Source organism: Dermacentor andersoni, chromosome 9, assembly GCF_023375885.2.
Source record: "Dermacentor andersoni chromosome 9, qqDerAnde1_hic_scaffold, whole genome shotgun sequence".
In the NCBI taxonomy this organism is placed as follows: domain Eukaryota; kingdom Metazoa; phylum Arthropoda; class Arachnida; order Ixodida; family Ixodidae; genus Dermacentor; species Dermacentor andersoni.
Genome location: NC_092822.1, coordinates 26,993,379 through 27,137,230, shown reverse-complemented (window position 1 = coordinate 27,137,230; position 143,852 = coordinate 26,993,379). Strand labels below are relative to the sequence as shown.

Here is a 143,852-nt window from a genome sequence, read left to right as displayed (position 1 = left end):
GCAGAGTTTGACTGCTATACGAGTGATAAATTACTCTAGTTGCTTGTGTATACGGCAATCGGTTGTAGACTCTTAAATGTGCACCCTATGGGGTGTATATTTGCCCCACAACAATAATCGTGATCTGTCTTACTTGCGTTTGCTTCCTTGAAAACGCTGCGCTCGCTACTTTCCTGTCGAGAATGCTCTGTCTTGCTGATAACGGGCATGCCGTTCGTGACTTGGAAGTATTTGGGCTCGCCGCGTTAAAGAAAGGAAATGCGGACAAGACAGATGACGATTACTGTTGTGTGGCCAAAAGGGTGTAGTTTTGCTTAAGAGTGTATGTGATACCGTAATTACTCGATTGTAACGCGCACTGCAATAGGTACTGTCCAAGTATTCCTCCCCCCCCCCCCCCTCATTTCCCTAATTTCATATGAGGGGCAACATAACATTCTCCGGGGCTGTTGTGATCGTGATAACGAGGCATCCAACAGGGACGACGATTGAGGCCCGGGTCACCTAGTATCTGATGCAGTTATCGTTTATTTACTTATTTCTTCAACTGATAACAAACACATATTTCTCAATCACTTATGAAGAAAGTCTAGTGATGACGCAGTTAAAGCAATGAAAGGTCAGAGGTTTTCTTTTTTTTTTCACGGTGCGATGCTCTCACCTCCGTGCTCGGCCATCAGTGCGGGAAAGCGCCAGAAGCCGGAGACGCCCAGGCAGAAGCCGAAGCTCACGAGAAACGCGTCACGCCGGTTGCAGTGGAAGCGGCTGTCCGTCGTGGTCTTGGGAGACGCCGCCGTCTGGCTGTGTCAGAAGAACTTCAGTTTGGCCTTAGTTGGTTTTTACTGCATATCATATTGACCGCAAATAATGACGCCCGTGTCGTTTATGTGTCCTCTTCCGCCGTCCCCGTCTTTATTTGCGGTCAATATGATATGCAGTCTGGCTGTGTGTCGTGGCGGCATTGCGAAACGCTGACGTCACAACGTTACAAGCAGCTACAGAGTGTGTGACACGCGCGACGTAAGTCACGGACGCCTGATGAGCGAGACCAAGATCTCCTACAGTTTACTTCGGGGTTTTGATATCGCGTGACACTTTCGTAGATGAGAAGACGTCGCTTATATGCCCCCGCCATCTAAAGCCGGACGTCTGCGCCGCATGACATGCGTATATCGCGAGCACGTGAGTCTCGATGGTGACGTCGGGCTACGTAGATGGTTTCAAGATTGAAACACAGCGCAAGGACAACAGAGGGGGCAGAAGAGAGAACAGAGCGCTTGTTCGCTCTCCTGTCCCCTCTGCTTTCCCTGCGCTGTTTTTTTTTTTCAGACTTTAAAGCATGTTTTGCAAACAAACCCAACCCTACATCCTTCTTACGGAGATGGCATATCTGCCTGGTGTGGGCACAGGTGTGTGCGTTATTTATAGCACATGTCGGTAGCGCCCGCCTCCTCACCAGGTGTGAACGGGTTAACGATAACGTTAGCGATTATGGCGAGAATCTGCTGCAGTAGACGCCATGTTCTCACCCCGCCCCCGCCCCGCACCTCCCTCTCCCCACCTTCACTCCTACGAATGTTCTCGATGGGCTTTGTACAGTGCGCTTGGCCTCGATAATGGTATAAAAGCCTGATACCAGCACACTGGCCTTTGCGAGCTGACTACGGTTCTAGATGGCCGGAGATGACCTTGGCGATAAGTGGTACGGCGCCCTGTACTAAGCGGCGTACCTGAACCTATCGCTACTGGCGCTTTTAATATTCACCTGGTACTAGCTAGGACAGGCCAAATAACGAGTCAGTAAGCGATACCTGAATTCGTTAATGCTGATTGCCAGTGGATACTTAACTTGCTGTCATTGTATAGCTTTCCGCCTTCTCTTGAACCGCGAACTCCTGATATCGATCGCACGTTATCTGAAGTGCCACTACAGGGAAATTTAAAGCCCGAACCGCTTCCGACACGTGTACTTCTTCACCTCGTACGAGGTAAGCTTTTCTATTAGGGCCTCACGAGGCTCACGGTACGAATTCTGTGTAATTAGTTCGTTTATATATAATCTTTTTAGAAAGTTTTCACGGGACGTCACAGACGCAGCTTCTCAACCTGATAGTACCCAAATATGGCGACCCTCGGCGGTGGCTTAGCGGCTATCGTACTGCGCTACTAAGCAGAAGGTTGCGGGACCAGATGCGCGGAAATGCGCGGCCGCATTTCGATGGGTGCAAATGCAAAAACGCTCGCGACCCGTGCATTGAGGCACGTTTAAGGAAGATCAACTGGGGGTCGAAATTGATCCGCAGCCCTACCCACTACAGCGCGCCTCGTAACCAAACCGGGGTTTCGACACGCAAAATCACATAATTCAAATCAAAACATGGTGGCCGCGATGACGTCAGTGCAGCTTATTATCACGCGTACAACGTTTTCGTTTTTCCACGACGATTACCTTTTTTTTTTTTTTTTCAGAGGATCATCGCTGTTATCCCATTGTCCCTCGGCGTAAAACGTGCACGCCTGTCGCGCGCTGTCACCTTTTTCTTTAAGGTACGTCCACACTATAGGGGAAAAAAAAGACTAGTGCGGCATGTCTCAGACGGCAAAAAGCGCCAGCATCGATTGTCATGGCGTATTTGCCGTGGCAGCAAGCACGGGACAGATTCGTTCTCGGCTTGAATCACTGCGAATGCGATAAGCGACGCCGAGAGAGGGCGTTCTCCACGTCTTTTGGGAAGGGAAGCTCATTACTTTTCGAAGCGAGATGGTAGGCGTGTAGTGTGGCACAATACTGTCAATGGTGCATGAACTGTGAATTTAGAAGGGCAGATGTAACACCAATGTGTATAGGCTTGAAAAAACATGTAAAGTGCGCACAATATATGTGTGCATTAAGGCTAGTGATGAACGAGAATAAAGGGGGTTAACCGAGTGGCCCGATTTTTTATTAATCTTATCATAAGAAGCCAGCAAACAAAGGCACCAAGGGCAACACAGGGGAAATTACTTCTATTGACTAACTGTATTAAAGAAATTATAAAAGTTTATAATTTCTTTAGTACACTTAGTAAGAACTAATTTTTCCTGTGTTGTCCTTGGCGTGTTTGTTGGCTTCTTATGATAAGGCTATGGGAATGACACGGGAGGTATAAGACGTGATAGTGGTCATAAAATCTGTGCAACGAGGGTATGATAAACAGGGCGTTTCAACGAACACTTTCAGAACTCTTTAAAGGTTGTCTGTGGCAGATATCGCATTCTGGTTCATGAGCTGGTCTACTCGAAGAGGCGGATACTACTTGCAAAAAAAATTTGAAATGCATAATAGTCTAACAGAAAATCACTAATTAAGTTTTTAACTAATTACGTTACTGCCCATATTGCAATTTACAAATTCTAGCCGTGGAGTTCGCAAGGCGGATCCACTTGTAACTAATTCTGAGGACGATGCCAGTTTCGAGATAATCATGCCCGAACTTTGCGTAGAAATGCATTGGCGTTCCAGTTACTTTCTTATCAAAACGTCGTCTTATGCATTTAAGCACACAAGTAACTGGAACTGCAATGCATTGCTCCGCAAAGTTCGGGAATGTGTATCTCGAAACTGGTGTCGTCCTGAGAACTTGTTCCAAGTGAATCCGCCTTGCCAACTCCACGGCTAGAATTTGTAAATTGCAATGTGGGCCATAAGTTAACTAGTTAAAAACTTGATTAGTGATTTTTGTTGATTAGTCGATTATTCACTTCAATTGTTACGGCAAGTAGTGTCCGCCGCTTCGAGTAGACCACCTCATGAGCTGTGATTGAGCTGTCTGCCACAAAACCTTTATTTTTGAAAGTGTTCGCTGAAACACCCTGTGTACAAAAGGCGACGAGGTTTCCGCGCCACGCATTCCATTGCTTGCAGCAAGCCGCGCGCTTTTTTTTTTTTTTTTTTTGTATTGTTTTTTTTATGTTGCGAACGCAACTTTAAACAGCCTCTCGACGCGCTAGTACTCAAACATGGCGTCCACGATGAGGAAAATGTCAAAAAATCTGGAGGACGCTTAAGCTTCGCCTTTAAAAGTGGAACGCGATAGCGTTCACAGATCCCTTACTGCTTTTCATGCTCCCCGGCAACTGCAGCTTACGTAACCGTAACGTTCACCGGCAAACGCTGGCTGCGAATGCTATGCACGAACGGAGCTTTGCGGTAACAACGCTGCCACTTGCGTGGGGTCAATCTCCTGTTATTGCTTCGCACTTTGTTACATTTCAGTCCGAGAAGAGCTGCCATGAAGGACATGCGCTTTCGGTGTTTTGTTTTTCATTGCATTTGTTTGAGGGCTGCCCTTCTCAAAATTCCGAGGAATAACTTCGTAAAGAATGAAAGACAAGGTATGAGCAACTTTGGTGGTAGAAAAGTGGTCGGGTATGCGTAGTTCGCAATTTGGTTCGAAAATCCGGCCGACGCCGGATTTTCTGCGACGTGGGCTTCTTAACGCTTTCACGTTAAAAGTCATAGGTGTTCGCCTGCGTGCATACCTGAACATGTGCGGCGGCCTCCAGAATTCGCTGGAGGGCGCCTCCTGGTGGGAGGTGGACGACCTGGGGGAGGCGGCTTCTTCGCCCAGCGACAATCTCCCCGCCGCAGCGGCCGCCTCGTCGGCCCACACGTTACGGACGTTGATCAGCATGCTGGGCTCGCGCGTCGGGCGTGGCGACGGCGCCGATAGAGCTGGCGTCCCGGCATCGGTGGCCTCTGCGTTCACCGAATCGTCACCGTCGAGTGACATCACTGGATCGAGTGACTGACGTCACTCGATCGAGTCGAGTCACTGATCGAGTCACTCGACAAAGTGACCGAAAAATAGTTGTTTGATTGAGCGATTCACTGCACTGTAAAATTTACACCCTTAAAAGTGAAAAAGAGTGTAAATGTGTCTAATACAGCTCACACCCATAGGGTGACAGTTATACAATCACACCCGTAAGGGTATCATAAGAAGCCAAGAAACACTGACACCAAGGACAACATAGGGGAAATTACTCGTGCTTTATAAATGAAATAAGGAAACGATAAATTAATGGAAATGAAAGTGGATGAAGAAACAACTTGCCGCAGGGGGGGACCGAACCCACAACCTCCGCATTTCGCGTGCGATGCTCTACCAATTGAGCTGCCGTGGCGCGGTTTCCCCATCTAGTTTCTTGGGTATTTATATGTCTCCTAGTAGAACCCTGAGAGTGTTAGCCAGCGCACCACTCACAGACCTTGGCGGCGGACGTGGAACGTCCTTTCTGCCGCAGGCGTCGCGAGAACGTGAGCTTTATGGGTGAAGGCGACCGGTCAATAAACCCACACATGCTACCTGAAAGCAATAATGTTGCCGGATTCACTATAACTAACACCGTAAGGGTGCTAGAAATAGACACATTTACACCCTTTTTCACTTTTAAGGGTGTAAAGTATTTCACAGTGTGGTTGTCTCGTGAAAAAGAAAAGAATTACGCAGGCCTAGCGCGCACATCAGAAGCTATGCTTTAGTGACACCCGCCGTGGCAGCTCGCGGGGGCCGTATAAGACGTTGTGCCGCTGAGAACGAGGTTGCGGGTTCGACCTCCGCCCCCACCCCCCTCCGTTGCGAGGTCCGCAGTTCGATGGGAGCAGAATCCAGAAACATTTGTGTACCGTGCGTTGAGTACAAGTTAAAAAAAATACCCGAATGGTAAAAAATTATTCCCCACTAGAGCGTATGTCATAAGCGGAACGGCGTTATTGCAAGTAAAACCCAGGAAATAAATTAAAGCGTTAAAGAATTAACCCGGATTCCTCGTTACACCTGATGATCGGGTCGTGGCTCTGGCATGTAATGTCCAAGAATTATGCTCGACTTACATATGAACTTACAGCTTACGCAAATTGTTGCAATGTTTCCGAGAGTTCCGAGAGTTTTCGAGAAAAAAAAGAATATGTACATATGTTTTCCTTTTTTGTTGTTGACACTAATGCTAAGCCGTTAACATAATTGGAATACCTGCAGCGTCTTTTCACCGGCGCTCTTGCACATGTAATGTCTGCACTTCGTTTACCAGCTGTTCCCATCTACTTATGCTGTCTGTCTGCTGAAAGCAAGTCACGAGTTGTTAGTCTAACGCCCTGTCGACGTCTTTACTTCCTTCGCTGAGCGAGCGCGCTCATCTCACCCTTTGTGGCTGGCGACGCCAAGTTTCTTTGAGGCGGGCTGCCCTTGCGCGACGGCGGGGATGAACTCGCGCTCCCTGGCGAGTCCACAGCGCGGCCACCGGACTGCTCGCCGCCTTTCGTCGTCACGGCTTCCTGCAGGAAAATTCAACTGGATTGCAGCTTAGTCGCTTTCTCACTTGAGCCCGTCCCGTCATCGGCGAGTAGCGGAACAACAAGCGGGAGCGTATATAGTGACGACCTGGTATAGTACAGTGCGCAATGGCGCGTGGCCACATTAGAACCGTCTTTGCTGACAGTAATCCAGTTCGCTGTTTTTGTAGCTACAGGCACTGCGACGTCCAGGGTGCCATCCGCAAACACAACCGCGGCCAGCGCTCCCGAAAAGTGTCGCTTATAGGGTGTTGCAATTACAACGTTTAGGCGCACCAGTAGCCGAAAGGGGCAGTTCAGGACTCGCTCGCTCACTTCATTGATTGATTGATTGATTGATTGATTGATTGATTGATTGATTGATTGATTGATTGATTGATTGATTGATTGATTGATTGATTGATTGATTGATTGATTGATCGATCCATCCATCCATCCATCCATTCATTCATTCATTCATTGATCGATGATTGATTGATCTATGATTGTGATCGATCGATCGATCGATCGATTCATTCATTCATTCATTCATCGATCGATCGATCGATCGACCAATGATTGAATCGACCGACCTGCCGACCAACCGACTTATTGATTTCGAGCATAGTGTCGTTGGTTCGATCCCCGGCCGTGGCGTCTGCGATACAATGAATACAATGGTATAGGGCATGCAAAAATACTCTTCTACTTGGATACAAAATTAACAACCTTAAGAGGTCAATGATGAAGACGACTCCACAGCTACAACGTCCCTAATACTCACTGCGTTTCTCCGAGGCATTCAATCTCCGAATAAACGTGAGAAACGCGGCATAAAGGCCAACTGCACCAATAATGCTCGCCACAACATCCGTCCGCCGTCATAAGTTCATACAGTGTTCTGTGCAACGAGATTGAAGCACTTCTAGAGTGAAAAGGCTTAATTTAGGTCTTCGACCTAAATTACCGGCTGACTCGTACTGGAATGAGGACGGCACCATAAACAGCTCGCGTAATGGGCCCAAATGTTATCCTTACCGACGTTTAGTGTTTACTGCTGCCAACCCACGTCCCCGCCCAATTAGTAGTTGTTGCCTTTAGGCTGTATTGGTAGGACCTCCCATTTTCGAGACGTTGTCATGGCCTTCCCCAGTATCCTACCTTGCCGGTGGGTCTCATGCGTCCGGTTTGGTCGCTGCTCGATGAGCTGCAGGCCGGGTAACGTTGGAGAGAATGTCTTGCCGACGCGGCTCGGGAAAAAATTGACAATGGCCACCTACGGACGTTGCCTTCTTCTTCTGGCTCGTGCGTGAAGCTGAACGTGCTTTGCGCAAGCTGCGCCAGCCAGATGGCGCCACAACACTTTCGGTTCTTTTTTTTTTTTTTTTTGCGGTTATGTGTGTTTGTTTTTTTCTTTCATATTGCCGTTTTTCTAGGGGTGTGCGGATCACTCGAAATTTCGAATAGGAATCGATTGGGCCTTGCAGTTCAATCTGTATTCGATTCGAGAAGGATTAACTATGCGAAGTTGTCGAATATTCGTTTCCTCCGTATATGTAGGGGATGACAACGCCTATTGGAGTTTCAAAGAAGAGAGAACGATTAATGCCAGGGATGTTCCAAATGGATCGGCTGCAGGGAAGCGGCGCTTGCGGCGCATCGGTCCCAGTTTTCGAGCAAGAGGCATTGGGCAGATAACTTCTGTTCAATAATTATCAGTGAAATTGCGATAGCCCACTGAATCCCAGTGGCAGCTGAAGTGACAGTTACACTTCGCTGTTCTCTATTATTCCCACCGTGAGAGAGATATTGTAGCGCTAAACGTTCCTCCATCGTAGTGCGAAATCATCTATCCGTATGCACCGTGTGTCGCCTTGCTCCGTAGTATTTGCTTACGTAGTACAGCGCCTGTCACTCTAAGGCAGAAGAGAGTCGAAAAAGTGTGGGGTTCATCCCTGTAAGGACAAATAGCGCTGTCGGAGCAATTAATCCCTTTTGGGACTAACAGCACCAGGATTAACAGTTCGCCCCCATGTAGTTGCACCTCAATAGACATAATTCAGTCCTGATTTGCACCTAACCATACAGACGGCTAGTCCGAACAGATTCACTAGGAGGATAATTCATTTATCCCGAGCTTAGATGATCTGTTTATCCCCAGGATGAAATGTTAATTTTACCAAATACCGCCCTCAAGCGTGACGGCGTTCCGTCCTACACCACTCCATATCGCGGGCTAAATTGATATTTCCACTTTACTTGAAGGTCTGCTAGCAATATATGCTAAGTGCTTTACTACCTTGGCTGACACGGCACCAAACTGCGGAAAAAGTGATCGAAAATGACGCGAAACGTTTTTATTTCTCTCCGTTCAGTTGCATGCAATACCACACAAAAGATCCTTGAAAAGAAAACGAAATCTGGGCAAATAAACAATGCATGCAGAAAAAAGCAACACAAGAAATGTACCCCTTCAAACAGAAATCTTCTACATTATTCAAGACATGTTTTCAACAATAAAAGTGCAACACGGACCCGTGGTAAAGGGTATGCACCACTTGGTACGACTATGAATTTACCGATGACCTCCAGCGTCTTCTGTTCTCCTTTAGTGCAGAAAATTTGGAATTCTCAACACATGGCGAGCAACGTAGCCATTGCGTCAGATAGTCGTCTCTCCCGTTTCTGAAGCTACTCCGAATAGACGAGAAAATGCTTGCCATTCTATCCGTCAGCGTACTGCACAGTTGGCACATTGTGCACAATGTCCCAGCCCCTTCAAGAAAGAAATTCTGAACCATTAGTGACACACTGTGTAACATACATTGATATCAAGAGAAACTAGCTAGACGTGACGATACACCTGCAAGTATAATATACCGGCATGTGAAAATATGTAGGAGAAACACAAAAGCATAAGGCCCAAAGCATTTCTAAGTACTACAGCCGTTGATGTGCTGCAATTACTGAAAAGATTCTGACAAGACTCAAGGAAATGTGTCAAATTACTGCTATCACTGTGCGAGCCTTGGCGTCTAAACAAAGCATGTTGACCACGCTCAGTAAAGGCGAAAAAGTCTGAAAGTGTGCGTCTCACTGCGATATGTTCGGCGAGCTTGCTGTGTACTTAATTTGGCACAGAGGCACCGGAATGTAACTTGCGTCACTGCTATACCACAGTTGTTCGTACCGAAAGCCAGTCCGCACATACAGTCGTGATACGTTCGGCCAAACTAGGTACGGCCACCGCACCTTATATGTTTACGCTGCACGCTATCCTCGAGGGCGGACACTGCGTTTGTATATAGCTTAAAGAATTGAACGCAAATAACTTACCTTGCTCGCAATGCGTCACCGAAGACGGCCATATTGCCAGGGGAAACACAGAGTCCGCTTTATACAAAAGATGCAGCAGTCTGCAGCACGGCACAAAGTGCAATGCCAAGACCAAATAAACTAACAGACACATGCAGCCGACAAAGGAGCTGCCAGAGTTGTCAAAGCCACTCCCTTTTCCTACGACCGCGTCTCAATAAGAGAGACAGAAAAATAAACTTTATTGCTTGACCAGGCTTCTTGAGTCCAAAGGTGGGTGGCCTCCTCAGTCCAGGTAGCCATGGCCCGCTGCCGCCGCCCGAGCCCTGTTCACCAACCGTAGCTGGCTGTCAGGGTCTTGCGTCACCGGCGGAACCTCCCCCTCTGCAATTGATCCAGCAAATGCTTGGCCCCTTTTTGTCAATCCACAGACTCAGCTTGGCAGCGTCATTTCGCGATTCTCCGTGACCTAGCTGGAATGTCATTGACGCCCGGTCGCACCGGGCCTATCACGACGCTTAATTCTGACACGATGCGCACAAGGCACATCCGACGATCGGCCGACCACTTGGCAGACTGTTGCTGAGGGAGCACCCTGTCACAGTATGCCGACAATGTCTCCAACGTGACCGACGTCTACGAGTCGGCGTAGTGTGATAGGTTTTCACGCCGCCGACGTCAGCAAAACCAACCTGCCGACCGCCGCTCGTCAAGTCATTGCGAGATCAGCCGCACAGCGAAAATATGTCGCACCGCGGTAACGCGTTTGCCGCAGCAGCTGCGCTGTATGCATGCTTAAGCGTTCTTAAAGCTTAGGCATACGTGCTTCCTAAGTTGAAACACGCTATCGTCAGCCCTGGCCAGCCGTCGTCATCAAGCCGTTGAGCCATCGTTCGTTTTGTTCAGCCGAGACGGGTTCGCGCACCCGCTACCAACGGGCTTGCACTAAAGCCGCGGTCGCACTCGGCCCACACGACACTGATTTTCGCCCACTGAGATCAGCGTAGTTCAGGTCTAGCCGTAGCGATATGAAATTAACAACTCTTCGCGCGGTGCGCACGAATGAAGCTCGAAGCGGCGACATGGCACGAGAAGCGAGAGCCCGATACCAAAATGAGAAGCGCGACAGCCGTTTGCGCGTAGAGTGTACACTGTAAAATAATTCACACCCTAAAAAGTGAGAAAGGGTGTAAATGTGTCTATAACTCACACCTTTAGGGTGTCCATTATATAGATAACACCATAAGGGTGGGAGTTATAGACACATTTACACCATTTTTGCTTTTAAGGGTGTAAATTATTTTACAGTGTATAGGAAAACTCGTCAAACACCCTAGCACCCGGACAAAACTGGTCCTCTGCACTAATACTCCGCGCGCTGAACTGAAAGTTACATTATTACGTAATGTAACGTAAGAGTTCTCGTTTCAGTATCAACGCTCGAGGTGGAATCGCGCCGCTGTCTTCGGCATCGTCTTACTGGCTTACAGAGCTCCCGAAAACTTCCGGTTAGGCCCTGCGTAACACAAGTTACAATAGGCCGGAAATACACAGAACTCTCCAGCTGGCACCAGTTTTCTAGTGTAGTTATAATATAATTTTCAAGTGACTTTTACTGTTGATTGCAAGTAGGAAAGCTGCGTGCATGAGCACGACCCATGCAGTACGTTTCTTATATCTGAAAACATGAATGCGTGTTCACAGTGTGCCACGTAAGACAAAATACTTTTTAAAGCGAAGCTGTTCGCCTCTAGTTGGTCTGATCTTTTTTTCTTGTCCGCGTGCGCCGTTTTGCTCACACAAAGACAAACGACAGTTGGGAGGCTTTGTGTTTGCAGTTCCCGCGTAGCAGAATTATGTTTCCTGTACATTCGAATTACAATCCGATGCTCTCATGTCTGCAGGTCGTGCGTAATCGGATTTAACGAATTTTCTGGCGCATTTTACTTTGCGATGTTCAATTCATTCAACAACGCACTTGCGCTAGCCGGAGGGCTTACAAGAATCAGGATGTGTGCTGCGCTAACACCTCCGCCGCCTATTCGAATTACACCATGTTATAGTGTGTTGCTGGATGCGACAGCATCGTCATTTCTGCCTGGCTACCTACGAGTGCTCCCAACACGTGACAGATTAGAGCGATGGGGCATGGTCGCATCTTCGATGTGCCTCAATAGCACACTTTTAGAGGTCCGTGCATTCTGGTTTCCGTGGCCTTGGAGTTAGTCGCTTTATTACATCTGGTCGCTGCTCACGTGGCCGCTTTGCGCGAGATTTAACAGCTGCGGGGGCTTTTTGTCTGTGGCGTAACCGGTGCGAGGCAGTTGCCGTGGGACAGCGTCGCCGCGCTATGATTCCAATTCTGGGCAAGACGCAACCCACGCCCGGCGTTCTTCGGACGTGCCTCGCATGGGCTCCGCGATTTCTTCTCCTGGTTTTGGGGGGAACGCTGCGTTCGCCGAAGAGTGCGGACGTGCTTCACATGCGCTCCGTGATTTTGGGGTCCTTTGACCCGGTTAATCCCATCGGACTACCGAAATTCTGGTCGGAATCGACGTCGGAAGTGAAGAGGACCACGAGGATACCAATTTCAAGCCGGTGGGTCCCCTTTTTTCGGATTTTATCGGCATTTGAAGTTCCCACGTGGTCGGCAGGGCGTTACGTACGGGGCTCCGCGTCCTTCCCGGCTTCGGCCCGCGGTGAAGACGCATCGGAGCGATGTCCCGAACGAGCAATCCGAGCTACGACCAACCCGTGACCTTAAGACCGACAAGATTTTCGGCTGAATCCCAGGAAAACATGGAAGAAGACTTCCACGACACCATCGAAGTGGCCCACATGCAGCAAGACCGAGACGGCCTCGCTGCAGCAGGGATCCAAGCCCCGGGAAGCAGCACCTCAACGATCCAACGCTCACAAGTAAGCGGAATCGACAGAGAAAAAGAAGACGACTGGATAGTCGCCATGTCGAAGAAACAACGGAAACGCCAAGACGGCGGCGGCAAGCAGCAAGTCTTGGCGGGAAACGGCCTAGATTGCGCGCCTTTTTCAGGGGCGACGAAGAACGCAGCTGGCGCGCCAGCCGCGGCGGAGAAGAAGGAGAGGGAGGGAGCGCCGAGGCGACGCCTGCCTCCGCTCCCCAGAGACGACTTTAAAATCGTCCTCCGGCCGAGAGAACTCGCAGTCAGAGACTTGCACCAACACCACGTGGCGCGGGCGGTAGTCGCGGCTACCGAGCGGGGATGTAAGGAAGAAGACCTGATCATCCGGCTGCGCATTGGATCGAACATCATAATTGTGAGCACCAGCAACGAAGAAGCGGCCAAGAAGATTATGCGCATCAAGCAGCTGAGCTTCGGAGGCAAGAACTACGCCGTAAACGCACACGTAGCGGCGCCGGACGGCACGCTACGCGGGGTGATCCACGGAGTGGATCCGGAGACTTCGCCCGAGGAACTCAAGGCAAGCCTCAGAGTTCGCACGCAAGGCGTGAAGATCCTAACAGCCAGAATGCTCGGGAGATCCAGCACGGCCCTCATCACCTTCGACGGCCCCACCCTCCCGAAGCAAGTTCTCTACCACAGCGGAGAATTTTGGTGCTACCCGTACCGGCCCACGAGGCAGGTATGCTACACCTGCGGCCAACAGGGGCACCGAATGGACGTCTGCCCGAATCCGGAGACTAGGGCCTGCAGACAGTGCGGTCTCCAGAACCCGGCGGCAGACCACCCATGCACACCCAAATGCCTGCTGTGTGGCGGCGACCACGTGGCGGGCACGAGAGACTGCAAACAGCGACTCAAGTCGGCGAGCGAGCTGCGGTGGGGCCCCCTGCAGCAGCAACGCCGTAGCCGGGGCCGCAGCCGGGGAAGAACACCAAGATGGTTCCGTGACGAGAGTCAGGAGTCGGGCCGGAGCAGCCGCGGGGGCAGCCGGAACCGGAGCCAGAGCCGGGGATCCGAAAAGGACGAGTCCTTCCCACCCCTGGGCGGCAACGACAAGCAACAGCAGAAGCAGACGCAAGGGCAGAGACAGCAAAAGAAGAAGAGCGGCGGCGTTAAGGTGAGCTGGGGAGACGGCCCTCCCAAATCACTCTTTGCTCCGCACTCGAACACAAACAACACACAAACCGCACGCGAGAAACAGCTAGCGGAGGAAAATACGACACTTAAACGTGAACTTGAGCAGCTTAGGAAGCAGCTAAGCGAGGTTATCAGAGAACTACGTGAATCGAGGACAGGCTATGCCCCGCCTAGGACTCTGACCCCACCGCCTAGGGCGATGGAGACGGGGCAACAACACCACGAGGGAGGGACCTCCAACGATGACCTTAAAACCTTCATGATGAACATGCAGAGGCAGATGCAAGAGCAGATGCAGCAGTTAAAAAGCGAAATGCAGCAGGGACAACAAAAGTTTGCCCTGTTAGAACAGAATGTCAGGACGCACATCAAGAGCCAAAACACACAGAGAATAACCAATGATGCTAGAGACAGATTACTTAACGAACGCAGGTTCGGCACAGAAACCCCCAACGCAAATAATGGTAACCCATCATGGCAGAACGCCTCCAACAATTAGAGATGTGGCAGTGGAACTGCAGGGGGTACAGGCAAAAACAAGGCCTCCTGCAGCAATTCATCTATGCCAGAGGAACCCCACCAGACGTAATTATGCTACAGGAAACAAACTGCACCCCTACGCTTAGGGGCTACACGTGTCAGGAAAATGGCCGTACGGCAACTCTCATTAGCAAACAAGTAGTAGCCATAGCACATAACGAAATAAAGGACACCCGGATCGAACACGTGATCACGGAGATAATCCCCAAAAAGAAAGCACGATCTAAAAGCACTTATATTATAAACCTATACAGCCCGCCCAGACAGAAAGATGGGGACTTTATTAGGCTCTTTACGGAGGCGAAAAAGTTCGCGGGGAACAACACCCTAGTAATAGCAGGTGATTTCAACGCCAAGAGCCCGAGGTGGGGCTACAATAAAGACGACAAGAAGGGACGTGGCATTTGCGCTGCAGCAGAACAGGCAGAGTGCGAATTGCTAACCGACGAACACCACCCAACTAGACAGGGGAACAGCGTCAGTTCAGACACGTGCCCTGACTTAACCTTCGTAAGGGGCGCCAGACAAGCAGAATGGGAGAACCTGCTCGAGAACCTTGGAAGCGACCACCACATAATAAGGATCAGCACAACCGCAACCAATATCAAGCGGAAAATAGGCAAGGTCCGCCTAACGGACTGGGACGCCTTCAGAGCACACTGCAAGCAGATCAAGGGCGACATTGTATCTGCGGAGGAGTGGAGCCAGCAACTCAGACAGATCCAAGAACTCTATACTAAAGAGGTGGATAGAACCGAACAAACTCCGGAGGTGGACAAGCGGCTCCTCAAGCTATGGGAGGCGAGACGCGGCCTCACCAAGCATTGGAAAAGACAGAAGTTCAATAGGAAGCTAAAGATTAAAATAGCCGAAATAACTAAACAAGCGGAGGAGTATGCAACGCAGCTGGCTAGGCAAGGATGGCAGCAATTCAGCAACGCGCTGAACGGCACCCTCAGCACGGCCAGGACGTGGCAGATCCTCAAGTCCCTCATGGACCCGAGCAAGAACAAATCAGAAAGCGGCAAATCGATTCAGAGGCTGGTGCACCAGTACACGGGCACGGACGAACAGCTACTCGAGGAAGTCCGGGTCAAATGCTACGGCAGAGACCAGGTCGAAAGCTACCAAGAAGAGTACCAGGGCGAAGAGAATCCCACCATGGATCGGCCCATAACGAGAGAGGAAGTCGTCGAGGCGATCAGGTCGGCAACAAAAAACACAGCAGCGGGGGCGGACAGAATCAAGAACTCGCTCATAAGAAACCTCAGCGATGGCGCCATAGATCAGCTCACAGCCTACTTCAACAAGCTCTGGCACGAAGGAAAAGTGCCGGCCGAGTGGAAACACGCGGTAGTGGTAATGATCCCGAAGCCAGGCAAGAAACTCCAGGTCGAGAACCTCAGGCCGATCTCCCTCACGTCGTGCCTGGGCAAGATGTACGAGAAAGTAATCACAAGAAGGATCCAGTCGCACCTAGAGAGGAACCAACTGTACCCAGACAGCATGTACGGGTTCAGAGCCCACCTGTCTACGCAGGACGTACTACTCCAACTCAAGGAGGAAGTACTCGAGCAAATGCCGAGAAGTGGCGAAAACGTTGTCATGGCCCTCGACATAAAGGGAGCCTTCGACAACGTGAGCCACGCCGCCATCATGGAAGGCATCAACAACACCAACTGCGGGGGAAGAACCCACGACTACATCAGGGCCTTCCTGAGCGACAGAACAGCGACCGTGGGACTAGGCGAGCTGAGAAGCGACGTCTTCACCACGCCTTGCAAAGGAACACCCCAAGGCTCCGTGATATCGCCCGTCCTGTTCAATATGGCGATGATCGGGCTAGCAAGACGCCTCAAGGAAATCCCGGGGATCCAACACGCGATGTACGCCGACGACATCACGGTGTGGGTCACCCAAGGATCGTTAGGGGAGAAGCAGGACAGACTACAAGAAGCTGCGACCTGCGTAGAGACCTACGTCAGGGAGAGAGGCCTCAGATGTTCGACGGAGAAGTCGGAAATCATCAGGATCGGAAGAAATCCTACCAAAGCCTCTCTGGAAGTAGTTCTAGAGGGGCACTTGATCCCAGAGCAGAACATGGTACGAATCCTAGGCATGTGGCTGCAGAGCAGCCGAAAATGCAGCCATACCATCAGCCTGCTGAGAAGAGCCGCGGAGCAGGTTGGCAGAATGATCAGTAGAGTCTCCCAGAGAAGGTACGGGATGAAAGAAGAAGATACCCTCAAACTCATCAACAGCCTAATCGTTAGCAGAGTTATGTACTCCTTGCCCTACCACGCAACAACAAAGGCGGAGCGAGAGCAAGCCGACTGTATTCTCAGGAAGGCATACAAGATTGCTCTACACCTGCCCAGAAACGCATCAAACGAGAAGCTACTCCAACTCGGAATCAGCAATACCTTCGATGAGCTTGCCGAGGCTCAATTGGGGGCACAACTCATCAGACTCAGAGGCTCCTCTACGGGAAGGGCGCTCCTGAGAAGGTTGGGTCGGAACACGTGCGGACTGGTCGACAGATACGCGGACGTACCGGACGACCTTAGAAAGACCTTTAATGTAGGACCCCTGCCTAAAAACATGGATCCTAACCTACACGAGGACAGACGAACAGCAAGGGCCGAGCAGCTAGAAAGGAGGCTAGGCCGGTCAGAGAACACAGTCTATACGGACGCCTCCATGTACGTACATGCAGGGAAGCGCTTAGCCGCTACGGTGGTAGTTAATAGCACAGGAGACATGGCCACATGCGCCTCAGTGGAGGTCGTGGGCATAACGGAGGCCGAGGAAATTGCCGTCGCGCTGGCGGTAGCAGAAGGCTATAGGAAAGGCCGATCCCTAAACATCTTAACAGACTCGAAAGACACGTGTAAAAACTATACGAAGGGCAGAATTAGCGGCATGGCCCTCAGGATAATCAGTGGGGCAGCAGCCTCTGCTGAGCAGACACCCATACAACACATAATCTGGGTTCCAGGCCACGCAGGAGTAGCGGGGAACGAAAGAGCAGACAGCCTAGCTCGAGGGCTTACATACCGAGCAGGCATGTCAGATGTTCTGGAGCTTCAGCTACTAGCATGCGAGGGGGGATACACAGAGACATTACAACTATACAGGGGGACTAGATTCAAGTACCCACCACCACACAAAGCCCTCACTAGGGAGGAAGCAGTCGGGTGGCGTAGGCTACAAACAAACTCCTTCCCCAACTTGTACATCTATAACAAGATGTCACCAACACAATACAGAGCAAACTGCCCCTGGTGCGGCAACACACCCACACTATACCACATCACTTGGGAGTGCGAACGAAATAAAGCATTCCACCAACACGAATTCCCGAGTGCGGAGCAATGGGAGAGCCGGCTCACCAGCAGCGAGCTCGCGGCCCAAAGGGCCTTAGTGCGGCACGCTGCTGATGCAGCGCGACTCAGTGGAGCCCTGGACTAGGGGCCCAACCTTGCTGAAGAGAAGCCTCAAGTCGCCGGCGCCAAGAAGACGACGGAGGCTTCGAATCCGCGAATCTCTTAAACGATCTCATTAAAAGTTTTCTACTACTACTCCTGGTTTTGGCATCTCGCCCGGGATATCCTCCAGTTTCTGCTACGGAGCACGCGAAGGTGTAAGGACCTTTCTGACACCTCATTTGCCCGGACCCGCCGACCACCGTTCCACCAGAGCCTCATCTTTGACCAACCACGGGGCCACCTAGCTAAGCCCAACGCTCGGCGCAACGCCACCTCGCCCGCAGCGCGCAGCTGCCCCTAGCGTCGCACCGGCGTCCGCTGCGCCGGCACTCGCTCCCGTTGCCTCGAAGCCGCCGATATGAAAAGTATTGTCGACGGTACACTCATCTCCCAACAAGAATTTGATGACGACCCCCGCTGGACCCGAATGCTCCAAGCCCACCGAGCGGCCCATTCAAAGAAAGCCGTTTCAGCCACGAACGCCAACCTCAAGACCGCCATGGCAACCCCGCCATCGCTGAAGACTCACCGCTTACGCCGCCACGTCCCGCTGCCTCGACTCCCAGCGGAAGACTACAAGATCGTCTTCCGCCCTGGAGGTAGCCTCGACCTCCGTACAACCACCAATGGGGCCCTCCTTGCCTCACTCTGTTCTAGCGCCAGCGTTGAGTACGCCGCCGCCCGTGGCGATGACCGCGTACGCATAAACCCATACAACAACTCTTTCACCGACAGTACGCCCTCGGAACAACGCACGCGGCAGTACGTGCATACCTCTGAGTTGCGTCTCGCCACTCAGCTGTACCCACTGCGCGCTTATGTGGCCGCACCTGACAACGCCCTCCGCGGCATAATCTACAACGCCGTGGACAATCAAAACCAAGAGGAGATAATCGAGGACCTGCAGGCTATGAATCCCAGCAGTACTTACGCCATCGCCGACGCAAGACAGATGGGTCGCACCCGGTCCATCCTGATCACTTTCGTAGGCACAAAATAACTCCCTCGAACCGTGGTGTTCAACTGCGGCATGTTCACCTGTCACCCCTTCCGCCCCAAGGCTGAAGCTTGTGTCAATTGTTGGAGCCATGGTCACCGCTCCGACGTATGTACCAAGCCCAGGTCCGGACGCTGCCCACGCTGCGGAGCTGTGCACGCTGCTCGGGACCCCCCTGACTGCACTCCTAAATGCATCTTGTGCAGCGGCACACATGTCACGGGATCCCGCCCGTGTAAGCTCCGCTTCGAACGGGGAGGTCCCTCCCCACTCACATCCAGTCACAAGTCAACGTCATCCAACTCAGCGCTGTCAACACCATCAGCCAAGGACACCCGTTCTTCCCGCCCCCGTCAACGATCCAGCTCCCGATTAAGCCAGGACCGCAGCCCCCGCCGCCGCTCCGTCTCATTTCCACCGCTACCGGGGCAAGACACCTCATCAACTGCTTCCCAGGTGAGCTGGCGATCGCAGCCTCCCACACTCGACCCCGAAAAAGAGGAGCTCAAAGCTCAAATCGCAGCCCAGAGCAACGAGATTGCCTTACTAAAAGAACAGCTGCAAGCGCTGCTCACGCGCCCCCACATCCCCAACTCTTCCCCTCACCAAACCTCACACTCTATCGCTCTCCCGCCCCCACCGCCACCACCTCCCGCCCCTATGTCCGCATCCTCTTCGGCCGCGTCTTCTCGTGCCGCCTCCCCCTCCCGCAGCCCTCCACATAAGAGGCGCTCCTCTACCGAACCTGCCCCCACCCCGGAGATGGAGGCTGTCATCCGCCACACGGCCTCGTTCCTCGAGGCACATGAACGACGCCTCATGGCCGCCATTACAGCTCTGCGTACGAACACGCAGACCTGGATGGCTCAAATTAACAACCGGGTGGCCAAAATTGAGGCCCGCCAGAGTTCCCTCGAGGCCGATCTTGCCCAGATGACCGTTAATGTCTCATCCCTCCTCCCATCATCCTCATCTCCCAAGCACCCTGCACCAGCAGGGGCACCCCGGCCTCGAGATGGCCAGACACCCCCCACACCTTAATTTCTGGCAGTGGAACTGCCGCGGCTTCCGTGCAAAGCGGAACACGCTGCAGCTCCGCCTCCAGAACATCCCTCCCTCCGACCTCCCCGCTATCATCGCCCTTCAAGAAACCTTCTCCCCAGTAAAATTACGTGACTACACAGCTTTCCACCCTGCTTCCCCTTCACCTCCCAACGTTGCCACGCTAGTTCATCGCGCCTACATGGCAATCGAGCATCCGCTCGACGTTCCAGAGTGCACTCACCTCTTCTTGGAACTCCTTCCCCGGCGGCGGCAAGATGCCAGCCTTTTTGTCCTCAATGTATACAGCCCTCCCCGCACACCTGCAGCTCCCCTCCTCCTCCTTCTCCGCAACGCCATCTCACGGGCGAGCCGCAATGCGCTCCTAATTCTTGGGGATTTCAACGCTCATCACGTAAGTTGGGGCTACCCCAAGAACTGCAGGAAGGGCCTGGCGCTATGGACCTTCGTGCAGAACGAACAGTTGACCGTCCTTAACGATTTCTCGGAACCCACCCGCATTGGCTCCAGTGTACAACGGAACACTAATCCGGATCTTTCCATCTGCAAAAATGTCCCGGACGCGGTGTGGGCGAACAGCCGGGTCTCTCTCGGTAGCGACCACTATATCCTGTCCATCTCTTTCTCCTTTCCCACCCTATCTTCCTCCCGCAAGCGCCTGGTGCAGGTGGTGGACTGGGATCGCTTCCGCCACTCGCGGCAACAGGCCCCCACCTCCATCTCAGACCTTTCTCAGTGGACCACCACCTTCCGGGATGGACACGCGTGACTCCCTCCTCACCTTCCATGACATCACCCTTCATTACCGCAACTCTCGCCTAGCCCTCCCTCCCCCTCACAAGTCCCTCTCTAAGCTCCAACAGAGCACGTGGCGCCATTTACACGCCCACACTTTCCTCTCTCCTGCCCGACTTGCCCTTATTCACCCCGGGGCCTTCTCACCCGAATGCACGCTCTGCAAACACCCACGAGCAGACTATGCTCATATTCTCTATTCGTGCCCGAAACACTCTCCCCCAACCTCTTGGCAAGTATCTAGTCCGCAGCTGTGGGAGGCTGCTTTGGCCAGCTCGGAGCCGGATGTCCAGCTACGGCTAACGATCTGGGCAGCGGAAGTCGCCGCCAGGCATGATCTGGTGGCCATGACCGGCAGTCTGAAGGCCACCCACGGAACGGCGGCATCTTAACTTTCTTTTCTTTTTGGCCTTCATTAAATAAAGTTTATACCACCACCACCACCACCACTTCTGGGGAGGCTCTACTTTAAGCTACTATCATTTCTGTCAGAGGAGTTTTATGCGAAGCATATTACTAGAGCTCAACCCAGCTCCTCAGGCGCGGTGGGGTCGCCTTCAATGACCTTTGACCCCATGCCATACCACGTGACACCGTGACGTCACGACAGAGGAGAAACAGGGCTCCAACTCGCGCCGTCGCTCGCGGCGTCGCCTTCAAGGCTGACCACGTGACACCGTGACGTCACGACAGAGGAGAAACTGGGCTCCAACTCGCGCCGTCGCTCGCGGCGTCGCGGCGGTATATAAGCAGCTGCGCTTGTTTCGAGGTGGCTTTGGCTCAACTCTTGCAAGATGGGCTGGGTGGGAGTCGAACCAGGGTCTCCGGAGTGTGAGACGGAGACGCTACCACTGAGCCACGAGTACGATGCTTCAAAGCGGTACAAAAGCGCCTCTAGTGAATGCGGTGTTGCCTTAGAAACGAGCTGTTTCTAAGGCTCAGGCGTGCGTCGCTTGCTCAGGCGCACATTTCGTTGCCGCGCCGAACGCTGCGTTGCTCGACGCTCACCGCGTCCAATGCGGGGCGCGTAGTCGCTGCGCCGTAGTCCATTGTCTTACACCCCTTGGCGGGTCGACGGGAACGCTGTCGCGTTCCACTCTTGAAGGCGAAGCAGAGTAACGCATGAGTTGTTTCTTCGTCTAGCCGAACCAAATATAGCCAAGCAACAGCAGTTCACCAGGCTAAACAGTGGTTCAACAACTAAAATAAAGGCTAGTATGCTTCGCATCCTGGGCTTAACCTTAGAAGCCACAGCCATTTTTTTCTTTCATGGGGAACAGCAGATGCTTTGGTCATGCCGTTTCCTGTCAGTGGCTGATGGACGCGTATGGCTTAATTTTCAACCAGCCTGATTCTTGTAGCCATGCCATCAAAAGCACTCGCTGAATATACATGTATGTAGGTGCCGTGATTCCTGTGTGCTCTCGCATGCATGATCATTTTCGTATATACACATCTCAGAAAATCGCTACAAAACTATGTAAAGTCCCATCATCATTGTACATAGCCATTGTGTACACTGTATATATTAAACATCATTTTGTGTAATGTGACAATTAGTTTATGGGCAACTGTGCCTTTCCGGAAGTCTATGTGGTTATATGTAAGTAAGTGTAGACTCGGACACTTCTTTCAAAACATGCCACGTATACAATGCTTCGTACTTTGTACATGTTATCGTCCTGATGGAATTGTGCCGTGATTGTGACTCAGTGTTCGTTTTTCTTTCTGACGCCCTTTACTTTCAAACGTTCATTTAGTTCGATAACGCACTTGCGCTTGGTGGAGGACCTAGAAGAATGATGATGCACACAACCCTTCCGGGCACATGCGTACGGGCGTGACGTACTACGTCACTTGTGGTGGTGGTGCGTAACGTCGGAAACAGCTTAGCTTTACATGCACTTTCACAGAGTGTAATGAAGGCCGGATCATTTTTTTTCTTCTTTTTTTCTTGGCTAACATGACTGTCAACTATGCATGACCGCGAAATCCCTGGGTTTTCAAACACACCTGCTTCCGACAGTGCTACTGCCACCGGGGGAATAAAAAAGGTATGCATGCGTGGCCGGCATACAGAAAGTTAGAATTTTTAAGCAGTAAAAGAAACGCGACTTCAGACGGGACGTGAGACGAAGAAGTGGACCGGACGAGCGGTAACTATAATCTATAACTATAGCAACAGTTAGTTGCTATAGTTACCGCTCGTCTTGTCTACTTCTTCGTCTCACGTTCCGTCTGAAGTCGCGGTTCTTTTTCTCTTTAAACATGTCGGACCAATTGGCCCAAAGTGCCCCCCCCCCCCCCCCCCTCTTGAGAAAAATAGGTCTCCAGATACGCGTGCACAACTTTGGACGAGCACGCAGTCGCGACGTTATATGCTCAGAAAGAACGATTTTGTTCTTCAACCCAGGGCAGGGAAGTATTGGCGAGGCTAGGCTTTCCCCTAATTAAAATTAAATTGTGGGGTTTTACGTGCCAAAACCACTTTCTGATTATGAGGCACGCCGTAGTGGGGGACTCCGGAAATTTCGACCACCAGGAGTTTTTTAACGTGCACCTAAATCTAAGTACACGGGTGTTTTCGCATTTCGCCCCCATCGAAATGCGGCCGCCGTGGCCGGGATTCGATCCCGCGACCTCGTGCTCAGCAGCCTAACACCATAGCCACTGAGCAACCACGGCGGGTGGGGGCTTTCCCCTAAGAATCTAAGTAAAGAATCTTCACAAACGTTCGGGCATGGGGCCGGCAGTGTATTATACGGATGCCAGTCTAACCAGCTCAGACACGTTCACCATAGTATCTACGTGTCAGAACAACGTAATAATGGCATCCTTCAAAACCATCTCGGCATGCGTGGCAGAGGCTGCAGCCATCGACTTGGCCATTCAGGAGACCGAGCACCAAACCAATTCGGCTATCTTATTATCCGACTCAGAAGCGGCTTACCGCCTGTTTCTAAATGAAACGGCATCCCAATCAATAATCAATATTTTAGGCAACCAACTGGAAGGCCACCACACTATCATATGGTGTCTGGCGCACGAGGGACTGGCAGGAAACGCGAGGGCAGACCATATTTCTCGAGGATTAAACATCCGAGCAACGGCACGGCCCAGCGACGGCCGTCCACCGAATTACCGGGACATCCTCTTACAATAAAGGCAGGAGCGGTGATGTTTTGGACATCCTCACTCCAATTAACACAGCCAACAAGAGAGGGACTGGCGTCGTATTCAGACGAATACATACTCCATGCCTGCACCACCTACGCAGAATACATCTCGCGAGGTTCACTGACCAGTGCCCGTGGTGCACAGGCACACCCACACTAAAACACTTCACATGGGAGTGCCCCAAAGGCCTCCGCACATAGACAGCCCCATAATACACCAACATCCACTTATGAGGAGTAAGCAGTGGGTGGAATCACTCGCGGACGAGGGTCGGGAGAGCCAGTTGGCTCTTCTGGACCAAGCACAGCGAGCCGCTCCTGCCAGTGGGGCCCTGAAATAGGGGCTCCAACCATCGTGCCTTATTTTATTTATTTTCAATAAAGTTTTTGCTCACTCACTCACTCACTCACTCACTCACTCACTCACTCACTCACTCACTCACTCACTCACTCACTCACTCACTCACTCACTCACTCACTCACTCACTCACTCACTACAGATACGCGTGAGTCGTGCAAGGCTTTTAGCGGCAAGGGCGACGAAGCCAAGTGTATGCATTCAAGTGCACCGCTCCATCGACTGTGTAGCGGAGCAAGGACAGCCTTCCGCCTCCCATAGAGTTTCCTAGAGGGAACTCCAGGGTGGCAATCGTTCAGCTGCCGTGGGAATGATGAATAGTGCATGAAATCGTCTGATCTTCGTGCTTGTGGGTTCAGGCGTTCACGCGGCTTTGTCTTTATATGTTTTAGCAGCCTTCATTGTCCTAAAATTCAAAGTAATGTACGCTGTTCTAAGTGCAAGGAGGCTCTACGAACGCGCACAATCGCTACTAATCGCAACGGTTCACCCTGTCTAGGCGGCCAAGTCAGAACACGCCAGGCGTCTCAACTCGCTGGAGGCTAACCAATGCCTCCTTTGGCTAACCCGCGAGAAATTCACAAGCGCGTTCATGCCGCCGCTTGTCGAAGCATGCCTCGGTGGCGTAATGGGTTTCTATGCTAGAGGTCCCGTCTTCAAGTCCTTCCATCGGGCAATTTAAAAAAATAGTTTATTTATTTACTACGCAGTACTTTGTTGAAGATGACGAGTTTACGAAGTCACGAAGCCGTTTGAAGCCAGAAGGACGAAGTTCAGGTAAATCCATTTACTTCCCCATCATTCCCATGCTGGCTGAACGGCCCTGCGTGCAGCTCCCGTAGACACTAGCGCCAGAGTTCCCCCTAGTAATTATTGCATGAAACTCTATGACGCCTCCAACTGCTACTATAAGCCTAGTGCGCGTAAACGCATACAGCGTTCCTGCTTCTTCCAGCTTTGTCCACACACCCCACCTTGGTTCATACATAGCGTTCGGAGCTGAACGGACAGAACGCTTCGAGCTATGCAAAAACTGGCAGTTTTCCGTCTCTCTCATCTCGTACGTCACTGAGGCGTGACGCTTGCATCGCCGGAGGCGGTGCTCCTCATGCCGCCGGCGTTGTGAGACGCCTGGTAGCGGCCGGGGCATTGTCTATGATGCGCAGCTGCAGTTGCCTTGCGTGCTGTGTCGAGCCAACGTGCCGTCCCCGCGTGTTCTTAGAACACCGTGTGGCGTGCTTCAGTGCTATGCTAAATATTGCTTTATCGCTTTCGACATATCGCCCTTCGGGCGAAACCGTCCAATTTCATTCTTGTGCACCGTTGGACAGAAATAGCAAAAGCAAGGAGCGTACGCAAGAATGTATACCGTGAATAGTAAGATATGTAAGAGAAAGATGACAGCGTTCGCGGAATAAAGAATCAGTTGGTAGTCGACGCATACTTCTAGTTTGAGTATATAGGGCGTCCCAGCTAACGTCAGCCAAGCGCTTAAAAGAAGAAAAAGATAGTTAAAAATTACGATGCGAGATAGGATTTTAAGAGTCACGCTGTTCGGTGACGACAGAACACCGTAGGTCTTACAATTGCATGTTTCGTCGCGTTTCTGTATTCCTTTTTCGTTGTTGTTGTTTAAAGGCTTGGATACCGTTAGCTGGAACACACGGTATGTATTGTCCCGTCGTGTACTCTGTCGGCAGTGTCATACCACAACCAGCCATTCCTGCCTCGAACTGTCGTGCTGCTCTTTGTTCCTTCTGTCAGGTGTCCTCCTTTCGACCCCCACGATACGCTTCGTCGTTTCGGTAATCGATTATTACGCCCTACGTGCGCGCGCGTGAGAGCCTCCACTAGATATGGCGAGGTGGCAGTGCGTTCCGGGCAGCCTGATAGCTGTGCGTCTCTCGCAGCCGCTATGCAATCGACGCCACTCCAGACCGCGCGCTTCGCAGCTGATAAGGCAATCTCTTATCTGCCGAACCATAAGCGCGACCGGACGTGCGAAATACCATACGGCGAGAGCCGCAGGTGAGGCACGTCGGAGCTTCCACACATCGGACCCCCCCTCCTGCTCCGCCAACTGCTACACGGTAGGTTCCCGTTCCGTCAGTTCCTTATTCATGCATAACGAGTTCACTTGTCAAAACAACGCTGCTGGTGTCTTATCCAAAGGTTTAGACGCTCAAAGAATTAAACGCTCAAAGAATTTGTATATTATCATTAGTTGTGGAAGTTCAAGAAGTGACACGCCAGCAGTAACTCAGTGGCTATGGCCTTGAGCTGATGTGCGTGAGGTCGCGAGTTCGATCCTGACAGCGGCTGCCACATTCCCGATGTGGGTGAAATGCAAAAAAAAAGAAAGAAACGCTCATGTACCGCGAATTAGGTGGCTGTTAAAGAAGCGCAGGCGCAGAAAATTGCGAATGTTACTTTACTAGAGTCAAACTAAATTGGGGTGGGAGTTTAACGTCTCGAAACTACCCAGTGGCCTGCGAAAGACGCCGAAGTGGAAGTCTCCGGATTAATCTTGACCACTCGTAGTTCTTTGACGCACACCCAAGGCTCGGAACAAGACCGTTTTCTTTTCTTTCCTTTTTTTTTTGTAGTCCGCGCCCCCTCTCTGAAATGCAGCCGCTGATGCCATGGGACTCGAACCTCTAACTTCACGCTCAGTAGCAGAGCGTCATAGCCACTGAATCTCCGTGGCGGATATGTTACTTCAGTCACGTCATGTTATCATGTCACAAAACATGGAGTATTCGTATTAAGCATTTTTACTTATGTGCAGTGAACGCGTACACTGCTTGATCCGCTTCCAAGTTATGTCGTTTCCGTTACTCGGCCTGCAATAATAGCCGTTTGCAAAACATCCGATTCGTCTTTATTTTACGAAGTAAAAACAAATAAAAGCAACGTTCACTCTAGCTACCACGTTTTTCCATTTAGTCTGCTAAGCAAAGCATTTCATGCGTGTACACAAGCATTCGCTCTGCTTTTTTTCTGTGCACTGTTCTCTCCGGGCATGCGGTTCTCTTTTGACGTCGTGTTGACAGGGACTTGTGATCCCGAGTGGTAATAAATATATCTGAATGTTTCTGTTATAATGTTTGCCTTTGGCAGTCTCAAGTGCCTTATTACGGCGACATCTCGGGCTGAGGTGCAGAACATTCCACGCATATTTTGCGTTGCCGGAAAAACTATTCTTTCTTTTTTTTATGCAGCCCACCAGTCAACGCGCACCTACTTCGATTGTTATCTATATTAACTTGCCGGGGAATACGAGTGAGAACGTGTGACTGATTCAACGACTGAAAAAAATACAGACGAAAGACCACTTAATCAATAGCACGAGTGGTATGTTATATGCCTTGTTAATATGTCATGAGCGAATATAAATTTAAAGACAAAGTTGGCAAAACTAAATGCTGTAGCCACTGAACAACTATGGTAGAGTGTCGCGAGCCCACTGCAAACCTGGATAGAAAATTGTGTTTATGAGGGCAGTGTTCTTCTGTGTATTATATCTTCTTTGTATATCACATGTTCTAGAATTCTATGCTATTAACCATGTTTGAAGAATGATTGAAGAACAGAGCACAAAAGCTTAGAAAAAAAGTTTCGTTTCAGCAGTGAAGATCATGAGTAATTAGGTAAATCAAAATGAAGGTAATTTACAGCGTCTACGCTTTCATAACAAAAGCAGGCTGTAGCTAGCGTTTTACTGCAAGGAAGAAGCTGTTCAACACATCACAAGTTCGGTTGGCTGTGACGTCATCGAACCTATATGAAATCCTTGTTGACCGTTCCGTTACCTCTACTATATCTCGACTGTACAAAACATCAGAGCTCAAACATCGAACCAATTTTAACTTCAATAACTCTCTGCAGTTTGCCTAAACGAGAGGTAAATTCTCTTATCAGCAAAGGCAGCAAGGGCACCGTAGAGCCGAGACCAGAGTATCGGATATGACTGTGGACTATCTGATAGCCTGGGGACGAAATCACCGACCGTTTCATTCGTTAGCTTTGTTTGGTATTTTCCGGTCACCTTCGCTAGCAATACGTCCACAATCATGATTTGATAACGTATGCGCTCTATGGTAAGAACGTCCTTGTTAGTGCGACCGCGGCATGTTGAAAGGGCCGCTGTAACATACAAACAGGTGACATTGTAGTTAGTACCAAGGAGGACAGAGTTTACGGAAGTAAAAAATCGGACAGGTCACCTCTTGAAGCGAAGATGATGGACTAAAAAAGACCTTCGGACTATAAGTACTGGCCTAAGAAGGCGCCATCGTTCGAGAACTGGGTCTGACAACCCGTGCTGACGTCAAAGAGACCTTTTGAATGTCAAGATTCCACACTGAGCTAAGCTCAACCCGTTCTCCCTTTTCCTTACTCATGTTCGTGTTTGGGTTTCAAACCATCGTATGAATGTGTCGTTCTCTCTCGTTTGCAGGGTGTGTTCTTTTCCTTTTTTTTTTCTTTTAGTTGTTACCAGATTTTTTTTTTTTATCCCCGTGACATGCAGCGCGATTCTACTTATTGAGCTGGGTTACTTTCAGAGGCGGACATTGTTTGCACGTTAAATAAGAACGGATGTTTGACTGATTACCAAGCTTCACTAAATAACGTAAAACTGACTGCTTTATTTCCAACATTGCAATTTACGAATTGTAGCCGATGACTTCGAAAGCCATGTTTACTTCAAATGAATTCTGAAGACGACACCAGTTTTGAGATATGAAATCCCGAAGTTTGCGATGAAAAGCACTGATCTTTCTGCCATTGCAGCGCTGCAATGAATAAAAAATGAATTTTGTTGAAAAAAGTAAGCTCAACGACAGCTCCTAACTCCCAACTGGTGCTACTTTTAAAGTTTGTTCCAAGTGGATATAACTTGTGAAATCAGTGGCATCAGTCCGTGTATTGCAATGCGGGCGCTATCGTAATTAGTCAGGTAGTTGAATTGCTTGAGATATTGTTAATTAGCCAAATGAGAATTTTAATGTCCAGCGTAAGTAATGCCCACCTCTTCCAGTACTCCAGCTCAATGAGTATAATTGTGCTATATGCCACAGGTGACTTATAAAAAGTTATAGTAGCTTGTGTCAGTGATGCAGCCGCAGGTGGGTTACGGGCTGCAGAGGGTGCATGGAGACTATAGGAGTACAGAAATGACGTAACCGAATCCGTAAGTTACATTTATTCATGCGCTGGAAATTCGAACAAATTGAAAAGCCTCACCGAGTAACCGCAAAATTTCTGCAAGAAATTGCATACTTGTAGGCCTTATAACTCCTGGCGAGCGTAGGCTTTAGTTAGATGAATTGTACACCTACAATGACCGAGTTAGCTCTCTCGAACGCGACCGCTCCCGCTCCAATCGACAAACGTACTGCCGAGCTACGCCTTTCCGAACGTCGAGCGAGATGCTAAATTTAGCTCCGATGACGTCATGCGCGACGCGAGAACGGCGCCATCATGGTGCGCGACAGGTGCAATATCGTGTGCTGGCTTCGTCCCTCTACGCAACGATACCAAAGCATAAGGCGCATGGGTACTATGGTTGCAAAGATATACGCAATAATGCTATAACATATTTGCATGACATGCTGTTTCTTTGCAAGCGACACCCTCTGACCGATTTTAACGCTGTTTCACTTTAAAATTATGTTAGCGATAAAAAAAAATACACCCCGTATAAAATGTACTCGATTTCAGATGAAGCCGCTCGTCTGCTGGCAAAGCCTTTTCGCTGTTTTGTCTCTCTCGCTCTTCGACTACGGGAACTGCCAGCTGTACCGGCGGCTTCGTCTGGTGCCGCCGATGAACGCAACCGCCGTCTGCCCGAACGTGGCCTGGGCCGGCGAGGAGGACTACGCCAGGACCGTCTGGTTCTTTCCGAACGGCAGCCGCGTCGTCAGCGGAGGGAGAACCGCCGTCGACGAAGCTCGCGGGGTGCTCGACGTCGTCGACCCGAGGAACGAGGACCTCGGAGTGTACATGTGCGTCTCGCTCAGGGGCTCGGACACGGCCGAGGCGAACGCCACCCTGGCCTTCATGGAGATCTACAGCGCCCAGCGGAGGACGCTGGCGGAGAGGCTGTGGATCGGAGGCCTGGCCTCGCTCTGCGTGCTGGTCGCGGTCGCGTTCGTGAGCCTCGTGATGAAGTTCCGGTACCGACAGCCGCCAACCGACAAGCGGGCAGGAGCTCCCACGGACGTGAGCGAGGGAGTCGTGAACAAGAGGTTCGAGACCGACGAGATGTCGACCGTTTTCTAAGCGCTTCTCGGGCTTCTCGGCTTAACCGACGAGGAGGAGGACGACGTCGGGGGGTCGTGGATGTGTGGAGGAACGGCATCGCCAGTATACGCTCGATATGTGGCTTCTACGGGACATTCATTTTTATTTGTATTTTTTTACGTCTTTATCTATATGTCATAGGTGAGACACATAATACTCGTTCAGTCTCTTTTTTACCAGGGTCTCTGAAGCAATTTTATATTTCCAGAAAACAAGGGACAATTAATGATTAACTTATTACTTGTTGAACAACTCGATTCTCTTGTCTGTTTCGCAATGCTTTATTGTTTCTGTGTGCAGTGAACTGTAGACGTCGGTAGAAGTTCGTTATTTCCAATGTCAACAAGGAAAACACAAAACAGAGTGCAAAAAAGAAAAGCGCCTGCTTGCCTTGTTTACTTTCCTTGCGAAACATTGAAAATATGTGGCAGAAGCGCAAGATGCGAAATGTTTCTGGATTTAAGAGCTTTATTAGTATTTTGTACGTCCTAAGTGGAAATGCTGAGTGAACCACACTGCAGTCTAACATATGCAATTCATTATTACAGCGGAGGATCATTTGTATTTTGCTGCTTCTGGGCAACCACTTGCATAATAATCTTCCACTTCCTATGTAGATATACTATATATAACAGGATGTGATTATGCCCCCTCCCCCTCCTTCATTGAACATCTCACGGCGTGCTTTCACTTCGGCCTGTTGATGGCACAATAGCTTGCGCAGTTGGCCTTGCAACACTTGTTATTGGTGCAGTCGCTGTCAGTGCTGCAGCTCGGCAGCATCTTCATCAGGGCGCATACGTGCAGCTTCTGTACTGAAGGCGGTAGGCATACCTTATCTGCGACACAGACACAAAAGGCATGCCATAATCAATCGTCGCGCATGTCGCTCCATGGGAACGGGGCGATAAAGACACACCTCGGAGCCAGCACCAAATGACTTTATCATTAATGAACTGTAGGTTCTGGGTCGCCGCGTGTCGCGTGCATTTGGGTCAGAATGCAGCGATCGCGCGGTCAAGAGTTGCACGAACGTTCGTCTAGTCAGGTAGCTCGCGCGTTAAGTTAGCGTCTGCAGTCAGTGGGGAATTCCAGAGAGCGAGAGCATTTAGATGCTCACTCTAGTTGATTGCATGCATCGAACGTAACACTGACTTCAGTTGAATTATGCAGGACGCGATGTAACGGTTACCACTACATCAGACTCTGGTAGCTGTCACTGTCCTTTGTTTATTCAAATGTAACTGGACTATAAGAATCAATGTACTTGATTGATCCTGTGCGCGTGACACACCTCTCTTGTGCTGACACATCTCCAATGTACTGTGCCCGACACCCTGGGAAAATAGGCGACGTGTATGAGTTACAAAAGCATGTATATATTATTGACTGCACGAAAGCCCGCTACTTCCTGCTTTGCACGGATATCAAAGCATCTGTTAATGCAGCTCGCCAATTTGCGGGTTTCGAGATTAGCGTTGCATCGCCAGCTAACCTAAGTGGCCCGTACAGGTCACACAACCTGTCGGTCAATGAGTCGCTGCTAGGCACCAAGAAGTGCAAGGTTTTTATTCATGATGAGATCATGCTATCTCTAGAACGTTTAGTGCTGTTGGAGTGTCCATTTTCCATACAGTGTGTCGCAATTGTACTAAACATTAAAAAAAATGTGCCAGAATACCACAGATTTCTACACATGTGTGGCCACAAGGTTTTGCGTTCATTGGCGTGTTGTTATTTATCGCAGTATTTCACATCATTTGTCCGTTTACGAATAAAGTAATCTTCAAAAAAATACCTGGAAATGCTTAGTCTTTTTAGTAGTGACCTTGCAGCTGCATTGCACAATTAAAAATGCCAGCTTTGGAAATAATGGTTTAGCGTATATGTGTTCTCAGCGTTTACAAACACGCAAAAAAAAACTATTTCTTTCTATTCATTTTACGTAGCAATGCGGGCGATTTTTGTACTAGTAATGGGCTTATCGTGCTCTTTGTTTCCCTCGGAAAATATTTTTCAAAACTTCATTCAATATGAACTTTCGTAATAGTGGTTCTTTCTATGCAGTAAGCGTACGGGCCAGTGCTGTAGTCCATTTTCATGGTTTCCTGCAAAGACTCGAGTGAGAGAGCAGCTGTCTTCACCGAATAAGTTCCACTTGGATGAAAGCACTCCCGTTTCTCCGTCACGACGTCCTTTCCTCTAGCTTTGTGAGCGGAAAACCATCGAGAATGTTTCTGTATAATGCTACAACGGTTCGCGCATTTATTACGATCAAGGTCTGTGCTCCGAAATTCCCATTTATGCACTTATCAATACTTCCCCGGTGATTAGGTGCATTGTTTTACGTGTGCTGTGCCGTACTTGTATAATGCCGCTTAATTTCATATAAAGGCTGACCCAAATATTTCGATTTGTGCACATCCACTCCATTTCGTGTGGAGACGCCGATATTTAGTGCGTGCGTGCGTGCGTGTGTGTGTGTGCGTGCGTGTGTGTGTGTGCGTGCGTGTGTGTGTGTGCGTGCGTGCGTGTGCGTGCGTGCGTGCGTGTGTGTGTGTGTGTGTGTGTGTGTGTGTGTGTGTGTGCGCGCGCGTGTGTGTGTGTGTGTGTGTGTGTGTGTGTGTGTGTGTGTGTGTGTGTGTGTGTGCGCGCGCGCGCGTGGAAGCGACACAAATTGATTCTATTTAAAATTACTGAGTGAATAAAATATATATATATATATATATATATATATATATATATATATATGAAGGAGATGGTGGCGCAGAAGTATCTCGCCGGATACTGCTTTTTCTCACAAATAGGTTTCATAGTTACGCACGTAGTTTTGTGCATTTCGGAACATAGTTCACGCAACGGACATGTTAATGCACACAAAAGTACGCTAAAGTACATTACAGCAAGACAGTCATCACAGTACAGCGACACTGCGAAGAGACCCCCAATAAAAAAGTTAATGGGAACAGATATCATAGCATACAAGGCGACTGTAGAAATAAGAAACATCCTTACGAACAAAATGCATTTCACATTGGTAAGTATGAGTTCTTCGGATACACACGTGAGTAAACACGGAGCAAAGCGCTGACGCATCCAACTGGAGTTTAAAAGAATTAAAAGCGGCAATAAAAAACCACCGTTTTTCTTTCTTAAATGGCTGCAGTCGCTGACACGAGGCGCGCAGCTGCTGCAGATATAGAAACTTGCTCCGAAATAATGGAGACGACAGCTGGTTACCACTCTCTGTATACGCCACATGGCGCTTTTTTTTTTTTTCTTTTTGCAGATGAACGCGCAGATGAAGCTGCGCGTTCGGCTCGTCAAAAAACATCAGCTGGTTCCTATACCATACACTCTCACGAACTGATGCTGCGCAGCAACTTCAGTCACTTACTCACCACATCCACACATCTACGATGGAATTCACCTGGTTTCACCAACTCACGCTTGCGCTCCTTCTACCTTAACTTTCGATTTCGTTTGTCACCTGGAATTCATTCCTAACGGGTATGGCCAACCGTGCGGCCTGCAATTTGTGCGGGTGCGATGAGATTCTAGAGCACCTTCTGGGTCACTGTCCAGCATTTGACACTCAACGACGTACTCTACAAGCTAAACTCAACCTGTTAGATTATAGAGCGCTCTTGGAACAAAAGTTCCTTGGACCATGCCCTAGGTATTCTTGCATGCAAAAGGGCACAAAAGCCCTTTTGTACTTCGTGAAGGATACTGAATTGTACGAACACTTAGATACTGGATTCTGGATAAGGATACTGGATTGTACGAGTTCTTGAACACTTGTGACAGCGGAGATCCCTCTGCGACTGATTCTGTGAATAACTAACTCTGTTATTTTTTTTTCTCATTATCTATTCTTCTACTTTCCCCACCTCAAGGTTAGGGCCGCCAACCAAGCACGTCCTTGGTTAACCTCCCTACCGTTCCCTCTTCATGTCTCTCTCTCTCTCTATCTCTGGAAAACTGAAAAGCAAAATGCTAGACCACTACATAGAGTAGAAGCAACACGTTTTTGTGCCTGTAGGAATGATTGCCGCCTCTCCAAAGTATATGCAAACATCACATTTTGCCGAGCGAACGCAGACCTACTTAAGCGTATCAGCAAAATGAAAGAGTCAGCTTTGCCACTAGTTATCAGACCGAATGAACTCAACTGGACAATTTATAATCGGATGCCGAAGTCACCTGTACGAATCAGCGAGGCCCGTGTCTGTTGTCCAATGACGTCACACAGTTAAACGATCAGAGTACTACGCCTTTGTGTCCTTGGGGCTGCTTTTTTTTTTTTAATTGAAGGTAAGCCGCTCAGTCACGTGTTACCTGTCGTCGGTCAGTTGCGAACAGCGCAGTGCAAGTGCAATGCGTGGCAAAATCAAAGGGCCCACGAATATGTACACCCAACTCTGGTGTGTCACTGGAGGTGTTCGTGACACATCAGAGGTTGTCATACAAGTTCGCGCTGTTGACAACACATCGGGAAATAAAATGGCTGGATACAACTGCCGAAATCCTGAAAAAGAAGAATATATATATACATGTGTGTGTGTGTGTGTGTGTGTGTGTGTGTGTGATGGGGAACCGCACCAAATTCATAAAGATTATTATGTAATAATTAAAATAACATAAACGGCTGCATGCTTCTTAGCACTTAAGAAGTAGTGAAAATCCTCTATAGTGTACACCTCTAAATGGCAGTACATTCGAAACACAAATCGAAAAGGCAATATGTAAAAGAAGAATAAATTTGTGAGGGAAAAACAACAACAAGAAAACAATGAAAACATCACTGATATCACGTTCGTAGCAAAAGTACATGAAAGGCCAGAAATCTAAAGTCCCGTCTTCCGTGCGCAGTTTCGTTCAATCCGCGTTGCAAACATCGAAGCTCGCCCAATTCTGTACATCGACGTTAACCCACCTGGAAACGGCCAGACGATTCGGCAGGCACAGGCTACGAGCAAGAGAGAAAAGCCTCTCGAATGCATCGTGACGAGTGGCAGCATCTGGATCGCAACGCGCCGTAAACACGCGTTTACACAAACGCGCCATATGTTTCGGCGCCTGTCAATAAGCGCTCGTATAAGCGCGCAGCGATGCGTTTTCTGGCAGTCCGGAACGGTACGAGAATTGAAACATTCATTGTACTCGAATCGCCCAATCCCCTACATCCGTGCTTCGTAATCTTTTTAACCGGAGCAAGAAATTCTCGCAAGACGAAACAGCGCTATCTCTGGCGTCCCAATTAGGTCGCGCCGGAGGTCACTAGTGTTAACCCGCAGGGAGCATATGCAGGGACTCTATAGGGCACTAGAGGGCACTAGAGGGCACAGTGCCGACGCGCCTTCTGAGAGTGTTGAGGTATCTGTACAGAAAAAAACATTGATTCACAGTGGAGGAAAAGGACTAGGAAGCTTACCAGCAAGTATGCGGCCTGTAGGGTGGGCAACACAGCAACAAAGAACGTCAAGCGAAAAGTCAGAGAGGCTGAAATAACCTCGTGGGTGGCTGCAATCGAAAAGAAACCTGCCATGAGTGACTACTTCAGAGGAGAAAAAAACGAAAAACGGAAAGAAACAATTTATGATAACTCAAAATGAAGCTCATTAGTTTTCGAAGCGAGGTCGGGATGCCTTAGAACACGCACCTATAAAGCGAGATATAAGAAGGAAGAAGAAGCATGTACTTGCTGCGGTAAAGCTAGGGAAACGACGGAGCATGTTTTATTAGAATGCGAAGACGTCTATTCAGTGGTCGATTTAGGCACCACTGGCCTCCTTGAAGCTCTTGGGTTCAGCGAGAGCAGTGGAAAAGTAAACATGTCCGCAACAGGGATTAGTAAAAGGCGATTGGAAGATTAGTGGAAGAAAAGTAGGGAAACGACAAAAAACGGAGATGTACAAAAGCAAAGTTCGCAATAGCGGGTCAGGAAATGTGGTTGTTGGAGTTCATAGTGTTTTTTTTTTCTTGCTTAACCTAGGTAGGACATTAGGCAGAATAATAGCAAAAGCTTGGTAGCGCAACCCACTGCCCCGTTCCAAAGGGGACGCTCACAACATCCATCCATATCCTCTGCCATTCACCTCCGCTCGTGGAGAATGGGGAAACGCGCGCCGCGCTCGCCACAGGGGCTCGTCGGTTCAAGGCCATCCGGGACCACACTCTACACTCTTAAGCAAAATTACACCCTTTTACCACACAACAATAATCGTCATCTGTCTTGTCCGCGTTTCCTTTCTTTAACGCAACGAGCCCGGTACTTCCAAGTCACGAACTGCCTGCCCGTTATCAGCATGACAGAGCACTCTCGACAGGAAAGTAGCGAGCGCGGCGTTTCGAGGAAGGAAACGCAAGCAAGACAGATGACGATTTCGTTGTGTGGCAAATATACACCCCAAAGGGTGTACATTTGTTTAAGAATGTAAAAACGTGTACACCCTTTGAGGCTCATCGTGTCCCCAAACAATGCATGCATTAGTTACTGGCCAAACAAATTACAAAAATATTGCTTCCGAGTTCTTCCTATTATTTGTTCACAATATCACTCAAGCTGCAACTTCTAGTACGCTGGAGTTTGTGGGGATGCGCGACTCTCACGCATCCCCTGATATGTTGGTTTTCCCGCACGGCTCGCGTGGCCTGGCGCCCGCGGCGGTCGGAGTGGTTGAGGCGCAGTACGAGAGATGGCGCGAGTGTTGCGCTGCTAACGCCGCCGACAGGCGGGGTGACTGGGGCGCCGAAAGACAAGGCGTTTCCTCTTTGGCAGCGGGACAGCAAGCAGTGCGGACGTGCCGTGCCGCGCGTGCGCCGATCCATGCTTCTGCGAGACCGTCTCGCGTGGCCGCCTTAGAATGCGCCACCGTTCGCGTGACAGTAGGCGCGAACGACCAGGCGTTGGGATCCAGCATGGGGCGAACATAGTCGCTCGCAATCCGGTCGCGGTGAGTCGGACTTCTAGATTTGTCGCGCGCCCATCGGCATGTTTTGTGGATAGCAACTCGGCTAGCAGGCATTGATCTATGGCAGGTGCAATAAGTGCCCTTGTGATTGTTTGCACTACTGTGTTGTCGTTCCTTTGTCCCAGGAGTACGGGAGGAGAACCCCACACGTTTTATTTGTCATTTCCGATAGCGACGTTCAAAAGGCAGATACAGGGCACTATACACTTGATTGTCATCTTCTGGTGCTGAGTGTTCTTTTCCACGCCAGTGGTCCGCGAGTTCCGCGGCGCGGGATTTGCGTCGCCTCGATAGATGGCGCCACGCTGCACGGCGCCTCCTTCAGGTGCTTCTACCCGCCGCAGTGGCTTAGCGGTTATGGTGTTGCGCTGCTAAGCAGGAGGTCGCGGGATCAAATCCCAGCCGTGGCAGGCTGCATTTCGGTGGAGCCGAAGTGAAAAAAAAAAATCGCTGCCCAAGCATTTCGTACAGATGATTAGCCAGCGAAGCTGAAACGTGCGGCCCCGGTGTTTATCATTGGGTTAATCCGGACGGTTCATTAAACGGCGCCTTGGTAGGCTGCCGGAACGTCGGTGCGCAGTTGCTGCTTGCGTTCGGCTGCACGAGCCTGTTCTTGTGCCCGGGCTGCAGCATCGGCACGGCATAGACGAGCTCGTCACCGGTTCGGCTCGCGGCGTTGCTGATCGAAATCTGCCTGCTCCTCAGTAGTACCTATGACGCGTGGCCAACCCATTTCGGAGCAGGAGAGAAACTGCTGCGCGCGCGCTCGGCTGCGACGGAGAGCAACGACGTCACTATTGGCGCAGCCAATCTTACGCCTCTCTTTTTCTTTTTTTCACAAATGCGCATGAGGTTGCAGCAGAGCAGTTTTCGGCGTACAGGCAACAGACGGATGGACGGACGAATCGGCGAGCCTTATACAACTTCCCTGTAAAATATCTGTGTGCGATTTTTTTTTTTTTTTACAGACGGGCTTCGCCACACAAACACTATTATTGCGGTAAAGCAAGCTTTGACATAGCTTTGACAAGCAAACTTTGACATACGAGTTTTTTCGTGATATAAAACTCTTCAGTCGCAGAGCGTACGTGCCTGAACGCGAATTGTTTTGACCATTTCTGTCCAACGGTGACAACGTAAAAAAAAAAAAAATGAACGTGATGCTTTGGGTAAATTTTCTTGTTGTTTATTAACTGAGACAGCATGGTAAGTTTGGCTACTGAAGCGCCCGCTATCCCAAAATCGTAGCCAAACATACACATTGAAAACACTGCACGATAGAACAGTATAAATAGAAGAAAAAAGGTAGTAGCCAAAATCTTTCGCAATCGTTTATAGTGAAAGGTGTTCTCTAAATGCACTCGGCAAATATGCAAGCAGCAAGGTATAAAGTTTAAATACTTGCAAATTATGCGGAATGCGGTGTCGACGTATGACCGTCTGTGTACCCGTATCCTTTCGGTGCTCCGAGTGGTGTCACAGACGACCACTTTGCTGAAGTCGCTACACTGCCTCACGCGATGCGAGGCAGTATAGGCGTTGCATTGCCTCACCTGCCGCATTGTGTCGGTGGGGCCGAAACACAATGCGAGTTACCCCCCCCCCCCTTTTCCCTATCGCCTTTGCGTATTTCGAGCCTCTTTCGTGGGCCGATCGCGGGAGTAGTGCAGTATAAGAATGTGCTCCGATACCGATAATATCGGTGGTACCAGTGGTACCGGCGCCACTGGTACCGGTGGTGCGGAGAGTGTTCTCGCATGCTTCCCTCGTGGCAGCTAGCGTTTTCAGACGCTGTTGTTGAAACGCTGCGCCTCTCGTTGAAGGCGCAGACGCTTCGGTTTGAGACGCTGTGGGACTTCTCAGAATTAATTACGTGGTTCGTAAACCCTATTCTCATCCCCAATTCGATCAGGGAGACAATTGTCTTTCATCGACGTCAGCTAAACGTGGAATCACCTTTCAACTTTTTTTATTTGGATAGCATGGACTCTAAACTGGTACAGCGCAACACAGAAAGGAAGAAACAAGCCGAGCCGGCCAGATGACAGAACAGAGCGCTACGTTCTTTCATCTGGCCGGCTTGGCTTGTTTCTTCCTTTCTGTGTTGCGCTGTACCAGTTTTAAAATGCAATACCAACTCACCCAACCCTCAACTCTATAGGGAAAGCATGGACGCTAAAAGTGAATTTTCGCTGTTGTCGTCGCCGTCGCCGTGAGGTTCCATATATATTTAGGATATCTATGCTATATTCCATGCCGCGCTATATGACATGCGGTATATGCGGGGTTATGTTGCCACACCATTCTATCACTAAAGTTTCTGATACCAGGTCTCACATTCTTGACGAAATTATTCCTCAGGAATTTAAGAACGGCAGCCCAGAAAACAAATGTCATGAAACAAAACACCGACAGCGCATGCCTTTTATATTAAATCTTCTCAAGCTTAAACATCAAATGTGCGGAACAATAACCTAGATGAAAACTGAAAAGTATGTAATATTATCGACACGGCTGTGCACTACCACCTGGATCGGCCTAGGAAAGAGGTTGAAAACATACTCGATGCGAAAAAGTGGTGGTAAAGTCGCTAAGGAATACGTTGGCTTTAATTAATAAGCGTAAATGATATTATCCATTGGGAGGATTCAAACAGCGGACCAGGCATTCCCACAAGAGTTTGTTGTTACTTAGTCAGTATAGGTTTACCACAGTTTACTTGAACTCATACTGCCACTACAGATACGAGTCTTCGTGGAATATTCTATCATGTTGATCTCATTCATTGCTTCGCCCTGATTGCAAATTTTTATTTCTTTTTTGTGTTTTGCGAAGACGAATTACATTAACCCACTCTGCTACATTACTTTCATCAGTGATCGGGTACGCTCACGTCGTTGGAGCCAACCACAGTGAAAGTGATATCTGTATGCGGTATCATAAGATATCCGTTCTTTCCCAGGCTATACGCGCCATATTATCAGCAACATTTCTGAACATCTTGAAGCAAACGCATTAAACAGTTTCAGCTGCAGAACATGGCACCAAGGGTCTATAATTTTTACAGCAAGATATTTAAGGCATTTATGAACAGACAACAAATAATAAATATCCCAGTGCAGATCTGTGCCAACCTGAACAACTGAATTATTAGATACCGCTTATTCTCTCATCCTAAGGAAGCACTGTGTTAGCGGACAACTTTCAGCATCCCTCCCATTCCCGAACGGATGCATCCGGAACACCACGCCGAGAAACGGGCCGATCCCGTGCACGTCAATTCGAGAAACGCTTCAGCGGACGTCCGGACGTCCGGACGTCCCATATACGGACGCCTCTTACCGCTCCTCGAAGCCAGCGATGGTGGCGGTAGCCCTCGGACCGCATCGTAGCTGGTACACAGCCTGCAGCATTCTCAACGCAGAAACAGTCACCGCAGCAGAGGAGGTTGCCATTGCGCTGGCGCTAACTGATCCTAATACCAAAGTCGTCGTCAGTGACTCTCGTTGCATTCGTGCCAGTCCGTTCGGACATTGGTAAATGGATCGACAGCGCTCTGACCATTCGCCCAATTGTCGGCCATCGGCCAGTTCCGCTTGTACTGATATGGAAAGCATATATATAGGAAAGCACTTCGTCTGTGGGACGTGAAAATCGTGTCCGTGCGCCGATCGCAATCTTGCATAGCCTCCAAGCTTGTAGTAGGGATGGTCGATTCATATTTTGATTCGATTAACGATTAATCATTCATCGTTTTAGCCTTTAATCGATGTATCACTTCCGATGCAGGGTTTTTCATCGATTAATTCATTGATCGTAAATTTTACCGGGCACTTTTAAAGAGGTTACAACAGTTATCTACTTGTTTCTAGTACCCCATTTTCATGTTTGGGAGATACGGAACGAAGTTTGAAACACAAGTGTATAAACATTTGACAAAGGATAATATTTAACTTATTAAACACTTGCAGTTCGCACTAGTGGCTTTTGAAAAGATAAAAAATGTATGTCATAATATGGCTCTTAGTGCAGAATTCAATCAGATGCGTACATGGCGCTAGTGAATTCCTGTACAGTACAGTTAAAGAAGAAATAAGAAGAATGGCAGAAGTGAAAGGTGAAGCCCAACTGAAATATGCAAGAAATTGAACATCCACGGGGGAAAAAAATTACTGATTAAGGATTTTTAATCACATGCTCTTTTCTACAGAGCGAAGGAATGTGAATTGGCTGGGATGTTCGGGGGAAACCGACACCTTCTTTGAATGGTCACACAACTCGACACACGCGAGAATTGATGCTCGGATGCTATAGGTCTGATTTTCTGGAATCGACATGAAAACTTCATCGCTATGTCAAATACATGCTCCAAACCGGCGCGCATTCTGTGCCACGTCTTTAGTGGACTTATAGGAGTGGCGCGACAATCGACGACCGAGTTTGCAATAGTATGCCTTGAATTGCTAGGGCATTTCAAACATTCGGCTTGGGGCGGCGCGCTGGCGTGTGCCGTGTTGGGGGGGAGAGGGAAAGAGTCGGCTCGGCATCATTTGGGACTCGTTAAAACAGTCCGACAGTCGCTCTACCCAGTGGCGTAGCTAGGTCGTCTGGCACCTGGGGCCATTAGCCCCCCCGGTTGTAGTCGAGGAAGGCTAGGATATCGACAATTTCCGGGTGTCTTCAAACGTATATGACGACCCCCTCCCCCTCCCCACTGGACCCTTGCAGCCGGGGCCAACGCCCCCCCCCCCCCCCTCCTTTGCTACGCCACTGGCTCTACCCCACCCCCACGCTAGCTGCCCGTGCGCCGCCATTCCAGTACGATTTCAACATTTTCGCGTCCCTCCTGCCAAGCTCTCTAGAACGATTAATTGAACACGTTGGATCGACTAAGTTGATTAAATGAAAGGTGGACATCGATAAATAATTATCGTTTTGTGGGATACATTTAATGAATTAATTGGTTAATCATTCATCGATATCGCGTCGTTTCACGGTGCAGTGCAATCTCAGAATCTCAGAATGCTCAGAGGCTTTAGTTTTGGTTTTCACCACAGGGTTTTTGTTGATGTTTTTCACATAGTGGCTGTTCATCTTTCTTCCACCCCGTGGCCGTCAGCACTTTAGTTCTGACAAGCCGCAGGTGTTGTGTGCAAGCAAGCATGCATACGAAAACCCAATTAAGCTTGTTCCGTTCATATTTGTGGCGTCTGAAGAGTGGTTAGGAGGCGTCTTAGGAGGAGAGCGAACTGCGAAACATCGGCAGCCTCAGCAATACGATTTCTTACTGGTTTGAGACTGTCATTTTAGTCGTTTCGTTGAGTCGTATGGTGAATGCACAACCAGCGTCACTGCTCGAATAAAGAAAGAGAAAGCAGTCTTTGGGGAATTATTACAAAATTGCGCCGCCATGTTCATTTATCACGTCAGCTGATCAGGTTGTCCTGGCTCTACAACTCAGGGACTCGATCAGCTCTGTTTAAAAATGGCCGCTCCGTGTAATTCTACCGGAATTACACTGACCTACCTGAGCATTGAGTACCTCGAAAATCGGTGTTATGTTACCGTGTAACCCGCTGGATTCGCAACTGTAGTGCATTGTGTCGTCAGTACGTTTTTGTCAGTGTGCTTTGCGTGATGTGCGCGCGGCGACAGACGTGGGCCATGTCCGTTTCGACGCCGGCTACGATTGCAAGCGCTTGGCTTAGGCTTAATCAGTCTCCGACGGGTCTTCGGATCAACCCTGCGGACTCCAACATCTGTGATGTGCAAAGGCGCGAACATTAGGCGGCATATATTTGCCGAAACGCTTAGCCGTAAGTCCCTGGCGGCGTACCTCGTCGTTGTCGATACGTGTCAGTGCGCGTCGCCGTACAATCGTGCGGGTGCTTGTGTACGTTTGTTTCAGTTAACGTTATTGGACATCAGTGCTTATCACTGCCGAGATATGCCGCTTCTCCGGCAACACTTTCAGTGCCACGTCATGTGCTGCATCGTTTAATGCTTCGACACACTCCCGATCGCTTCTTTCGTAAGTACCGTGATTGCGTAACATCTGTCACGGCATGTCTGGGTAGTTGTTCGAACGTGCGTAAAAAGGTAATAAAAAATGCATTTTTGTGTTACGAACCATCTTCACATGTACGCCATAATGTGCGTCTTACGCACGCCGAATGCTTCCTAAAAGCCAGCGCTCTCGTAAGTTCGAGGCTTGCGTCGGACATTTATAAGTGCTTAGGGCAAATTTAGCTTTCCATTGATTAATGAGACTATTTTAAGATGGTGACACGTCTCCGTGTAACGCAAGGCAACAGTCTCCCATTTATCGATTCGCCCTTGTTATTATTTCTTTGCTATTTTTGTAATAAATTTTTCGTTATGTTAATGCGAGTGCGACCAAGAGCTCCATTGTCTTCCGCGGGCGTGCGCGTACGTAATTTGAAGCGAAAAAAAAAAACAATACAAAAAAACTGCAGCATGCCTCTTTATCGAATGTGAAATGTCGGTAGAACTTATGTTGTGATGTTTTGTGCGGTGTTCGGGGGTATTCTAGCCACCTCTCTGGGTTACTAAAAGAAAGAAAGATAAAAAATGTGTGTGTGTATATATCTATATATATATATATACATACATATATATATATATATATATATATATATATATATATATATATATATATATATATATCAAATTTGTTCGTAGGGGAGGCATGAGCAGTTCGCTGAATCCAACACACGTTTCTTTTTTAATTTCAGGAGCCAAGCCTCAATGGTGTAAAAATACAAGGCATGGCTGAACTTCAGGTCACTCTGGAGTTTTTCATTGAGCTGTTCAAGTTCAGCAATGTTGACCTCTTCCAGCGAGGGTGAGCCTGTGTTTCTGATGCGACTCTTTAGCTGACATGCTTGACAAGCATAATAATTGTCTGCACTGTAAAAGGTTGTTTCTTGTATGCTTACGCTGGTCAAACCTTGCTGCTATTGCTGGCCTCGCAGTAACCTCAACAAAGCCCGGCATCTTATTTCAGTGTTAATTTGAACATGAGAACATGACTCATTACTGTTGGAAAACGGTGGCCTACTTGTTTCATGGATTGTGTTTACGCGCTCAATTGAAGGATGTTTGTTCGCCAAGCGTTAGGAGGTGAGGTGCTAGAGGGATTTATTAGCCTGTCGAGTAAGATCAAGGGCTGTATTATCACAGTAATTTTCAGTGCAATTTTTGTATTGTGAACGTAATGTTTCATCCAGCATGTTGCTTCACCATTGGGGCATGCATTTGCAGACGTTGTGGCCTTTCCTGCCCACCTTGTCAGTACATTCAACATCTGTGTGAATTCAAAGCAACATCGAAGAGCACTGTGCCTGCCGACTATTTTCTTTCCATGTCTACTTCTGCTGTCTATAACTGCATTCCCCTCAGCTGTCATTTAATTCTGCTCAATGAAAATTTAGTTTCATCATATTTCTTGCATCTTCAGCATTGTGACAAGCTTACAGCTGTGGTACAGATCAGGAATTTTGTATTCTTGATTGAGTTCTGTCAGGTCTACAGAATGTGGACCCCACGCGATAGCTCCTCTATGGGAATGTCAGATATGAGAACATCAACTATTTCATGTCTTTGTTTACTTTTATACATAGCATGCAACACTGCAGAAACTACGCCATGCACTGCTGTCATAAAACTCTCACTCTTCCTGTTTTGCAGTGCAGTTCTGTTGATCTGTCACTCTTTAAATGAAATAACCACTTCTTATATTTCAACTACAACTTGTGGATGTACGTTTATGTCAAATTGCATGTTATCTGTGTGTACCCTTGTGCCTCCAGTGTGTGGCATATAATGTTTTGGTCGTGAGCGAATGTGCGCGCTGCTGGGGAGGGTATTCTGTAAGTGTCCACCTTCTGGACACGTCTGCTGCTGAAGTGCTGATAGGCAGGGAGCGCCTGTCTCCTGACGTCTACCCTAGCCCATCCAATCAGAACTTCAGCACCAGTCGAAATGGACATGTCCACTACGTGGACACTTGCAGAATATCCTTCCTCGTCCCCCTCCTCGGTCGACGAAATGTGTCGCTCTGCTCTGTCAGGGATGAATAGGTTCAGATCTGCGGTGCCTTCATGTACTAATTTTGTCATGTTTTCTGACTCAAAATGTATCGAACTTGATGTTGCGTCGAATTACAGGGTACACACGTGCATCTATCTTCCTTGTGCGATGCACTAATTTTTGGTTGGTAAAGGGGTCCTGGAACCACCCCTCGGGCTTGGTGAAAAAAACATAGTCCGTGTATGGCATACGCTGCTGTGAACATCTCGGCCAAGCTTAGCAGTCGTGCGTGGTGTGTGGAGCTCGCAAGCAGAGTGCGAAGTCACCTTTCTCTCGAACACACTTTTTTCAACAGAAGCCTGCTCCTGGTATTTTTCTGAACGCTTTATTTTGTAATAGAGTGGATTCCCATATGCTGCTGATAGCTGACATCAATCAAGAAGGGTGTTTGGATCAGCGTGCTTGGATCGTACTGTTATTGTGTGTATTTATTGACATGGTTTAATAAACAGGCTGAAGTACGTGAAAATGTGCTTTCAAATTTTCGTAATTATTGCGCACTTTTGGAAGAAGCTGACTATCATCTGCTCATGCTTTGCCGCGGCCGCCTGCGTAGGAAATAAACTTTGGCCACTTTGCTTATCTGTGTCACTGCTGTCAGGTCTCGCTAGTTTCGACTAATTTTGAATGCTCAACTTGCCTCGAATCATGCGAAAATTAAGATAGTTTGCAAATTGTGGTACGAAATATGTGGATGTTCCAGTCACTTTCCTGCTTCAAGGCATAAAAGATTATTTTGTTTAAAAAGTCAGTGGAACAACAGTGCATATTTATGGCTAGTTTGGTGGCGCATATCTGAGACTGGTGTCATCTGGAAATTAATTCCTAGTAATATTGCCTTGCAAACTATGAGCTACAATTCGTAAACTGCAATAAATGTGCTGGAAAGTAATTAATTAAAAAAGGTAACTAGTTATTTTTTTAGTTACTTGAACATGTGTTTCGATTTCTTGTGCAAGTAATGTTTGCCTCCTTGAATCATCTAGCTAAAGGACTAAAATTATGTTACCTGCAACAGGCAGTCTATAAAAATTCCAGAAAACTTAAGAGTGATCACCCCGTATAGTACAAAAAAGATTAAAAAAAAGGGAGACAAAAATGAAATCGAAATTAAATAACTTATGACAGCATAAACGTGCACTGTGCCCACACATCGTTCGTGAGTAAAAAATCGAAAGGCAAGGGCATGGGGCTGCTGACAACTGTTTCCCAGTCATGATCACAGATCATTATATTGACAACTATTTCTCTGTCATGACCATGAACCGTGAACAAATAATATGGCAATAACTACCGTGGGGAATCAGTTTTTGGATGTGGGGACAGTGGCATTGGGCAAGCTGTTCGACTGACCTGCTGTATATGGAAAAATGGATCATTTGAAAACTGAGGTGCAACAGTATATCTATCAAATTGTGTATCCCTTAAATAGGTCTCCTGATAGGCCTCAAAGGGGTTCACAAGGGCTTGAAAAAGGCGCTGTATATCATACTTTTCTGTTGTGTGATGATTTGCTTAAGTTCTTTTTACCTTTAGGCAGCCTTTTGTTCATTCATAGCTATAAAATTCACTATAAAGTGAAATGTAATCTTATTTTTCCTCTTTTTCTTTTTTTTTTTTGTCATGGTGTTTCAGGTACTATCAAATCCGGACAGCTCTCAAGGTGCCCCAGAGGCTTCCAGCCAGAGTTGAAGTCCAACTGCCAAAAAGCACAGTGATTCAAAGTTATGGTAAGAACGGACTTGTTTCCCCTCGGGTGACCAATCTATACTTTCCTGACAACCTAAGAATTCATTAACAGTTCCGCCCACAATACTGCACCGCAGCTACCCTTCGTGACTCTGCTTTCCAAAACACGGTTCCCAGGAGATGCCGATAATGAAAAAAGTTTAACTCCACTGTGACATCACACGAATGTAATTGGCCATCACATCTGTACATATTCTCATTGAGTTCGACAGCAGTGTACTTGCCATTCCATTCGTGGGTTGCGTGTGCCTTGACTGCATGAAAACAAGATTTTCTGTTGTGTCTGCTTAATATGTTTCTTTCTTTTTTGCCTGCAAGCTTTCGTTACTCTGTATACTCTTGTCAAAAGCCTGTATACTTCTGTTATACAGTCTGTGCAAAGAGAAAGAAAAATGAGGCGGGAAAGGAAGGGAGGTTAACCAGAAGTGATTCTGGTTTGCTACTCCACGTCTGTATGACTTCTGCATAGTCAAGCCTTGTCGCATCTCACATAAAGGAGAGAATAATCGGGAGTTTGAAATACCAGTTTCGCCAGAAGATAAGTAAATTTATTTTACAAGGGCCCAAGAAAGGTGTGCCGTGTTCTCGGATTGTCACTTTCCGAGATACCTTCAATTTCTTATGACTAGTGCCAGATACATCCGCATCTATGAGCGATGGCATTCTTGGCCATGTGGAAAGTGAAAGTATCCTCGAAAGTGATCCTCCGAGAATAACGGCCCAAGCTTGTTGCTGCTTGCTACGCGCACATACGCTCGCCTTTAGCCTAGACAGCCCCCGTGGCCACGATTTCCTAGCGATGCCTTTTGTGTTATTTTTTTTCACGCCTTCTTGTGCTTCATCGGTGGTCAGAGCAATGCTTCACTAGTGTTACCAACAAGATCAGCCAGCCATGAATGGTGGATGATAAGCGCAGAAGAGCTGAATGGAACTCGCAGACAAATCCAGCAAATCGCAAATGCAGCCTTTACGACTTAGTGGCTTGGCTTGTCCTGCAGTTTGGGCACTGTCGGTCACTACCAGACCGACTAGGCTTTGCTAGATTTGGTTTCAAAGAGGGTTTGGTGACCATTGTGGTCACCAAAGCTCATCTCAGTGCTCATCTCGGTGGCCAAATCAGCACAATTATGGCAAGACTCGCTATAAGGTGTCTGGAATTTTGGTCGACCTTATACATTAAGTCTGTAGGGCCAGTGGCGGGGCCATGGAGCTGTGTGAATAATCAGGCATGTCCAAAATATCTATATCTGGAATTTCAGTCATTGACTGTACTTGTTACACACTGATAACGGCTTTAGCCACCTTAGTTATGTCTACGTGTGAGGAGGCTGAAACGACTTTATTTTATGTCTAGCTGTGATGTATAGGCCAGAACGTGCAGTCTTGTAGGTGGCAGCCGTCTTTTGCCAGGTACTGTGGGAACTGCTGAAACAAACGGCCGAGAGCATTCAGCCTGTTCCTCTCACATGCTTTGGACCAGTGTTCACTCGTCATGTCCTTGTCATCAGCTGCCCCACAATTCTCTTGCTGAAGTGATTCCCATAGCGAAGAAATAGTGGCATTGTCTGTTGCTGTCTTGAAAAACCAGCACATGCCATGTCTTGTCATTATGTACAAAGACAGATAGCGCCACCGTTCCAGTAACATTAAAGGCGCACTTGCCTCCAGCAAGTGTTTACAAAGGAGGTCAATTATTGATCACTCTTGCTAGTTCCTCACAACTAGCTTACAAACTATTCTGCTTTCGTGCTATAACATCCTGTGTGGATGGATGCATGAACAAGCTATTGTGGCCCATTAGGTTGCGCTAGTTTCCTTGCGTGCACTTTTCTTTTTTCTTTTTTTTTTGATGGATTATGCCTGCAGAGGAAAGGGTAGAAGGGGGGTGGATGACTCTATACATCGCACTCACAGATTTCTCTGATGAGCAATTGATTGCTTTGTGTTCAGTGAGTCGACGAACACTCTTTCTGTAAACATAAACTGCTCAGTGTCACCTAAGTTTACAGTAAGAAACTAGTGATCTATGTTAGGCAACCGATAATGGAAAACAAACACACATTTGAAACTAGGTATTTGACAACACCTACAGATTACAATAATTTCAGATGTACACGATATCATGTTTCTAAATCCTGCATTAATTATGGCTGGGGAAAATAACACGCATAAGGCTCTGTACATTGAACTTTTATCTTGAAATACTGCATTTATCTCATGAAAATATGTAAAACTCCAAGTACAAAGGAAGTATTCACAAGCTTTCGTGCAATACATAGAATATGTTTCATTGTGTGTGTACTTTCTATTGCGTTTTCTTGTTTTCTTGCATAGTCACTGTTGCACTGTTCATTTCATTTCTGTGCTTTTTTTTTCCACTGTGTACTTTTTACAAATACTGTCGACCGAATGTTCTAAATGTTGTTGAATGCTGTTGGGGAGCGCAGGCATAAGCAGTGCCTTTTGCTTGCTTTCCCACGATGTGCTTGCATATCTTCCTCCACGAAATCAAACCAAAGTGCAAATGCTCTCTTTGAACTTTGTCTTTCTTCTGCAGCCCTGCCCATAGTTTTTCCTCCCTGCATTGTGAATGGCGCGGCTGTCAGCAAGACTTTTCAGATCCTCTACAAGAATGAAGAAGTGTACCTGCACGACACCGTGTTATTCAAGGTCCATGCACTTGTTGACGCACACAAGGTTGGTGGCTTGTCTATGTGCTCTTTGTCTTTGTACATTATGTGCATCTGTGTCCAAATGCAGAGAGAAGATGAGAGAGAGGAGGGAAGATAACCGATGGTCACTAAGGGTTACGGACTGGATTCCAAGGGAAGGGAAGTGTAGCAGGGGGCGGCAAAAAGTTAGGTGGGCAGATGAGATTGAGAAGTTTGCAGGGGCAACATGGCCACAAATAGTACATGACCGGGTAGTTGGAGAAGTATGGGAGAGGCCTTTGCCCTGCAGTGGGCGTAACCAGGCTGATGATGATGATGAGGATGATGGTGATGATGATGATGCAGAGAGCAAGCATTGGATATGCTGCGTGCACTCTTATACCTTGCCGAAATTAAATGTCTTGAAAATACAAGGGACTCTGTACTTCAAGTGCCCACAGAGGTGATGCTTGGACATTATAAGCAGTAAGGGGTAGAAAACGAGTCAGCGTACTTCGATGATTCTGCTGTGTTCTTAAGGACCGCCTCTTTCTTGCGATGCACACAGCTTGTTGGTTTGCTGCACTATTGCAGACTATGGCCTCCGAGATACGTGCTCAGATGCCACCATTCTCAGAGTCTGCAAGGTGCACGAAACCCATTTCAAATTGTAATGCGCAAATATTGCACGATAGCTCAGTGGTCCTCGAGAAGAAAAAGCAAAGACGTTTTTCTACTATCATCTTTCCTTAAGTCTTTCAAACAAAGTGTAAATTTAACGTGCACCCAATTTTTTTAGCACGCGTTGGCAAGTGTTGCGCAATGGCGGTTGGTTTCCTAAAGTCATCTCCGCCACAATACATTCGTGTTATGTGGTAAAGCCTACGAACGTCGAGAATGCGGTTTTTCGTTTTGTATCTGATTGCACCATGCAGGCAATTACCGGCCCAATCTTCTATGAAAAAAAAAGTGCATGTTATAATTGAGTAAATACCACAATAAGACATTGTTAGCTATGCTCATTGTTTGAAAATCTTCCTAAGACAGGCTGAAAATAGGCATTTCCGATGGGATATTTTTTTTATGTGTGTACAGTGCATTCTCTGTCCTCTAAGCTCTGCCAAGACAGACATCGTTACTGAAGGGCAGTGTCTATTGGGATCAATGTAGGGGTCAGGCAGGCGCTTGTGTGCTGACTGGTCAAGTTCGAATTATCCAGCGAAGGCAAATTTTAGGTTCGAAATAATGAAAATTATTGCGCATAAAAATGCATGGGTGCTGGCCTAGACGTTCGGTCGGGGTAAAAGTAACCAAAAAATTTAAACAGTGGGAATCGAATCAATGGAAGTCAACCGTATAGCAAGGGCGGCCATGGTGCTAGTCAAGGGTTGATTGATTTGATGCTCCTGCCTTTCCCACTTCCGGCGTCACGGCCAACTGACTTGGAAAAAAATTTTTTGCTGTATCATGTATGAATTGTCTTTTTTTTTTTCTTTGTAACGCCATGCAGGTCCGGGATATGCTGTCCAAGGCTGACTTCCAGCTTTCTGTTGAGCTTTGGTTCACGGATCAAAACTTTGGGCAAGTCTTGGTCTATTTGCTTTTTTCGCCTGTGTTAACATGTTTGCTTAAACGTGTAGCTTGCTAAATACATACTTTGCTGGACATATAGTTTTCTGGGTATGCTTTAGGCAGTGCTGTATTTCTTTTATTTGAATTTGCATTTTCATTAGTTATGCAAATGCAGGAAGTTAACGCCATATCGCAGCCACCTTGTATACCCGTTAAAGTGACAGTTGCTTCCATTGGCTTATGCTTGACAATCTCTGTAAGCCACTGCTAGGATTCTTGCGCATAGACGGTTTGCACCATTTCTGTTATCTACTGGCATACGCTGTATGACAACATGAGTGACTGAAAAAAATAATAAAATTGTGGTATACGGTATGTTGTGCAGTTCCGTTTATTCTTTGGTAGCCCACGTGTAATACTATTTAATCCTTCAGCTGCTCTAGTGGCTCACTGTCTGTGGTGTTCTGCTGCCAAACATAACTTTGTGGGTGTGATTGCCGGGTGTGGCAGCCACATTACAATGCAAATGTGCACATGTTAAAAGCATCTTAGGTGGTGTTTTAACATCACGGTGTAGCTCAGCACGAGGTCGGGGGTTTGAATCCCAGCCGTGGCGGCTGCATTTCGATGTGGTCACGATATATTAATGTTCGTTTGCTTGGATTGAGGTGCACGTTAAAGAACCCGAAGCGATAAAAACAAATCCATAGTTCTCCACTGCGGAGTCCCCGATAGTCCATTGTGTCAGGATGTCAAACCCCGCAATCGTAACGTCGTCATGTTGACCCAATTATGTAATCATCCTTGACACTGTTTCATGCAATCAGGTTAGTCTTAAAACATATATGTGTTCAACTGCTGGATCTCGCAAGGTGGGTGGATGTCTGAGTAGTCTCTCTTCCAATGCAGCCCTGACCACCACAAGACCATCCAGTGCGTGAGTTCGCGACTTCTGACTTTGCACATGGACCCCAGTCGCGGTCTTCATCACCATATTCCAGTTCTGTTTGACTATTTCCACCTGTCGGCGGTCTCCATCACAATTCATGCTTCGTTGCTGGCTGTATACCAACCTTACATCAGGCAAGTTTATTTCGAAATTGTACTGTTCAAGATGTGCGCGATGTTGACCAATACTTGAACCCGGTTGACCCCTTCAGGCAGTGTGGGCACAATTGGGCATAAAAGCACTGATGAATATGCTTATGATATTGGAATTGTGTTGCAGGGATATTGAAGCAGTTGTGGTTGGACCTGTGCCGTAAATTTGAATAATGTGTGTGAAGTGTTTTAGTCAAATGAGTTGGAAGGTAGACGGCTGGGTGTTTGTGCAGTGCCAGCATGTCATCATTAAGTAGCAGGTTCACGTCTTTCATTGTTTTCAAAAATGTTTTACATTGTGTGTATCTTTCAAGTGGCCACATAGGTGCTTTGCAAGTATGCTAACACAAATTGCCCAAGAAATGAAAATTAATTATTTTTTCTGCAGCTGTATGTTTTGCATGACTTTGTAGACGCAATTATTGGGGTGATACTAAATTTTCGACAGACAGAATGGATTAGTGTGTTAGGGGGCTGTCTTTGCGTTGCAGCAGCCACGATGAAACAGCGAATTGGGGCGCATCGGGGCAATTTGCTGAATTCGCCATTAGTGTTACTCTTTAGTGTCCTTTAAGGCTACTTCACCTAGTAATCAACGAATTCTTTCTCTGTCTACCTCTGTCTGCTACGGCCACCCTTCTAGGAGGAGTGCTGTCTTGACACCGTCTCATCCAGGGTAAGCTTCTCGGCATACCCTGCATACAATGTCCTGCTTTTCCTGCTATGCTTGTGGCTGAACATTCTTTTCTAAGGCATGCCCTTTCTTTCTATTCTCTGGCTATCCCTGGCAGCGAAAGTGTGAAATTCCTGCCACTCTAGGAAAGTGAACAAGAGGGACATATTGCCGAACCTCTATGTAGCAAGCATTGATATTACAAATTATTGGATGTAAGGAAGCAGTTGTGATTTAAGTTCGATATAGCGAACATAAATGCGATGAGTTATTAGATATGAAGCGCCATCTGGTAGAGCCGACGCAGAATTTGCAGGGTCGTGACGTTGCGACAGACAGTTTTGTAAAAGGAAAACTGACCACGTCAAACCTGCTTGGTTATGTGTTTATTGTTGCAATATACATGAGCAAATTTTGAGCCTCTTTGAACACAACTGGTGTGCTGCGCTGCATTTCTTTATCCATATTTTCCCTAAAAGCTTAGTTAAATCAGGGGAGACGTTGAGTTCACTTCATTGCTTCGAAGTTTTCAACATGTTCGATTCAATGAATATTTGTTGGGGAATTGAAGGCACTTCGTAAACTTGAAAAGTTGTAAAATCAGCTTTCATTAATTTGACTGTACACCTGTGAGCAGAAGTATACGGACCACAGACTCACTGAAAAAAAAAAAAAGACGGAATTTGTTGATAATTTAGACGCGCAAGCTGAACGAAAAGTCAGAACTGCACTCTTCAATTTCAAGTTACATTCAAGGATGGAGAAGAAAATCGGTTTTAGCACAGAAATCCTGGTCTGTATGCATTTGCTCAAAGGAGCGCATTCACGTTCATGTACCCCCATACGGTGTTGCAATGACGCCTGTTCCATTTTGTGGTGCAGCGTTACCAGGACAGGAAGAGCGCAATGGTTTACGGGAAGCCCGAGGCTCGCCTCTCGAAAGTCGATGTCATCCAGCCTGGAGAGTGTCTTCTTTGGGCCACAGGTGAGTCATTACTGCACTAAGTGTGTGTGCGCTCTTCCACTCTAATGAATAACCACTTACTGTGAAGAAGGAAAAAAAATGTGCTGGAGACGAATCCTAACCGAGCCCTCTTGAAAGATGCGTGCAATAAATTGGACATTGCCATATGTACACTTCATGTAACATATCACATGGTTCTGTTCTTAAAATTATTACTGTTTGAATTGTTAAAAGTAGGGGATTCCAGACAAAACGATAATTTTCCTTTTTGACCAAGCTTTGTAGCTGTGGTGGACCTTAGGGAATCGGTGTGATAATTACCGATTGCAAATTACAAATGTGATAATCGGTGCGTTGAAATAGAGGTTTCCATTGTTCGACCACCGTTGACTGCTTTGTCTCCATCTGCCCATGAACCCTGCATCTGATTTGTCCTTAGTCTTCAAACTTTCGAATTTCTTCCACAATGCACTGATACGCTATTAAGTTTGTGCCTTGGAGCTATGTTCGTGAAGAAACCTTGGAACACCTTCTGCTACTGCCCTTGCTTAGGAGATAAAAGGCTTGCCCACTTCACCACTTTAAACCAGAGAGGAAAGACCTCTCTTGCCGAGCAAGATCTTATGATCGTGGGCTCACACATCACAGCTGCAGAAGGCCACAAAAGCGTTTGCTGCTGTTCTTCAACGCAACCGGACTGAGCGACTGTCTGTGACACAGCGCTGAGAATTCTAATACAGACGAACCTTGATATTATGAACATGGGAATAATTATTGCATACAATGAAGCATAAGCTATTAACAATAGGCATATTTGTCGACTTTTCACAGGCGTTTGATCATATTATTCATATTTTATTCTACAAACTAGAGAAATATGGGATTAGAGGCATTCCGCTTCAATTATTATAATCTTATCTTAATAACAGATGCCGGTTTGTTTCTGTAAGCGACAATACATCGGTAACCAAAGAATTATTTTGTGGCATCCCTCAGGGTAGCATGTTGGGCCCATTGCTATTTAACTTATATGCTAATGATATTACTTCCATCTACGAAAAGGCGAAATTTATAATTTACGCAGATGACCCAAGTGTTTTCATCTCGTCCAGTTCTTGCACCAGTTTAATTACTATGGCAAATGACTTCTTGTGCAGCCTATCCTATTGGTCCACTGAGAACTGTTTAAAAGTAAATACAGCGAAAACAAAGGCCGTAATTTTTCATACCAAAGGCATGAGTCTTCTTCCTCCAGATCTAACATTAGCGTATAGATCCACAAATGTAGAACTTGCTCTTTCTGCAAAGGTGTTAGGGGTACACTTCACGAGTACTATGCAATGGGACGCGACCATGTAAGCTTTGTACTCCAAAAACGTAGCCGCATAACAAGTGTTTTAAATCGCTACAGATATACTTTACCCGTCTCTGTAAAATTATTAATTTATAATGCCTTATTCGTGTCTCACATACATTATGGGCATCTTCTATGGGGCACCACAACTGAATGTAACTTGAGTAAATTATTTCGTATGCAGAAGAAAATAATATGTGTCATCGCTAATGTACCATTTGCCCCCATACTGAAAACCTGTTCAAGAAATACAACATTGCTACAGCCCATAACATCTGTAACTGCATACTATTACGCAAGTATTACTTTAATGCCAAACGTAACAATACTATACTTGTAGAACTTGCAAATCTATCCGTCAATTCATACCGTTATTCAACTCGTACACTTGAAGTATGGAAGGTTCCGCACTCTAGAACAAACTACAGTTGTCAAATGTTGTGTAACAACCTTCCTAGATTACTGAATTCATATGACAGAGCAGGCTACAAGTTACACGCTGTATCACTGTCAGAATTTAAAATACTGTTGCTTTCACCTTTTTAGAGCGCGTTTGTTAATGGTTAATAATGTATGTTATGTTCCTCTTATTTTGTCTATGTTACCAAGTGTATATCATTTATTTATATTAATGTCGCAGTGTGTTTTGCATTGTTATTGTGGAAATATTTCACTGTTTTTTCATATATTGTATAACTGCAATGTTTTATGGCCACTATATAAATGTAATTTATATGATGCTTGATGTGTTACACCATGCAGCCATATTGTACCTAAGGGGGTGAGGTTACCTCAAGCCGCGTCTGTGCGGCTTTTTTCCCTCATCCACCTCCATTTACCACTCCTCTGTACATGTGTGTGTGTGTGTAAATGGAAATCAATAAATCAAATCAAATCAAAAAGTATCAAACGTTTTTAGCCAATATCAGAGTGTGACGTTGCACAGCTTAAAATGAATATCAGGTGTAACGCAGCTATTTTCATGTTATTTTCACGTAGTTTCATGACTTAACCTATGTTAGCATTTGTCTGTATGTCGACAACTCCGAAGCGCTCCAACTCCTGACTTTCTCTGGTTCTTCAGTCCTTCCCAACCCTTACCCCTGTGTAGGGTATCCCCTTGCGCTTGGTCCTAATTCACCTTCCTTCCTTTCATTTGCCCTTCTCTCTCTATCTCTCTCTCCCTCTCTCTCTGCACCATGAAGCATTGATGACTGCTATCCTTTCAGACGAGCGGAAGTGGTGGACGACTCCTGGGGCGCCTGCAGCGAGCCTGCATGGTGCACTGGGAGCTGTGCTCACTCCTGCTCACGGCCTATGGGAGCCTGCAGCGTCGAATGGTCGAGTTCATGCGCCTCCTGCCACCATGGCAGCACCTGCGGCGAGTTGTGGAAGGTGAGCTGTTTAACACGGTCGGGGTTATTAGAGTTGTCGGACGATCCGACCGCTGTTACCAGTTGTAGGAGTTGTCGGACGATGTCGCCGCTGCCACCATTTGTAAGCGTTGAAGGTCGTAGAGAGGAACTTGGGAGGAACTAGGTGAACAGGGTTCATTTACAGTATTTACATTTTAAACATGGGATACATTTACACAGTCTAGCGTGACTCCCAAATGAAGCATGCAAGATGAAGCATACAGCAAACGAGCACACAGCTCATGAGTACATTGACGAGCACAGAGCACGACGACGAGCATGCCAAGCAGCCGACAAACTGCTGTTTTTAAACACTTTATGTTCCCTAGATTCTTAGGTGAGGCAAAACATTCGACATCATCGTAAACAGGCCGCCTCTCTGCGGGACGTTTTACAAACACACACGCACACACAGGTTTCAGTGCCCCCTCCGCAGGCAGACGACCTTTGCAGCGCAGTCGTCGGGGTGCCCAATGTCCTGCGTCCCCGTAGCCAGGTGGTCACGCCCGACCCCAGCCGGCGCCTCTAAATTCCAGAGCTGCTGTAGTCCGCAGTTCTCCAAAGGAAGTTCACGGTTGGTTAGCGCTGTCCTCGCTGGTTCTCTGAAGGGTGCTCCCACTGCGGGTGGATCGAAACACGTGCAGCGGGCTGAAATAACTTGCACGTTGCCACCTTGGCAGGCCATTCCTAACAGGGTCTCGAAACTTGCGGTGGAAAAAAAAATAAAGGAAAGGCCAGGAGGGATGGAATGGAGGCGCACAACTGTCCCTTGCGTGTGCACCAGTCATTTTTCACGCTGCTTTTTTTAAAAATCTGCGTTGCATCTTATCAGGTGCATGGAAATTTCTTTTCTTCTAGACTCATTGCACCTCTCCTCTTGTCTGGAAGGACTCAGCAATGTGGCAAAGGTAAGTGATGGCTTTCTGTTTTTCATCTTATTTTACTTGGAATTTTTGGTTTTACAAGTCGGTGTGTATGTGTAAAGGCATGTATCGCTACCTGCTAAGCTGCGAGTCCAGGAATTATTTTGTTTTAATAGAATTCCATTGCCATCATTAAATTGTTGCTTTCTTTATTCAAGAGCACTGAAGGTGCTTCTGTTTACCAAATTGTTAGCCATGAATGCTTCGTTTATCCGTGTGTATCCATATTTTACTTCCAAGAACAAGTTATAGTATACTTAGTGTTTGCATTGGTTCATCAAGCCATTTCTCCAAAGCCTCCTGTGTGTCATATGTCTTATCACACACAAAAGAAGGCAGAAAAAGATACATAAGTGTGCCCAAGAATATCAGAAGCAAAAGAAGTCATTCACTACAATACCACGCTACAGCAAACACAGGTGCCTCACCAAGGTGCATAATATGTGTGCCTTGCCTGCATAAATGATCAACATTCGTGTGCAATGGCAATTGATGAGCAAGAGGACTAATGTCAGGGGCACCACGTGCAAGAGGACCTGAACTTGCTACCACAATTTCTTTTATTTGTAACTCCTTTCATTTTTATGCGAGTAGCCTTCTGTTTCTTGAAAGACCGCCACAAATGCGAAATCTGGCGAACAACCACATTCGCCGCAGCCCGGTGCCCCTTTTACTGCACGTGCCAGGCTTTAGTCAGCTGTAATTTTTCCACAACCCGGCCTCGACACATTGACTGGTCTGAACATTGTGAATGGCAGGCTGTAGCACCATTCCAGCCTTTTGAACTCTGGCGCATTTATTCATTAAGGAAAGCTCCTGGGCAATAGAACAAATATTTCCACTTCCCCCAAGCACGAGAGGAATTACCAAGAAGGTGGAGGCTTCAAGTGATTGACATTGGTTGAACAAGGAATGTCATAATAAACAATTCAACTTTGTCACAACAAGCAGAAAAGAAAAAAACAAGGAAACAGCACATTACAAGCACATGTGCATGTTAGCACTTCCTTGCATGGAAATCGATTATATCCTCACACATGACTGTAGATGGTTAATGCATTGGTAGTTGGCCTCTAGTTGTTGGTTGTGAAATTGGAGGTCCATTCGATTCACCCTGCATTTCGTGAACTAGTTCCCACTGGTTCAGTGCCAGTTCTTATTCGTGCTGAACCGAGCCAGCATGGCACGACCTGTGCTACCTATCTGACAAGTGCAACGAATGTTGTGAACTTGCCCCGCACTAAGCCTGCGCTGCTTGCAGATACCACCAATTTGGACTAGTGAAATGGATAGTGAAGCGCATCACCTCCTGTCCTAGTTCAGGAAGTGCAGGCAAATCGAATGAACCTTTCAATAACTGACTATGGTTCCTCCAAAACGATGTGGCCTTCGGTTAGTTGGTGATTTACGGATGTACTGTGAACGGGTGGATGTCTGATTTCCCCTTTATCATTGACAGAATCAAACATGTGCCGAAGAACGGACACCAATGCTCTGTTGTTCGTCGTATTCCTTGTGGTGTCTGTTTCCGCATGGTCATTTCTGATTGTGGTTCTGGATGCTCTTTTGTTGCGCTCTCCTGCATATCTTTTTCTCTTCTCCCGTTTCTTCTGTCCCTTCTGGTCCCAGGACTGTTTTCAGCACCTTAAGGCCAGGGATGTCTCCCCTCCGGAGTGGGACAAAGTCTTTGCTCACATCACGGTAATGGTCTCCAACTCTTCCTTGATAACCTCTGTTTTCCTCTTTGTCTGCATTTTAACATTTCTTTGACTCATCTCATTCGCGGGTAGTGTTCTGCAGCCACCGCATAAAGTTTTGAAGCAGCACCCAGTTAAATTTCTACAGAACACAAATGGGTTGTTTCACATGCAGCAGACATTACTAAGTCATGACTGGCAGCTTAATAATTGCAACCTGGGATTGGAGCAGGAACTGTTATTACTTAACAGTGTTATTACTTAACAGAAGTGACTATTATTAATAATAATCCTTGTGCTGTTATATCTGGTGCTTAAATTAAATTAGTCTTTGAAAAGAACGCCTGTGGCAGATAGTCTAATTCTAATTTTTGAGCTGGATGACTTGAAGACATTGGCATTATTTACACAAGAAATTGAAGTGCTTAACCAACTAATTGACAAACTTTCACTCATCAATATTTTAACTAAGTACTTCTGTGCACATATTGCAATTTACTAGTCGTAGCCAGTGGATTCGCAAGGCATCTTCACATGGAACAAATTCCGAGGATGGCGCCAGTCTGAAAATACTTGAAGTCAAAATTGCTATAAAATGCAGTGTATTTCCATTTCTTTAACGAAACTCCTTTTTATGCTTTGCTGGACAAAAATAACCCTAACACTTTGGGAACACATACGTTGTAGTGGGCGAATCCTCCGAATTCGATCCAGGTGGATATGCCTTGCGAAACCACTGGGTACAATTCGTAAATTATGGAAAAGTTCATTATTTGTTAGTCAGTTATGTTATGTTTATCATTTCTCATGCAAATAATGCCCACCTCTTCCAAGTAGGTAATCCAGCTCAAGGGATAAAATTCTTCTATCTGCCACAGGCAATTTCTAAATATTCTATTAACTATTCAAAAACAGACCCAGCCTAATATTGTTTGTCTATTATATTATTGTTGTACTTTGCACTTGTTGATGAGGCGTGTCTTCTTTTTTTTTTTGCACGAAATGCGCGTGTGCAGCAAGCAGAGAACGAGGAAGACTTCTTGGCAGTGGCACACAGCGACGTGGCGCAGCTGTGCGGTGCGCTGATTGTGCTCTGGAAACAGTTCCTAGAGGTGGTCGCGGACCAAGACCGGGTGCGCCAGCAGCTGGCTCGCCAGCACCACCTGCAGCGGGTCAAGCGCTTCGCCGAGGCCTACTTCGTCATAGAGCGGCCACGCATCGCCGTCCTGTCGGCCAATGACGCCAGGTGCGCCGAATGTCCAGGGCATGCCAGTAGCAGCGAATCGTGCAGAAGCTCGGTGGTTCTGCTGGAACTGTGATGGGGTGTGACCCTGAAGAACGGGCAGAGACCAAGTAGGAAATGTCATGCAGTGACGACATTCTTTGTGATATTACAGCGTGCACGCAACAGACGAGGACACAAGGCAACGGTAACGCACAAGCACTTTGCCTTGCGTCCTCGATTGTTGTGTGCATGCCGCAATATCGTAATGAATAGCTACTAACTCGCCCAACTTTTAGTGCTTTTACAGCGATAAGATGTTTCACCATTTTATCTGAAGATGGTGGAGAGTCCTAGCTTGCCACTATACCATTCGGCCTACTTGTACACTACTCTTACTAACTCATCCTGCTACTACTCGGCTACTGCTAGAGATGTGGTTGAACTTCTGCTGGAGATGGAGTTATTACTTAAGGTGAGGCTACAAGGTTTGTTAGGTATGTCCAGGGGGAAAGCAGCAAAGTCTAGTAAAGCAATCAATTTGATAGAAGATGGGGTTATACAGTCAAACCTTGATATAAGAAGCGCGGATATAACGGATTAAATCAACTTTCTCACCAATATCAGTGTGTAACGAATATGTGCTTATAACAAATATAGGATATAACGAAGTTATTTTCCAGTCAGTTACGACTTCGTTACATCAAGGTTCAACTGTGTATTGTACTCTCAAAGCTTCCTCCCCTTAATTCACAATGCCTCCTTGTGACTTCAAGGGTATCGGAGACTTTGAAGAATGCCAACATCATATTAATCCATGAAAAGAGAGAAGTTAAAGAATTGGAGACTTGTAAGCTCATTAGCTTGTAGGCATTGTACGAAATATCCACCGTGGTAATACCAACATCATCAGGGCAACAGTTGAGTTCACTCAACACAGAGAACAGGCTGGCTTGAATGAGGGATATTCTACAATAGATCACATTCATGCTATCAATCAGGTAATTGAGGAATCTGCAACATGTATAACCAGCCTCTCTATACAGCTTTCATAGATTAGAAAATGACTATACAGCTTTCATAGATTACAAAATCGCAGTCGAGGGTGGCAGAGTATTAGGTGATGTTATGAAATTAGGAAATTCACAGGTATGAGATGGGGGTTCGCTGGTGCGAGACGGGGGTATAGTTGTAGATTGCTGGAAGAGTCCTTCGTCCTGCACTGAACATAAATAGGCTGGTGATTATGATGATAATGACTACCAAATAGGAGTAAAAGTTTGGCAACCACAGACGGCAGCAGCAGATTTAAATTTTCTTCCGGCGTGCTGTAGCAGCCTGACATTGGGACGTACACCGCGTTGGTTGAATGTGCGCACTGTATTACTAAATTTGGACGCTTTGTTGCTTTGTTTGTTCCTTTAAACTTTTTTGTCACGATCGTGCATCACTTTTGAAGTTGAATGGCATCTAGTGCAACGCGCCCTTTCCGGTTGATGCAGCACGCAGCTCTTCTTCGAGGTGACGGAGGCACTGCGGCGTTCCGAATATCTTGCCCTGCTTCCGCCGCTGGAAGTGGAGTGTGCCGAGCTCGACGGCGACAGCAACAACCTTCCCATCATCTACGAGGAGCACTACCAGGATTTCAAGACAACGCCTCAAGGCTGCGCATCACGTGAGTTCTTTTCCTCCATTTCTTTATTCAAGACAGTCTTGCAAAACTCCTCAACATGGACACTGCTAAAGGTGAGCAGTTGCCTTTCTGGGCCATGACGAACTTAAGGCTGCAGCAGTACAGCAGAAGCTGTCTACAGGAATGCGTAGCTTTTTGAAGCACATGAACACAGTGTGGACATTCGTCAACACTTCTTGTGAAAACATTTTACAACAGATCAAGTACAACAAGATCGTACGTGCTGAAACAGTGAATTAAAAATATAACATAACAAAACCGTAAGTATGTTTAGTACTTCAATAGCATTTCTGTCATTTCCTCCTTAAGTTTCTGCAACGGACTGTGCTACAATGGACTATCGGCTACAGCGGATGAAATTAGCGGCAATTTTTGTAAAAATCGGGCGTATGAAATGAACTTTTGCCGTGTCGACATGCGCTGGCAACTGACTTGCGAAGCTCCATATCATGTGTGCGAGGGAGGGAGGGAGGAAAGCGGGTCGGAAGCCTGTCGTCTTTTGCGTGCGAGGCATGGGGGTGGGAGGCGAGGGAGAGAAGGGAGGTTCCACTCCGGTGGCTGCTGTTAACAGCACGGCTGCCATATCTTGAAAGTGATCTGTGATGTGGACAAAATGCGCGCCCGCCCAGGCGCCGTATCTTGAAAGCGATCTGTGATGTGGACAAAGTGCCTGCCCGTGTCGGCGCTGTATCTTGAAAGGGATCTGCTATGTGGACGAAGTGCGCCCAGTGCCGGTAGCTTCATATGTGCTATGCTTTCGATGTTTAGTTCGCGTTAAAGCGAGAGACAGCACAAAGGTCAATTTGCTCGCTGCTGCTGCTGCTGCGCTTATCTTGCTTAATTTGCTATTGATATTGATGCTTCGCCTTTCGGATGAAACTGCAACTATTTTTGTTCGTTTTTTACTTTGGACTTTCATCACTCACTCTGCAATAAAGTTTTTAGACATCGCGACAAAAGTTTCGGAAGTGAGGCGTTTCGGATATTACAGACTTTGGATAAAAAGCATGTTTTTTGTCAGATTATGAAGGTCTGTTGTAACAAAAGTCGACTGTGTATTGTATCACAGTCAAATGCCTTTATAACAAAGTGTTGGGGCCTCTGGAATCATTTGTTATACTGGTCACTTTGCTGTAAGGGTCGTACATTGTGCAGCTCACTATGGAACCAGAGGAGCATTATTCCTTTATACAGGTGATTTCACTGTAGAGGTGTTCCATCATCGAGGCACTCAACTGTATTTCTTACATTGTGTGCACCTTTTTAAGTAGATGACTGGAAAAAAAACTTCATTTCCCATATTGTTGTAATACTTTCAACTTTAGCGTGTATCTACAAAGTCTTGTTAGGTTCAGTATTTTGTGCTTGTTTTAGAATTGTGCAATGCATTCTGTGCATCCTGCATTACTTATTACCTGTAGTACTTGATGTCGTAAAATTCCTAATGAGCTTAGATTTGTTTGTGTTGTCGCCATCCATACACGAAAGCAGTATGAAAAGTGGGAGTGTGCAAATTCAAAGTATATTGTGCGTTTGACATTTGGTGGGACAAGCTGTTTAAACTTGTTCAGCATGCCAGCAGTGCAGGAGATGTCGACCTCAACAGGGTCAGTATGCAGTGACCACAATAGGGTCTCGCACTTTTGTTTGTGTTTGTGTAAGCGTTTTGTGTATTGACAAAGCGTTTTGTATTCACGAAAGTGGGCAAGTGGTCTGAAGGATATGTGTGGAACACAGCATTTCTGTTTGTCTGTTTCAGAGTCCTGCCTGAACCTCAGCGACATCTCGCTTCAGTTCGATGACAGGCGTCCATCAGCGTCCGCCATCAGCAGCATGAAGCTATCGGAGAAGGCTGCAGTGGCGTCCAAATTGCTGGGCCAGAAATCCGTACCACTGAGGCACGGTTCACCAACTCTCTCCGCTGATGCCGACCTGGGTTCTCCCACCTCTACATCGTCAACTTCTTCTGCAGATGCCCAAGACCGTGACAGCGGCACCCGCTCCGGCAAAGGAAGCGCATCATCATCGCGAGCCAAAGTGAAATTAAAAGCGCGCACTGCCAGCCTGCTTCGTCAGCTGAAAAGGCCCCACCTGAACAACTCGTCTGTGACTTTACTCGCATTCAAGAGACTCGATGCATTACGGAGTCGGGCCGCCGAAACCAGTGGTAGTGCCTCCAGTTCACAGATGAAGCATTCGCAGAGTTCAGTTGCGGTTACGTCGGCAAACCTGTCCCTTCCGAGAAGCGTTGCGATGCCTTTGCAGTCCCATCTTCTCAACAGCGAGTCCATGCCCGACTTGACGACCCAGTTGGCATCGGCGCGAACGGCGCCGCAAGTCGTGCCACCGGCTCCGCCACCACCGAGGTCGCGAGTTGCAAGCGACAGTCTCAATGCCAACTTTGACGCACTCTTTGTCAGTGACCCGGTCGTTGCTAGGAAAGCAGTGTCGGAATCATGCTCGTGTGTAAGACCGCACCTTCGAACTGCTCTGGCTCACAGCCTCACAGCCGCGAAGCACAGGCGATCTACATCGTCGTGCCAAGTCGGCTCCGATGGCCGTCGCACGTCGGCACCGCTCTCGAATGCGCAGGACCCAAGGAGAGAGTCGCTGGGCATTCCTGACTTTAGGAGAGAATCTTTCGGAGTCCCCGATTCAGGGCGGGAATCCCTCTGCATGCCCGATTCGAGGAGGGAATCTCTTGGAATCCCCGACTCTAGGAGGGACTCATTGGATGAGGTCTTCCTCTGTCCTGGAACTGGAGGCTCCAGTAAATCCACTTCGGGTTACGAAAGCGCGGACACGTCATCCGACGTTGTGACGATTGCTCCGATGCCAGAGAAGGGCGCGACATCGCCGCTCGACTGCGGAACGTCGATACCTCCATTACCGCCGCCGCAGTTCAGGGACAGCCCCAAAGATGCAACACCTGCCGGTAGTTTCGGCATCCATCCTTTTTCGTCATTACCTTGTAAAGAAAAGCTAACAAATCACTCTGTCAGCACGAACTGCTGCAGCTTTCCTTATTCTCAGAACAGTGTGAATGGTGTCGCGCCTTCTAAGGAAAAGCAAGCCGAACCTGTGAATGCTCCCATGATGGCCTGTGAAGGTACAGCTTTCTTCCCGAAGCCCCCGGCCGAGTTTGCGAGTGATCAGACACCAAACGTGGCGCCCCCTCTTCCCGAAAACGGCGACGACGAAGAACCCCCGGAGGATCCCAGTATGATTCAAAACGGCGTCGAGAAAGAGGTTTGTCCGTCCGACGAGGAGGCGAGACGGCGGTATGAAGAGTGCAGGTCGTACCTCGAAACGAAATGTACGCTGATAGAAATGCTGACCGAACCAAAGGACGAGTATCATGCGGCTCTGGACAGTGTTGTGGAGGCATCGCAGGAATTTTGGCAACAGATAGAAGCTGAGAAGGATGAAAACGCGAACGATGAAGCTGAAGATATTGTGTCCGTGCGCCGGGCGTCTGCAGTCAATGCCGATGTCATCAGGTGTGTGCCTTGGTGTTGTATTTTATATGCTCTGGTCTCGAACGAGTAAAGGTTTGCAGACCAGTGTACAAGTTCAGAGTTTCATTTACATATGTCCTTTTTCACCCCTGTATTGTTGTGTGCTGGTGTGCAAGAAAGTATCTGTTCTTATGCCAGTTGCATTTTATGCAGGCACAGTCTGTATATTGTTTGTTGTTGCAAAATGTTAAAAGTAATACAGATTTTCTTGACCCATAGCAGTTTTACGGAGTAAAAGAACAGGCTGAGAACAGATGCTGTAGATCAATAAAGATGTGTTGGGCAGTCTTGGCATTCAATGCTATGCAGGCACGTACCCAGGGGGGGGCCCCGGGGGGGCCCGGGCCCCCCCCCCCCCTGAAATCAAGTGGCATACCCCCCCCCCCCCCTCCCCACCCACGCCACCACTCCTCGATCAATGTTGAGACTTGGCAGCTGTTCATCGGTCAGCATTATGCTGCCTTTTTCATTCCTTTTAGATGGCGGTAGTTATTGGCATCTCTTGTAATGTGAAGGAGAGTTTTCTCATAGATTCCGCACCCGCGCGATTAACTCGAGATGTGTCCAGTTGTCACCCATCTATTCAGTTGTCACCCATCTATTCAACCGTCACGCGCATAGCTGTTGCTTTTGTTAGTTCAACCTTCATTGTTTATGCTGATCATGGGACCAGGAGAGGGATGCGGCTGTTACTCAGCTGGTCTGTACTCTCATGGAACGAGTTGCTGCCGGAGAAAACGCCAATTGTGTTTAACTTTTCCCTTTGCTTCCTTATTTCCTTGAGTTACGGTTCGCCGCGACGCTGGCAGATGCCCGGGACCATATACACGTGATATGGGTTAGATAAGGTGAGAAATAAAATAATGTGAAAGAGCGTCCATCATAAAACCCTGCTATGACCCTTAAACCCATAAGCAAGATGACTGTCGCCCGTTACCTCGTCTGTTTTTCCCTAATCGTGTAGCCCTTTTCGTGCAAAATTGGCAACTGGAAACAAAAATCGCAAGGAGTTGAGAACTTAAGCGATCTACTAAGGGAGAGAGCCAAGGCAACAACCAAAGTGCAAGCAAAAGCGAATAATAAAGAAGTTAATCGTTGTTTATGAGAATATTTATGGATCAACATCTTTTTATTTAAAAAGGAAGTAGAGAAAACGCCGCCGGAAGTGGAGAACTATTACTTGTTTTGAATGACGCTTCTACAGTTATCGGTCGAACCGCCTCACGTAGCTACTTCTCTGCTCTGCTTATATGGGTGTTTTTCTAACCTTTCGCGGTGAGCGCAGTACGTCTAGAATCGCAGAGTCCTGCGCTCTACGCGGTTGTATGGGACTGGCGGCCGCACAGCGTTACGTAATTCGCGGAACTGCCAAAACTGATCAACAAGGCGAAAATAACTGATATTCGAAACTATAACATGAGAAAGACTGAAGAAGCCGTAAAAAATGAACGCAGCCTGAAATCAGTAAAAAAGAAACCTGGCATAGGAGAAACCATGATGTATGCACTAAAAGAAAAGAAGGATAATATCATCAGCAATCTCGAAGATATAGTAAAAGCAGCGGAAAAATTCTAAGCTGACCTGTATACAGTACCCAGAGGAGTCACGATACCTCACTTAGAAACAGTAATGAACAGGATACAGAAACTCTCCTATAACTAGCGATGAGGTCAGAAGGGCCCCGCAAGACATGAAACGATGAAGAGCGGGAGAAGAAGGTGGAATAACAGTCGATTTAATCAAAGATGGAGGAGACATAATGCTTGGAAAACTGGCGGCTCTTTATACGAAGTGTCTATCGACTGCAAGGGTCCCAGAAAACTGGAAGAATGCAGACATTATACTAATCCACAAAAAAGGAGACGTTAAGGAATTGAAAAATTATAGGACCATTAGCTTGCTCCCAGTATTATATAACATATTTACCAAAATAATATCCAATAGAATAAGGGCAACACTGGATTTTGTCAGCCAAGGGAACAGGCTGGCTTCCGGAAGAGGCACTTTACAATGGATCACATCCATGTCATCAATCAGGTTATCGCGAAATCTGCAGAGTACAATAAGCCTCTCCATGTGGCTTATATAGATTACGAAAATGCATTTGATTCAGTAGAGATACCAGCAGTCATAGATGCACTACGTAATCAAGGAGTACAGAACGCTTACGTAAAAAGCTTGGAAAATATTGCTACATGCGTGTGGTATTTGTTTGTTTGAACGAGGCGCGTGGGCGCCATCGCTCCAGAAAAGAGGAGGAAGAACGAACTGGGCTCGCGCTGTGAATCTAACCGGTCAGCGCTGCAACCGTTGTTGTAAATATAATCTGTAAATAGTTTCTCGTCTTACTGACTCGTCCTTCGCGTAAAAATATCTACAGAGGTTCTACAGCTACCTTAATTCTACACAAGAAAAGCAGATACTATAGATACTTCTCTATAGATACCTATAGAGAAAGGGGTCAGACAGGGAGACACAATTTCTCCAAAGCTATTCACTGCGTGCTTAGAAGAATTCAAGCTATTAAACTGGGAAGGCTTAGGAGTAAAGATCGACGACAAATATCTCAGCAACCTTCGGTTTGCCGATGATATTGTTCTATTCAACAACAATGCAGACGAGTTAAAACAAATGGTTGGAGACCTTAACAGAGAGAGTGTAAGAGTGGGGTTGAATATTAATATGCAGAAGATAAAGATAATGATAAATAGCCGGACAAAGGAACAAGAGATCAGGATCGCCAGTTGGCCACTAGAGACTGTGAAGGAGTACGTTTACCTAGGTCAATTAATCACAGGGAACCCTGATCATGAGAAGGAAATTCACAGAAGAATAAAGACAGGTTGGATCGCATACGGCAGACATTGCCAGCTCCTGACTGGAAGCTTACCATTATTATTGAAAAGTAAGTAGTACAATCAGTGCATTTTGCCAGTGCTGACATATGGGGCAGAGACTTGAGAGCAAGTTAAGGACCGCGTAAAGAGCGATCGAACGAAGATTGCTAGGCATAACGTTAAGAGAGAGAAAGAGAGCGGTTTGGATCAGAGAGCGAACGGGTATAGACGATATTCTAATTGACATCAAGAGGAAAATATCTAGCTGGGCAGGTCATGTAATGCGCCGGTTAGATAACCGTTGGACCATTAGGGTTACAGAATGGGTACCAAGAGAAGGGAAACGCAGTCGAGGACGACAAAACACTAGGTGGAGCGATGAAATTAGGAAATTCGCGGGCGCTAGTTGGAATCGGTTGGTGCAGGACAGGGGTAATTGGAGATCGCAGGGAGAGGCCTTCGTCCTGCAGTGGACATAAAACAGGCTGATGATGATGATGATTACGATTATGATGATGATGATGATGATGGAGGTGGTGGGCCCCCCCGAAAAAAAATCCTGCGTACGTGCCTGATGCTATGACTGGGTGTACAGTCCTTTGCTAGAAGCTTGTTTTGTATATTCCATTAGTTCTGACTAGGCCGCTAGAGGTGTTATTTAGGATGCAGAAATTGTGTCCTTTGGTGGTTCGTATTATCATAGTGTGCAGTTCATCTCAAAGATAATGTATCCTCTGGCTCTGTATTTTCTTGGAACTTTATTAACACTTGAGGTCTGTAACGTTTATGCACACTTTGATGCTGTCTTCTCCACTGGTCTGTTTTATCTTCAGTTGTGTATGAGTTTGCAGTGGAGGCTTGAGTTGTGCCAAATTGAAGAGGCTTTACCTGTATACTCATTGTTAGGCTAGTTGATTCGTGCTGTGCAACAAAGATCAGTGAGCACAAATTTGAATACGAGAACTAAGATAAAGATGAGCAAATGGGACAATGTATTGTCCTGGAGCAATATTCTTGATAACATTTTCGGATGCCATCACTCTTCACGAGATGTCATGTGACCTGGCACCGGATATGTCGGTGTCTACAGGCAGCGGTGTTCATGGCACCGTGCCCATGGCAACGGTGTCTGCTCTGTAACAAGAATGGTGTTGTAGATGCTGTCTCATCTGGTGCCGAGCCACACGAAGTCTCCTGGAAGGGATTGTATCCACAATAGCGATTGACCAAGGATACAGCTCCTCTTTGCTCAATTTTACCTTGGTGCTTGTCTACAAATTTTCTGCCATTGATCTCCATCATACTAAATAAATAAAATTTGAGCAGCCTGGTATTGTAATCATGCGGACTGGTGCAGTTTTTTGTAAAAGCTTATGCTTGTCATTGTTTTCCATTTTTTTATCCAGCTTTGTGAAGGCAAAAGAGGAATTCCGTGCACACCTAAACATGCCTTGGCTGTGGTACAGGTCAGTACCTATTTCTGTTTCACTAATCTGATTTCATGATTGTAATAGTTGTGGTATTTATGATGATTTTTTACATTGGTAGCCACACGCTGTTGACTTGTAATTATTCAACCATGGCTGACAGTAAAACTTGTTCAAAATATTAAAATACGTAACAATATCAAAATGTTTGAATTAGAAGGAGTCTTTACCCATGCATAGCCACCTTTTAGACCTTCGAACATCATGCATTTTTGCCTAATCAGGTAGTAAAATTTCCTTTGGTTAATTGATCGATCAATCAAGTTACATGGCTGGTAGAATTATTCAAGTAGAATGATTGGAAGCCAGCCGTATTGCCAGTTAGTCCATTCAAACTAATATTGCTGGGGAAACAATCCGGCACTGCATTTGTTTAGTCACAGCAAGAATCATAGGTAATATGTCAATTTTTTTAACGATTTGAGGTGGCTTTGTTGAGAGAGCATATTACAGTTTCATTGTTTGCCGAGGTGCACTCATGTGGTTGCTTCACATAATTTTTTAACAAGTGTTTCTTTATGTTCAAGACAAGTCATTTTACTGCAAGTTATGTATATGTAACGGAATAGCCAAAACAGAAAACTTGTTAGTATGTGCTAAGTCTGATGTCCGGACAGCAACTCTCGCCATAGGTAAATTATTCTTTTAAACAGTTGCTTTTCTCTGTAATGTCGAGAATGAAAGTTGAATGATAGCAAATAGAGGCTAAATGAAGGGAATCATTGCCAGATAACAAGTTCTCAAAACAGAATTGGCTTCAAGAAGGTTAACATGAAAAGGTGGCTCGACAACTAAGCACGAATAAATAAGGCATTGACGTGCGGAACAGACAAGGACAAGCGCTTGTCCTCGTCTGTTCCATGTGTGCTTGTTCTCGACTATTCTATGTGTCTATGTCTTATTTATTTGCACTTAGTTTTCCAGTCAGCTTTTCAGACCAGCTAGCCTAACGGTTAGTAGGGCTTAGTTTAATAGAAAATGCATTGTTTAGGCAGATCATTCTCTTGCTGGCCAAACAGGCATAATGGTAGCATCTGCTGACATTATTAACTATGGCCAAATTTTTCTCATGTTAGTGTGAAGTTCTGTGAATCGCAGCTCTGGATTGTGCGAAACTTTTGGTGATTGCTTTTGTGGAAAGCATGTTGTCGGTCTTGACGTGGACCGTGTACGCACCAGAGCTTTTCCGTGAACTTTTTTTTTTACTGTCGAGCATAAGGTGTTCCGGGTTGAATACCCTGCCATGGTGGTTGCATACCAGTGAGGGTGTAGCGCAAATACACTTGCGTGTTAGATTTATGCACGCATTAAAAAAACCTTCTGTGCTTAAAGGGACACTAAAGGCAAATACTAAGTCGACGTGGACTGTTTAAATGCCATTCGAGAAACCTTGCAACGCTTGTTTCGCGCCAAGAAAAGACTTAGTTTACGGGAAAATTGTATCTGAAGGGTCTGAATAACTTTTGAAATTCAAATCTCCTGCCACCCAACCGGGGGAGTGGTGACATTGCATATGCCATCACCGCCCTTTGCTTCTGTCAGTGAGTAAAATGGCCCCCGACAGACGGCGGCACAGAGCCAAGACAGAGCGGTGGTTTTGCCGCTGCAGCTGCTTTTTGGTCAAGTGGCGTAGACAATTCGGGCATCCCGCGACCTCACATGGAAGTGGAATTCTCTGCTACTTGGAGTTGGTGCGAGTTTTGCGAGCCAGCAAAACTAGTGCAGCACTACGCGATCAGGAAAGTAGTGAAGCGCGAAAGCATCGGCGGCGCAGAGTCGAGTGAAAACGAAACCTTTCGTCCGCCCAAGTCGTTGTCAATGGAAATTTCAATGAGTTCTTTTTTCTAAGCATGAAATGGAACTGGACATGTAGTATTTTATTTCATCTTATAATACAATATGAGCATGTGTTTTGCCACGAGTAGTTGAGTACTAGTGACAGAATTTAACTGAGGAGTGCTTTCGTCATAAGGCAAGTGCTTGAATATCCCGGGGGAGTCTCTAATCATGTCCTGCATTTACCTCGACTTATAGATTATTAAGGCTCTGTCCACGATAATGCTGATGCCTTAGAGCTTCCGTAGCACTAATCCATCACTTTAGCTTGACTTAGTATTTGCCTTTAGCGTCCCTTTAAACTTCATCTGGAGCACTTCACAGTGGCGTTTCTCATGCCCTTTTGGCTGCTTTTTCATGTTAAGCCCCTCCAATTCTGCGTCCTTCTCGTGACTGTAGTACAGTAGACATCCATTAATTCGACTCTGGTTAATTTGATTTTCGGTTAGTAAGACCCTGGGCAAAAGCCCTGCCGGCACCTGTACATCTCTGTGGGCCCCAACTTTCGTTATTTAAATGCTAAAAGTGGCCTTTGCCGGATAATTCGAACTTGACCAGTCAGCACGAGCCTGACCCCTATGGTGACCCCATAGCAACTGCTTTAGTGGAAGCGTCTGTCTTGGCAAAGCTTAGGTGACAGTGAATACATTGAATGTGCGTCATCTCCTGTCAAAAATGCCCATTTACCGCCTGCCCTAGGAAAGTTTTCGAGCAATAACTTAAGCTCTCCCATTGTTTGACTACGGTATTTACGCAGTTCTAGCGCACACTTTTTTTTCCCCCTAGAAAGTTAGGTCGAAAATTGCTTGTGCTGGTACAATCTGACAAAAGACCAAACCTGCCTTAGCGACGTTCGTATGCTTTACCGCATAACACTGATGTATTGCGGTGAACCTAACTGTAAAACCAGTCACCGTTGTGGATCACATTAGACCCTTGCCCATATTTCTTGCCAAAAAATTGTGCGTGATTAGGTTCTTTCTTTGTTTAGAAGCTTTAATGTCATTTTTTCTTTGGACACGTAGGCAGTTGGCCCGCATTAGAATCGTGCAAATGTTGCCAAATTAATCACTAGTGTGTTTTGACATGTTTTTCTGCATCTGGTTTAATTCGACCTGCCGGATAATTTGATCAATTTCATTGGTCCCATCAGGGTCGAATCAGTGGGAGTCGACTGTACAATAGTGGCAGCAGTGTTCACAGGAGAACTGTGAAGCATTACGTGTCAAGTCAGAGTTGCAAATTGGGAGAGCGGTTGCAGATGTGTGACAGATGTGACTTGTGAATGAATGCAGTCCCATAGTTGTTGGCGTTCGCATCCCATGTCGAGATAACCAGAGCCACTTGCTGCTCCATTAGCAGAGAGTGGCAGCGTTTCCCAAATACTCGCCAGAACTTCTAAAGTGTTCTCTTGCTTGCTGCCCTGTTGCAGTGATTTCCCGGTGCTGGCATCGTCGGTGCCCTACTTTCAGTGTGATAACGACCTACGAGCGTTCAGCCCCGAAGGACTTCACCTTGTGATATGTGTGCATGGTTTAGATGGTAAGTGCCAAGGGCATTTATTTTCTTGAAAGGTGTTCACATTGGCTTACCTGTGCGTGCTGGTCTGTCTTGAAGCTTTAAAGGAACACTAAATAAAAATATTAAGCTAAGCTGTAATCGTAAATTTTGTTTTTGTAATAGGTGAGTGGCTGCTTTTGATGTGCGTGGAGGATTGGCAAGTGAGAAGTGACTCCAAAATGAAAGATTGGTGGCAATTTCGCCCGTAGATTTCTGCACCAGGGCCATTATAAGGTAAAATTGGTCCAATCTGTTTTTATTCCAAATCGACCATTAGCTCTTCCTGATAAGTCAAATTGGCTTGGGTTCTGCCCATATAGGTGTGGAGTCCTCCCATATGGGCAGAGCCTGAGCCAGTTTGACTTATCACAGAGGGCTAATGGCTGATTTGGAATAAAAACTGATTGGAATAACTTTACATTATACCGGTCCAGGTCACCTAATTTTGGGGGTTTCAGCAGCATCTGCTTGGATTACCTTTTCTTTTGAAGAAAAGACGTCTGCCTGTATATCACAAAAAAAAAGAAGGATAGGCCATGACATCCAGCATACATCAGCGCTTTCATTGTGAAGGTCAAAATTAGCCACACTTCTAAATATGAGAGAGGCAGGCATTGAATGGGGGATGCGTACACTCTCGTTGAGTATCTTTACTATGGGCACGTAGGTTTCATTCGTCGAAAACAGGATGAAGAGCATTGCTACCCAGAGACACAAGAGTGCTGTCGTGTCTTTTTTGATGCGAGGGCATCAGATGGCCCATTGAGCGAAAAACCCGGTGCCCGTAGCAACAAAACAGCACCTAAATTCCCATTGGCTGCGACACCACGTCATGTGCGCGCCTTGACGGAGCAGAGCAGGCGAAAGGCAACACTTGCTGCTGTGCTGGCATACCAGGTGTTGCTTGAGGGGAGAGGGCGTCGCCACAACACCACGTCACTCTTGCTCTCGAAAGCCTGTGTTATCCGTGTGTTCCTTGTCCGTGCAAGCTCTCGCCTGCGTTCCAAGTTTGTGTTGGTAATCCTATAAAGAAATTGATGTATAAAAGAAAACACAAAAATGTTCGGAGGATGCTTAAGCTCTGCCTTTAAGCATAGAGTGCAATAGCATTCAAAGATCCCTGACTGCTTCTGGGCTTTCCAGTAACTTCAGCTTATGTAACCGTAATGTTTACCGGGATATGCTGGCAGCGAACACTATGGATGAAGGCAAGCTTTGTGGTAGAAGCGCGGCCACTCGCATGGGCCGTGGATGTGTGGAGGTGAGCACCATCTGGATGGTGTTGCAAGGAACCGGGCTGCCACTCTATGAATGGTAGAAACGCTGGAAGAGGGGTTTGTGTTTGAGTTTCCGCTCAACAGAATTATGCATTCTCGTATATTCAAATTACAATCCAGCGCTATCATGCCTGTAGGTTGAGTGCAAGTCGTACTTCATGATCTTTCTGACGCATCTTCAATTCATTTCAGTAACATCTTTGTGCTACACGGAGGGCCTGCATAGTTGGGCATGCGTGGTTCAGAATGATTTTTCGCTCACAAGACGGTCGACGCTAGACGGTGGGGCGCCGACGACTGAGTTTCTGCGACACGGGGCATTTAACGCTGTCGCATTGCCGTATTTACTCGAATCTAGGCCGGCCCCGATTCTAAGCCAACCCTCAACTGTCCGAAGCCAGAAAAAATTTTTAAAAACTTACCTCAATTGTAGGCCAAACAGAAAAGTGAGGACAGCATTCACAAAATAACAACAGCATTTATTTAATATGAACATACCAAGCTCACTCTATGTTATCATCGCTGCTAGACTTGTCGCTGTAGCCCAGACCACAAGCTCGCTTGCGGACGCTCACCCATGCATGCGCAGACAATGCGGCATGGCTCGCACACATCTAAACGTGGCGCGATCTCGGTGAACAGCTCCTCTCTGTTATCGCGTGCTTATTTGCCTTATCATTGTCATCTCCTTGTTGCGGCACATGCAAAAGGTGTCTCCCGTTGCTCCCTCCAACGACAGACGTTTTTCTCATCGATGCTGAAGTCCTGCCCGCTTAAATGTTTGACGATGCCTCTGCGAATAGCACAGCTTTCCGTTTGAAAGCGGCACTATAGTGGCATCGCCTGTTTGTTGCCATACATTACAATAACACCACGCTATGGGCCAAGCTGCATGCAATATGACCCGCAGGTCAAAATAGCGACGTCGCTCTATTACTTCAGTAGTCCTTTCTCTGTGCTTCAGTTGGCTACTCACGCAGCTAATAGCGGCTGCGATGTTGACTTTTCTAGATGACGCTAGCTGTGCACCATATTTATCATTTTCAATTACAAATTGGCGCGTTTTTTAATATCCTCGAGTCTGAGCCGACCCTAGAGTTTGGTACTATATGATTATTTCATAAAATCTATCGGCATAGATTCGAATGAATATGGTACTAAGTTTGAATGAAAAAACATTGGTGGTAGTGATTTTCTAACCTACGACCCCCATGCTCAGAAGGCAAGTGTTTTACCCACTAGATTAGACCAGCGCCTCTTAGGTAGTAGGCTTGCCATCTCTGCTTTATGATATCGCGCTGCTTGGATCAAAATTTCTATTGCCAAGCTCGCCGCGACAAAAGGGGTGATGTCACATTCACCGTGGCTCACTCGGGAGCGTCCCTATTAGGTCCTGTGGCAGTCGGGCAAGGTACATGACGTCATGGATCAAAGTGCATCGTGCTTATGCTATGTAGGAGGCGTTAGCCAAGCATCTCAACACGCTCGCTTTCCCGCGAGGAGTTCATAACTCGAAAGACCGCTCAGCGACGTTCAATTGGACATTAATGCTTTTGCATTCATAACTCATAAGGAGTGCTCAGTTGTCTTTTGATTTTTTTTTTCTTTGTGGGGTTTCTTCAGAGCCTGGAAAAAAAAAAAAGCGTAAAGGATCAAGGGATGGAAGCAACTTCATTTGGTGGTTCTGAGCACCCTTTAAAACTTTTGAAATACCACTAATGCCATAATATCTGCATATTTAAATCTAACTAATTACCTAAGCGATTGCACTTAAACTCACCTGATTATACATGACTTCAAGGAATACACCATTGGTCTATGTGTACTATGTTTTTCTTTAATATTCGGTTCAAGTTACTCGAAACTCTCGGTATAGTGTCATCCTACTGCCTAATCTCATTGTCACTCCTTGTAAGCTCCTTTTTTTTTTTAATTTTTTCCATCCTTCTGAGCATAGCATTGTAGGCTAGAGAGCGTTTACCTCAGGCCCACCTGTCTACCATTTCTCAAATAAGTTATCTCTCTCTTCTTTGGTAATGCTTGAAACTTTGAACTTTATTTCATATCTGTACAACGTACAGACGACAGGGGCACTGAAAGCCACAAATTCGGCTTGACTAGGTCTGTAATGAGGAACTGCTTCAGAAACATGCCTCCACTTCATTGTGCCTTTGCATACGCTGAGAACACGCTATGAAATTGTAGTTATCCGTCACGGTGGCCCAGCGGCTATGACATTTTGCTGTTGAACTCGAGGTCGTGGGTTCAAGTCCAGGCTGTGGGATTCACATTCCGATGGGGGCAGAATGCAAAGATGCTCATGATGCTCGTGGTACCCATTGAAGAACACCCCAGCGGGTCAAGATTAATCTGAAGTCCTCAACTACTGCATGCCTCATAATCAGATCATGGTTTTTGGCATGTAAAACTCCAGAATGTAATTTCAAATTTTTTTTGCAGTTGTAGTGCAGGAATTTTAGAGGAGAGTGGTGACAGAATACAATGACAGCTTTAGTCAAGTAGTGGCACTGCCCTCTCTCAGGTGCAATGACGAGTGTTGAGATGAAGATTGTGTGCTCGTGAACAGGGGCCATAAAAATGCCATATGTTCATGTCGTGCTTCTATCTTCTTATTATTACTTCTTCTTTGTCTGTTGTTCTTGTGCCCGTGCTTCTTCTTAACATTGTTGTGCCCAAGTGGCAAGATCGCAACAGCCGGCTTGTGCTTAATGAATAATTTGAACTGCTTCATTTTGCCTCACTGTATTAGCTGCTGAGGGCTAGTCATCTGTAATGTCTAAATGATGCTGCTTCTCTCGTTTGCCCTTTTTGATGCAGGAAACAGTGCTGATTTGAGACTAGTCCGCACGTACCTTGAGTTGGGCCTGCCCATGGTCAACTTTGAGTTCCTCATGTCTGAAAGAAATCAGGTGACTGACTCTTTCACTTCTTTCTTTTCTTCAGTTGTGCATGAGTGAGGAACTGAAGATTATCAAGCTGAAAAAAGAAAAGAAATTCAGCTGCCTAGCAGTTTGTTATTCATATTAGGCTTGTTTTGTGTTTGTACTGAGCATCACATATAGTTGTGTTACTGTTGGAAGCTCCATTTTAAGGTCCCCTTAATAGGCTTGGACTATATATACCTTGATACAATCCTTGTAGAAGAAAAAAAGAAGCACAGATGTTTCATTCGCATATTTTTCCAATGATTTCCAATAGCATAGTAGCACTGTCACTAATATTGACAGCCACTGGACAGGTTAAACTAAAGTTTGGAAGCAACAGTTCGCCACATTCCTTCATCATTGTATTTTGTGTACAAGTTTGTTCTGGTGATGAACTTTTTTGCAGTGATTGTAATGTAGTGTTTTAGCAGTACAGAGCTTTGGCCTGTCCACAAATGTACTGCAGTTTATGGATTACAGCCAAACTTTGACATTAACATGAATATAACGAATTGTTGTACATAACCATGCAATCTGAAATGTTTCTTTTTGATATCAGCAGGTGATGAATATATGCTTGTAATGAATACCAAATAAAGGTATGTTTGTGTCAGGCGCAACTTAATGAGGCTCAAAGTTCTGGAATAACTGACATATGGATGCAGGCAGCATTGCTGGTGGCACCATCTGGGACCCTGTTGTGAACTAAGCACATAGTACTATAATTGCAGTGGCTTCATTCTGCTTATCTACTGATGCAAACGTGTGCGCAGCAACAATAATTAGCGTATAGTGGACTTCTGTTTTGTTTTCCCCTTCTGCTAGAACAATGACTCAAAACAAAAAGACGTTTATGCGTTGTGGTTCAAAAAAGCATCACATAAGGGCGCTGCCAGGGCTTCTGTCCTTGGTGCCTACAGTGTCCTGGTATTAAAGAAAAACCAATCACTAGTGCATTGTTTCTGCTTTCACACTCTTAAGGGAAATTGCGCAGCCATAGTTGCAATGCAAGCTGAATTGTCTGAACTGTCCAGAGTGGCATGGAGCAGCATTGTACATAGCAGAAATCCTTGGGAATTATTTTATTGCTCGTTGTTCTAATTATTTGCTTTTCTCATTACAGGGTGAAACGTTTGAAGATTTTGAAACCATGACAGACCGTCTTGTTTCTGAAATTAGCTACCACATTGAAGTGTTCGCTCTGAAGCCAACCAAAATCAGGCAAGTCCTATGTGATAATCTTTCATGTGAGAGTTATTGTCTCTTATGAGGCTCACTATTGATGTTTGCCTTTGTCTCAGTGAGCTTACTTAAAAGCTATAATTTTAATGAAGTACTAAAGAGCCAGCTCTTAGGTTCCCACCAGCCGGAGACATGTAAACGAACACCTACCCAACAAATAAATAATTTTTGTCACTTATATACATGCAAGGTAGGCACATAATGTGAAACCTAGTGCCTAAAGTAAGGAAGTGGTCATGATTGAAGGGCCTCACTCTTTCTTTTTCTTCTTTGTGATGTTGCCGAATTCATGGTTAATGGGCACATTGAAGTTTCGAAGTGCAAACTAACACTTCCTTGATGATGCTGTTGATGTTGAAGTTACTACTTTACTGACACAGGTCTTGTGCAGGTATGTTACTAGTATAGTGAGTGGCAGAGTTGCATAGTTGAAACCTCTGAATATAGAATAGATTTCGGAGTCACGCTGACTTTTCTTTTTAAAGCTCGGTATGTAAATGAAATTGTAATGGAACCTTGCCGATTTTATTTCAGTCATAATTGAATAGGAATGGAATGACTTCATTTCCCTGAATGTTTACATGTTACCTTGGGAGCATCATGTGCGTGGACGGGTACTTTCCTGCCGAAGCTTCACAATGTTAAAGCTGTTACCTTGTGGCAATTTGCCAGAATCGAAAGAACGAACTGTTGTACACGGACATAACTGGAATGGGGGTTGGGTTGGACATCCAACTCCAATTAAGTGAAATGAACGAAACTGTCACTGCGTCATTCAACATAGTGGAATAGGAATGGAATTTGGAGACTCATTCCACAGCGTGCGTGGTGCATGTGTGCGTGTGTGCGTGCACCAGGAGATGGGGGAGCTGGTGTTGAGGGGTGCCTTGTTATTGCAATTGGGCTATACTGTTCCGTGCTTTTCTTTACTGAATTGATTTGGTTGATGCTTAAACACTTACACACTGCTTCTTTTCTGTGCAGTTTCATCGGTCATTCGTTGGGAAACATCATCATCCGCAGTGCGCTGACTCGACCCGAGATGAAGCCTTACCTGAACCTGCTGTGCACGTTCCTCTCACTCTCAGGCCCTCACCTCGGCACGCTGTTCAACAACAGTGGTCTCGTCAACATGGGTCAGTTTACGTCGAATCGATTCTTTGGCTTTGCGTGGTTTGCCTTCTGAAAGCAGGCTGTCCAAACCTTAGGTGACCCACTAACATCCTTGGGGTGTCCTGAGTGGGCCCCCTCGATAAAATCACAATGTTGTCATGATCAGCCTAATTTATGTCCCCTGCAGGACAAAGACACTTCCCCTTTGCTCCTTTTCTTGCAACAGCTGCCTCCATCCGCTGTCTATAGATTTCCTAACTTCATCACACTGCCTAAGTTGCTGGAAGGATAGTTTGCTGAGCAAGTTCGTATTCCATCCTTTAGGCAAACAGTGCAAATAATAGTATGGCAGAAAGGAAGGTGGACACAGCGCCGGCTATCATTGGTTCACAGTTCTGTGTCTGTGTTCCTTTCCATCGTATCATTTTTCACACTGTTTACCTAATTCTCTGCCATCCTTGACTGTGCTTTCTGTCTCTTGGCACCCATTCTGCCGCTCCAATAGACTGTCGTTTAGAGAGAGAGATACGAACTTTATTGATATGCTGGAGACGCTAGCCTATCTGTCTGGCATTCTACTGCAGGTACTTGGTGATAATTGCAGTATTCACAGTGATCACATAAACCCACATACAGCGCATGCAGTCACATACGCACATACGCAATGAAGATGGTAGTCACAAAGTTTCGTCAGAACCTGGGTACCCCAGAAACACTGGCAGCTCTTTCGTGGGGCGTCACGTGCGGGATGGTGTTTTTTTCACAGGCTAAGAATGTGCCACAACTCCAACGAGTCAAACTCTGAATGCGGTGCCACCTTCAAAAAGTCTCTGTGTCAACTAGTGGTGGCAGTCGCACAGAACGTTCCACAGGAGCACCGCACAAGGAGTACAACGGTTAGGTCCAGCTAGCTGCTCCATGCGGTCCCAGTCCTCTAGTCCATACCCTAGTAGTATCTTCGGGACATCCTAAAAACAAGCTCTTCAGAATCATTTCAGTACGTTTTCAATTATCAGACTTTGCAAGGTTGTTTGGGTACTTCATTGCGTAAGATGCTTTGGCATACCACTTGTAATCTGTTTCTAAACGTCTTTGCATGCGTCGGAGTAAACAACATACCTCTGGGTGCTCTTGTTGGTGTAAGCACTGGGCCAAGCGATGCGTGGGTGCGGCAAAGGCACGGCTATGTCATTTGCTGGAACAAACAAATCCATATCAAAGAGAATTGGTTAATTGCTCACTATAACAACAGTTTCCTTGGTAACTTTTTAGCTCTCATTGTCACCAGTATTAAGCTCAACAAAACATTTTCAGGACAATCCCCTCCTCCCCACTCTGTTGTCCCCAGAAAATACCCAAAAAGAAGATTCCTTTGTCAGTTGGGCTGTTGTCAGTCTCAGTACGTGCTAAAGACATTGCAGAATATGCGCAGCATTCATACCGAAGATGTCTTGCTGACATCGAGTGTTGCCTGGGTACATCTTGGTATTGTGTTTGTAAACGGCCTAAGAACTTCACAGAAGAGCTAAGCAGCCTGTTATTGCTGTCTACTATATTAATGGAATCAGCGCCTGCAAGACTGGAGTTATTATATATCACTGGGGGAAACCCTTGCATCCTGTAATGGACGTAAAATCGGTTGATGCTGATGATGATTGAATCGATTCTTGGGGATTGCTGGTCGTTGCGTGGCCAGCTTTTGGCTGAAACTGGGGGAGCAGCGGAGTGCATGACTCAGTACATTTTGCAGATTTGATCACACAGCACAGATGAAACCACTTATTGACACATGAGTGATAACACGGCAACAAATACAATGTATGGAAATTGACAACTTTGAAATAACTGTGATGGCTTGACAAAGCGCATGTTCTTAGAGGGACTGAGCAAGGTTTAACTTCCAGTCTATAATCATAAGTAAATCAAGTAATCTAATTTGCAGTCAAGTTAAGAGATGACTGAGCATTCTTATTTCTCAGAGAAGCAAGGGGCTATTGCTGAATGGTGGCTAAGCTGCACGTTTCAGCTCGACAGAGCTCTGGTCCCCGTAGAGTTCAGTGACAATTGTGAAATAAGCTTGTGCCCATAGGCCAGGTCAGCATGTGATTGGCAAAGATGAGTATCGCAAGCGTAAAACAAAGACTTCGTTACAGAAAATACGACATATCAATTGTAAATAGGACACACAGAAGTGCAACAACAAGAAAAAGAACAAGTCGGAAGAAAAATGGACTAACGATAACACCATTAAAACACAGCATCAATGCTTGGCACCAAAATAAACTGGTCATCCACACAACACTGCGACGAAACTCGTATGAAGAAAATGCGCAAGATGAGGTCTAAAGAAAACCTTCTACCCAACAAGCGCACAGGAAAGATTGGTTAAATGATGGCGCCGACTACTCATAGTCACGGTGTTTATGCCAAGGTCGGCATAATGATTTGAGGGTGCTGAGGATTGACTGTCGGGCTGGTTAGCTTGTGATTTTATGAAAACAGTGCTACCAGAGTGGACAAAACAAGAAGGAGCACATGGACACTGTGCTGTTTTTATCAGCGCTGTGTTGCTGTCTGGAATGATAGTGACTGATCACTGTAGCTTGTATGGCATCCCCGCAGGGGCGCCTGCGTCAGCAGGCGTTTGGTGCGTTGCGACACCACGTACCCGAGCACACGAGGGTTGGCCCCTCCCGCCTTCTCCTTTCCTCTCTTCATCTTTTTCTCCCCACACCCCTTTACCCGTGCAGTGCTGTTGAGGTGTCCTCCTGTGAGAGACAGTTACGGCACTGCACTTATCTCTTCCATTTCTCTTTAAAATCACTTCACACACACAGAATCATAGTACGTTCCAAGGATTATGTTTCATCATAAACTTGTACAGATAACATGCACGGTGAAGTACATTGCATCAAGTTGAAATGCGATCCTGTCTTGCTTGCAACCTTACATGTCCTTTGCATCATCTCTGATATGTGTGCATAGTTCTTTAGAGAGTCCCTGGCTGCACCTGTACACTGTATAATTGTGGGTGCCTTATAATCAACTAAGTATAGCAATATTTATAAAGTGGAGCTTTCTTTGTCTGCCTGCCATGTTTGGTGTGTCTGGGTGCTGTGTCACCAAGTCAGTGGGGCCGATTCCACAGACTGTGCAATCTGAGGTAGTGACTCACCGGGCTAAACCTGCCAGCAGTGCACAATATGCTTCCTTGCAAGAGTTTTAGAGCTATTATACTTTTTGTGTGACTTTGAATGCTGGAAAACAAGCTGTGCGTGTTGATCACCTCATATCCTGCGCCCAGATCTGCAAATTCGCATTAATTTTCCGTGAAGTTTACAAGTTAGGGCTCAGTTTATGACTTTGCTAATGGTAGGTTAAATTTTACAGAGAAGTACTATGAGTGAAAAAGCTCACATTGTTGGTCCTTATACCTTCTGATGGCGATTTCATGCCAGAGTTATACTTGCTGCGAGCAAGTTTATACAGGCAACTTGCTGAACCTGTTGAAATTGCCACTAGGAGGATCGCTGAGAAAGTCATTATGATCTATGAAAACAATCTGTTGCTTCGCATTTCTTGCTATTCCAAGTTTGCTACGGTTAATGAGATGTGTATGTAACCACAAAAGGCAGTATCGTGTCTGTGAGATTTCATGAATCTTAGGGTTCTCAGGTTGGCGGGTATGTGTACCACTCGTTTCAACGGCTCATTTTTTTTTCGCTTCCTTCGACAGGCATGTGGTTTATGCAGAAGTGGAAGAAGTCTGGCTCCCTGCTCCAGCTGGCCATGAAGGACACGGCTGACATTCGGCAGTCGTTCCTCTACAAGCTCAGCCAGAAGCCTGGTTCGTACCCGCCCGCAATATCTTTCTGCCAGTGGTATACTCGGTAACACTAAACCTCGCTGTAATGAAGTCGCATCCGACACAACAGCACCTTTGTTATATCCAATATTTGTTATAAGCACTTAATGATTACACATAGATAACGGTGAGGCAGATTTTATATCTGCGTGGTTATATCAAATAATTAGTTCTATTGATGTTCATCATATCAAGATTTGACTGAAGCCATTTGCAGCCACTTTCTCGATTGGTCACTTGTGGCAATATCCCCGTCAGTGCCAAGTGTGAGTGGAAGTGGATGTAAGCTTTAAGCTTGCTGTCCCTCTCCACAAATATACAAATAAATTTGTCTCTAGCACTAGGCAGTTTTTCTGAATACGCAACGAATGTCCACGGTGGTGCTTAGAACTATGTCCAGCTCATGCGGGGTTCGTATCGCGAAAATCGCAAGAAAGATAGGTTCTTGGAAACAACGTGTTTGGTGTCTGCAACGCCTAATCTATGCTGTATCAAAATGGTTTGACTGAAGATGCATTAAAAGGGCCAAAAGAAATTTGTCAGTGTGCAGGGCGAGAAAACAGCTTTAAAGGCATCTTCTCAAATCAGTGGGTTTTCAAGCTAACTACTATGGCCTGTGCTTCTACTGATACAACGATACAGTTTTGACACAAAGCACTCATTAAAAAGTTTTAACAAGTCGACTTTTTGCGGAGATGCCAGGTTATGGTGAATGTGGACGGCACTAACAATGCTGGTAGCAACCTGTTGTGATGCTTTGCCTAATAACACGAGAAACGCTTTTGTATTCAGTGGGTGTTCTTGTCAAAGCAATATAAAGTAAAAGGGACTGCAGTTTGTCAACTGCATCACTGCTGACACTTTACGCTAGCAGATACCGTATCTACTCGCATCTACGCCAGCACCGATTCTAAGCCGGCCCCTGAATGTCCAACGCCAGAAAAAAAATTTTAAGAACTTCGAATGTAAGCCGAACAAGAAAGTGAGGAAAACGTTCACAAAATTAAAACAGTATTTATTTAATATGAACATGCCGAGCTCTCTAAGTCATCTTCGCTGCCAGCCTCGTACGCTTGCGGACGCGCCTGCGTACACAGTGCGGCACGGCTCGTACGCGTCGAAATGCGGCGAGATCTCGGTGAACAGCTCCTTTCTGTTATCGCACGCTTATCTTCCTTATCGCTGTCATATCCCTATTGTGCCACACGCAAAAGGTGACTCTCGTTGCCCCCTCCAATGACGGACATTTTTCTCATCTATGCTGAAGTCACGGCCAGGTTGAACGTTTGACGATGCGTCTGTAGCTAGCACAACTTTTCATTTGTGGCATCGCCTGTTTGGTGCCACTATGGTAACGCCACGCTGCATGCCGATACTTAGCCACGTTACCGATACGACACAGGTCAAAATGGCGCCGTTGCTCGTGTACTTCAGTTGGCTAATGGCGTGGCTAGTAGCGGCTGCGATACTGGCTTTTCTAGATGGCGCTAGCTATCCACCATGATTATAATTTTCAATTACAAACTGGCGTGTTTTTAAAAATGCTCAAATCTACACCTACCTTAGAGTTTGGTATGTGATTATATTTGAAAAAAAAAAAAAACTATCAGCCTAGACTCGAATAAATACGGTAAGTAGCATATGGCCAGTTACTGCAATAATAGCTCTGTGTTCTTCCTGGTTAAACTGTACCCCAAGATAGCAGACTGACCCAGCTGCTCACATGAATGCCCCCCCCCCCCCCCCCCCGGTAACCCACCATTCTGAGAAGGGTAATTATGTATATGTACAACTCTCTATTAAGATTATTTGGTTGTGCTTACATATGTAGCAATATCATCGATCATGCCACATGTGGTGCCAGATTGTTCTCATGGTGCCTCCTCTCGCGTTGCAGGGTTGGAATTTTTCAAGCACGTGTTGCTCTTCGGGTCTATGCAAGACCGTTACGTGCCCATCCACTCGGCAAGGATTGAGCTCTGCAAGGCAGCAGTCAAGGACGCTACGCCAATAGGTAAGCATACCTTCCAACCCTAAAATTTTCCCTCAAGCTTATGAATTCCGGCTTGTACGATTTTACTGTTTCACTAAGCTTTAGGGAAAAATTCTGCAACAAACGGTGAGAGAGGTGAGACCAAACGAAAACTGTCAGCGTTGGTCAGCGTCTGAAGAAAGGATGACATAAATTTAGCTTGATGTTCACCGTGGTGGGGTAATTGCATAGCTGCTCAGCAGGAACCCTAATGTGTCTGCACACAGCGCTGCTGGCAGCAGTCGGAATGTTGCCCTGAGTCCGGCAGAGCCGATTGAGCTTAACATGATGGTGTGGCTACTTGACTTCATCTCTTTTGGAGCTGAATGCATTTCCCATCTCTGGAGGCCTTTTAATCCTCCATGTGTAAGCCATGCATGCGCCGTCGATAGCAGGACAACACGACAACATCGACGCCAGTGGCAACTGTGCAAATGTGCCTCGAGCATTCGTTTGATTGCTATCACAATAAAACAGTTTTTCGCTTGTCAGTATTTGCCATGCCATGTTTGTTGCAGCTTTTGTGCTGTGTCCGAACGTAAATTCTTGTGAATGAAATATGGATGCAACCCCTGAAAAGGCGTGCGTTCGAGGCAAGTTTTAAACAAAATGCGGGTTATTCCCCCACCTCTCCCCCCTTGCTACATTGATATTGCTGTCATTGCATCACCGTTCTGGTCAAACTGGCACATTTATTGCGAAGCATGCTTGTCGAGTTCAACTGACTCTTCTGTAACGATTATCTGGCCGGTATCTAGCTGCTGGTTGTTTTCTTGGGCCAATCTTGAAGGTGGAGCAGTCTAAAGACGTGGGTCTTTCATGTGGGTATGTGCCACCGGGGATGCGCAGACTTCACGGCGGCGGCACCAGAAGGCAGAGCATGTCCAAAGGGAGACGCGAGAGTCTGTTTGGGCTATTCGAAATTTTTTTATACGTCCATCTATCAATCAATCAAGTCATTAATACAGTGCAGTCCACTTATAACGATATTGAGAAAGACGAAAAATATGATCATTACAACCGATGATCGCTACAGTGCAGTCCACTTATAACGATATCGATAAAGACGAAAAATATGATCGTTATAACCGATGATCGCTATATCTGGACTGCAGTTATCAAAAAAAAAAAAAAAATTTTAGACGCGTTTGCGCTGTTTACCTTTGCAGCTCTGAACTCGAATTTGCTACTTGCTCTAAAGAATAGATGATGTATACAGTAGGCCGTGAAAAACAAACTTTATTTCTAGCGCCAATGACCGTGTCAAGGATTAGGCGCGCCGAAATAGTCCGAAATCTGCACTTGCTTTTGCGGCAGCTTCAGCTTCACAACCGCGGTGTGCATGGATTCCAGCTGCTGCGCGAACACTGGCGGCAATCCTTTAGCATGCATAAAATCAATTAAGGAGTCGATCGACGACAGTGTACTTTGCGTGGACATCGTGGTCGGGGTCAAGGAGCCACTGTCAATCTCGTTGTCACTGTCGCTGATGCCGTCGCCACTGCGCACAACTTTGCGTCTGTCGAGACGGCACATCTTCGGCGATCGCCTCGTTGGTGACCTCATCGCAGAACGAGGCAGCACTGTCTGCAGTCAAAAACTCCTCCTTCGACACACCACCTGTGTCACCAGTAGGAACGAACTCCCAGAGCTCGGTTATGTCAGCGACTTCCACCGGGTCGGTCTCAGCGGGTTGGAGAAGTTCGTCCTTACGCACAAAGCCCGCCTTCTTTAAGCCATTGGTGATGAACCACTGGTAAAGCACCTCTTCAACATCGGCGTACAAAGGGTCTCTAACCCCTTTTCCGCTGATCGGAATGGCCGCTGATAGCTCCTGCCTTCACAATCGCGGTGCTCCCGGTTTTCAAGATGGTTGATATCGTTAACTGGACGAGCTCATACTTCTTCACGAGGGCGCTCACCTTGAAGCCGCATTGAGAGTCCTGCAAAATATCCATCTTCGTGTCAAGCGACACAGCTTTGCGCTTTGTCGGCGCCATCTTCGAACTGGGTTGAACCGTTGGTTGCACGCTGCTTCAGTGGTGTCAGCTTGCTATCGCGAGAGAGACGCGGGACGGGCGCCACCGCGCCGCTTTGCTTGTCGCTTCTTTTTTCTCTTTCTCTCTCTTTCAGAGCGACTGTGGCCGACGCGCATGAAGCAGCTAGCGGCATCTTGTGGCGCACTGCGCCAACGTTGGCTGCGCCTACTCGTGCGCGGGCGGGGCGAGACGCGCTGCGCGGTAATGGCGGCAGATACGAACTTACGGAGGTAAACATCGCCTCGTCTCGACATCGTTCGTTTCAGGGAACTAAGCAACGCAAACGTTACGATTATTTGGCAAGGAAAACGCCATCCAGACTGCAAAATTTTGATCGTTATATCCGATATGCGGTGAATAACCTATCGTTATAAATGGTTTTTTTCCCCATAGACCTAATGCATAAAATGACACACTCATGTCGACCCATCGTTATAGCCAATATATCGTTATATGTGGTATCGTTATAAGTGGACTGCACTGTATATCTGGACTGCAGTTATTAAAAAAAAAACACGTGGAACATACCTTTGCAGCTTCGAATTCGCTACTTGCTCTAAAGAATAGATGATGTGGAAAGTAGGCCGTGAAAAACAAACTTTATTTCTAGCGCCAATGACGTGTCAAGGGTTAGGCGCTCCAAAATAGTCCGAAATCGCACTTGCTTTTGCGGCAGCTTCAGCTTCACAACCGCGGTGATCATGAATTCCAGCTGCTGCGCGAACACTGGCGGCAATCCTTTAGCATGTATAAAATCAATTAAGGAGTCGATCGATGACAGTGCACTTTGCGTGGACATCGAGGTCGGGGTCAAGGAGCCACTGTCAATTTCGTTGTCACTGTTGCTGCTGCCATCGCCACCGTCGCACAACTTTGCTGTCTGTCGAGACAGCACATCCCTCATCGCAGAACGAGGCAGCACTGTCTGCAGTCAAAAAATCCACCATCGGCGCACCACCTGTGTCACCAGTAGGAACGAGCTCCCAGAGCTCGGTTGTCAGTGGCTTCCACTGTGTTGGTCTCAGTGGGTTGGGGAAGTTCGTCCTTACGCACAAAGCCCGCCTTTTTGAAGCAACTGGGGATGAACCACTGGTAAAGCACCTCTTCAACATTGGCATACAAAGGGTCTCTGACCTCTTTTCCACTGATCGGCACGGCCGCTGATAGCTGCTGCCTTTACAATCGCGGTGCTCCCGGTTTTCAAGATGGTTGATATCATTAACTGGCCGAGCTCATACTTCTTCACAAGGGCGCTCACCTGAAGCCGCATCGAGAGTCCTGCAAAATATCCATCTTCGTGTCAAGCGACACAGCTTTGTGCTTTGTCGGCGCCATCTTTGAACTGGGTTGAACCGTTGGTTGCACGTTGCTTTGGTGGCGTCAGCCTCCTATCGCGAGAGAGAGAGACGCGGGACGGGCGCCACCACGTCGCTTTGCTTGTCGCTTTTTTTCTCTCTCTCTCTTTCGGAGCAACTGTGGCCGACGCGCATGAAGCAGCTAGCGCCATCTTGTGGCGCTGTGCTTACTCAGCTATTCTCCTGTGCGTGGGGGCGAGGCGGGACGCGCTATGGGCTAATGGCGGCAGATACGAACTTACGGAGGTAAACATCGCCTCGTCTCGACATCGTTCATTTCAGGGAACTAAGCAACGCAAATGTTACGATTATTTGGCACGGAAAACGCCGTCCACACGGCAAAATTTGGATCATTATATCCGATATGCGGTGAATAACCTATCGTTATAAACGTTTTTTTTACCCATAGACCTAATGCATAAAATGACACTCTCTCGTGTCGACCCATCGTTATAACCGATTTATTGTTATATGTGGTATCGTTATAAGTGGACTGCACTGTAAATCAAAAGCTTCTTGCATTGACTTGTCGCGCACTGGTGCTCCTCCCTCAGGGGCTGCGTACAGGGAGATGGTGAGCCACCTTCTTCGGCCGCTCGCCAGCAAGCCCGACATCAGCCTGGTGCGTTACGACGTGCACCACGCGTTGCCCAGCTCGGCCAACTCACTCATCGGCCGTGCTGCCCACATCGCCGTGCTCGACTCCGAGCTCTTCATCGAGAAGTTCATGGTGGTCACGGGTCTGAAGTACTTTGCGTGAGACATGTCCTTCGCTCCCCCTCTTCCTTCCCTCATTCCTTTTTTTTTTTTCTAATCCCAGACACACCGAGATTATCTTATACAACTGTGCTTACTGATCGTGGTCACGGTGCTTGCCTGCGACCCTTGGCTTCACGAAGGTTGTTATATTTTTTTTTGTGTGTGTGTGTGTGTTGCATTGAAAAGAAGCCTCGTTAGAGGCCAAGCTTAACCTGGTAACTCTCAAGTTCTGTCCTAGAAAAGTTTGAAATTTGTTAATTGTTTTATTACTTGGAAAATTTTTTTCCATGTTATTACGAAAGGCACAAGCGTAGTACATCTCGGGACGTGCAAAACTGGTGACTTCTTTGTTTATTCCCTTTATTTTGCACTGCCTTTCTTTTTGTCTTCTTCCACAACATGAGTAATGTTCTGCGGGGAAAAAAAAACGACTAGTTGTACGATTTATGCGCTTGTCCAATGGAAACATGGAATAAGATGTCAGCAGAGAGCTTTTCTGAATATATGTAAAAGGCTGCAGTAATATTATTCTCATCTTTCACGGCAGCAAAAGAAACATAAACTTCGGAGTGATTACGCATGATTGCCCAAGGCCAGCAGTTATTGGTGGAATGAGCTGACGCGCCTGACTCATTACGGGAGAGCAAAGCGCTGGGAACAGTTGGAATTTGTTCTTGGCAATACTGGCACAAACTGACGGGACAAAAACGGCATGGGCTTGGGAGTTAAAGGGTTAAGTTTCTCTGTCCAAATTATCAGAGACAAGGTAATGCCCTTGTAAGACAACCACGAAGCCAGTTCTGATTTAAATGAGTCGTATACTGATGAATAGCATAAGTGGCACTTTCATCGAGACCCTTAAGTATCTTTAAAACGTGGCGAAAAGTGTTTCAAAAGTGCTTAAATGGCATAGCATACAGCCGTTACTTCCATATTGCACATAAAAACTTTATAAATTTCTGTTAACAGTCTGCATCCGTTACAGCAGACCCTCATACGACGAAACTTTTGCATATACAGTAATGCCTCGTTAACTTGAAGTAGTAAAAACTGGGGAAAATTTCAAGATAAGCAGATTTTCAAGATAAGCAAAGTTGTTCAAAACTCGGCCTTAACATCTATCTTACCTGAAATTTGCTTCAATGATCCACGTTTTGCTAGGTTCTGTTTATGAAGCTATGCTTTGTCATGTAAGCGAATGGAAGGCATAGTTTGTTTGTTTTAAAGTGTTTTAATGTATATTATGTATAGAATTTTGTTATTTGTTAGTTTTGCAAAGTGAGGCCTGCAAACCTGCTCCCAGCTTTTCAAGCTTTGCAATTTTTTTGCAGTTTCTATAAAAAAAATGTTGAGGACCTTTGTCAGAACACCTCCTCTCAATGATGGCCATGGACATTGAATGTGGATTGGTGCAGAATACATTCAAACAAATAATCAATGCAAACGTTCTGCACATCAAGAGAAAGCGTTAGCTAAGCTACCCACAGCTCATTCAATTGGTAATAACTTTCGATTCTCAACCGAAAGGTGTGGTGGTGTTGGCTACATGGTCAAATTTTGCACGGCTATCATTGCAGAATCATTTGCATTCGTCTTTCTTTTGATCTTCCTTGCACTTTCTTTGTTCATACCCTAAAGTGCTGCAAAACGATAGCAAACACTGAAAAGAGTTTTTTCTGAATAACCAAAACCACAAAGAAGCCACGTAATGCGACCATCACAAAGCTAGTTTCTGAAGACAGTGCTTGAATTACCCATATGCCATTTTATTACTGTTTTTATGGGGTTCATAATACTCACGGCAAGAATAATTTTATTAGTCTCCTAAACTAAGTACTGTATTGGAAGCTCTCATGATGCATCCAAGTTGAGCTTGACATATTGATGACATGTGCCATGTATGGAAACATGCTGCATTGACCTCCACCATGTTTCAGTTTCCTGTAGTACATTTTTTTTCCCAAGCAATAATGTTGTGTACAGTTTGCAACTACAGTTGACTCCCATTAATGCGAAGTTCACAGGGAACCCGGAAAACTTCAAATAAAACAAAATTCCAATTAACTGCAAAGAACAAAAGTACACATTTCTATTAGTCCGAAAGCCTCACTATTCATGAAAAAAACAAACATCGGTAATTTCCGTCTGCTTCTGCATACAGAATCTTGCTGCGGAAACTAAGTTCTGCAGACTGTAGATGTGTCCAAGTGCTTCTTCTGCGTTGTCGTCTGCAGCAAAAAACTGCTGCGCGAGGGCAAGGCCCGCAGCTACATCAGCAGCCCACGGTTACGGCTCAGTTTCAGTGTCGTCGTCAATTTCACTTTCGTTACTAGTCTCGCGGGGCGGAACAGTCTCAATGATTGCAGTGTCTGTCAGTGCGCTGCATGTCTCGACTGGGCTGTCCACGGCAACATACTCTTCAAAATGGATGTCGCCAAGAGCTGCTCTAAGATTATTGTTGTCAAGTTCACTTGTCTGTGCTTCCCCGTTAGAGAAGACGAATCGTCCCCTGAAACACTCCAGTGAAACCACAAGCCCTGAAGCAGTTCGCCACTCGAATCGTGGACGCCGTAGTAAACGCTGCGGTTGTCTTCACTCTCTACAGAGCAGCGGGCAAGGAGGACATCGAGGCGACCTAGAAGCTGGCAGAGAATGCCCTTCCTCACCTGACCCTCCTGCCTCGCACGTGACTGGAGAAGGCATGCATCCAAGCCGCATTCCTCGTTCACGCACGTGAGATTGAACAGTGTTCGCCAGCTCACCCTTACTTGCTTTCACTCGCACATACAGCATATGGTGTACGGCAACAATTTTATTGCCCTTGGACTTTTTAGGAACCTCACAGCGACGCCGATGCCACCAATACGCCCGGAGTGTCCATATAATTGCTATCGCAATAAAGGTGCAGTCTCATCGGCATTAGAGATGTCCTCTGGCTGATATTCATTCACGTACTCGCAAACCTTTTCTTCCTTCCACGTCGTTCACGTTTCCTGATTGACTGATGCCTTCTCTCCACTGACATTTTCAAAAACCAGGTCATGACTATGCTTGAAGCGTGTCAGCCATCAATCAGAGGAAACAAAGTTGTCGCTCCACAACATCGCTGCAAGGGGCAGGGCTTTCGCTGCAACGACGCCACCACTGAGAGGAAGTTGGTTGCTCCGTGCTTCCCTAATCCAAAGGAGCAGCGCTTGCTGTGCAGGTGGGAGTGCGCATTCTCTTTCAAGACATCTTGAATTGATCGATCTCAAGAGCATCCAGTATCGAACGCTTGTTCTTGATAAAGTTTGAGGCTGTGTTAGGCTTGATGCTGTACTTCCATGCCATGTCTTGCTTGTCGATGCCTCCTTTCTCAACTTCTTTCAAAATCTCGACTTTCGTCGCCAAGTCAAGCGTGCGATAGGATCCACAGGTTGTCACCATTACGAGTGCAGCCAAAATACGGCACATGGAAACCAGTGCAACGAACCCAGCGTGCTTGTGAACCAACCTCAGGAAAGACACTGGAGACAAGGATTCCAACGTGTTGCTTGTGCCTGGTTTGACTGCTTAATTTTGTCACTTTATGGGCAGTTACTCCGGAGACCCTGTCGTCGAGGTGGGCCGCCGCTCTGTGCAGCTCAGGCCTCGGAATCCAGATGTGGGCAGTCCAGCAAGCCCGTGAGGCGGTGTTGAGGCAGGGCCTTGATGTTTCCCCATGGGAGACCTGAGCCCGGGTCGTGTTAAACCTTGCCGGACGTACAAGAAAGTTGTATCCATCCATCCATCCATCCATATGAGCTGTGGTGCTGTGATCAGCTGAAATGCTGACAATACCACTGTGGCACACAAAACTGCTGTTGCACTTCAAAAATAGGCCTGATAGTATAATCTTGACACTTCATGAGCGATGGCGCTGTAGTCGGCTGTGATGGTGACGCTACTAGTGTAATACACAAAGCGGTTTTTGTACTTTAAAGATAGCAAACATGTCAAATGTTACAATCACTTCGAGGCTTTCGATTGAAGAATAATTTCTAGTTAACCTATTTGTTAGACATTTAACTTCCAACTACCAAGCATTTTTTTTTTTCCATAGGATTTCATGCAGAACTGAGGGGACCCTCACTTAACTTCCATTTAACCAACGATTTCAATTAAGCAACTTCGAATTATTGGGAGTCCACTGTAGTAGTTTAAACTATGCAAACAAGCAACAGCAAATAGAACTGCTTTGAACGAATTCAGATTTTCAAAGCACATCGTTGTAACAGTTCATTTGTAATTCGCTGCGTGCCATAGGCGATTCTGAATCTGTGTCGCCTTTTCAGCGAGCTAACGTGATTGTGCATTACTCTTTAAGTTAGAAACTTGAGATCATTCTGTGGGCTGTGAGTGCTGTACATCATCAAGAACTTTTGTGACATGCAATTGAAAGGTTTTATACACTGTTTGGTTCAGGCTGTCATCAGTTGACTTAGCTTTTTGTCTCATGCTACAGCCTGTGACAACAAAAGTGGAAGCCTGTTGGCCATTGTCGGCAATAGGCAGCTGGCCTTCCATTTTTTGCAATAGGATATACATGTAGCGCTGGTCACACTTTGTGGGTATATACTGTGTCAATGCTCCAATGCTAATTTCAGCAAAATTTGTATGCAAACCCTTGCGCGCCTTGAGGTCTGTTTAATGCATCTCATTAGCCCTCTTAGTTTGACCAATGATAGTAGTATTTGGCACTCAACGTTCTATTTCATTTATAAATGGTCACCACATTATCAATATGTCATGCAAACCTGGCTTGTTTCGCATTCTGTAGTACTACAAGATTATGTAGGGTCAGCACTGTTTGTGCCGTGTTTGGTCTGCCGTGTACTATTTGCTTTGCAAATGTTAAGTATACACAGTCGCAGTATTCCTAGGTAAATGTTCGAAGAAGTTGAAACGTGGATGTTTCTCGAATGTTAAATCGGCCAACTGTCTGTGACACAGGCTTCACATTTCCTTCTTCTTGCCTTTCTTGAGTATTCGAAGTTCCCCGTGTAACCCTGTTTGGTCATTGCGAGCAGCACAGTAAGCAGTTTTGAAATTGTGGCATGAAAATTGCTGAAGTGAGCAACATCATAACTGCGGTGTCTTACTTGTCGATAGAGAGGCGTTAGAAGCATGGCAGCTTTGTAATATGGTGAAGCCTGGTCAATGCGAGCAATCTCAAGCGTGTCAAAAGTTCTGTTTGCCATGATGAGTAATTGCAGGTTTTTAGAGCTGTCAGTTTCCTTAGCAGGCATACTGCGAGGAAGCGGTCACCTGTGAAAACATAAATGGACATGTGTATATTTATTTACGTAAATGGTTTTGTTGCTGTTCTGTAGCTTCCTGTACAGTTCTTTAAGTTGGAGTGTGGATTTTTTTAAAGCTTTTTTTGATGTGCTATCTTTCTTTTAAAAGTATGTTGAACTTTTTTAGTTTTTGGTAAGTCTTCATTGCCAGGCCAGTGTATTGTATGGGGAGAGCTATATTTATTTTTAGTTCTTATTTGGGCTGTGTTGGTTGTTAGCCAAAGATAACATCTCATTTTTTTCTTCTTCAGATGGTGCATGTTGCTTCAGTGAATATGAAGTGCCGTATCAATGGGTAATCTGAAGTTTATGTCAGGTCTTAAAAGAGCCTTCTACCTCTGGAAATGATTATTTTAGTTGTTTGTTTATCACATGATTTTTTGTATGTGTTGTTGTAAATTTATTTTGTTATCGCAGCTTGGTTGCAATATTTACAAGGCAAGACGCTGAAGCCTTGAAGAGTGTGTACGAGTAGTCTTGTTGAGTTTGTATGATGTTGCAGTTTCATTCACTCGACTTTACTATTTCCCATGCACATTGTGCTCATTCTAATCAGTGATCACACCATGACATATTGCTGTGGAGTGAGCTTATCATGGCAGTATTTTTCTTACTTTTGAAAGGAGATTATTGTCTTAAGTACAGCTTCGAGCCTGGTTCGAATCTTTACAGTTTGGAGTCTCAGAGATAACGATTTGCAGGTGTCATTACCATGAAATTATGTGATGTGTGATTGAGGTTTTGTTGTGGAACCTAACTGCAACCTAGCAGAGTCAACAATTAGAAAAAAAAAGGCTACGTGTTGTGCTAGCAACATTGGGGTGCAGATTTTAATCGCTAAGCACAGCCTATGTTAAGTTCGCAGTTTGCAAGAGATTGTGTATGTCTATACTTAGTACACTCTGTTGTTCTACAAAAAAGGCTGGAGAAAATGCCATAACTCATGAGAGACTTTGTTCTTAAGTGCTTAGCCCCATGTCAACCCATGTTTCATGCTCGCTCTTGTAAGTAGCCTAACTTGTCATGTTTTCATACAACCTGTAATAATTTCATTTCATTTACCGCACATTCATTCATTGCGTTTTGAGCTGATATACATACTGTACTGTGTTTTCAAGAATGACTATTCCATGGTTTGGGCATAAACCCAGCAACAAGTGTCAAAAAGAAAGCTCCGAGGATGTTTCCACTGTTTATTCACACTTTTGTGCAACGCACTTGTTTTTGTTGGAAAGTTTCTTCACGTCGTGTATTTCATGTTCCTAAACGAAAGATTTTGTTTTGGATTGTTTTCCAGTTCATCAGACTTCATTTCGTGTTCCATCACACAATAGTGTTATATCCTGTTTTTTTTTGTCGGAGTTGCCAAATATATTTATTCTAGTTGCCTGCTGAGGCATCTTTACAGAATATTCACCTTGTTTTGTTATTGCATACTCATTCTTATTCCATGTGTAAATATATATACTATTTTTAGTAAACCCATGATTTTAAATATTCATTGAGCACCTCTGTTATAATCAGAAGATTGCTGTATGGTGGAATCCAAGATTCCACAAAGCACTTTAATGTAGTCAGATGGTGGCATTCTTGCATGCAAACTGCAGTCAACAGTTTGGCCAACGTGACATGAACAGTCCTATGTTGTATGCAACATTATCATGAAATACGGTGGACCACCTTTATGACACTGTCAAGTTGAATGCTCTGATAAGCGTAATAACTTGTCACCTTTGTTTCATATTTCTTATATTTATATTCTTTACGTTAAAAGGAAAATTTAGATCTTACCTCGCTGTTCAGATGCACTTGAAAAGAAGAAATGCTTTGACTTAGCAGTTGAACCAATTCGAGGGAAACCTCTTGTGTTTGAAGTAATGTCAGATTCTAGTGACTGCTATATTTTTTGTTTACAAAAACTGACACATTGTATAATTCGAGAAATAACGAAGCATTAGGTCTGCTCCTCTGCGACTCCTTAACAGAAAGACACAGTTCTGTAAAGAACATCTGTGAGAGTGTCCGAGCTGAATATAATTGATATACAGGGTGTAGCCCATAGAAAATGGCACTCTATGTTGTGAGTAAGCCTTCTGAAGTACTCAAGCAAATGAAGTGCTTTTTTATGTAGCCCATACGTTAATATCGTAAACCTTTATGCTTTAAACATAGTCTCCTCTGGTGTCTACAGAATTTGCAGAATTCTAATGTTTTTGTTTGCTAACCTCAAGGTTTGCAAACCTGTTTGCATTTTTCAGAACTTTTCATTGTCCATCAGTTTGCAAAAAAAAAAAACATTTAAATATTTACACACATCTGCTTCCAGCAATCACTCTGTTTAATTTTTTTTATGCAACAAATTTCATTTAAGTCTGTTCAGCAATCATGTAACAACAATTTTTATGTTGCACTTCTATTTGAACAAGTTGGGCCACCTAAAGCGAACTTCTGATTAGATAACAGAATTTAAGGAGAGTATGTCAAACCCCAACTTAATGTGAATTGGCTTAATCCATTGTCCCGCAATTAATGGTCTTGGATCATTAACATCACTCGCTGTGGTTGCTTAGTGGCTACATTGTTAGGTTGTTGCTGAGCACGAGGTCGCGGGATCAAATCCCGGCCACGGCTTCTGGATTTTGATGGGGGCGAAATGCGGAAACACCCGTGTACTTTAATTTAGGTGCACGTTTAAAGAACCACAGGTGGTCCAAATTTCCGGCGTCCCACACTACGGTGTGCCTCATTATCAGCTCGTAGTTTTGGCACGTGGAACACCATAATTTAAATTTTTAGGTCATTAATATCAATCTTTGCATAAGCTTTCATGTCGACCTCCTTGCACTCTCTACCACTTCCATGCTTCATTTAAACGCCATGTACTAATGCGCCCAAACGGTCAACCTGGTTGTGAAAACTCCCTAGCTTACCGAGTAGTGGTACTGGCTTGAAAGTACAAGCTTGTCTTCATCCGTTATGTGAACTTTAGTTGTTGTGTTACTGTGAAAAAAAAGAAGAAAGCTTTTATTTCGTGCAAGTTGCTCCCTCTCGTCATTTAAAACAATTGTACAGTCGAGAATTCTCTGCCCCACCTTCAGTACAACATGCAGAGGGAATGACACGGTGGCCACTTACACGCTTGAAGTCCACGATGCCACCTGACATTCTGATAGTACAGGGTGATGCAATATAAAAGAGGACACCTAAGCAACACTCAAGCAACAACTGCTTAAGAAGTGTGGTTTGAGACACCAGTCGCCTATGCTTGCTGCGTGGCTTTCCTGTTAAAGAAACCTGTGTTTGAGTACGAGGACAATGGATGCTTTTCAGTGTTCTAGTTCATATTGTTCACGACTGTACTTGCACAGTCAGTTGGGAGTACACCTGTTCTACATCACGCCTGCAGCTGTGTGCTATAAAGCAAGCTGTGCACTACGTAAGGGCTTGGTGCAATAACTATAACTTGGTGAATAACTATGAATAACTATAACTATAACTATGGATCCTTGCAATGTTCACCGCTAGGGTTGGGCACTTATTGCAACATAAGACCTTGCTAATTGACAATCTTAATTAACGTGGCTGTTTCCCAAACTAGGTATTGCAACCCCATAAGTTGATACATATTCAGTGGGCAAGAAGGAGTTGTTGCAAAGAGGCTTATTAACTTGAGTCAAGGGCCTAAAAAAAATTTATATGGCATAAATAGAAATCAAAATAACGAATTGACAATATAAATAAGTGAAAGGTGATTACTACCCTGGACAGAAGTGGATTTTATAATTTTCTAAGACTCCATTGCTTGGTGAGCCTGTGCTCCAAAAGTAAACCTAAGTGGCTGTCGTTATGGGGAGCATATGTCTTTCTTTGCATTGCATTCCAATCCAGCTTATTTTACTTTGGCCACAATAGACTTGAATGTCATATCGGGTGTTGTGGTATTGGGAAGCCTGGTAAGAGAGGAGTGAGGGGAAATCGTGTTTGTGGTTTGCATTCTTGGCGAGTCGCAAGGTGCAGAGTTTGGGAAACGCCGCAGTAACTGATCAATTGATGAACGGTTGGCTCTATCCGTCAATGTGCGCATCATTAAATGAAGTAAACTGAACGCACTGCATATGGTAGTACTACTGCTCATTGTTAGGCCATAAACGCTGGTGAATGTGATGTTCATAAAGCGGCCACAATTTGTGTGCTGGCGCTCGCAGTTTTTTTCATTAAATTAGCTGAGTGTATTGCCCGCAATTGAAGATAACTGCCCTGAAAAAATTAACTGGGATGAAGGCATTAGTTAAATGCAGAGGTTTATTTGTCAATTGCCCAGCCCTCTCGGCATGGCGCTTGGTGTGATGTAGACAGAAACACACATTAGTTCTTCACTCCCTTCCCGAGATGCTGTTGTTCAGTAATTGTCACATTACCGTACCACAATATGTAAGCTACAGAAGAAACCAGCGGTCACATGGTGGCAATACAGTAGTGTCGGAGCGCTTGCATCTTTATAACCACGACGGAGACCTAAGCTTGACATTTGTCTTTTGTACTCTGAAGGTTTTGAGCTCCGGAATGGTTGTGTACCACACGTTGGTCAGACACCACTCTGCTGTATACCACATTCTTGCGTGCACAGGACTCGTGCTTGAGCCAAGGTATCACGTGCCATCTTTTGCTCGCTTTTTTTTTTTACTGGACTCGTCTGCCGAAGTGTTCAGCGAAGAATCTTGAGAAATCGTGACTTGCTTTCCATTTTCACCAAGGATCGTCACCTAGTCGTGTACAGGAATGTGGCTGTTGGCCTTTGCTGCTCTCGGCGTTGGAGGTGTCAGCTAATGCCACTGGCTTTGGAGGGACACATTGTGTGTGTGTGCGTGAGGCATATTGTGTACGTGGATGTCTTCATGAAATTCAATGTGTGATCGTTGTGTGCACTTGTTGCGCTTCATTAAACGGACGTTGAAAGCCGCCCTGTGCGGGACTTGGCGTGTCATGGTCTCGGTGTGTCATGGTCTCTTTACTGCTATGATGCGCTCAATTTTATTGCCCCAGATGGTTGTAGAGTGCAAAGCTTTCTGTTTGCGACGATTGAATGGCAAGCTAGTTGCTTAAAGGGACACTAAAGTGAAAAATGATTTCTTCTGCATCAGTAAATTACCTTTCTACAACCCAAAAACACCACTCTTACAACGATAAGACGTTTGGCAAGCCAGAAAAAGCGCAAGAACGAAATACGGGTGGCGACGCCTACTTAAGTTCCCGCACCTGGGGGCTGTGACGTCTTAGATTTTGATGGCATCTTCTAGGGCCTACTAATTATATATAGCGGTACAGAATCACTACATTGTGTTCTAAAGGAACCAAATATGAAACATGGCAAGTTTCGGGAACCTTTATTCAGCCAACGCGGCCCAAATGCGAAAACATACTTTGGCATCCCTGACGTCACACTGACGTACCGGCGCTGGGGTTTCGGCGCGAAATTGAAATACTGATACTGGACTTTCATTTTCTCATCTAATAATCAAACAGTTTTTTTTAAATGACTGCTTGCAGGGTTTTCAAACAATGCTTCATTAGTCTAAACTGATTTATTGTTTTGCTTTAGTGTCCCTTTAATAATTAGACAAAACAATGCCACCATATGGGATGAAAGAGGGAGAGCACTGCACCGTTATCTGGTTGCTTCGTGTTCCAGCCCATGTGGTGACGCTGTTTGTTCTTCCTATTTGCAGCTGCACAAGTGGGCAGCTAGGTAATGTCGCATTATAAAATGTATAAAATAATGTACAAAAGAAAATGTTTTTAATGTGAAGAATTATTTCCCTAGGTACTAGCGTAATATAATTTGCAGATGCAATCATCGCTGCGTCATCTGTGCACCATGCTTCTCTATTTTCTGTGTACAAACCTGGTGAGAGGATCCTTAAATGGCTTATCAGGCGCAAAGCGAGGTATTCCGAGCGTCGACGTGAGCCGACGAAAGCTGACATAGGCTGTCGCTTAATTGTTTCCCTCGTCATGTTGCTGGGAGCAATTTCCGTCAATTTACACAGAGAACTGCAGCTTGAAAACTGAACATATTGCAGTCGGTGACATCTTTAGAGTGGAGTGACTTGTGCACCACTGTCCAATTTGAAGATAATTTGTGTAGGTGCACCAGCCAATTACATTCTCGCTTTTCCATGACCTCACTGTGGGGACGAACTTCTTTCAAAATTACCGTCGCTCTTGAAGTATGTTTTGGAGTGCAGAAGCAGCACTTGAGGCATATGCGATGAAGTTTTGTGGGTGGAGCTTATATTGAATTCTTATGTAGGTTACCGAATATAGGACAGTGCTGATTTGGCATAACTTTTTTTTTCTTCTGTTTTCTGTGTTGAAAGGCAATGACCCAAAACATCTCGTGACCGTCACATTTTTATTTCTAAACGTAATCTGTTGTCCTGTCTAAAAGTTACCCGTAGGGAAAATTGTTTAATTTCGTCACACATACCCCGCAGACGCACACGCTTATATCAAGGAGGTGGTAAATACCGCAATTAGTCTACGCAGCAACGACTAATCAGCCGCAGAAGGTTCACAAGCGAGCATGCGCTATACAAGGTCTCTTTCGCGAGACGCATTCATTGATGCTGCCGTAAAATGCGTCGTGCATGTATGCATCAACGCAACGAGTCCTCATTGGGTGTGGGGCCTACTCCATGCGTCATCGCCTGCCACATTCAGCACGGTCAATTCGTGCATTTCACGGTAGAGTGGCTGTGCGCAGAGTGGTTCGTATATGACTGGATCTCTGCACCAGAGGGCGCTTCTGTTGTTGGGGTGCTTGGGGACCTGCGCGGGAGTTAGCTGCTTGGGCTTGGGGCAGGCTCATAGCAGATGCCTTGCGCATGCAACAAGCGCAATCTTCTGGACGAGTATCTCGCAGTCCAGCGGTGCGATGTGCACGTTGGAGGAGATGAGGGAGCTGCGGAACGGCACGTGCACCTCCAGCCGGACGAGGTTCAGGTCCGGCTTGTCGATGAGCGGCTTCAGAATGTTGCGCAACATCTCCCGGTACGCGGTGCCTGCGTACGCCAATGCAGCTGTGTTTAAATTGACTTATAAGTGAGCAACGCTAAATCATTTTGAGATCGTGTAGGTTTTTCCCAAGTCGGGGGTTTCGTTTATACATGGGGGAAAAGGGTTGTTCGCGTGTAGAGAAAATTAACACCAAAGTCTGCCTTTCTTTATATATTGCCTCAAAACTATAGGGCCTATGCGTCAATGTTGCATAACTGATTACAAATATCTCTGTGTTTGGGTCGTTCCGATGTGGAGAAAGAAAGACAAAGTTTTTTATGTCTGGACTCTGGCGAGGTTAGCCTAGTGACATGCTTGGCATGTGCAGTCCAGGTTAGATCATAAGGGATGAACGAAAGGGGCTGAAAAAAAGTATTATATAAACAGAATAAGAAGTGCACAAACGCTAACACGTACATGCACAAAATGTGCTAGCAAGATAACTGAGGATTGCTATTGCATGTCGCAGCAGAGCACGTAGGCAGCATAGGCTCGTTTTAAGAGTGGTCACTTGCAAAGTTAAAACACCGCGCACAGTTTCAAAGGGGAAGTTTATTGAATCTCGTATCATGTTTATGACGTACCATACTTGTCATTCGATCTTTATGACGGCTCAGGAATGTTAAAAAAAATATAGCACAATGACAGGCACAGAGTCAAAATGACTGCCCAAAGTCATTTTGGAGCAAGTAAAATTGCGTTTTGGAGCACATTGGAGCAGGCAAACTTCCATTTTGGAGCAAACTAAGTTGCATTTTGGGGCAACTTAGAGCAGATAAAATTTTATTTTGAAGCACTTAGGACAGGCCAATTTGCATTTTGTTAGAGTAATGGAATATTGCAGCGCACTTCGAAACCGTTGACAAACTAACACGAGCGCTGTGCTGCAACTGTCTTAAGCAATATCTTAAACGGACACTAAAGGGAAAAATGATTTCCTTTCTGCATCAGTAAATTACCTTTCTATGACACAAAAAACGCCACTCTTACCACGATAAGACGCTTGGTAAACCAGAAAAAGTGCAAAAATGAAAGACTGGTGGCGACGCCTTCTTGAAGTTCTCGCACCTGGTCGCTGTGACGTCATGGATTTTGATGGCATCTTCTAGGGCTTACTATATAGCGGTACAGATTGACTACATTGTGTTCTAAATGAACCAAATATTACACATGGCAAGTTTCGGGAATCTTTACTCACCCAACGCTGCTCTAATGCGAAAACATACTTTGGAATCCCTGACGTCACACGACGTACCGGCGTTGGGGTTTAGGCGCGAAATTCAAATACTGATACTTCGACCTTCATTTTCTCATCTAATAAACTATTATTCTGAAATGACTGCCTGCAGGGTTCTCAAACAATGCTTTATTAATCTCACCTAATTTATTGTTTCGCTTTAGTGTCTCTTTAAGCTGAATGTTGAAGCAGACTGCCCAGATACTGAAACTGTATAGTGCACGCAAATTTTGGTAATAGTGTCTGAAAGTTTTAATTAGTTATAGCAATCACAAAAACACGTATTCTGCAATAGTGAGTCAGAAATCGCGAAATGCAGCCCGACATTTTTGATAAATTCTTTTTTCTTTAATGTCCTGACACGTGTGGGTGAAGTGCCTAGAAATGCGCTTCACCAACAAACTGTACGGAGAAGCGAGAGTTATGAACTACTGCGTTTTACTATTACGATAGCAATTATATGGACACTGCAGGTACATTTATGGCGTCGGCGTCACCGTGATGTCCCGTTTAAAATCGAAGGGTGATAACATCATCGCCGATGCTATGTGTGCAACTGAAAGCTTGCGAGGGCGAGCCGGCGATGTTGGACCAATCTAGCGCGCGCAAGGGAGGAAGCGCGCCGTCTTTCGTCGCGCGCAAGGCAGCCGGTGTACGAGGAGGTGGGTGGAGGCGTTTTACTCCGACGGCTGCTGCGTATGACGCGGCCGCGCGGGCCCTATCTTCAGAGCGATCTGCGATTGGGATAGAGTCCAAGCGCCGCGTGCTGATAGCTTCGTGTAGGCTGTTTTCTCCGCTTAGTTTGCGTTGAAGCGAGAGGCAGCACGAAAGTCAATTCGGCCGCTGCTGCTACCGCACTTCCTCATTCCAGCGTTTTGACAGGGAGTGCACGTGGTGATCGTGTGAGATGTGTTCACGATTGCCTGTGCACGCGTGACAGCGTCCTTGTTAATTTAGCTAGTAAGTGAATGCTTGCAAGTATATACGGCCGATAAAACTAATATCCTCACTTTGTATAGCGCTCCAATAATATGCTATCACAATTGATGCTTCGATCGACTTTCAGGTGAAACTGCAACTGTTTTTGTAAACAGAAATGGTTAATTTGTACTGCACAGTGGTTCTATAAATCCGTGACGTCATAGTCTGCTAGTGTGCGACTTGAAAGTGGCGTGACCACGCGTCTCGTTATTGCGCTTTTCTTTCGCTTTATCGAGTATCCGCTCACAGAGAGACCGACATTTTCGGTGTTCCAGAAGTGTAATTAAAACATAGTTTAGCCGCTACGATATTCATGTATTTTCAACTGCCCGTGGGCAGTGGGCTTGGGTCTTTACAAATGAGTTGTCTTTCTTTTTTTTAATTTATGGTATAACAGCTTGGCGTTGCCGGACTCGTTTTCTTTTCCGCCTCCCTTTCTAGCGAGAAATATGGGCCGTTACCGAAGATAGTTCAGTCTCGAAATTTGGGCCTAACCTCGTTCACGGCGCTCAAGATTTCTCCGGCGCTGGACGGACTGGGACCGCAGCACTGCGAGTGTCCGCGGGGAAGGGAGGAATTATTTCTCTGCTAACACGCACCGGCGCGCCAGGCATCTCGGAGGATACGCCCACACTTGGTGCGCGCGTCGCCAGATGGCGCAGCGTGTCCAGAAGGAAGCGCGGCAGACGAGGCCGCTTGCTGTGCGCGCCTCACGTGCATGATGCGTTTCGACTACTTCCGCAATTTTTGTTTTGCAGAATGATCCTGTTTTTTTTTTTCACCGTCATACTGCCCAGCTAGTCTTGTGTGCAAATAGATACATCTGTCGTGTTACCTTCAATCCTGTATAATCATATGAACGCCGGGACCATCGCCTAAATGTTCGTTTATTAAAAAAATATTTTGACTTGTGCTTAAGCTTCATCAGGCTCAAGAGATAACAAAAGGTGATGAAAAGAATGATAAATTCTTCTACGAAAAAAACAAAAAGCAGCGACAGAAAGAGGCACTACCCTTAATTGCATTAACTTTCTCTGTGTGACTGCTGTCACCTGATAGGCATCCCATGACAACTACCTTATTTCTGTACTATGTGCTAAAGCAGACTTGCAGGGTCGTCGTTTGTAACGTTATGTGTTCGTAGCGGCTGCGTGGCTTAGGCAAATGTGTGCGCCGAATATTCACCCAAGGGTGTGGTATCCCTGACGATGTGCTTGGCCAACTTGATGTGCGCTGAGTGGAGCGGAACGATGTAGTCGTCCGCTGAGCCGAGCAGCAAGATGTTCTTGAAATTAGTCATGGCTGCGTGACAGCGTTGGTCAGCGTTTTAAGAGCCAGTCAAGAAAAACAGATGCACTGCGTGATATGTACAGGCCCAGCTTTTATTACAAAAAACTTGGGACAGATATGGACAGACACTATTTGCGAGACAGAACGATATATTATTTTTTTAATCGGCAAAGTTTCGCTAGGCTACTTTTTCTCTGTTTAGCCTAGGCACACGTGAAATTCTGTGGTCTTGGGCATCCGTCGTCATAGATTGTACTTCATAAATTTCACGTCGGCATCGAGCGCGTCTTGCCGGAGTTGACTGCTATACTCGTCCAGTGAACACACCTACATCTATTTACCGTCTACAAGATATATTGACAAGATTGGCAAGACGTCTTGGCGATCGCATGACGCCGTATAATACAGTTTCCAAAGATTTTCAGGATATTTCTAGAACGTCTAATGCCCGTCGGGTGAAAACTTTGTTGGATATCTAAAAAACCTGTAAAAAGTGTGGCTGTGCATCACGCAATTTGAGAATATACGACTCCTCTCCTAGACGTTCAGAAACGTCTATGCTTAACGCTTCCACCAGATGACCTATTCAGGCCTAAAAGTTACGTATAAAGCATTTTGTAGTAGGCTGGCTGGTGATTACCATATAGCCGACTTGTGAATACCGGCCTTTGATGGGTCGTTTTTCGTTCCGCAAGATGACTTTATCCCGCCACTGAAAGTCTTCTGTGCAAGACAAAGCACCGTTGTTGTTAAATAACATTTTGTCGTCATCATATAATGCAAAGTGAATTAATGGAGCCAGACCCAGTGTTGCTCGAATTGGTGACTGGACCAGACAGGACTGGTATTTGTGCATTTTAATGCTTAAATGCACGAGTAGAACTGAAACACTAACAGCAAACGTCTTGTAGCTCGCGTTCGTTAGTAACAATTCGTTGTGGAGCTGAAATATTGTTCGCTTTGAACCTGCCATTTAAATACAGTAATAAAGAAAAAAATGGGCAAGTTTTGCTGAAGTTAAGTAATTAGTCAAGACAATTTATCTCGGTTTCTGCCATTCACTTGCCCAGGAAGTCAAACTGCTAAGCGGGTTTAGGTGAAAGGTCACGTGTGACAGAGTCCGCTCATGCTGAATAGCAGCCATTTGTGAAGCTGTGACGTCTGTGTGTAGACACTTGCTTGCTCGTTTGTAGTGTTTGTAGACTGCTTGAATTTTAGATATTTGGAAATTTTGAGTAAATATTTTATGAGTACAACATGTTAAATATGGGCGGGGTAATTTACACCAGCGCGTCGTGATCCATTGGTCTCACGAACTTGTAGACTCGAGGAAACGAGTGTTTTTCACAATAGTTGTTTTTGAGGTTACAAAAGGGAAAGAACCAAACGCTCGAAGACAGTAAATGGTGGAGGGCGATGATATATTACTTAAAAGAATATAAAGCTTATGCCCTGCCTGCTGAACCAAGGTATACGCTCTAAGACAGGCATATATAGCGTTAACATTTAGTTTCTATTCAACTGCTATGCCATGCTCCATCGATACGTCTCTTCACGGCTGGCGTTTTAAGGCAAGGGACATTCTGGTGAAAACCACGCGTGCTTTGACCATCACGTGACCATTTCGATGCTCTGCACACTATGCATAACATGTACAGTCCATATGCGACCTCTGGGAATTAACAATTATTGGCTGAGCATTTAAAGCATGTTTTAATCGCCAAAAGGCCACTTCAGGAAACGAGAAAAACACCCTATCGAATTGTTACAGACGAGGACATGAAAGGAAACGCATATAGTATATGTGCTGAACTGTTCGCCATACTTACATTTGTCCTGGCTGAGACGGTAGAGGTACGTTTTACGAACGTCTTGACTATCCACGAGCATCATCTGTTTCAGGGATGCGGTGTGTTCAAATCGCTGGAGATACCACATGCCTGTAGTAAACAAAGAAAGAAAAAAGCATGTGAAAGGCAGAGGAGAAGCTCGAGTGAATGAATGAAACATGAAGTTCTCAAGAACGCTGCCTGACGAGGCCCACAGCTGACGAGGCCTCGTAAGGAGCAAACTTGTTGAGATACGTCTCGAAAAAAAAAAAAAAATCCACTGCCGACATCCACTATACACCTCACCTCAGAATTCTACTCAAGGTTGCCCTGAATCGAATTACAAGGAAAAAGTGGCGAGAAGGAAAAAGAAGGAAGCTAAATTAACTGCTGAGTTCAGCGCAGCTAGCATGCTTATGTTGACACCTGCATGGTGGTCAGCAGGGGGGTGGGGGGGAAGGGACAGCAGGGAAAGAATAGCAGTTAGGACAGAGTAATTAAGAGAACTATTTACAAATGAACAATATAGCTACCATGGGTAAGAGTTGTCCATAGTTTGCTTGTGGAGTGAATTCCTCGAGAGAGGTTGTCATCCGGCTCCGCTCACCGGCACTGTTAGGTGAAAAAGCAAAGGGAACTACCGCTATCACGGCACCGGTAAGATAAGTGCGCATCCATATGTTCTGAACGTGGCGGGATATTGCTATAAACTACTCTGCTGCCTCCATTTGCTGGCGAGTGTAAGTCATTCATCTGATAATGTGCCTTGCCTCAAAAGTTCACATATTAGTGCTTAATGAGACTATAATTCATTTCATATAAATGAGACATTTCTCTCACTGCCCGCATTCGCCAATTAACACAATATAGTACGTTACAAATGAAAGAGATATAGGTATGCGTAATGCAATTCGGTGTAATATGGAGTTTCATAGTTCAGTAATGTGGAAAGTTGGGCTAGTTGGTGATTAATCATCATACCTTGCTGGTGAAGCAGCGCACTGACACGGACACAGTGAAGACACACAAGAAAAGACGACACTCGCTGCACTCGCAACTATTTTATTTCAGGCGTCTTTTTTTTAAATCCGTTTGTTTTACCAAACTCTGAGACGGTAGTAACGTACTTAAGCACGTCTAACCCTAGGAAGACGCGATTTCTTCAGCATAGATGTACAGGATCTGTATTACAACATTCCGCATGGTCCCTTGTTATCGAGTGTTAGGCACTGTATAACGGAATACAATGATGAGATGGAGTTTGTCAACAAATGTGGCGTATCAGTTAATACCTTTCTTGAACTATTAACCTTTTACCTTGAGCCCACCTTTGTACTGTGGAATAATGTTATGTCCAGACAAAAGTCCGGTATATGTATAGGCTCAAAGGTAACTCCGGTACTTAGCACGATATCTTTAGGTAGCATTGACAAAGCGATGGATGCAAACCTTAAAGGCCTTGCGGTAAAAGTGTTCTCTTTTGTGGACGATTTTTTGGCTATAGTCGAACATGGTGTTTTATACATAAGAGTGAAGGAGGTCTTAAATGTGTTCAAGAACTAGGGTGGTTGCTTGGGCTAGTTGGTAATTCATGATCAAAGATAACGTACAGCGCGAAGAACAAGGACTGCGAGAGACGACATACACAGCGCTCTGTATGTCGTGTTCTCGCAGTCCTTGTCCTTCGCGCTGTGCGTTATTTTTTTTCAAGAACAACAGCCAAGGACTGGATTTCACTATTGAGTTGCCAAAGAACGGCAAGCTACAGTTTTTAGATGTAGCGTGAACTACCACACCGGACCACGTTTGCTGGTCGGACAATCCACGATCAGAAAAACCCTTGCTTAGCTACAATTCGCGACACCCAAAAGTTGTAAAAAGCGGCATAGCTTTCTCGTGTCTGCGAGCGGCCTTAACTAAGTCTTGCCCGGAAAAAAATAAAAAACTCTCAGCCAACCCGTCATCAGGCTAAAGAATGCAGGATATGAAAAACATGTACTTTGTACATCAGCCTATAAGTTGATTCGTTATGTGCACAATGACTATCAGAAAGAACGTAACAGAAAAGAAAATGACAGCAAAAAAAATGTGTCAGTACCATATGCACACAAGATTGCACATAACCTAATGAACAGGCGGCTGATATGGTCTACAAGTAGTTTTTTCAGCACGTAACAAGAACAAATATGTGCCGGACTGGATCGTAGAGCTTCAACAAAAATAAAAGTAAATGGTCGTAAGTGCACGGTTTAGCATAAGGGAAAAGTTGTCAAGTGCAGGTCGTCCGTTGTTTAGTGTTTGTGCATATCGTGTGGAAAAGTATATATCGGCCAAACGGGTCGGTGTGTTAACACAAGACTTTTGGAGCACGAAAGATCATTGAGGGGAAACACTCATTCTCACATTAAAGGGAACTGCTCGTAACATGGGTGCTGGCCGCTTTACAATGATACTAGTTTTATCGCACCATAAGGATCAGCTAACCAGGGAAATAATCGAAGCCGTTCACATTCACAAGAGGGGAGAGGGTTGTATCAGTCAGCCACCTGTACATCTAAGCCATGGTGAGGTTGCTTTTTTGGAAGAACACTAAAAGAAAAAAAAAAATGTGCAATAAAATATGTTTGTTAGGGATGCAACAATACGATAGAATTGCGCACCATTATAGATAGGTGCCCTATCTTTGACGCCGGAGTATGCGCGGGCAAATTATTTTAAAAAAAGCCTATAATCTTGCCTGATTATATTTGACGCCTGAGGGTGCGCAGGTTTATAAATATGAAGTATGTGTTCTGAAATAATATAGCTGCGAGTGCAGCGAGTGTCGTCTTTTCTTGTGTGTCTTCACTGCGTCCGTGTCAGTGCGCTGCTTCACCAGTAAGGTATGATGAGTTTCGTAGTATTTCTTTTTTATGGCAAAATATGACGTATTCATTACATGAACTGTGTCGCATATCTGAACCCATTTGCCACTGAGTGAGCGGAGTAACACATTTCTACAACCAGCGGCCGCCGCGCACCGCTTGCGCTCGCGACTAAAACATAGTACCTCGCGTGCTGGAAGCACAAAGACGCACAAGTAATACGTAATTTGATTTAACATTACGTCCTCAACTTGTAGTTTTAATGTATGGAGTAGATGTTATGCAGGAAACCGTAGCACATAAAAAAGAAAGCTACTGCATGCTAATAGCGCGGATTGAGACTTCGGCCGGACTATTTTCGAAGCTTCCGCAGCATCGCCCGCTAAGTATGAAACGAAGTGGAGGCGCCTTTTAAAATGCCGTCTGCGTTTCTTCGGCTCCTCACGACTCTTTGAGAACTGGCAGAATTGGCCGAGTTGGTACACGGGTTCATTTTAGGAACGGCGCCGCAGAAAAGCACGAGCACGAAGTGACGCGCTAGAACGAGCGCTGCGGCTTTCCACTCGAGGTTTATCGGCTTCACGCAAGGCCGCTAATGGGTGCAGGCACGAAGCAGACTGGTGGCGCCATCTCTTTTCGTTTGTACGCACTGCTCGCTGCAAATCGTCTGTATAGAGCAGCTGTACTCGCCCACGTTGACGACGAAGGAGGGGTTGAAAACGGTGCCCACGTGCGGCCCGCACAGCGACAGGAACGTGTGCAGGAAGCGGTGCAGGGGCCGCAGTTCGGCCTTGGCGAGCGCAGAGCGAATGATGACGTTGCCCATAGAAAATCCGATGAAGCTGCGCGGTGAAGAAGAAAAGCATGCTGGTTGGCATGGTTTCTGGCAGCAAGGTGGTTAAAAGTGTTAAAACACTGCGGAGAGATGACGCGGTTTTACTACGCGAAGTAGTGATACAGCATTTCTTGGCACGAAGTCGCCGCTCTCCCGTCATCGCCTTAGTAAAACGAAAAGGGACATGAAAGTGGAAGGACAGCTTCACCACGAGTATGAGTCGAACCCACAACCTCCGCGGGACTGCATTCACGCGCTTTGGTATTGTAGAGAAATGTATTTATTATCAGCCTTCGTGGAGCATCACGCGCCTCATAATTTTGGGATCTTCAGTTTCTCGGCGCTTTCATTATATACAAGGTGTATTAAGCCTGCATCTAGCTTAGCAGCGGGGCAGTTATATAATAGCCGTTCATGATCAAACGCTGCGACGAAATGGAAGCGCCCGCCTATGTGCGGAGGTTGCGGGCTCGGCTTCCATCATCAGCAATGTTGTCTTTTCAGCCAAATTATTTTTTTCTTCATTTAAAGCAGACTAGTATACGTTACATCTAAAAAGTAGCCGATTACAACTGCAGTTAATTAATTAAAAATGTAATTGATTACAACGAGCTGTTACTGGGCCATTTTAATTGAGCAATTACTAAAATATAATTGACTAAATTTTACGTTATTTTCTTCCCCAACCTTTTATATTGCACAAATACAGCAAGCGTAACAGACTGGCCTTTCAGTGCGTCCTCTGCAGCTCTTCACGCTTTTGCCTTCCCTAACGATCGCTTAAAATTCAAAATTTTCGTCGGTCTCGTGTCCCTCGGCTCCCGTCTGGGAGAACGTTGGGAAGTGTAACGTCGCTTGTGGTACGCTTTATTCAAGGCTAAGGAAAGAGAGGGAAAGAGAGAAAATTGTATTCAAAGTCCTTGCTGGGGTCAAGGGACGCAGGAAGCCGGGAGTCTAGCCCCCACCTCCCTTCCTCAGGCGGCAGCCAGACCTTGAGTCTCTGCGGCGTCGTCGGGCAGCCGGACTACCCAGATTTGATCCTCTGGGCATTCGCTGAGCAGCATGACCTCCGACTGCTCGGGCGTAGTGATTCTTAATGTAGAATTGGCGCTGTGTTTAATGGTGTGTGGTTTCGCGGGTCATGTGGTCGATATCTGCGCGCATGTGTGGTACGTTTTGCAAGCGAGAGAGGGTCTACGTTGGCAGTGAAGCTCGCCTCCTCGTCAACAGCATGGCAATGCGACATTTCCAATTCCTGCTGTCTCCTCTAACAGTGAACCAACTTGGAATATTTCTCGCGGTAAAACACGCTACCTAGACGGCCCACCCTACCGCTACCCGCGTATATATGCGTATATATGCGTATATATATGTAGGTCACATTGCGTACCCCGCAATGGGGCCTGCGTGGAGGCGCTGGCCAGGCCCCAGAGCCCAACCTTACGTAAGTTTGGGAAAGTGCTTTACTTACGGTCTCGCATAGAAAGATCCAACTTGTATTTGTAGGACGCCTTTCTCGTGAGCGATATATCGTTTTCGTTAGTCGGGGAAAAAAATCTGTATTTGCGCAGCACGCGCTTTGCGCACACGTGTATACAATTTGGAGAAGTTGCGTAATGGGCAGACGTCGATCCGATGAGCAGGCTCGAATAGCCACGTGGACAAGAGTACCGCTATCTCGACTATAAACATGGAACAAATAGAAAAAAACAACAACATGGACATACACGTACACACTGTATCTTTGTGATCTAAAGATGGGGGAAAATATCACTGTCCATCACGAATCCGCTGTGCAAAGCAATTCGAGAGCGCTCTGATATCCGCCTTCTCTCTTGAGAGCTCTTATAGTGAAAAGCCTACGAGGATCGAGAGGAAGAAAGAAAAAAAGGAACAGAGAAAACAAATGTGGGAAAGAAATAACATTGGATGTCAGTGTATGTACTCTATGTCATTCCAAAGTCGCCCGTCCTTCCCATGCAGCCATGGCAAGAAAAGCTGGAATGTGAGTATACAATCATAGACAAAACATCGCAAGAGGTGGACGTTGGTTTACTCCTAACAGTACGACATGCTTCCTATTTTATCACTAAGAGGAAAACGCTGTTCATTGCTCTTATATCACATAAGTTTCGAGCGAATGGAGATGGCCGATAGATTTCTCAAGATAAAGACAGCAACGTACGAGAGCGCAATAAATTGTAAAAGGCCATTATATTCGCGTTTCCCCCTTCATTGAATGCTTTTAGTATTTCTCATCTTTCACTTGCTTATTTCTCCTCGTCGGCATCCCATACCGCAAGCACTGACCACGTGTCGAACTCTCTAACTCAGCCTACGGATATGGGCTCTGTGTACATTATTCTATAGCCCAGCTACTGTGCACGTTTGAAGTGCTTCAGTAAAGGAAAGTGCGTTGTCGAGAGCTGGAGCTTTCGTATATCGCAAAGAACGCCTTCGAAGTGCAGTTCAAACACGTGCCGCACTCGAGCTTGCTTATATCGCCGCAGATAAGGCTTTTTTACAGAGTCTCTCATTCAATCACGTTGAGAGTGTCTGCCCGAGTGAGACGTTGAGACAACAAAAAAGTAAAAAATAAATAACAGCTCACTTCAGTTAAGTCCCTGCGACCTTAGAGTTTGCTACAATAATTACTGGAGGAAACTCTGGCACTGCGATCGTTCAGGCGCCATGAGAATGATGGGTAGTACTTGGATTCGTCTGATCTTCGAGCTTGTGGATTCGGGTGTTCTCGTGGCTTCGTTTATTACCGGTTATCTGCCTTCGCTGTCCTCAATGTCAAGGCAATGTATACCTTTCTTGATACGCAGAAGGCAATAAAATCTCCGCGATCAATCACGATTGCTGCTGTTTGCAGCGGTTCCACTTGTTCACGCGTCCGTGGGGTAATGGTTTCAATACCAGGCTTCGGAGCTGGAGGTCCTGTGCTCGAATCCTACCGTCGGACAATTTGAATAATGAGTATTTAATCACTTATAGCGCAGTACTTCCTTGAAAATGATCAGTTTGCGAAGCCGTTTAAAGCCATAAGCACGAAGTTCAACCTAATCCATATGTACTAACCATCATTCTCACGCCGGCTGAACAGCCCCGCTTGCAGCTCCCGTACACACTAGTGCCACACCTTCACTCTGGCAAATGTATGAAACTCTATGTCTGCGAAGATTAACAACACTGATTAAATCGCAGGAAAATCAATTTCTCATTTCTTTTTCAGAATAGCGCGATAGGAGTTTCCGGTACTGCCTAGGTTCAAGTAATGTCGTTGGTCGTGTTCGTCGACATCCCCAATCGCTTGAAGAAGTAAATCGATGCCTGCGTTGGCGGCCGTTGAGTGGTATTACAAGATTCATGTGGATTAATTACAATTGAGGTTATCACAAGATCATACTGCTAGGTCGTCGCAGATTTACTGCGTATCAGGATCAGATGATGCGGCTATCTCTGTGACTGTAATGTAAATTCACACTGGTAGTGCAATTCTAATAATCTTTTCCCCTTTCTTTTCACGTTCGCGACAAGAGTAGTCGAGTACGAAGAGTGAGATTACACATTCTACCATTGGAATCTCACAACCTTTAAATATTGGGGGCGTGATCACCGTTAATTTTGTCGAGGTTTCAGCGCTAAATGCGCCGGCGTAGGTATACAACAGGCTATGTCAATTCGCAAAGCTTCTCGTTCTTAAGCGCCGTACGTCACTGGCTTGCTGTCGTCCGTAGTGACATTTGTGACGTCACAATTGGCTCGCAATATACTGGGACATCTTTGTCCATAGTATGGCCACTGCTGGCTCACGTTCGGCTTCCAATTAAGTCAGTCCACCTATCTGTGCTGCTTTAGGGTGTACTTACGAAACGCACGTTCACGCAAGCCAGGGCATCAGTGACTACTTGACAGTGCTGACTGAGCGAACGATCTAAGCGGCCATTAACTGAAACATATATCGGTCGAACAAATGGCAAACCGCCGTGTTAGTGTCTTAGGACTCACCTGATCCTGGCCGGTTTCTTGGAGTATTTCTTCAAGTGCTCCACGATCTCGGTCGCGAGTCGCATGCCGAGGGTGTCGAAGTCCTTGAACGTTTCCTCCCGCTGGACACACGTATAATGTCGGCAGAGAGAACGATATCGTGAGTCTCACAGTTACTGACGAAGTGCACACCAACAACGAAGTGCAGACAGCATATATGTGTGTATTTAATGTATACCGACAGTGTACAGTGACTGTATCGACAATACAGTCATTCAACTGAGAACCGAAGAGTCAGGCGCGCTACAGGACAGCAACGCATTGACTCTGGCTGCATGTTGCGTGGTAATAATCCGTCAAGGGTGTTCCTTCAACAGGGCCCCGTCGTAAGTTCCTCGAAATTCGCGAAACAGTCTCGACACTTTTTTGACAAAAAAATGTAACTCAGACCGAGCACACGTGAGAGCGACGTGGAGCCTACCTCGTTGGCCCGGGACATGAGGAAACGAATGTTGGAGCGAGGCTGGGCCAACTCGAGGAAGACGCGAAGCAGACGCATGTCTGTCGAGCAGCCTGCGTGGCAGAAGAACGGTCGTACGTTGGCAACAATGGCACGAAGGGACTAAAGAAACATTGGTTGGCGCATGTCTGAAATACAAATTAAGCACTTTTTATTGAGGATGGAAGCTGATATGAGGATGGAAGCTGAAGGACGACACTGTTTCGTTGAGTATTTGTTCGACCGACCTATAGCTCGCTTTCCAACTTAGACTGTTTTGATGACGCTGCTGTCCCGTACCTGCTAGTTCTCGCGAGCACATCAGAACAAGGCATCTTTTTTTTTCATATTTCGCAGGTTTCCTATCTTTGCCGGAAAAAAAGTCAACAACCCTTTGACGTCTCTCGCGATTCTGTACAACCCCTTAAACTACATCTTGGCAAGCAAGCAGAACATTTTTAAAAAGTTACCTGGCTACTTTAACCATAGGGTACATAGAGTACCATAGTACCATGGTACCATGGTACCTATGGTACCATAGGGTACCATAGGTAACCATAGGGTACCAGGAACTAAAAACAAATATTGCAGATGCTCTATCAAGCGGACTTCAAACAACGTGTGCGTGTCTTATTCACGTGGTCTTTCCTTGAGAAAGGGCTCGTACATGATAGCTGGGACCCTGTATAACGCTGCCATTGGCTTTAACATTTGGGACGTTGACTGGTGCGTGATAATGGACCGGGGGTCTGTGAAAAGCATTATAAGGTTGGGGTCATAGCGTGTGCCCACTCACCGTACATCCCGTGCACCATGACGATCAGATGGAGGCTTTCTGACTTTGGTGCCTTGGAGCTGGGAAAGTTCAGCAGCACAAGCTCCGAAACGTCCGGCCTGAGCGCCAAGAACGTGTTCACAAATCACAGGGGTGCAGTGTAACGACGATTGGACCAAGTGTCTAGCTCCAAGTCGCAAAGGAACGAGTATAGGGTTAGAAAAGACATGCAGCAGGGCTTGCTGGTTAGTCTTGGTATAACGGATAAGAGCGCAAAAAAAAAAAAAAAACACCCTAGCATACAAGCACGCACTTACGCAAACGCCCAATAACTAGAACAAACATTTCGTAGTGAGTGCTTGTGAGAAAAAAAAATATGGGGAGGGGTCCTTTCTCGGGTCTATTGGAGAAAGCCATGGTTTGGCAATGGACCTGTTACGGCTGCTGACGATGGCGAATGACGTTGTGCACAAAGAAAAAAAAGAAAGGAAGGACCACGTAGCACCCGCGATAAACCTATTCTTCCGCGTTCCTCCTCTCACAGTTTTCAGTTTCGGCTCTTTGTACGTGTTTCAGCCTTTTTTCGTGTGGTCTTTGTCGTTTATCGATTTCACTGTTGTCTGCGACAAACCAAGGAGGTCGAGGCACACTGTAGCTGCTGTGGCTCGGCTCGAATGGTCCTCGAGCGGCACTCATGTTACAAAGGAAGCACGGTGTACAACCCGTAGGGAAGCTACAAAAAACTGAAAATTACAACGCTGTTAAAGGGAAGAAAGTCTAGTTGGCGTTCCCAAGCACATTGGTTTCTCAACCGAAAAGGGGGGGGGGGGGGGGCGTAAACGCACCAGGTAGAATACTAAGTGAGGAATTTTTTAACGAGTGAAATCGGCTCTGGCCACGGGATAGCTCAGGCGCCGGCGGCAGAACAACAGAATCGCGGTGATCCACGGCAATCGTGTTCTCACCGCGCCTTAATTTGCTCCTTTATTAATCTTCGGCAAAACAGGAAACTGGGCAAGTCGGTAGATATGTTGACGATTTTGAAGTGTAACGCAAAAAAAAAAAGAAAAATGATGGAGCTCAGTAAACAGAAGACCCACACGATAGCTGCAGTTGAAGTTATCTTCTTTGGTTTTGACGCGTATATACGGCGATATTTCGACGCGGCCGCTGACTTACGTATGCCACGGAATCGGTATCTTCATGGATTCCCACAGACTCTTCTTCATGTGGCCGAACCTGCAACACGATTTCGGCGTTCAAGAACAAGGAATGAAACGTGCACAGTACGCTGCACTCCTAAAGGGAGCACCTAGCCGGTGCTAAAGCTGATATGAGCGAAACGCTTCTATGTTATTCTGCGAAAAAAAAAAGAGAGAGCCCGATGGGACGCATTGGGCTGACATCTACGAAAAACAAAAAAGAAAGTGTTCTCTATGTCGTCGTGTCATAAGTGAGCTCTAACTGGCGTTTCCTTTAGCAGCAGACCTTGTACGTGTGAACAGTAAAACGGTGCGTCTGAGCCCTGCTGCGAAGGTGCAAGGTGGTAAACGGCGACTAAAAAAGAAACATACGTTGAGCTGCATTTTTAAATCACCTTTCTATAGCGCAAGAAAGAAGCCACCATTAGTGCGAAAGATGGTTGTACATAAAGCCAGAAACAGACGTAAAAGCGAGAGGCGACTGGTGGCGACGCAGTCTTTAAGTTCGCGAACTAGCCCGTCGTGACGTCATGGATCTTGACGGCGTCTTCTCGGGCCTAGCTAATTATTTTGTCGGTTAACGATGATCTACGTAGTGTTTTAAAATAGACAACGACCAAAATTAGCAGGGTTCTAGAACTTTTACTGCCCCCACAATGACCTAAACGAGGGTAAGTACTTTGAAAACTGTGACGTCACGCTGACGTACTGACGTTTGTGTCCGATGCGAAATTAAAAAAGTTTAGCCTTCATTTCTACCTTCTTGTAATCGAACTGTTAAGACAACATTCACAATAGACCCGTGAAAAAACATACTTTAGAAGCCTAACAGATGTAGTATATTTATTTAGTTGTCCCTTTAGTAAAAAGTTGGGAAAGAAATTGGGGTGACAAAAAGAAAAGGCGCGCATGTGATCTTGTAGTGTGTAGCGCACTGTCACGACTATATTGTGGCGGGATCGAGAAACGTTGTAATGTACATATTTCACCAGCCTATCTTTATGTCAACTGCAGTCCCAAGACCCCTCCCTGCGATGTGCAATTACTCTTGCCTTGCGCTAGTTGGTTCGAACCTGCACGGGCAAATTTACTAATTTCATCACCCCGTCTAGTTTTATGCCGTCCTCGACTTCGCTTCCTTTCGCTTGGCACCCATCCCGTAACTCTAATGGCCCACCGATTATCGACCCTACACATTATATATGGCCTGCGCAGTTCTATTTATTTTCTCTCAATGTCAACTAGAATATCGTCAATCCCCATTTTCTCGCTGATCCACACCGCTATGTTCCTCTCCCTTAACGTTACGTCTAACATTCGTTTTCGTTCCATCACACCTTGCGCGGTGCTTAACTTGTTCACATCTTCTACGCTAACCTCCATATGTTAGCAACGGTAGAATGCAATGATTATACACATAATTTCTTAATTTTTTTCAACGGCAGTGGTAAGCTCCCAGTCAGGATTTGTTAGTGCCTGCCGTATGTACTCGGACCTATTTTTTTTTCTTCTGTAAATATCCTTCTCACAATCAGGTCTCCTATGAGTAAATGACCTTGATAAACGTACTCCTGGACACACTCTTGAGGCTGACTTGCGATCCTGAATTCTTGTTCCTTTGCCAAGCTATTGAACGCTATCTTTGTCTTCTGCACGTTAATCTTCAACCCCACTCTTGCACTTTTTCGGTTAAGATCCTGAAACATTATTGCAATGTATATATATACATACAAGGGTTCCCATCTATCTTGCACCAAGGTTTAAAAATATGCAAATACCACGTAGCTAGACAGAACCAAGGTAGCGTTGTTTGCCGTCACTTGGAGATGAAGAGGAAGAATACTTAAAAGGAAGGAAGAGGAAGCTTTGTTCAGTCACTTGTGACTGTGAACAAGGCTTTCATGGGGGAGCAGAATCGTAAACATATATTTTAAACCATTTAGCTCGGTCTCCGGACCTCTTCCTTTTAAGCATGCATCATCCCGACCAGGTGGGCTTCCGTCATACTATCGACTTCAAGTGCCAAAGAAGCTTTAAAGTCATCTATGGTGTTTGGCATAAGAGAGCCAGTGTTGGGCTGCAGCTATCGAGACGCACCTCTCGGTGTCGTTGACGCGGTAGCAGTACGTCGACGAGGTGCCCTGGTACACGTCGACCAGCGACGCAGGCAACGACGCCGCCGACGGCCGCCGGAGCCGGAAGTTGGTGGCACGGAACTGACGCCAGCAGTTGCACACCTCGCTCTCCGGGTGCGAGTTGAGCGCCAGCAGCTCCATGCTGCCGGCCGTCAGCGAGTGCAGCGAGGCCTGCTCGGCCAGTTCGTCGAGCTGAGCGCTGCTGTCGACCTCTGCGTGTGTGTGTGTGTGCAGGGTGCGACAGCCGACGTGTGTGGTACGGTATTGTGGCTGTTACACGTCGTGGTTGCAAACACGCTCCACTAGACGAGAAACTGCTCCTCTGCTCTCTCTCTCCCACACACACGCACGCACACGCACGCCCGCACGCACGCACAAATAGATAGATAGATAGATAGATAGATAGATAGATAGATAGATAGATAGATAGATAGATAGATAGATAGATAGATAGATAGATAGATAGATAGATAGATAGATAGAAGTTTACAAACCTGCCAAGCTTCCAGTTTTCCTCACATAAGTAGAGCGGGCAAAAAAGACAGCGATGGAACACAGTAGTGCGGCAAAAACGAAGCCCGCAGACTTCACTCTTCTTCTCCGCGGCTATTCCCACGAATTTACGAATCGATTTCCACGTATCTTTTCGCGGGAAACGATAAATATCAATGCTTGAGACATGACACACTTTTTTCACGTTCGAAAACGCAGAAAGGGAAGTCTCGTACATTGAGTAGGTACATTTTTGTTTTCTGGCAGTAGAGTGGCATAGGACGCGTCACCGGAAGTTTCTACGGGCGCAGGCTCGCCGCTGCCATAGCGTTAAAGATCAGACAACACGAAAGCACAGCAATATCTATGTGTTGCTTGACGGGCAGGTAAATGACGCGCAAAGAAAAGGAAAGTACTCGGAGAGTTGTAGACCACGCATGTCAAAACGTAAAAATTCAATAAAAGCCATCCTATATAGCCAGCGCGTCTTCGGTCGTATACCGCTTCTCTCGTCGTTCGCATGTTATGCGGTGAAGCGCGCACGTACGCGTTGCACAGAATTAGTATATAGTGTGCAGCTCCCATCACCAACTTTGTTATCCACCCTCATTCATCTCCTCATCCTGTCTCTGTTGCTCCCCCAAACCCCAGCGCGGGATTGCAGGACAGAGGCGCTTCAGTCAGACCGACCTCTCCACCTCTCTGCCGTTAAAGTTGCTCTCTCAGTCTCTGCGCTGTTCACTAAACTGGAAATGACGGACGGACAGACTGGCAGACTGACTTGCAAAGCAAGACAGAACGAAGGCGCCACAAGCAACAGTGGTCAAACAAGGGAATCCTCGCACACACACACATGCGCACGCCTCCTTCGTAGTTGCTGAGCTGTACGTTTTAATTCCATTTGGCACTCTAGTAAATGAGTCGGCCGCCTCTGCAGAATTAATCTATATTTGCATGAGTGAATAGTTTCCGTATCTGCAGTAAAAGAAAGAGAAAAAATAAGATTAAGAGGATCCGGGATACTAGGACCCCTTCGTCGCACAAATGTCTTGTGCATTAACTTGAACCTACGAACATAAAATCTTATCACAATCCCTTCCAGTTGTGTGATAACTTCTGTTGCCGAGCAGAAAGCAAATTAAAGCGGAAGTTCGAAAGACCGTTGCGCTGGTAAAAAAAAAAGAAAACGTCGGGAACGAAATGTAGGTCAGATGCAGCTGGGACGTTAGAACTGGAAACGTTGTGTATAAAGTTCGCTTCCGCTAATGGACGTTGGTTAGTTAAGTGAGCGATCTTAGTTCGATCGTGCAGAAAAAAAAATGGTTCAGAGCAGTTACTTACTTCTCTAACTTTCGTGCAATCTTTGTGGATGCATTGACCTATCCGTGTGGTCTGGGCAAATAAGATTAGCAGAAATAGATTATGAGCGGGGAGAGATTCCTGGCGCGTATTTGGTAGTTGCCACAGTATACTCTGGCGCATTCAAACGTTTCAACTTTAAGCAAATTGTTCGGCCTCTCAGCGGCTGTGCAGTTCACTGCTGATCGCGATTGCCGTGGGTTCGAATCATGGCCGCAGCAAGCACAGTCTAATAGGGGAAGAAATTTCGAAAACCGAAAGTTATCGAGAATTGCGGCGGAGTGCAACGGAAGGATCAATATGCCTCCTAAAACGGGTCCTCAGCGAAGGTGAGTTAGCAGATCTAGCGATGTCGTACACCTGCTGAAAGGGCTCTACCACGTTATACTGTCATGCAAAATATTTATTATACACAAATAAATCCATTCTACCCGGCATCTCCGAGTAGCCAGTGCCGGAGTGATCGGCGGGAACAATTCCTTTTGGAATGGGGCAGCCTTCGGCTATTCCTAAAAGAAGCTCAGTTTTGTTGTGCGTATTAATACATCTTTAATGTGTACACGTCAATTTTGGCGTGGTGAGTTTTTGCGGTTTAGCGGCGTCGCGTGACCGACAGGCGAAGTGGGCGCAGCCCGACAACATTCGACCAATAGCGGAGAGCTAATGGCGAAAAAGAAAAAGGCGTAGAATCGGAATTATTTTTCTTTTGTTCAGTCTAAGTATGCATCATGAGTATGTATACTCATTATAGCTGATAGGGGCAGTTTCGCGCTTTTCGTGACGTCGCGTGATATACGAATAAAGGAGGGTGTGGCCGGATTTTTTTTTTTTTTGACGCATCTTGGAGGAAGGATTGCAGAAATGGGATATAAACATTTGGAATAGCTTTACGTTATAGCGCCACTGTATTCACACAAAGAAAGGAAACCTCTTATACGCTAGAAATTTTTGCGAGAGAAAATTTCAGTCGATCGTGTCGCATGGAAATACCGGCGAAAGCGGCCGGCCAAATGGCAAAGCGCGCTTAAGAACGAGAAGCTTCGTGAATTCGGGCAGTTGCTTTAGTGCACAGTCTTGGTGTGCACTACACGGTCACGTGTTGGTGTTCCTGCGTGTCCCACCTGCGCGGCGTAACTTGTACCATCACGAGACGGCCGTATAGAAGCATTGCAAAGACGGGCCCTCACGCACCCTGGACGTGGGTAAGTACGTATGACATTTACGGGGCAATAACCTTGCCTTGATTACATGCCCTGCCCATGCCCATTTCTTTTCCTTGATTTCAACTAAGACTGTCGTTAGCTCGCGTTTGTTCCCTCACCCAATCTGCTCTCTTCTTATCCCTTAACGTTACACCGACCATTCTTCTTTCCATAGCTCGTTGCGTCGTCCTCAATTTAAGCAGAACCCTTTTCGTAACCCTTGTCGAGGGAAGATAACCGATGGTCATTAAGGGTTAGGGACTGGATTCCAAGAGAAGGGAAGCGTAGCAGGGGGCGGCAGAAAGTTAGGTGGGCGGATGAGATTAAGAAGTTTGCAGGGACAACATGGTAGCAATTAGCACGTGACTGGGGTAGTTGGAGGAGTATGGGAGAGGCCTTTGCCCTGCAGTGGGCGTAGCCAGGCTGATGATGAAACTTGCCTTCGACGTTTATCGTTGTCGCGGAGAACGGCCGGTAGCGCTCTTCAAAGATGATGGGCGTGTTCTTGTGGTTGCCGTCCAGCGGCCAGCATTCGATTTCCAGCACGGGAAACGACTTGAAGTAGTTTGAGCTGCGGATCTTGCGGACCATCCGCCGGTACATGTCTTCGCTGCGAGGGCCAGACGCGAATGAAAGCGCCAACGCACAAAGCGATGGATGAGAACTGCCTGGCCGTTATTTTATCCACTTATTTATTTAGACGTATTGCCAACCTTTTACACGATGATAGTAGGGGCAAGATGTGTACATGATCGCCCACTCTGAAGGGAAACAGATGTTTAATACTCAAGCCATGTGTAATTTCAGCACTTATTCTACTTTACGGGGACATTACATGCCTTACACGAATGCTAAGGCGGATATCTACTGACGATACATGCCGCGTCAAGTTCAGGCTGAATTCAAGGTACTATGAGCGCTTGAATATTAATGAAGCGTTTTCCATAAAAGTGGAATACTCTTTATGTACACTAATAGACATCGCAACGTGGTAAAAGCGTGCGATCGTTGCATTTCACTGGTACTAATATACAGAATAGAAACTTGATTCTTGACAAACATATTGATAACAGCCAACAAACAAAAACAACAACGATTAATGATAGGCGTAATTTTGAGAGACGAGAAGGCAGCAACGTGGATTGAAAAGCAAACTGGGGCAACCGATATTTTTGTTGCGATTAAGAGGATTTAATATAGTTGAGCAGACCACGCATTACGTATGCAGGGTAAATAACCGGTGGTCTATTAGAGTTACATAAATGATTTCAAGAGGAGGAAAGAGCAGTATAGGATGACAGAAAACTAAGTGTTGCGATGAAATTGTAAAAACAAAAATGCAGGCATTGGTTTGGGTGTCGGCTGATTAAAGGCAAGTGTAACTGGAGATCGCTGGCAGAGGCCTTCGTCCTGCAGTGGACGTAGAAGAAGCTGATTACGACAGCGAATAAATTGCTGGGGACACACCAGTAGCAGTACAAGAAACTAGGGAACAAGCTAAACACGAGATATACTTAACTAGAGAACGTTAGAGATGAGAGAGAGAAGAAACTTTATTGATCCATAATGAAAAGGAGCGCGTTGAGCGCCTGATGGGGTGGCTCTCGCTTTACGGGCTCACGGGCTAGAGCGTTAAACATAGAATTGGAAGCAGATACATGTTGTAAAACTGGGGTTACTGCGCTAATACATACGGATAACAGAAGTAGAAAACGACAGGCCCACTGTTGTACTTCTGTTGTCCGTGTGTCTTAGCGCAGTAACGCCAGTTTTACAAGATGAACTTCCACCAGCTAGCGCAACTTGCCGCTCTGAAGCAAACAAAATATCAATACTGGTGTTAACAGAGCAAAACGTAGACGGGACACGAGACGAGAAGGGGACACCACAAGCGCTGCAAGCGCTGCAGCGCTTGTGGTGTCGTCTTCTCGTCTCGTGTCCTGTCCACGTTTTGCGCTATTAACAACAGGATGGAAAACCAACAAGCCCAAGCTGCTATTCAAACAGTATCAATAGACGTCTTATGGCAGCTCCAGACACGTCGTTCGGTGACTATGTAGCCTGCGCTAGTTTGCAGTTAAGCAAAGTATACTTGAAAGCGCTACGGCCGAGACGTCACGATATACCGACCCGACCACGGCGTCGTAGTACACGGAGCCCAAGTCCTTGTCGAGGACCAGGTACGCCTCGGCGAGCCTGGCGACGCGAGCCCTCTGCAGCGGCTCGTAGAGCACGAACCGCAGGTCCTGGCGGCCCGCGACCGCCTCGACGTACTGCTCCCACAGCACGACCAAGATGGTGCTCAGCTTCTTGGCCTCCTCGTCCGGGAAGCGGACGGCCTCCGGTCGATCTAAGGTGCTGAACCGGCCCACGCGCAGGCGTGCCTGCGCGACGGCGTTCGATTTTATGTTCTTAAAGCGAAAGATTTACTGGCCGCGAAGTTGCGATTTCGCCGTGGCGGTGCTCCGAGGAGGCACATGACGTCACAACGCGCGCCTCGCCGCGGATATTTCTCTCTCTCTCGCTCCCGTCACTACTGCGCATGCGCCACTAGTGGCACCGAGCTACAGGTGTTCTACCGCTACGCAGCGCCGCGCTTTTCCGCCGCCGCCGTTCGGTATGACGTCACACCGCGTTCCTCGTCGTTGCGCTCGCCTCCGCTCGCTTCGCCAGCTGCGTCGCATGCCTGATAACATGTCGGAGGATTGAAAATGAGAGCCCGCGTGCGCCGCAACCGCAGTTGAGGCGGCAGTATGGACGGCGACAATTCTGATAAGCAGGAGTAGACCTGGAATCGACATCGGAATGAGATGAAGCGGAAACGAATCGCCCAGGAAACAGACGAACAGCCCGCCGAACGACTGGCTAAACGCCGCAACATAGCTAGACAACCAGACTAACCTGGACTTGCAATCAAGATTAACCAAGGCTAACCATGCTAGCCTTAGCTTTCTCTACGTATATCCTGGCATAGCCAAGCTAAGCCACTGCCACTTTTTTTAGATTTCGTTTTTATTCGGACCTATCAAGAAATGTCCACGAAGAATGGCAAAAGGAGACAATCTGTCTCCTGACTGGGCTAGCTACCCTTCGTGCTGCACTTCGGACAGGTACAGCAAAGCAGAACACGCAAAAAACAAACGATACACTATGTGCAGACAAGATTAGGTACATCATCAACAATATAAGTTATCGAGCGCACAAATCATCAGTCGTAAACAATGCATGTGTCAGCTATAGAATGATGTGTGTCTAAACATATGACAACTTTACATAAATGCAAGCAATTAGCAAAATACAGCGAAATATCCAGAAACGTAGCAATACGGATTTGTACTTAATTTGATACATATATGGCATAAACAACGCATTGTAATTTCGGTTCTATGTGCATGCAGGTAGCTAATTTTTTAACACGTGGGCAATTTTTTTCTTGAATTGCAGTATGTTAGTGATTTCTGTTGCTCATTCTATGATTTCAGTATGTTTATTACACAGTGCAATAATTTCCTTATTTATTGACCTCTAATATTCCTCGAGGAATGGTTCTCGGTTGTATTCGGGGGCAAAAAAAAAAAAAAAAATTACGCGGGTACAATGCACCTCATCGGAATCGATGCGAAGAAAGTTTTAGGTGGAGCAATTTAAATAAACCCCGTGTAACACGAAAAGTGATGCGTACAGGTGTCCTTATTGTCGTCCTACACTAAACGGGTAATTTCGTGCAGTATTTTGTGTTTCTGCACGTGCACGGGTCGCAACTTTATTGTCATGTGCAACGTTTACGTTTATGCACTGCACCTTTTACGAGCTGCACCGAAATGCAAACAGCAATCCACGCGAATGTGCACGCTGTGAGACTTCGACACAGTGATGTCATTAGGACGAAAGTGATGTTTGCTGTTTGCCTGCCTTTTTTTTATTCATATTGTTTCTACTTTCCTCATACAAGAAACCAAAGGGTCCCGGACGAAAGGTGCTTCCTTGCCAGATTCTTAGACTGTTTCTCCACATTCTTGCCTAGAAAAGAACGGGTAATGACTGGGTCAGGCGCTTCCTTGCACCTGACTAGGTCTGGTGCAAGGAAGCACCTGACCCAGTCATTACCCGTTCTTGTCTAGGCAAGAATGTGGAGGAACAGCATAAGAATAACAAGAGTCACGCGAAGGACATTAGTATAAGGCTGAGGATTATACTCACGTACCGCTCCTGCGTCTTTCGCCTATGGTGGAAAATAGCGCGCGCGCGCGGGTGCTATAAGTGGTGTGTCGTTAAAAATACATATATAGACTAGCTGGCCTTGGCATGGCAAAAATGTGGGTTCTATTATGGGGTAATGGTTAGAGCGTCGGGCCTGTTTTGCTTGCAGGTCGAGGTTCGAGCCCACCGTAGGACACGTGATCACTTTCTTCTACGTGTCGGTGTGTGACTTTTTTTATTGGCAGTGGGCAACGGTCGGGAGAGTTCGCAAAGTGTGCTTTGCTTCAAAATTGTCGCAAGCCAGAACCGTTCGGCAGAACGAATGGCAGCCATTTGTGGATGTAGGAAATATTAAGGGAATCCAGGCCGGTGAATGGCAAAACATACTTTACGAAAATAAAAAGAAAAATCGTGAAATCAGCTATTTTTTATGCACGACTTAAGAAATAGCGTTTACTTTGACGGCGGACTTGGACATCACCCGAGCTGCCTGAAGTGTGACTGTTACTGGCGCTCATAGTGCTACGCATCGGAGGCCAAATTTTACAAAGATTTTCGTCACAACTGTTTGCGAGACGACGGCGGCTGTCTGACATCATGATGTGTTAGCACCTTCTCGTGAGAAGAGTTCTAGCGTAAGGCTTTTTCTTGAATAACGTCCAAGTTCAGGCTATTTATTTATTTATTTTTGTCTATTATTGCGCTATCGGCTTTGCGTTGTCAGTGTGCGTGGCAAAGGCGGATACGAATTAAATTTATCGCAGTCATATAAACCGATTTGCAGCTAGTGTGACTCGTCTTGCTCGTCTCGTTCTATCTTCGAGGTTTTCTCCTTCTTTCTTTCTCTTTCCCAGTCGGAGTTTTTCTTAAAGTCATGCACCAGCTAGCAGAGAGGCGAGTTGTCCTGCGTATTATACTACGAAGCACACCGCGTGGAGGATCTCCCGCAAACAGAAAATTCGAAGTTCGCGTGATATCACGAACGGTGTGTGCAAGCCAGGTTCTCGTTTTACAAAGCTATCAAACTGACACTTACCCTTTCTGATCCAGGGTCATTTCCGATGTCCGTGTCTTTAATTTTACTTTCTGAAACAGCGAGAGACTCAAGGTTAACATTGCGTCGCATGGTGCAAGTTTGTCCGGCTCGCGCATCGCATCGGCAACACTGTGACAGCTAAAAGCACAAAAAGGGATAGAGAGGGAAATGGCTAAATGTTGGAAGGTCGGTATGAGATAGCCTGCTACTCTTACTCGTGTCCACTCACTCACTCACTCACTCACTCACTCACTCACTCACTCACTCACTCACTCACTCACTCACTCACTCACTCACTCACTCACTCACTCACTCACTCACTCACTCACTCACTCACTCACTCACTCACTCACTCACTCACTCACTCACTCACTCACTCACTCACTCACTCACTCACTCACTCACTCACTCACTCACTCACTCACTCACTCACTCACTCACTCACTCACTCACTCACTCACTCACTCACTCACTCACTCACTCACTCACTCACTCACTCACTCACTCACTCACTCACTCACTCACTCACTCACTCACTCACTCACTCTATCTCACTCGCTGACCGTCCTCAAGAACTTCGCAACGCGCACAACACCGTCTTCGGTGGCTGCAGTATCGACTGCTGTGACTGCTCAAATGCATACACTGACGCCGTGGCTCCCCTATGCGTTAGTATTCAAGCGCTCATAGCAGCCCACACGTGACGTCAAATCTCGCCAACAAAATTCTTCTATACCATAGATACACGTATTAGGTTTCGCATAGGGCACATTTCTCTTATGAAGCAGAAGAAATGTTTAAATTCACATGGAGTCGAACACTAAGCGTGACGATTCTGCGCGTGGTTTAGGAAGTGGAGGGTGGACCCACTTCCCCCTGTCGGCGTGGGACGCTTGTGTTCCTCGAGGATCTTGCGCAGGTGGGAGGCGGTCGACGTGAGCAGCGCGTTCAGCTCCTGCTGCACCGCCTTGTCGATGGTGGTCGAGTAGCAGCACGAGCTCTGCGCCGAGGACGAATGGGGCGTGCGTGATGAACCGTTTTAGTTGCGACAGTGGGTCATGCGAAAACAAGGAGGTTATATAGTGAGACCTCATATATACTGAGAATGTACTCATCACATGTATATTCATTTCGTTTCTTGTAAGTTGCACGTGCACATTCTGTACTGTTGCTTAACTTGCTTTTAACCGTTGATGTTATTCATGCTCATTTTTAACAGTGTAACAGTATATATTTCCCTGGCGCTAATGTTATTTACCCGAATTTCAATGCGCTCGTAATGCGTATACATGTATGTAGATGTATTCATGCCCAGGGAAGTGCATATATACCACGTGCTGCACTAATGAAGCTACTTACGAAAGCTTATTGTTTGTATTGCGGATGGGTGCGCTGGGGCTGTTGCCTGGTGGTGGCCCCCTGGCCTCGTCAAGCTGTATGTTTAGAGCTTTCTTGCCAGGGTGGCCTTCTACGCTGTACTTTGTGCATGTTGTAAAGAAACTTGACTTGACTTGACCTCAGTAGTGCAGTGAAGCCGATCGCCGCCATCTTGCTAGAGGCAAAAAGGCTCGGGCCAGCGTAGACGCCGTAACACAGCGTGGAGGAAGGGCGTTCGTCGTGATCGTTGTTTGTATACGTGTCGGAACAGCAACTGATTGTGACATGATCTCTGAGGACATTACAACGTCTTAGTAAGTCGTGGCTGCACCAAGTCACTTAATGTACACGCCCCTGGTATAACGTTCCGGCTGTGACATAAGCTCTCGTTGGTCGCTCCCAACCCGATGTTGTGCGTACGTTTGCTTCAGCTGGGAACGGTTAGAAATGTGCGCGTACGTACTAGTATGAAATGTACGCGTCAAAATGATGGTGGAACGTCAATGCGCGTAGTATTATGTACCGCAGCTGGCTCCTGTTGTGACGTGCGGTGCGCATTTCCCCCGACTTTCTCTGTTTTGTTTGCGTGTGTCGCGCAATGTCTGTGTTTTTAGTAGTGAAACGGGTGACACGCGTGCATAAGAAAGACGAGTGCTCGATTTAAGTAAAAAAAGAGAAGGGAACGGTGAAGAATGCAGCGCTCATCCAGTCACAACTGTTTGGTAAATAAAGTAAATTGAAATTGAAATCCAGTCCTGGTTCTTGCCTTGTGTGCGCGTCTGCGTGTGTCACTGGCTTCGTTTATTTACAAATACGTACCAACTTGCCCAGCAAAACATTGCGTTGTATTATGGCTTGAACACAAGAACGCGCTTGTGCTAAATTTCAATTACAATATTGCACCTAGAGTGCTGTAATAATGTTTCCGATTCACCGCATCTCTCAGAAGCCTAATCTAGCGCACTGTGAAGAGCAGTAGCACTGCTTTCGAGACTTGCATCGCTTAAAGATCAATTGACACAGAACGTAAGTTCCAAAGTGAGCTTGTCGTGAACCAATATGCATTTCGAAAAGTTTCACTGAAGCGTGTTTTCTGCTCTCCTTACGTTAGTGTAGCATTGGTGACTGCACCAGTGCAACGGGTATGTTACATCAACAAATGCTCTCGGCGACGCTATGGATGAGTGGCATCAAATATTTTCAGCTGTACATAAATTATAAGATAACGTACACAGTGAAGTTCGATGACGCAACCTCTGAATTAAATATTTAAGTATAAAGTGTTTCAGGTTGCTAAATGCATAATTTGCAATGTCTTTCGTGGTAAAACCAGCTTGGAAGTTTAATTTGTACGAAAATTACAGAGCTCATGACAGCGTATTGCGAATAAAATAAGGACTAGAATGGCGTGAGGGCCTTTTTGAAACTACCGGAAAAGAACAAAAAAAAAAGAAAGAAAACAAGAAGTGAAATTTCTCCAATTATCCTCAGCCATGTAACTGTACTCACGAGAAATTCAGCAAACCAATAAATGAAGACGGTGATCGCGCAGTACAGTCTGAAGTTGCAAGTGAAAAGCGTGTTAAGGCCTTTACAAAAAAAAGGTGGCTGAAGATGTTTCTCGTCAACCAGCAGCTAATCAGTAGTGAGTATCACGCAGCCACGTCACACGAGGGACCGCTCGTAATATAACACAGCGAAAAAGTGTGACTGGGGGTTGTCCCGCCGGTTGAGTTTCTCGAAGCCTACGGCAGGAACTGGATGCAGAATTTTTTTTTCTCGGCAACAACGCATAATTGTCAACTGATATACATTTTAAAGTTGTTTCTTCTCAAGTTTCCACAACGGAACTACATATGCAACCGAATCCTGCGCGTATGTAGCGGCCGCCTAAGCTTGGGACGCGCCCTCTTTTACCTCTAGCAAAATGGCCGCCGTGGCTTCACTCCCTCCAGTAGGCGGCTGTAGGGACTGCCACTCCAGAAGTTATATATAACCTCTTTGTGTGAAAGCAAGTTTTGCTTCATAAAAGAGCCTATCGGGGCACGCAGATAAATGCTATATACATACCCAGTGCCTGCGTTCTGTCAAAGTGGAGATTTGGACGAGGTGGTTCTGTATTGCGAAATGCGCATTGATACGGACATAGAAATGGAGTGCAGGATACACGAAGCACTACTTACAACTAATTTATTTTGAGAAAGACCGTGCGCTAATATACACATAGTATGCGCACTTTCAGTGCCGCATTATTCTCCAGGCGACATATGTTTGTTGGGTAGCGACCACGAGAAGGCATGCTTACACTTTGCTTTCGTTCCGTGTGCATTCGTTCCTGAAGCAGCTTGTCTGAAGCCTATTTTGTGTCATATGTGCCCGGAGGTCAGATGTGAAACGAGGAAAATTTCACTTGCAATAACAACTTAGTGTTTTTACTAGGTCCGTGTTATCTGTTTTTTGAAAACTATCGTGTGTCACACGTAGCTCTGAAATTTGGATCGCACAATTTTTTTGTTTTCTTACATATGCGTAATTACACAAGAGAAAAGTAAAAAAGAAAGGAGAAAAAAAAGCGCAAAGGCGTGCATCAGGAACTCGGAGGCAGCAACTGTCAATCACAGAGTGCAGGCGTTGTCTCTCAACACTAAGAACCACTGAGTTGCGTGAGTTGGTGATGTTCAGTCTTGGAACGCACACAATGCACAACTTGACGACGCATTCATGCTATGTACTTGATTTGCTTGTGTTTGTTGTGCTACGTGTATTCTTTCTATCCTGCAAGCCGAATACACTCAGAGGGGATTGGGAACCGTCTTGTTAACAACTCAGTGTACAGGCGCTATGTGATGGGACCGCCTGTGTGTAAGTGAACTCAGAGATAAGCTTCAATTTCGCGGAAACCTTACTGAAAGCTCTCTGACGCAGGAACAAAATGAAACAGACAAGAACCTGAAAAGTAAAAAAAAAAAGGGATAGACGAACAAAAGGGTCCCTCACCTGGCCATCGCAGATGCAGAGATGGCCGACTAAGTGACCCATGGACGCGTTCCTCATGCTCCTGAAAAGACAAAAACGCAGCAGTGTAAACACAAAAACATAGAACGACTTGTTCACTCATCCATGCCTCGGTAAAATGCGCGATGCCGTGGCCCGTGTGGAGCTGGTGTATGTTACGTAAGTGGCCGTACTCGCAGAGACGTTCTGACCTAAGGGCAATTTGTGATTATCCAGCTTATGGATGGTAGCACTGCTCGATTAAGTCTTCAAATAGCCTGACGCGTGAAGCCTAAAGCCTTTGAATAGCCTGAAGCGTTAAATGTGGCACCCGCGTCCGGCAACATGAAGAATGGTGTTGCCCGTGGCTCCGTTGCTAGCCGGGTGACGGGGTCGATACACGGCGCACCCTTGCGGGAAACGTCCCGCTATAGTGTGTTCTAGCCTTAACGGGATTTCGTTGCGCTGCATGTGTGAGAAGTCCGTAGGCAACTTCACAAACCCTCCCATCAGCCAAACAAGTACATTGTGCTTCGGCGGATCAGCGTAATACCTTGCATGTACTTATCCAAATAAGTGATATTGTACTGTACTGTATTATTGTGATATTAAATATATAGACACTCCAGGCGTATTTCCGTCGTCGGCGTCGCCGTGATGTTTCGCATAAAGTCCAAGTGCGACAACACCGTGGCCGCACGCCGTATGGTGAAAGTGAGAGCGAAGTGAGAGCCGAAGATGGTGGCTTGATCTCGTGCGCGCAAGGAAGGAAGGCGGGGAGGAAGCGCGCCGTCTTCCACCACGCGCATGACGGGTTTCGGGGGGGGGGGGGGGTCGTTCTGTTATGTCGGCGGCTGCGTATGGCATGGGGCAGCGGGGGCCTTGTCTTCAAAGCGACCTGCGATTAGTGCAGTCTAGGTGCGCCGAGGGCTCATAGCTTCCTGTGCTTCGTGCGCTTCGTGCGCTGTCTTCTCGTCGCTTAGTTCGCGTTGAAGCGCGAGGCAGCACGAACGTCAATTCGCTCGTTGCCGCTGCCACTCTTTCTCGCGCCACCGGAAGAGTGGCGGAAGCAACGAGTGCAACGAACGGCAGCAACCAATGCTTCCTCACTCCAGTGGCCCTGCCGCGCAGCATGTACGGCAGGGTCTCCTAGATAGAAAATAACCCTGAAGACCAGCCAACGTGTTGTCTCTATTCTCAAAACATGTCCGTCCCCGATGACAAAGCCGGCTCCTTCTTCCGAAAAGGCCCTCACCTTTACAACGGAAACGGCCCGGTGACGGGACGTTGCGTTTTACGGCTGTGCGAATCAGGCCTTAGAGTTGGTTACGCTGAATTCAATGCGAAAATAGCCACGCCACAAACAAATAAATTAGTATGTGTACTTGGTGTTTCTCTTTAGTGTCCCTCGAAGGAGAGCCTGCCGATGATAAATATTAATCCGCACGTCAAACGGCGCATGCGCATACTCACTCGCCGCTGGGTATGCAGATGGTGACCAGGGACGCGTGTATGGTCATGGTCAGCAGGCTGACGTTGCCCACTTCGAATACGAGCGGGTAGTAGTCATGCAGGCCATGGGCGGGGTCAAAGTTCAGCGTCAGCACGCGGGCCGTCACCGCCACGAACGGTGCCGGCTGCCGATTCCTCGACGGCGGGTCACTGCGAACCAGTGGATGTTGCATCGGGTCACGGTACGCGGATAGCATCCTCATTTTCGTAAAACAGTGACGTCACTGCGACGTCATTAGCGGCGCTTTAGTGCGAAGTCAAATGCACCCGTGTCAGTTGGATTTCGGTGGTTGATTGCGACTGTTGATTTAGACTTCAGTTTGTTAACTTCTCGTGCTTTGATTCATCTCTTCTTTGGATGTTGCGTCGGGTCACGGTACACGGATAGCATCCTCGTTTTCGTAAAACAGTGACATCACTATGACGTCATTAGTGGCGCTTTACTGATAAGCCAAGTGCACCCGTTTCGCTTCGATTTCAGCGGTTCATTGCAACCGTTGATTTCAACTTGAGTTTGTTGACATCTCTTGCTTAGGTTCTCTGTAGCCTAGTTGTCTAAGTATTAGTTTGTAATGTCGATGTGTGTCTAATATTATGTCCCAGAGAATTATCACGTGCAACGCTTATAATGCTTTTTTACTGAGTGCAGATTACCTTTCTGTTTGCACTTTTTGCGTAATTGATTTTTTGGTTGCTATATTATGTGTATTTTTTTGGTTTCCAGTTCCAAGATAATTAATGTATCACGGAGCTTATAGACCTGCTACCGGCCATTACGTAAAACAGATAGCTAGCTGTCTAACCTTTTCTACCACGTACCTGCTGGTTCTTGCAAGCACGTGATTCTCTTGGTCCTGAGCGTTTTCCCCACAGCAAAAACAAGGTATAAGCCGTTTATTATTGCAGCCGCGAATTGAAGTAGCTCGACGTGATATAGCAAAAAAAAAAAAAAAAAATCATTCTTATTTTATTTTATCCATGCGCCTCCGTGCTAGCCACGTCATATTTTTCTTGTTTACAAAAAAGCAGCTTGTTTATACCGCAATTCGGCCTTCAAGGTGTATTACTTGAAATTGCGGACATTACCTGCACTTTCTGGCTGCCAATAAAAAAAGAAAATTGTAATAACTTTTTTATTAATTACGGGCCACTTGAAGGGAACGCGCTTTTGCTGACTCGCACTCACCTGCTAACCTCATGTGTAGTGACGTCACCGCGTTTCACATGGGGTTAGCATGTAAATTACAATGTAATAACTTTGTTTCTCACAGTGTACATAATCTAAATTTTATTTCTGTCCTGCCACCTTTGTAATTTCTTATAATTACCCACCGAGGGTCCCGGTTACAGTCTTTGACTTTGGGGCCCTCGTCTGTAAAACAAAAATGTAACCGTTTCCCTTTTTGTAATGAATAAACTTGATTTGATTTGATTTGAATGATATGACATAGAGGGTGTACTTGCTCGTTATCATTCTTCGAGCACCAGATTTCCAGGCGAAGTTCGTACGTCGCGTCAACGAGTCGCGCTCGAACCTGGAACAGGAACAGACAACTGCTATTCGTTTTACTTGGGTCACGCGTCGCAAACAGTGCAGACGGGAGTACAGAGCAGAGGTGCTCCAGACGAGGTACGAAAACGCAGTGAGTTAACAAGGAGGAGTAATGGGTATGCCCTGACCTCATCGCGCCCGCCACGCTGTTGTACAGTTATCACGATGATAACAGTGCACGTTATCGTGAAACGTTTATCTACGTTCTCAATCGAAGCGCTGCAGAAGAGACGGATAGAAAAAAAGACGGCGCATGTGATGTCACGTGAATGCTCTCCATAGTTGAAGGAATGTTTCACTTCTCTATAGCGCCGGCAGAGATAAACAGGAATCTTTATAACAGATATATATTCCCCCCCCCCCCCCCCCCTATGTAATAAACTCTCCTGGAGGACCTTTAGGGGTAACGTGAATATATATATATATATATATATAAACGAGATGAAAGAGGGTTTAATCGAGGGGCCCGATTTTTATTAGTCATAGCATAAGAAGCCAACAAACACTGACACCAAGAAGGACAACATAGGGGAAATTACTTGTGCTTAATAAATGAAATAAAGCGACGATAAATTAATGGAAATTAAAGTGGATGAAAAAACAACTTGCCGCAGGTGAGAACAGCACTCCCACCTGCGACAAGTTGTTTTTTCATCCAATTTAATTTCCATTAATTTATTGTTTCTTTATTTCATTTATTAAGCATAAGTAATTTCCCCTATGTTGTCCTTGGTGTCAGTGTTTGTTGGCTTCTTATGCTATGACTATATATATATATATTAATAAGTGATTAGACATGCGGAAGTGATTGGAAGTAGTTATTGACTACATGTGTGAAGAAAGCTCACAAGGAAAATGGAACCGGTACTTTCGAGCTGGCCGCCTTGCAGTAAGCTGATGAACACATAGCCCACTGTGTCGCGTAGAGCCGCTCAGCTGCGTTTGGCGTAAGAAGGTGAGGCCTTTCATTTCGCCTCTATGTACTCGTGGGAGTGCGATTAGAGGAGGAAAAGAATGGGAGGAGGGAAGAGGGGGCTTACATCGTCCTTGAGGAAAAGGTGCACTTCAAAGCGCACGGTCTCCTGTAGGTCGTTCTGGATGGAGTCGCAGGTTCGCGTCACGAAGAACGACTTGCTGACGTACGTGGCGTTCAGCCGCCCTGCGAAATGGAAGGTCGTCGAGAGAGAGAGAGAGAGAGAGAGGGGGGAGAGAGAGCGGCATTAGCATTGTCCCCAAACTTGGATTTTGTTTATTTGGGACACTTTACAAGGAAACGCGTGTGGAAAAGTCTACTTAAGTTACAAATGAATGCCAATAAAAGCTTCGGTGTTTTACATTCAAGATTAAAACAACAATAACGACAAGAAAACGTATTTCATTTTATTTGTACACCGTGGCTATCGCGCTTCTAGAAAGATGCTTTTGTTCAAGTGCTGTTGCGACATGTGAGATTCACATGACGTAACTGGAACGTTTCGGTAATTGTCATTTCTAGCGCGCAATTATTGGAGTTATTCGCGCGCGTGCTAAAAATTTCAGAATATAAATGAACAAAGAAGCAGACGGATCTTTTCCCAGCAGACCCTGTAGTACGTTCGTCAGCAAGGGTGCTGGAAGTCTGCAGTAATTGGGAATGATACTGGCAGTCCGGTGGTCGCATTATGCTAATAACGGATCTGAGTCCGAAATCGCAAAGATTTTCGTTCGTAAGTGCTTTTTTAAGATTGGCCTACCACCTTCACTAATGATATGCCCAGCATCAGGATTGGCTGGAGTTTGTGCTCATGAACAAATATAACGTAACAGCTTTTTTTGTGTGTGAATGCGAGCTCTGAACTTGCATCAAACTTACTTGCCGGGCCTAGAAGCACTTGTGAATAATACCTCGAGTCTGCTTGCATCGATGCTCGCACCTGGTAGAGGCTAAAAGAAAAACAGAAAGCACGCGAGAAAAATAAAATGAAAGAACAGCTTTCGTTTGCATCTCATCAGGAAAGTGGGAAGAGACCAAGTCGAGGGCTGAATTCAAGATGTGTCAGACGTACCCTTCGGCGTCTAAGTAGAAGTTGTAGAGCGTGTACATGTCGACGACGAAGTCGACTACTACCTCGTGTTTCATGATGCGGATTTGTCTGAAATAAGAAAAAAAATAACAAAATAAAAACGACGGAATATTGTTGGTCTGTGTCATGGCGGCGTGCTCTGGAAAGGACAGATACACAAGCTTAGCGCGTGTAACACACATTCATGACGGAACATTCAAGAAAACGTGTGAACAGTACGTCATCTGAAGAGTCATGCGATGAAATTCAAACGGGAGCGCTTTGATGGAAAATAAAGTAGACGAATCTTTTTCTGACAAAAATGACGTACAGAATTCTTAGGGAAGTTCGCGTTTTGTGACACATGTCTGCTGTGACAAACAGTTTGAGAGAAAAAACTTAGCTCGGGACCAAGTATGATTTCACTGTTCAGCATACACGTGACACTCAAATATGGTCCTATTCCACAACTGCTGAATCAATTTGAATAATTCTTGTGTTATTTTGTGTTACCTACAACAGCAGGTACAAGTACACTCCACCTGTTGTCGAAGGAATCATTTTGATTTAAGGCCTTATTCTTCTATAAAATGTTTTTGATATATCAGTTGCTATGAAAAAGTTGAATGTTTACGTTTAGAGTTCGTAACAGTGTATTAAACCCGTACATCACAATCCTGATAAGTGGGTCTTTTCTCCAGTTTTATATAAACGTATAAATTCTTCAATCTATTGCTTATTGAACTCGGGTTGAGGTAAAGTGCTGCAAGAAGAGCGTCTAGGAAAGAAAGAAAAAAAAACGCTGTCTGCCGGCAACCATCAACGGCGATTTATGCGAAACACTATTTCAAGATGAGTTTCACGATGGAACCAGGGTTATTTATAGCGAAATATGTAGCAGCGCTCTTGATTTACTAGGTAATCCGCCGGTCAGTGCACACCGTGACTTTGGTTTCAGAACGTTTTTCGGAACATTTACGCTTGCCGATGCTTAATCTCTTACAGCAACCCCTTCACTGCAAATCCAGCGGGTTTTTTTCCCCAAGTGATACTGGGAGAAGAAATGACATTCGCCTTGCCCTGCAGAATGATTCTCGCGCTTGACTAAAGCAAGAAAAGCTATCGCAATACTTACCGTTTAGCGAAGATTTTGCTTTACATATTAGCCTGCGGTGACGAGCTGTGCACTGCGCCGGATCAATTTTATCTTCTTCCTCTTTTTCTCATCATCTTCAAAAGCGCGTGGCCCGTTGTCGGCTTCATCGTTCGTTAATTTCACGCTTTCATTCTGAGCCTGGCGCACTAAGATAATTGGACGACAGGCAGCTTATACCACAGGGGTGTAATTCCGAAAAGCATTTTTTTTTCGTCTTAAGATTGGCTCATCAATAGTCGGCCACCTTCGTTAATATATGCAGCTGCTCTTACGAACCATCGTAGCGTAAGAGCCCTTTCGATCTTTTTGTTTTTTTCTTCTGCAAGAGCGGGCCGAGACCTTGGACCTTGGGCTCGGGCTTCGTCTTGACGGGAAGCCGCTAAAACTACTTACTTTGCGCTTTTCGAAGACGACTGAACGGTTGCCTTTTGAATCCGCGCTCAATGCTGCGTGTGTTGCGCTGCATTCATGTGCCGGACTGCAATGCTGCGTTGAATGCGTATTTGTGTGTGTGCGCGTACACCATCTGTTATCAGATTCCGTTGTTATTTCCCAACATAACAAAAATAATATTACCTTGGCAACATTTCGGCCGTTGGTCCTGCCACGGGCCAGAACGTTAGTAAAACAATACTAAGTAACATTGTTGCCTTTACACGTGTGAATATTTATTCTTCAAGATAACTTCTTCGGTTCATCAAGCACGTCTAATCCACTATATATATATATATATATATTTAATGCGGATGGTATAGTGCTGGGAGTCAGTCAGTGAGAGTGACGAAACTGTATTGCAGGTCCGGCGAGGATGCGAACTCATCGCGCACCCAGCTTGTCCCACGTCGGAACCGGCATGTCTAGCCCACTGGCCCAATCGGGGGCACGCCGGACAGCCAGGATTTGCTTGTCTAGATCGGGGCTACGCAGAAGCGAGTCCCACTCTTCCTTGATGAACTTGGGGTACTTAGACCCGCACTCCCAGAGCATGTGTGCTAGAGTGTGCCTGCAGGACGGGCAGGCGTGGTCGCGATGCACGTCGGGGTAAGCCTCGTGGAGAACGGACAGACACGGATATGTGCCGGTCTGAAGAAGTCTAAGCGAAATGGGTTCGGGTGCTCGATCCATTTCTCCGAGTCGGATTTACAAGACGCTCCTGATCCAAGTTAGAGAATGCGCGCGCCAACCGAAGGGCGGGTCATTTTGAGGAGCAGTGAGAGACAAGGAAGCCAGGATCGATGACTACAGTGTCAGTGACGCCTGATTGAGCGCCGGCGCCGCACCGCGCAGAGTTATAGCACGACGGCGAGCCAAAGCGCAAGCCAGACAAAAAAAAATCATAGGCTACAGTAAAGCGACCGACACAGTGCCCGTCGCTTGCGGCACAGCCCTATATACGCCATCACAGCGAGTTTTCAGCACTGAGATAAGATGCTGTGCAGTAATTTCCTCTCGACGCAAGAGTAGAACCGAAGGTGCCGCTTTACAAGTGCAAACATTTCCGCGTCGCACGCACCGACGTGAGGCGCATAAATCACAGCGGCACAATTACGAAACCGCCTCAACGGCCAAGCCGACGCCGGCGATAGCGCGCTGACGGAAGCCGTAGTGTTCGCGCAACCGTAAACCAGCTGCATCTCGCAACTGCGCCGACATCGTCGGTAGAGGCATTTCTGGGCGATCCGAGTCGGAATTCATTGATTGATTGATTGATTGATTGATTGATTGATTGATTGATGAGGTTGCAAGGGCCAGATATGGCCAAAGAGTGCCATACACATGGTGATTGGTTTTCACTGAATTGTTCGTGATCCGAGTCGGAATTCAGCTACCTGAAAGAACCAAGTGAATGCAATCGAAGGGCCCTTTTTCTTTCGCCCACCCGAACAGGATGACTATACCTCTGGAGTGCGCCGAAACGACCACCCGAAGTTGCCGTAAGCATCACGCTATAGCGCGTCTAACCAACGCCTTCCTAGGTTGCACAAGGCCCGTTCACTTCGATCCGTGACGCTACGTTACCTTGCGCGACTCCTATAACATCGAATGAGGACGCTCCCGTGTAAGTCACGGTGATTTCTGACGTCACCGCTTTCGTCACGGCGGGCTTGGCTATGGGAATTTCGGTTCAAGTGCCATGATGTCACAAAGCAGGGTGCACAGGGTGATCTAACTACCGCTCCCGGAAACCATCGGCGCTATGGCTTGTGGAATTCAATATAGTGGCCGCGGTGGTTACCTCTTGGCGCTGCCTCCACTTCGGAAAAGGGAGAAAGAAGTAAACTTCTATTCTAATAATAATAATAATAATATATGGGGTTTCACGTGCCAAAACCACTTTCTGATTATGAGGCACGCCGTAGTGGGGGACTCCGGAAATTTTGACCACCTGGGGTTCTTTAACGTGCACCTAAATCTAAGTACACGGGTGTTTTCGCATTTCACCCCCATCGAAATGCGGCCGCCGTGGCCAGGATTCGATCCCGCGACCTCGTGCTCAGCAGCCTAACACCATAGCCACTGAGCAACCACGGCGGGTAACTTCTATTCTAAGCAAGCGCAGTGTGCTCCCTAGGTGGGCGGCCCCCTTATTCGAGGTAGCCGCGGGCATGGCCGTCTCCCGTGCCCGTTCGATCAGGCTGCGCTGTTTCTTCGGGTCCGGGTCTGTTAGCTTCGCCTCCCTCTGCTCCTCAGTTAGTGTTTGTATGTCTACTGTGCCATATTTTCGTGTGACATAGGGTGTGAGTGAGTGAGTGAATAAAACTTTTATTGGGTCTAGCAAAACGCGATGAAACGCGCACCCGGCTAATCCCACGACGGGACAAACAGGTCTAGGCTGCCGGCCCAATCGCGGGCGTGCTGGACGGCCAGGATTTGGTCTTCAAAGACGGGACTTCACAGGAGCACGTCCGACTATTTCTTGGTGAACCTGAGTGTCCGGGACATCACAGCACTTGCAGATGTACGAGTCCTCAGACTGTGGGATTCGGTGCACTAAGAAACCGTGGATGTAGGTACTGGTTCGCAATTTCCTGAGCGTTACTACTTCTTACTTAGGCTAGGGCGAGGTGGCGAGTAATTTCTTCTGTCTGGCAATGGGAGAAGCCTAAATTCAGAAAATAAAATGTAAATGTTCTCCTTCTTTTTCTTCTGTAACAAGCACACCGCGCAAGCCTGCGGCTAAGAATTCTTCGGATAAAAATGACTATGATAATAGTGATGATGATATCCTCAAAAAAGTGTCCCGACCGAAGAATCTGGTGCTACGGTAACAAAAATGTACTTGAAGGGAACAGGGTTGAAGAGAGCGGCTTTCTTGCTTGTTTGCAAAGTACAGAGCTAGCGCATAGAAATCTAGATTCACAGCCAATAAATTTGAGATTAATCACAAAAATGTGCGTAAGAACGGAATTATTGCTGCCATTTTCATATGTAAAATACGCAACAAAATGCTTAGTGTCGTGCTGGCTAATCGCTGTATTCTGAAGATTGATCGGCAGGTTGCTTCCAAATGAGATGGCGCAACCCACTAGGGGAATATGCTAAGAAGCAGCCCGTATTGTAGTAAAAAAGAAAGTACCGCCCGAATCCCCCGAAGTGGGTATGCGCCATCGTAGGAGGATATCCCATTCTATCCTACCCTCTATCGCTTTTCAGGTATCTTGTCATGCTATGAAATAAAGGGCAGACCATAATATAAAACTTTATACGGGACTGGAAACCCTTCTGCAGTGGCTTGCACAAGGATGCTTCAACGGAGCACGTACCAAACCGACTCAATCCACAGTGGAAGCACACAGAGGCGTTCTCGGCTGACACCACGAGGAATTCGTTTCGGTCTCGGAAAGCCAGTCCTCGTGCCGAGGCTATTGTTGGATGACCACGCAGGCCGGCTTCTGAAGCCAAGGAAGGCATCTTGGTAAGTGGAACGACTGGTAAGTGGAACGACGACCCAGAACTTCCGTCGACATACCGAGGCGAATAGTCACATCTTGCTTTTTCGCCCGTTTTTTTTTTTTTTTTTTCATGGTGGTCGGGCCTTCATCGCCGACGGACAGGAGCTGATGCAAAGGACACGAGCTCTCAACGAAGCAACAAACGCTGTTTACACGGTCTCGCCGTAACAAACATACGCCTTCAGGTGTATCAATAATTTGAATAAAACGAATAGGTTTCTTGAGGCATTCGGTTATTTGATTACATTGGAAATTATCGTCGACGGCTTTCTGCACATTCTTTTACTGTTTGCAAAACGTTCTTGAACCTTATATACTCTGACAGAGATATTCATGGCGCAGCAACTAACTTCCTTGATTGCCATGCTAAGCCGGCCTGTTTTGACATCCCCGCCATGTTGTTGAGGGCACCCAAGAGAAAATGCTGTTAACTTAGACAGAGAGATCTGCTAAATTTAGCGATATTTTAGGGGCTTTAACGACGTATTTGCCCCTTCTTAGAGCTTTAGCGACTTTATAGGGACGTGAATGGCCGAAGCATTCTCCTCGTAAGATTACTCGAG

General features: G+C 46.3%; 6 protein-coding genes across 6 annotated transcripts in view; 2 read left to right on the top strand and 4 right to left on the bottom strand.

The window, feature by feature from the left end:
- The window catches only part of LOC126527508 (sodium-dependent dopamine transporter-like), a 35,256-nt gene extending 28,539 nt beyond the window's left edge, over positions 1-6,717 (bottom strand). Inside the window, exons 1-3 of the mRNA XM_055068786.1 lie at positions 6,184-6,717; positions 4,522-4,738; positions 662-801 (exon numbers count right to left, since the gene is read on the bottom strand). Coding sequence (XP_054924761.1) covers positions 662-801; positions 4,522-4,673 — 292 coding nt within the window. The 5' untranslated portion in view covers positions 4,674-4,738; positions 6,184-6,717. The remainder of the gene's footprint in view (positions 1-661; positions 802-4,521; positions 4,739-6,183) is intronic.
- Positions 6,718-26,094: 19,377 nt separating this feature from the next.
- On the top strand, positions 26,095-32,853 carry LOC126527360 (uncharacterized). The gene is made up of 2 exons (XM_050175163.3): positions 26,095-26,216; positions 29,851-32,853. The coding sequence occupies exon 2, from the start codon at positions 29,851-29,853 to the stop codon at positions 30,409-30,411; it is 561 nt and encodes a 186-aa protein (XP_050031120.1). The 5' UTR covers positions 26,095-26,216; the 3' UTR covers positions 30,412-32,853.
- A 10,049-nt stretch (positions 32,854-42,902) lies between these two features.
- LOC126527358 (protein FAM135A-like) lies at positions 42,903-100,690 on the top strand. The gene is made up of 21 exons (XM_055068785.1): positions 42,903-43,440; positions 44,165-44,274; positions 47,157-47,251; positions 49,828-49,967; positions 51,432-51,502; positions 52,403-52,622; positions 53,902-54,252; positions 56,815-56,980; positions 57,859-57,908; positions 59,553-59,624; positions 60,637-60,866; positions 62,345-62,517; positions 64,295-66,035; positions 70,297-70,356; positions 73,646-73,755; positions 77,889-77,980; positions 79,119-79,216; positions 80,222-80,373; positions 84,087-84,197; positions 86,113-86,229; positions 90,196-100,690. Exons 2-21 carry the CDS (start codon positions 44,198-44,200, stop codon positions 90,399-90,401), a joined length of 4,332 nt encoding a protein of 1,443 aa, XP_054924760.1. The 5' UTR covers positions 42,903-43,440; positions 44,165-44,197; the 3' UTR covers positions 90,402-100,690.
- Positions 100,691-101,922: 1,232 nt separating this feature from the next.
- LOC126527507 (protein FAM135A-like) lies at positions 101,923-108,529 on the bottom strand. Its single transcript, XM_050175336.2, has 3 exons — positions 108,112-108,529; positions 106,178-106,294; positions 101,923-102,779 (listed from the first exon to the last, which is right to left on the bottom strand). Exons 1-3 carry the CDS (start codon positions 108,290-108,292, stop codon positions 102,583-102,585), a joined length of 495 nt encoding a protein of 164 aa, XP_050031293.2. The 5' UTR covers positions 108,293-108,529; the 3' UTR covers positions 101,923-102,582.
- A 3,038-nt stretch (positions 108,530-111,567) lies between these two features.
- Positions 111,568-118,999, bottom strand: LOC129383850 (protein FAM135B-like). The gene is made up of 5 exons (XM_055068784.1): positions 118,257-118,999; positions 117,099-117,196; positions 116,285-116,376; positions 115,825-115,925; positions 111,568-111,817 (listed from the first exon to the last, which is right to left on the bottom strand). Exons 1-5 carry the CDS (start codon positions 118,304-118,306, stop codon positions 111,568-111,570), a joined length of 591 nt encoding a protein of 196 aa, XP_054924759.1. The 5' UTR covers positions 118,307-118,999.
- A 2,299-nt stretch (positions 119,000-121,298) lies between these two features.
- LOC129383849 (protein FAM135B-like) lies at positions 121,299-134,789 on the bottom strand. The gene is made up of 6 exons (XM_055068783.2): positions 134,548-134,789; positions 133,078-133,138; positions 129,574-129,703; positions 128,704-128,753; positions 125,598-125,851; positions 121,299-124,077 (listed from the first exon to the last, which is right to left on the bottom strand). The coding sequence occupies exons 1-6, from the start codon at positions 134,787-134,789 to the stop codon at positions 123,663-123,665; spliced, it is 1,152 nt and encodes a 383-aa protein (XP_054924758.1). The 3' UTR covers positions 121,299-123,662.
- Between the last annotated feature and the right edge of the window lie 9,063 nt (positions 134,790-143,852).

Excerpts from the sequence above, each read along its gene's own strand:
- LOC126527360 (XM_050175163.3), top strand. The coding sequence starts at position 29,851 with ATGAAGCCGCTCGTCTGCTGGCAAAGCCTTTTCGCTGTTTTGTCTCTC.
- LOC126527358 (XM_055068785.1), top strand. The coding sequence starts at position 44,198 with ATGGCTGAACTTCAGGTCACTCTGGAGTTTTTCATTGAGCTGTTCAAG. Across the intron at positions 47,252-49,827 it reads CACAGTGATTCAAAGTTATG|CCCTGCCCATAGTTTTTCCT; the intron begins GTAAGAACGGAC and ends TTTCTTCTGCAG. Across the intron at positions 52,623-53,901 it reads TCAAGATGTGCGCGATGTTG|CAGAAGTATACGGACCACAG; the intron begins ACCAATACTTGA and ends TACACCTGTGAG.
- LOC126527507 (XM_050175336.2), bottom strand. The coding sequence starts at position 108,292 with ATGTTTCATTCATTCACTCGAGCTTCTCCTCTGCCTTTCACATGCTTT. Across the intron at positions 106,295-108,111 it reads CCGTCTCAGCCAGGACAAAT|CCATGACTAATTTCAAGAAC; the intron begins GTAAGTATGGCG and ends GCTGTCACGCAG. Across the intron at positions 102,780-106,177 it reads CAGGGATACCACACCCTTGG|GCACCGCGTACCGGGAGATG; the intron begins GTGAATATTCGG and ends TGGCGTACGCAG.
- LOC129383850 (XM_055068784.1), bottom strand. The coding sequence starts at position 118,306 with ATGAAGAAGAGTCTGTGGGAATCCATGAAGATACCGATTCCGTGGCAT. Across the intron at positions 117,197-118,256 it reads ATACCGATTCCGTGGCATAC|GCCGGACGTTTCGGAGCTTG; the intron begins GTAAGTCAGCGG and ends CTTGGCGCTCAG. Across the intron at positions 116,377-117,098 it reads CATGGTGCACGGGATGTACG|GCTGCTCGACAGACATGCGT; the intron begins GTGAGTGGGCAC and ends TCTGCCACGCAG.
- LOC129383849 (XM_055068783.2), bottom strand. The coding sequence starts at position 134,789 with ATGAGGATGCTATCCGCGTACCGTGACCCGATGCAACATCCACTGGTT. Across the intron at positions 128,754-129,573 it reads TCCCACGCCGACAGGGGGAA|AAAGTAAAATTAAAGACACG; the intron begins GTGGGTCCACCC and ends TCGCTGTTTCAG. Across the intron at positions 125,852-128,703 it reads ATGACCCTGGATCAGAAAGG|GCACGCCTGCGCGTGGGCCG; the intron begins GTAAGTGTCAGT and ends GCCGTCGCGCAG.